At 35.9% G+C, this 102,527-nt stretch overlaps 1 protein-coding gene across 1 annotated transcript; it reads left to right on the forward strand.

Moving 5' to 3' along the window:
- The first annotated feature begins 5,941 nt into the window (after window positions 1-5,941).
- On the forward strand, window positions 5,942-69,323 carry LOC149788994 (von Willebrand factor D and EGF domain-containing protein-like). Its single transcript, XM_089975148.1, has 20 exons — window positions 5,942-5,997; window positions 7,645-7,714; window positions 9,488-9,694; window positions 17,719-17,889; window positions 18,292-18,321; window positions 18,664-18,820; window positions 19,445-19,559; window positions 26,167-26,253; window positions 45,280-45,672; window positions 46,528-46,610; window positions 47,164-47,227; window positions 52,762-52,944; window positions 55,517-55,731; window positions 57,439-57,721; window positions 59,752-59,907; window positions 60,700-60,874; window positions 61,118-61,311; window positions 61,884-62,126; window positions 64,073-64,193; window positions 67,898-69,323. Exons 2-20 carry the CDS (start codon window positions 7,657-7,659, stop codon window positions 67,990-67,992), a joined length of 3,030 nt encoding a protein of 1,009 aa, XP_089831274.1. The 5' UTR covers window positions 5,942-5,997; window positions 7,645-7,656; the 3' UTR covers window positions 67,993-69,323.
- The last annotated feature ends 33,204 nt before the right edge of the window (window positions 69,324-102,527 follow it).

Genomic DNA, 102,527 nt, shown 5'->3' on the forward strand with positions numbered 1-102,527 from the left:
GTGAAAGTCTATCAAATTTCTACGATAAAAAGTGTAATTTCCGGATTCCAACACCATACATTACTACTGCCACCAATTATAAAGGAGAGAGATTCCAAGGGAATTGAGCTTTCTGAACAGAGACCTCCACAAAGAAGTACATCCCGGTCCCTGTAAAAGATGCTTACTACACAAGAAAAGACGAATATGGTCCTCTGCACTACGACAAGATCGGTGCATCATCTTGCACCATAGAAAGTGATGCTATCAACGTGTCAAACTTTGGAAGAAAACCTTTACAGCTTTACTTCTTAGCTACACAAATGTATTTACGCATACTGAGACTGTGATGACCTTTAAAAGTGAAACGCAGAGAACAAATGTAACCTAAACGCTAGCTGAGTCCTTTATAAGAGTAATTCACAATTTACCTTAAGATCAGCGAAAACTCATTCATAATTATTTTGTTACGATTCTTGTGAAACTAAACAAAACCCCATCAACATGAGCACTATGATCTTTCTAGCTATTAGTATATGAATTATATAAATAGGCTGGATGTCTTGTAAGTTTCAAATGGTCGACATTGAAAAACTGCGAACACGTTATAAAATCATCGATGTCACGTCTCATGCGCGCAGTGTTGCACATAACTCAGTAGTAGGGGGTCAATCAAAGGATCAAAGACTTAGATGAATACATATTGATCATATAAGAATTAATTCCACAGGACGATATTCTTTCGCCTTGTACGTAATTTAGTATGTGTGCAATTGACCGTATCATCGTTTCAAATTTATCGACATTAAAGGAAGAGACATGAACACAACAATATTAACAATAACTTTATCTTTTCACGAGAAAGTCATTTTGTTCCAAGTATTGCGATTGGCAATGAATACAGATCTACGCCCATCTGAGGAAGACATAATCTGAACTTTGTCTACATCTTCCAAGAATTTGATGTAGCTTGTAATTTTTATCAAAATAAACTCTTGAACTGGAAGCTGGTATAGGAGATGTAGCCCAGTAAGCACAGATCTTATAATGTGTGTGAATATCTATCTTCACCACCACCAATCGTTACGACCATCATCACAAGGATTTATCTACCATTGTTACTGTGACGAAATGAACAAGAAGAGAACATTTTACGATGGTTGTTGATGTGACATTGTGCTCACATGTTATCTGTTGGAGAAAAATAGTTTTAATCTGCTTACTCGTGACTCAAAGAAAGTCAAGGAGAACATGTTTCCTTTCCAGATGGTATTCCTAGCGCAGACGACGAAATGGTGCCTCACTCCAGTTAGACTTGTCTGGTCATCTTGGATGATATCATCGGTGAAACTCAAGAAGACTCAAACATTCGTTTACACGAAAAGGGCATCAACGCAACAACAATTTTATTTATATCACGCAACTTTTATACACGCAAAGCAATGCCCTTTGTACCGTCAGTCTTAATCTCCATTTTGTGACTTTGTTTAAAATTCCCACAGACAAATCTCAAGTACAAGTGTTGTTAAACAATTGGGATCCCGATTGCTCAGTTTGGCGATACCAAACGTCTCAACGATGATCCTCACATGTGAAACGACAAGCAATATCGTTTGTTTATCAAATAAAACTGACTACCGAATCAAATGAGGTAGATTTTTATGATGTCATTAAGTACCATGAAAAATTTGAACCTATGGGATCCAATGTCTCCCCTCAGTATGCAGCAATCCACAACATTGTCCACGGAGTGTCATTGAAATTTATAACCGAAGGCTATATTTGGAGAGGACGAAGGACACGAGGAAGAGGAAATACTGAAAGACAAAGAAGAAAAAAATAGGGAAGAGTTTCAAACATAACCTGTTAAAACACCAACGTTAAAGACTACTATCAGTAATTTAGCCGCGTTGACACCAATACACCGATTCGAGAAGAAATAAAAGCAATAGTCAAAATATGATGTCGACGTATCCAGATCAGCACAATATTGATTGTAACAGCTTACAATCAATCATATCACAGCAGTATCAAATATGCTGCAGGATAAGTGTTCACCCAAAACAAAGTGTTTTGATCATTTGCTTTAACCACAGAGGCATCAGAGCAAACAAATGTAGATCACATCTACAGTCGTAGTCATTGTCATTGTCCTGCCCTGGTGTTAAATGAAGAAACTGACTGAGTCAGCATCGGAAAATGAAAGGTACTTTTGACAAAGAATATTTACTCAACTGGACGACATAATTACTTCATGTGACTGGGCACGTCTGTGGATATCACGCACATGTATATAAATTGGAAGATTTGAACAGATAAATTTTTAAACTAACGTTTTACTTGCACGAATTACAAAGAATGACCACGACAACTATATCGAAAGCATTGTCGACAAAAGAACACAGAAAATGTGCAATCAAAGAAGTGGAACTAAGTTAGAAAGGTTATCCACCTAGTTTTTATTCTTTGCAGCCTCACAGTTGTTGAAAATGTTACTGAACCTGGTTTCACCACTATCCGTCTCATCACTAATATAATCACAGCAACAGCAAAAACCATGGGTGTTGTGTGGAAAACGTTGCCCAAAATATAAAATCTTCATTTTCTGTCAGATCGTTGTGGTTTATTGGAGCATCTATTGAAAAGCTAAGATTGGGAAAAAGTGACAAGCAGTTGGTCATAGCTGATTTAAATAAGGATAATGTTCAACAACAACATCAACACAGTCGTCATGGATGATGATGACACAGGCCACAGTGAAAGATTTAATGGCGGATCAAAGAATATGAAATATCAAATGTTTACCCTCTGAAACTGACTTTTGACTTTTAGCGAAAAATTGAACATATTATTTCCTTACCCAAAATTATCTATAACATTTGGTCAGCTTATGATGACTAGTACTAAAGTATGAAATTCTTTTCTCTTAGTTGTAGTCTTTTCTTAATTAGTTTTAATCGCAAGACCAAGATCTGTATTCCATGAGTAAAATACAAGCCATCCACACAAGTTTGATCAAGGTACTTACTCCAGGATATGAGTTATAGCGTGAAATGAAACGCAGAAAATTGACTTCAGGAATTGTTATGGAACCCATTCCAGTTTGTTTTGTTATTCATGTATACTGGAGAATAGAATCCACTTTCAACCTTTCTCTTAAATATCGAATTGGAAAATGTCACATTTAGATGACGTTACATTAGTAATTACATGGTTTGATCACAGAAGAAATATCCCTAGATGATAATTTTACCCGAAAGTATGCTGTTGACGCAAGCCTTTCAAATTAAATTAAAATATTCTTAATGGAAACCCAGACCGTCGGTTTTTATTTCACGCATATAAAATGTGGCGTAAAACATACAAATGTAGTAAAGTAATTTCTAAAATGTGTCATTTAAATGTTTACCAAAAATGTACCGCCAACGAACTTTAAAATATATTTTTAAAAATCATGATATGTTTTTCAAATATATTATAAGGAAGGCATGATTGAACCTGACAACAAAGACCTACTTATGGTGTGAATTTCGGTAATGATTTTAACGTTTTTAAGTCAGCTATTAATACGGACTTTTTGTTTGAATTAGTAGTTACATACAACTAAAATACAATTACAAATACGTGGACACATATACAGATACACAAAAATAGCAAAATAATATTTTTCCACTTTGTATATTGTGCTAATCGGTATATCAGCTTTTCCGCAGTGCAAATTAGTGTTCGATTAAGGATGTTTGTGAAGATAATATGTGCTTCGAGCTGATTTTATAACAAGCTAGGAGATGAATTAATGGAGAGTCGAAATGTATCTAAATATCGATTTTTTGAAACGCAGATAAAAATTTACCGTAATACCCTCAAAGATGAATGCCATTTCCACGTTGTTTTATAATGCATGTGTTTGCAGATTTTCTTCAGGCCACTTACACATTTTTCGGATCAAATGTTTTCATAAACAATTATTTAAATACAAATGTCTAGCGCAAGTTCATTTATTATGCTATACGTCAACGATATAGAAAAAATATTTGAGAGTGGGCGTGACATCTTGGAAATATGAGTAGATCCGTGCGTGATTGTCTGATGTTTAGTACTTTTTCGAAGACTGCAAAAGACCTATCTATTGCTCTGCTTCGTTAGCATACTCGTTGTTTTGTTTTCAAAATTCTATTAACCAAATATTGAAGCATGATCTAGTGCTGATGAACATTGAATTTAACATATAAATTTATTTTATTTTAAAAGTTGAACTCTAATTTTGTTACATATTGATGTTTAAAGTTATAATTCACCATAAAAATACCGTCTTGAATCAGTATTATTTGTGCAGATAATTGTATTAATAGCATTCTTTTCGGACGTGCAGTTGGTCAGCTCCTTTGAGCCTGCTTGTGATATGCGAATATACAACTGGGCTCTGCCAGTAAACAAAATGCGCAACTCACCAATTTATTTAGTTGAAACATTGTAAATAAAAAATCAATACTGTTTTCAAATCGCAGTTCAACTGATAAATAGATTGCGAACATAGTTATGGACTTTTTTGGTTGTGCATGTCATTTTAACGAAATTATAACACTGGAAAATTCCACATCAGAGTTTAGCAGCTTGTTGAACCAAAGCACTACCGCCTTTGCATCCAAGGTGAGAGATCCAATGTCAGCATTACGCGTTCTGGTGTACTCAGCGAGATTTTTCTAACATGGTACTAGTTTGTGAAATATTCCACCAGAAAACTTTAACTTACTGCACATTGGAATATGAAATCCTCGGTTGCAGAATCGGTCTAAGAGAAAATTCAGCTTGGATGATATACCTATGTGTTTGCAGAAATATTTTAGATATCTTTTCTTTCTGGGAAAGACTGACAAATGGTTGGTTGTGTATCCGCTTATGTCGAAGCAGCTGCAGAAGAAATTATATGCATATAACTCTTAAATGATTCGATATTCTTACAAAGTAAAAGAAAGTGCCAGAATTTAACTCAAGCTTGCTGATGTATAACATTTTTGCAAATGTCACATACTAAATGCAAATGTGTGTCTGATCAGTTGATATTTAAATTGGTAATTCAGTAAGTGGCAGAACACACACACACACACACACACACATACATATATATATATATATATATATATATATATATATATATATATATATATATATATATATATATATATATATATATATATATATATATATATATATATATATATCGTATTCAACGCATCACATTACCAGGTTTCGATAAACATGGAAAAACGTTTAATACATACGTTATTTAATTTATGTATGTGCTTTCTCAAAACATGTCGAACTACAAGTAGCTGATGACTTGGTTAGCTTGAAAATTAATGTTCTCGTTGTTGTTTTGGGGTTTAACGCCATTTCTCAGCCCAAGATAGGCTATACTTGGCGGCCAGTATAATTGTTTGATGAAGAACCCGGGAAAACGCCAGTAAGGACCACCGAAACAAAATTAATACTACTACTACTACTACTACTACTAATAATAATAATAAATATATTACATAAAATATGGTTCCGAAAAGACAAAATGCAGTGACGTACAATAATGATAAAGTCTTCTGGCAAACTGATTATTAGGACATTACGGATCGCATAATCAATGTTATACTATTATTTTGGTACAAAGAATCCCATTTATTTAAGACATGTTTTCAAAACTATAGGGTCGTCTCTCTGACTTTCAAGTACGGGATTCGTGATTTGTACTGTTCGTAAATTTATGGTGCAACCTCTTCTCTAGAACATAAATACAGAACAATAATTCTGTAATGTCAGCTATATCACTATTAGGCAAGCATAGTTGTATTTTCACCTCCGTCATGTCAATGTTATCAGGATTACGTAAACAAAGTCATATTTCACCTCCAAGTGGATGACTCAGACAAACTGAGAAGTAGTTATATTTACCGCAAAGAAATATAAAAAGAACTGTTTATCAATAAGCATTCCGAAAGGTATCTAACGCAAGAGTCGACTGTCAAGGTGAGTGATTTGAAATTAATTTTACAGTTTCATGATTTTACCATGTTTAATATTTTCGTCACCTTACAGTAAATTCCTGCAACTGTTACAGTTTCTATGTTACATTTGATTTTCATAAACTATGTTTTATGTTTAGGTTTTTTCGAATATTAAATTAATATTTCGTAGTAACAATGTTAGCAAAAGACGTTAATACAATCGTTGATCTTAAATAGAACTCTATTTTTGGAAAAAAGGCCAGTGTTACAATATATGTAAAAACAGCAAATTAAATATGTATTATTGACAGTTTGGAGTTCCTTTGATTTCATAACTACTTTTTCTGTGCCTAGTGCTAACTTCACAAAATAACATAACAGCATGGCAACGTTTATCCAAAGTGAGAGAGCTCCAAGATTTACTAATGTAGTTTTCAAAGAAAGTCAACACGAGAAAACAAAGCACACAATTCATTGACAAAATGGAATAAAACTGAGTCAGTGCACTTCAGATATATATATATATGGAATTTTCTGAAGCTGAAACCGACACGTGATCTGGCATTCAAAATCGAGTTACTCTGTTATATACCAATCAATTTCAAATAATTTAATAAAATAATTATGCTGTATTAAAAACCAAAACAAATTGCCGAATTCGTTAACCTTTTTAATGCGAACTGGCATGTGAAGAACAGTATTATTCTGACTGTTATTTAGAGCGGGATTAGGAAAATTGTTGAAACTTTATGGCTTAGAGTTTTTGAAGAGCATGTTATTAATTTCATTTGGCATTACAAGTGAGGATACGGCTATGGCTGTCATTTATCCCAAATGTTTGAAGAATGAATCTGGCGCAGATTCGCGGAGCGATTAATGGGACTTTCAAGGAGACTAATACTTTTTGGACGATGTCTCAGGAAAAAATAAGCCGCAACTGGGCCATTGTTCAGACTCTGCAGTACAGACAAATTGTCGTGGTCGGAATGCAACTGAGTCATTGTTCAGACTCTGCAGTACAGACAAATTGTCGTGGTCGGAATGTCATATATTTAAGATACTCTCTTTTTCACCTGTACGAGGTAATTTTTCACGTTGATTAAATAAAAAATTATTCATATCACGTTTCAACAGTTTGAAAATGAATATCACCACCATGCCATTTTCTGTTTTCCATTCCACCTCTCACTCCGTGCACCACTGATTTTGAAACATAGCAACGTTACCAACCATGAACTTCCGTAAATGTGTTGAATTTTACAGTTTTGGTTGGCGATTCTTGTTTAGGACGAACATTTCGACCATATTACCTGTTAGAAAAACATGGAATAAATATTTGTATGGTTGTTGTGAGAAAGACACAGTTTCGATCTTCCAGAGATATCTAATGCAAGGCTTCTTACATAATGATGCTTTGAGAGTTTATTTTATTTGCTGGTGTCGGAATCCGGAAGCTAGGGACGCTCTTATAACTGTTGTTAGAGCTTCAGTTGAGAGACGGGTGATACGAATTCAGAAAACGAGAGTATTGTTCTCGACTTTTAGGAAATAACAGTAAACTTTTGGCTTTCTTGCGTAAAAGATTGATAGGTTTATAATATATGGTCGATATATAATAAATTTTATTATATGAACACGTTTAACAATACTGTTTAATTCATAATTTCAGAAATACATAGACATGAAAATACAATTAATCATTGTATGCCTGCTGTTTTGTGGCACATCCTTAATTGCTGGTAAGTATTATTTTTTTCCACACACACCGACTCAGATTTGCAGTGATGATGATAATAATCCAACTAATAAAAATCAATCGTCTGTGTAGTTCAAGTCACAAAAAGGTCTATTTCAAAATGACACATTGTTGTTGATTTTGTATACCTCCTCAAGTAGATCATAAATGTTTTAAAATTGACAATAGCTTGAAATGGTTTTAAAAATATTAGAGGGTACCTATGTCCCCATTAAGTATTGTGAAATATTTTACTATTGAAGTGGAAACATTGCATTTTCATGAAAAGCAAATGGAATACACCATTCTGAGTCTGCGAGCCCATGCAAATGTCAATCTCTATCCAACAGGTTTCTCCTTCTAGACGTTGCATTGTTTCGGTGGCATTTAGCAAGAAATAATAAATGATATTCATTGTATGGCAGGTGTTTTCAAGTTTAATATACTTATTGCATTTAATTAAGTAAAATGCAAATGCAAAAGCAACACTCTGTAGGGGAGAGTTACCTGCTGATATTAGTCTCTTGAATGGAAGCAAGATATGACTGTACGTCTGTGTCTTTATTTGATACATGGTACAATTCAAGAAAATATTAAACACCATTAAACGTCAAGATCCTGTGATGTATATATTGATGGAATTTTATATTTGTTAAGACATTTCTTGCATGGATTGATACATTGAAACAGTGTGCATAGTTGCTTTATTTATACATTCAAACGTGAAATATCTGACCTTGTTAAGTTTGAAGTCTACTTCAGTAAAACGACGCTGAGCCCAAATATCCATACTCATTTACTTTGGTTTGCAATGAACACTCATTTGTCGCCGATATCTCCATCATTTTATGTTATGATTATAAGTGTTTTCAGATTTAAAACTAAAAAAGTAATTTTAAGTATGATATTTAATCCAGTGTTTCGACCTAAATAAATTTAATTTTTGTAGGATGACATTCAATATCTAACAGAAATGGACAATGATAAGTTCATTCAATGACAATTAGCAGATTCATATAGATAACTATTTTAAATACGTTAGTGCTTGAATCCTCATTTTTGTTTCTCTAGCTTGTTACTAGGCATTTTTATACACCTCCCCCATGCAGACATAATGCATCGATAAAGTTCCATGTCGGTCTTAAACATATTTTTGTTAATGAGACAAGTCCTTAATTTGTAAGAGAATGTGCAGATGAGTTAGAGCTCATTTTTGCAAAACACATTATAAGCCAGCATAATTATGCGAACCTATAAAAGTTATTTTCTTTCATTCCTAAATGTTTACTTAACAAATGCCTTTTATAAACCTTTCTATATTCTTCCAGGACTTATTCTTTCTGTTTTGTCGATTTTGATACCGTACATTTAATTGCAAATTAAATAGACTGGAAACTTTAGTGGGTATCATACTGAACAGCAGATCACATTACGTTGAAATGGAACGTTACACCATTCACCTACATTTAGTTGACTGTAAAAAAACTTCTACGCGGAATCGAAAACAACATGCGATTTTGACAAATATTCAAGGAGGTAAATGTGATATATTTTTAATATTTTTTTTTAAAATCACCAGTCTGACAAACAGATTATTTTTATTTATCATAAAATCTTCTTCCTTAAGACATTGGAAATTATATAGTTCATCAGCAAAAGTAATCGCGTTTCCCTATCACTGACTTAATAAACAAAAATTGATTGTTTTAAATTTATTTTACACGTCCGTTCATTGCATCACGAAAACTCTATCGTACATATCACTTTGAACTATCAGCGTTAACATGTAAGGACATTGTTGCTGTCGCTTTACCGGACCTGGATCGAAGAGCCAGGAACTACGTTGTGGCGACAAACGAACCTCTAGTACAGGACAGTGTTCTCAGAGAAAACTGGTACAGTGTTGCGGACTACGCCATGCCGAACGACAAGACTATTCCAGATATTGGCAGATGCGGGACTTACTTTCCTATATGGATGCAAGGTAAGAGGAACTTCACAGGTAAATACTGAATATATACGATTATGGTTGCCAGCCAAGTATTCAAAGAAAATAATTCTGAACGAAAACAATCATATACTGTCTACGTGTATCACTACCCCACATTCAATACCAATATACAATCACAAGCCGGACAGTTCAGTGTTTTTACTTAACTCTCATTATACTAGACCGTACAGTCTGGGTCATATGTGTCCGGCTCTATGCTGAAATGCTCGTTTACCTTGTTGTATCTTATGCTGTCATTTACTTCTTCTGATCTTGTTAGATCAACTAAGGGCGTTCAGCAGGGTGTCTGCTTTGCACCAAACAGTTGTACTGGACACGAAGTAAGTTACAGAAAGTTTCACTGCTAATAGGTGGATCAGCCACCTATGAGCATTAAATTTTCTGTAACTTACTCCGTGTCCAATACAACTGATTGGTACAAAGCCGATCCCCTCCGTTGTTAAATGTACTACTGACTCAACTACAGCCATAAATTGAGGCATAATACCCCTGCCGATCAGGAATACATAGACACGTTCGTGGGGAAACAAGACAATGTCATTAAAGAACAGATGATCTGTGGCTATACAAATCACCACATCACGAAAGTTTTGGAAGACAAAACTCATACTGAATATATATATATATATATAACGATTTACGCTCGCGTAAGTACATTTATGGGGTGTGTGATTAGGTCTACAATTTCCCGCCAGATCTGTCGTGTAACGCGTTGTCAAGGGCCAGATATTTAAAGCTTTCAATCACGTGTTCTGCCCAGCCAATCGCAATGCTCTCGCTCCGGCAGCGCGCGGAGGGATTCTCTCTGATAGGGACTGCGGCGTCAGTTGAGCCAATTTCCTTCCGGGGTGCGGACGTGTTTCCTGTAGAAAGTTATCTTCCCCATTTCCTGGAATTTTGACCAAGTCGAATTGTCCTGGAAGTTAAGTATTTACGTACATTAACTTGTTTCCATTCCACAAATTCTGCTAACGTTTCTTTTATTATACATTAAGTCACACTCATACTGGGTCATTCCATTTGTAAAAGATTGCAGCATCATTTGAAATCAGAAATAGACGATCTATTGCGACCCGATTTTAATATTCGGCGCCATTCTAAAATGTATATGCATGGTGTTGGGGGCAGAATAGTCGACACAATTATCTGGCTCGATCTCTCTGTCGTACGCAAAATTAAACCAGAGAACCATAAAGTTAAACGTAGATATACTTCCCATCGTCTCGTGCATAAATTCATTTCACAAATATAATAGCCTAAGAGTAATTGCAAACGACTCCACGTTTGTTGCAAGCTTCAGTAGCTCAAATGGTATAGCATTAGTGTGCCAAATCGTTGCACTTAAGTTCAAATATCCAAATTAATTTATCTCCAAATTCGCGGTCTATTAATGGGGGCATATGTACAGCCCTAGTCTTTTGGTTTGGTTGATTTATTCATCGATCTGATATTGCAATATAGGTGCACCTTCATAATACAAGCGTTCATACTGTCTTTAAAGTCTTTGACAGTTTGGGAAAAATGAGGTAGCGTTTTCAGGGCATTAAAAGTTTGGGAAAATAAAGCTGAATACTCTAAGGTCTTTAAAAGTATTTGAAAATTGAAATAAACCCAACCATTTTAATTTCTTTCCATAATCACAAATAAAATTGTCCAATGTTAGATAGATGAAGTGGAGTTTTTCTGGTTTCTTTCTTTTGAAAACCCGTTCAGTTTCATTTCATCATTAAACAATATTATATTGTTTTGCATTCTTTGTTTTCTCATATAACATAACCTGTATACAAAAATTGTTAGTGAACCTAGGTCTTGGAAATCTATGTTTGTGGTCTTTGAAAGTTTGGGAAAGTCTTTGAATTCATCATTCAGAATTCCGTATGAACCCTGTAATACGCTTTTTTTCTGGCTTTGTGTACGTTTGTTATGCGGTGTCGAATATGGAAGAAATGTTGTAACATATTGGGAGATTGCATTTTCTGTTGATGGTTGGTCGGAGGAGCCGTTTGTGGAATAATAACAAACATTTCCAACAAGATGGTATCATACTTTGTTAATACTTTATGATTGTTTGAAATTCGAACTTTGTCGCCCAATTTTCGGTCATTTCGTTCTGCATAATTGTGTTGACAAGTGGTCTTTCGGTTTAGTTGGTTTGTTCATCAATCGGATTGACAACGTAAGTGCACTTTCTTGATTTGACTTTGCATGGTTTTGTGAGGTCTTGTGTGGCTTTCTCGGGCTTTGTGTGGTTTTCTCGGGCTTAGCAGTATTTAGTTGGACCCTTTTCTTTTAATTGGTTCCGTACCCATAGCTTGTGTTTTCCAGCTGGGTCCGTACCAATGGATTGTGTGTTAGCCTTCTGTTTCCCAGTTGATTATGTATCACTGGCCTGTGTGTTGACCAGCTGGTTCAGTACCACTGGATTATATGATTACCCGTTGATTCCGTATCACTGGCCTGTGTGTTAACCAGTTGGTTCCGTACCATTGGATTGTATGATTACCAGTTGATTCCTTTATCACTGGCCTGTGTGTTTACCAGTTGCTTCCGTACCACTGGATTTTGTGATTGCCAATTGATTTCGTATCACTGGATTGTATGATTACCAGTTGATTCCTTTATCACTGGCCTGTGTGTTTACCAGTTGGTTCCGTACCACTGGATTTTGTGTTTACCAGTTGGTTCCGTACCACTGGATTGTATGATTACCATTTGATTTCGTATCAGTGGCATGTGTGTTTACCAGTTGGTTCCTTAGGTTTTACGGTTGCTACTAGTTTCATGCTTGGCGTACTTGGGTCCCGCACCTCACTACTTGACACTTGATTAGTCATTCATGCTTTCTGCTTCCACCGCTTTGCTCCATGTTAATGGGTTTTGTGTTTCCAAGCTCGTTTAGGCCAACTGATCTGTAATTCTGTTGATACTGAATATGTTGTATGAAAACAACGACCCATAATTTTCATAATGTTCAAATTTTGTTCTTTTCTTCATTTTTCTTTCTTACTATTACCAAGTTTGTGCCTCATCTCACTACAGTGAACAGTGATGGTCATAACATTACAATAAGGGTTATTCATTTGCAACGTATGCTGCGTAATAATACACTGAAATGTATGTAAATAACTTTTTGTGACATTCGTTACAGAATGCTCCTTACTTGGAGGGCTGCGTTGCACATGGCAGTGAAGACAGCCAGACAATCAAGGTCCAGAATCCAAGAGGCCGTGAATAGGCCCATAAAGAAGGCACCATTGTCAACGCCAACGGCCGCCAACCCTCAACCTGGATCATCCAGCGAAGGGGCTTGGATGGACCCCAATCTTCTTAATGTTATAACTCAAGAGGTCTACGACAGGCTCACCACCCAAGTGACATAGGAGATCCATGACAAATATGATCAGCTGGTAGCTATGCGCAGGCCGTCCACGGAAAATGGTCCACAAACTGGGTTTTAACTTGGACCCTCCGTAGAAACAGACAACAAACCAGTAGCATCCATGGTCTCCCGTGCCATTGTGGAAACCAATGCTTCACTTATAGGTACAGCTGTGGATACAGGTAACGTTTCCAAATCGTTTCTGCCTGGGGGGGGGGGGATTCACAATCAAAATTTGTAAGCTCGTCAGTCACACCATCAACTCTAATCCCTGATAAAGTTAAGGCAAACAAATGGGCGGGCTCATACATAGGTTTTCCTACCCTCATGAATAACCCGCAGGATGCTAGTTTCAAATTTCAGTTAGATACGCACAGTACTGGTCCTGTACTTAGCATTGTTCCAAAAATTAGGAATGTCCAAATCACAGTAGGACAGTGGATTCTCGCTACATGTATAAAACAGCCGGGTAGAGGGTGTTTTATGGCAAAAACAGACATATGAAATGCTTCCATATTCTTCCTGTTTGTTCCATGCAATAACATTGTTTGGCTTTTTGTGGTGGAACATTATTGTTTTGACAAATGCTTACCAATGGGTTGAATTTCCAGTTGCAAGATATTGGAGACCTTTTGCAATTCTCTTCAATGCGAACACAAAGTTATCTATAACATACATGACGCATATTTTGGACGAGTTTTTGATACTAGATGCAACTCGTGTCCAATGCCAGCAGGAGTTCTATCTCTTCCTGACTGTATGTGCCGATATCGGCGTTACTATGGCTGCGGATTAAACATTTGCCCCGTCAAGAACCATGACGTAACTCTGATACGATTTGGATTCCGTGAGAATGGAGGTTCGCCTTCCCACGGGCAGACTATAACAATGTAATAAACTCGTACATTTATATCTTGCTTGAAATAAAATTGCTTTCAAGGAGTTGCAATCCATCATATGTACTATTAACTTTTCTTGCGCAGTTGTTTTGCCAGTACAAGCTTTTCTTAGGCGACTCATCAACTTGACAATTGGCATCGCAAAACCACATTAGATTAACAAATGAGATAAAGGAAGATTTAAGGGCCTCGCAAAACTTTCTAACCGGTTTTAACGGTAGATACTTATTTTTACACAACATTTGTCTGACCTCCGACATGTTGGACTTGTACACAGATGCTTCTGCCTCAGTCGGATACAGTGCCATCCGGGTCACACACTATTTCTATGGCATCTGGGATCAGACATGGGCATATCAAAATATAACGCTTCTAGAATTCTACCTCATCTTTCTGGCAGTTGAGGTCTAGGGGGAACACTTTTCCAATAAATGTATATATTTCCACACTGACAATCAAGCCTTAGTTGAAACCATAAACAAACAATACTCTAACAAAAATCATGCATTTCATTCGCAAGTCTGTACTATTTTGCCTTAAATTAAATATCTTGGTCAGGGCATAGCATATACTGGTATACGTAACAGACTTTCCGATGCCCTTTCTCGCCAACAGGTTTCGAGTTTCTACGCCATGGCTCCCTATGCGGACTCACGCCTTCATCGCATTCTGCTTCTTCCAACCTTGCCCCGCTTGACCCTTTATTTAAAAACATCCTACACCCAGCTACACAAACCACGCATAAACGGGCTTGGACGCTATTTAAAGAGTTCACATCTGACTATTTGACTGTATTCTCTCTATCAGTTTCAATAATCAATATGACCCTTTCAGGTACATTTAAGAACTGCATAAGGTTAGGCAAAAGGTCTCAGCTTTGTAGCCTTCAATCACTTTTTCTAAGATCGCCATTCCGCCGTATGTGCTAATTCCTCTTTCAGGTTTCGTGGGTTTCACAGACCTAGAATCATGGTCATCGACCGTGCTTTGCTGGGATATCATTCACTCGACCCGGACTAATCTGTGTCTACCTGCCTTTTCGACCACCAGGAGCGTACGATGGTACTCTAACAGCTCCGGAAGACCAACAGCTCATTCAGGAAGTACGCGCATCCGTTTGAAAGTTTCTTCCCAATCCTCCATACATGCTGCATATATTCTAACTACCGGGGAGTATGAGGGTGCTCTACTGCCCCGGCAATACAGAATTCATCGGTTTAATTTTGATCAACATTGATCTTTTCTTTGATGCTGGACATTTTTATTCTTTGCCCCACCTACCTTTTTGTGGCTGCCAGAAATACAGCAAGCTCTGTTTGCTGTATTTCTGTTTATGGCGGTTGCAACCTCAAAAAATGTCTGTATTATATGCTATGTCTCATTGTTCAATTTCTTAGCACGTTTACGCTATAGACTTTGTCCACATAGTTATGTTATACTGTAAATACATAGCAAATATTTGGTTCACTAATATCATTTATGTTCAATACATAGTCACAAAAGTGGCCAGCATCAAACACAACGTTTGTCTTTGTTTTAATTATGTACCCATATACTTTGACTTTGTAATATTTGCACGACTGACCTAGGGTATTCTGTCCTTTCAATCTCTATCTTCCTCTTGACTCTATCGATGTCGGAAAGAGTAGGCTGGTGCATGTACGTTTCATTTGACAATGTCATAAAACAAGTTAATAATTCAAACCATCGTTCTCATTCACTTTCGTTCTGACAATAACTTTCACCCCTCCTATACATGTCATGAACACATCACATAAAACGATTTACGCTCGCGTAAGGACATTTATGGGATGTGTGATTGGGTCTACAATTTCCCGCCAGATTTGTCGTGTAACGCGCTGTCAAGGGCCAATATATTTATAGCTTTCAATTACGTGTTCTGCCCAGCCAATCGCAATGCTCTCGCTCCAGCAGCGCGCGGAGGGATTTTCTCTGATAGCGACTGCGGCGTCAGTTGAGTCAATTTCCTTCTGGGATGCGGACGTGTTTCCTTTTCCTGTAGAAATTTTTTCCCACCTCCACCCCATCATACCTCCCTGTATATAACTGTAATATGCTATCTCGTTGTTAATGATATGTTTGTTTATTGTTGTTTTTATTTTTAATTTGTTGTTATATATTTACTTTCTTCATTTGTTTGGTTTTTAGGTTGTTGCATCTACAATAAGCTCATACAAGGTTATACGGCTTCTACAATATCGTTGTATTAAAATACCGCTCGTCTCAGTGTTTCATTTGTTAGCACCTTTACTTGACATATTTTGTTCAAAGTAACATTGCTGTAAATACATAGTTTAGGTTGAGTCTGCTCAGTATATAACAATCATGTTTACGGCGGTCGCAACCTCGAAAAATGTCTGTATTATATGCTATGTCTCATTGTTCAATTTCTTAGCACATTTACGCTATAGACTTTGTCCACATAGTTATGTTATGCTGTAAATATATAGTAAATGTTTGGTTCACTAATATCATTTACGTTCAATACATAGTCACAAAAGTGGCCAGCATCAAACACAACGTTTGTCTTTGTTTTAATTACGTACCCATATACTTTGACTTTGTAATATTTGCACGACTGACCTAGGGTATTCTGTCATTTCACTCTCTATCTTCCTCTTGACTCTATCGATGTCGGAAAGAGTAGGCTGTTGTATGTACATTTCAATTTACAAACTCATCAAACCAGTTAATAATACAAACCATCGTTCTCATTCACTTTGGTTCTGACAATAACTTGCACCCCTCTTTTTTATGTCATGAACACATCATATATATATATATATATATATATATATATATATATATATATATATATATATAGATGCACCGACATCTGAATAAACCTGCCAAATTGTACAGGTTTTGATCTTGATTTCTGCAAAAGTCATAGCTCATTCTGAAAACAATAACATTCACTTAAAGTTGTAATGTTGCCCAAAAGAATGCGATATAAGTTAGAAGTGGTGGTAATTGTCTGCAAAAATAAAACGGAGGGACAGATGATCAGATGATGTAGTCATTATGATGCGACGAGAGATTACAGTCAGGCACTTAGAAGTGTGTATGAAGTTTAGTCATTATCTATCTATCTATATATATATATATATATATATATATATATATATATATATATATATATATATATTCATATATATAACTCTACGTTTATTATCCATTACTAATTCCAGCCACAGCTGATTGAGTAGATTGTTTTGTATTTGATGATCTAGCCAAAAGATTTGACTACTAAGCTGTAAACTCTTGGTTCTTTAAAACAATATTTGTTCATTTAATATCAGCTGTTGAATGATCACGAGTAAGTACTGAAACAATAGATATCACTAAATCCATAGAACATCTTGTTTGCTTACGCATACAAAACATGATTCAACAATACAAAGGTTCTTGTTCAATGATGTAGTGCCCTTTATGACTCTCAGTATTAGCTATACAAAAGGTTTATAAAAACCATTCATGGAATGGGTGAACATAAAGTAGAGATGGTTTGGGAGGGTGTGGCTGGGTGATACATTGGAACCACACGTAGTCCCAAGGATCTTTCGGTTTTCTGAGGACAGAGGCATACATTAATGATTATTCTATGCTGTGACATAGTTTTGGTCCTAATGTTTAGAAACTCAAAGTCATTGAATTCGAAATAGTATGGTGTTTCGACGATTACTATTCATCAATAGGTACACTTCCAACTGAGACAGAAGGTGACGTTGTAAGACTTGCATGCACAAAAGGCTTCCACGATAATTGTGACACCAGCGGGGAAGCAAGAGTGATAAAAGTGATAAAATGTGATGGAGATTTTTTCTACTACTTGAAACCAACTCCAACCAACACAGGATACTGTTTTGGTATGTAAATATTTGGACACTTACAACACATTGTCTGATTTCAAAACTAAATATATTTGCTGGCTATATAGGACTATTTGATTAATACAAATGTGAAATGAAAAGATCATGCATTCTTGACATTCTTTCAAATATAATTTCATTCGTATATGATGATGAATGTACTTATCGTAAAGTCAGTACGCTGAGGTTCGTATTTTATTGATTGTTAAATAATATGATATGGATTATTGTCATGCTATTTCTTAATAAATATCAGTTATCAAACATTTTTCTTATTAAAAGGGTAGCTTTAGGCATATTCGTGCGCTGACATTACAGTCGGTAAGCTACATTTATTTTTATATAATACAAACTGTGAACTAAAGCAAAAATTTCACAGCTGAGATATTATTTCTACAGATCCTCCGCCCTTACAGATACCTGATGTTCGTAAGTCGCTCTCTCTCTCTCTCTCTCTCTCTCTCACACACACACACTGTAATTCTAGAACGGTTCTGGAATAATGTAGCAAAACAAAATACTATATGAAGGCATTATTGATAACAAACAAATAAATTCACACATCTTGGTAGCGACTGTCATTGCATGTGGATAGGTTATTTGTTTTATTTAAAAAAAGATGATACAACCTGGACAAAATCGCCAACTATATACATTATACGAAAAAATAACATAAATTAACAAGTCTTTAAATCAGGAAAACGTTGTTTTTATCATTAAAGTACTGGACTTTCCACATCTTTAGTTACCGTATTTGTTTGGTAATTACAGCAATTGCTCCGCCACCAGGTTTCCTTCCCAGTTCTGCATCAGTTCAGAGCGAACTGCAGTGGGAGCAACGTCCAAATGAACAGAAGATGCCCCAGCTTACATTCATGTGTAACTTCGACATAAGCACAAACGAGAACTATCTCTACACAGTTATGTGGTAAGCAGCTTTTTTAGCTGTTGAAGAATTATAGCCACAACAAGAAAACTTTATCATGCAATACTTTTTAACTCAAGCTAAATAAATAATTTAAAAAAATTAAATTTCTACAATTCATAGACAGCATGTGAATTATGAAAAATATTTTGTCTATTCTTCCAAATATAAATAAACAACTAATATACCTCCCAACTAATTCTGTCAAAGGTTCTAAAAATAACACATTTGTCTTGATACTGTGGAGGATCCCCGGGTGGCCAAGGAGTCAAAGGCGCTCGCTTTTACAGATCACTCACACATTACACCTTTATCCGCGTGAGTTCGAGTCTTGGCTCGATCAACGTTGTTATGCGAGAAAGCTTCGCCGCAGCTTCTAGGTTCTTCCAGTGTTCTTCATCCACCAAATGATAATGCCCGTCCTGCATGGCCTATTGCAAAATATCTCAAATAATGAATTTAGATATACCTTTGAAGTTTTTCACCGTACTGAATATATATACAGAAAATGTATAAATTTTCTTGCATAAAAAACAAAAGATATAGCTTTTAAATTAGATCTAGATTTTAAACAATTGCATCATATCATATTAAAATCTTCGAAATCTTCTTTGTTTCATTACTTAGGTATGTTGATGATATCTACCTCTTGACGCTGGGACCAAGAAAGAAGGCAGATATCACCGAAACTGCGTTAATGGAAGAAAATCTCCTTGCTAACAACATATCGTTGGGAATAACGGTACAAAATGGCATGCTTCATTGAAATATAATACTATATGTTTGCATCTAGGTTCGTAGGTATTGTTTCATGAGTGGTTGGAAGGCTTGATTCTCTCAACAAGTTCACGACAATATTATTAAATTATTACATTTATATGATCACAGTTATTATTGAAAAATATGATGGTGACATAGACAATACCCTTGGTTTAACCATTTATGCCCTTGTACAATTTTAACTACAAGTCTGTGGTAAAGCAGCATCACAACGCGCATTCTCAGTTATCCCTCTCCCCTATTATACATATTGTGAAAACTGTTCGATCTCCAAAATGTCTTCTGCTGGAAATGGATTGACACCCAAAAATCAGTGTGCACATACACGGACCACCCTTAATCTTGGATTCTCTATCTTAAATGATGAAAGACTAATTATAAGGCATTACACACATATACATGTACGCTCAGCCAACATAATCTCCACCTTGTCTTAGATCATCATATGAATGATAAAAGATGCTTGTTATTCCGTACCACTTGACTTCTGAGAAGCGATGAGAACTTGGCTTTCTAAGCTTGATTGTGAGTGAGCTTTTCTAAAGAATAATTTATTCCATGAATTATTTCGTGATTTATATGTCTTTTCATCAACAGTTTGGAAAATTAGATATTACATATATTTTCAAGAATGAAGCTAGGTACAAATTTACACTGAAGTTAAGCATTCTACTTAAAAAATTCGAAGAAATGATTGACCTGAAGGCATAAATTGAAATAAACAAACAAAATAAACAAAAACATTTAACAGATGACAATAAACCTCCAAATAATATTAAACCTATCCAGATTTTATTATTATTATTATTATTATTATTATTATTATCATTATTAGTATCAGGGTAAGGATTCGAGATGCATGGCATATAACTTACTCGGCCAGCAGAATTATGCAAACGCACTGGAATTTTAATAAATAATGTAAAGCACATGCACAAAATTATAGTTACAAATTGTCATTTATATATTGAATAGAGTTATATAGCATCATCTACCAAATTTTTGAGGACGATATTTAACCACGTCCTGAATAAAATTTAAGAACATGAAACCTCGACTAAAAACATATTGTTGAAGACGAGATTAAATGCAAGTGCGAGCATGAAGACTACAGCGGCATTGCCAAAACCTTAAGAATGGTTTTCAAAATTTAATGAAAACAGCAAGTCCCCCCCCCCACCTCCTCCCCCACAAAAAAATGCACTTACTTAAGCTAGAATATAAAGAGCCATATGGGAAAATATGTTGATGAGTTTTGTGGTGAAGATATGGTGGCGTTTATAAAGGATGAAATATATCCCAATGCTGGAAGTCTGTAAAAAGTATCATATGTAGAGCACAATACATATGTTGCTTGTGGTGCAACAGTACTACACCAAAAATCGAAAGAATAAAGTAAGGAACCATGCTAATAAAGTTATCATGCTGTTAGAAGGAAGAAAAGGACGGGTTAGGTAATAGTCTTTCTTTTAAAAGAATACGTATTACAACCTTAGTATGACCACATCATCGACATTACAGTGAACTACTACTACTACTACCACAGAGTGGTGGACCGCTCCCGGGGCCTGGTGGTTAGAGTGTCCGCCTCGGATGCGAAGGTCGCAGATTCGAATCCTGGCCGAGTCATACCAAAGACTTATAAAGCTGGTACAAACAGCTGCCTCGCTAGGCGCTCAGCATTAAGAGATTAGTGTTAGGACTGTTACGCCTGGTGTCAGGATAATATGACTGGATGGGACATGTCTACAGCATGATGCTCCAGTGTTAGACATGACTAACTGCCACAGTGCAGACATCGCAGAGATATGACTGAAAAATTGTTAGGGCTACGTTAAAATTCCAAATCACACACACACACACACACACACACAGAATGAGCGGAACATGTCACGACCAGACAAACGTCCAGTTCCTGCTCCAGGACAATAGACGCGATGTGTTGAGAATATTACCATAAACATATTGCGTTTCTCAAGAAACTTGCAAGACTGCTATTCCATATTAAAAAGGTTGGGGTGTTCCAAATAGTGGCTTGCGCCTGCGATGCTTGTCGCTTGCCCTGACATCTACCCGTCCTTCCGGTTGTAAGCCGCCGTATAAGGCGTACACGAGTTCAGCCGCCTAAATTAAGCGACTATACAATTGCACCGTGCTATCTTGCCCTCGTACTGCGTTTGCCTGTACTGTTGTGTACTATTTCTCAGCCCAGGGTTCTTTCATCAAGCAGAAAGGACTTTATCAGAAGCACCTTATATGGGATTTTAGGCTGAGTGACCTAAATCATGTCCGGCTACATTGTGCCGGTAGCTCAAATGGTTCTGACTTAGGTAATGCCGACGGTTGCGTATTTGTTTTCAATGTCGCACTCATCGTTTTGCTAATTTTACTGCCTTCTTTCCAAATGACTCTGTGTTATCATCCCCGCTGAAATGAATACTAGTACCGGCGGTACCTGAGGGAAGGATGACTTATTGTCAAAGAGTATCCGATGAGCCAATCATCTTTTACTACAATCACAAGGTACTCACGGTTGTCTATGAGAAGAAAGTAACCCATAACTGCCGCGTATAGGCCAGGTAGGGGCCACCTCAACGAATCAGTCATTGTGGCCCCCAATTCAGCCTCCAATATGGCAAAGATTTTTTCAACGTCTCCATCGCTCATCGTTTTAAGGCCCACAAAAAGAGGTAGGACTATATATGAGTTCCTCGTCGTAGAAGCCACTAGGTCAGGGAGACAGCCACACTGATGTTTTAGGGTTAATGCTTTTCCTGTAGTTTTGATAGCAATTGTGTGGACTGTCTTTTTGACTTTCGGATTGGCTTCCATTGCATTTAGTTTTTCCTCTTCAATATCAAGGTCACTCAGTTTCTATCAAGGCTCTTGTGACACTTTGGATATGGTTTACTAATTGCTTGACTCCAGGCAGCACATAGCTTAAGTCCACAAATGGTATTGTGACTTACTCAGCTTACAACATAAAACCACCATTTTAAACACTACAGAACGATTTTATGCAGGCCGTTCTAGAGCACAAAAAACTGGTAGGACACCACGGGGGCTGAGGTTACCTAAACATTCCTTTTTAAGAAATGCAAAGGCTTCCGCTCGACGTGAAGCCTCAATTATATCGTTTTCTCTCATCAGGTCATTGAATGAGTTGTCGTCTTTGCAATAGAAATCACGAAAACTGATGAAGTGCGTCAAAGACCTTCATTACGCCAACTATTGTGTTGCGCATTTCATCTTGGACAGAATGAAACAGACATATGTCCTAAAATAAACATTTAACAGCAATACACCAGCTTGGGTAAAGCCTTGTGTCTAGTCAAGTATACATGTTTCCCATAAGTTTTCTGTTCCATGCCTCAGCGAGTAATGTTCAAATTTCAGATCGAAACGATTTATCATTTCGCATGTAAAACTGTTTCTTGATATATTCTTCCGTGGGCTAGAGAATAGCAATGTCCACATCCTTATGGTTAATAACGCCATCAACGCTATATTTCCCACAGCTATTAAGGCAAAGCACAAGTACTTGCGATGTATATTGCATTGGCCAGTCTTCTAGATCGGTCAGGAAGCTGTAAGATCGACGACATGCATTCACTCAAGTACACTACTAGCGCTCCTGGTTGTTTTGTACAGACCAGTTTAGCATAACTAAAATTTGAACAACTAGAGCTTAAACCATTACAGCTCTGAATTGGTATCATACATTTGATACGGTGGAAAAGTAAATAATTGCCGTCATTCATGAAATCACTTTTGACTACAGCTGGTTGACGTGGCTGTAATGTATCAAAATCCCTGATCCCTTCCATATTTTCTCTCTCTGCCCTATCTGTTAGCCCTCGTATGTTGGTTCGACAAAAGTTATCCACATATCTGTATTAGTGACGACAATTTTATAGTTTCATATCAGGAGATGACGTACATTGCACATTAGATAAACACAGCTAATAATAATCTTGATGAAAGCAACAGCACACTGCTTCAAGAAGATATTCTTGTAGGTGACGAGTCCTCCGGGGATAAACATAAAGCCTTATCCATGTAATATGTTTGAGTGCACGATCTCACTTGAAAAACTAACACAAGAACTCACAAGACGACTATCACCCAATGCTTCTACGAGGTTCTGGCTTTTTTTTGGAACTCCTGATGAGCGTGCTGGCTGGCGTTTCAAGATAGAGTCATTACCAGGACTAAAGATATTCAGATAATTGTCATTTTCTTTGATATAATCGCCGTCTTGTCAGTACTCTACAGATATAGGTTAAGGGTGCGTGTCCGCATAAGAGCTAACCAAGTTCCACCTCTGTATCAATTAGTTTCATAACACACTCGTCAAATATGTATTACATTGTTCCAAGTATATACGTTCCAAGAAATGTTTTTCTTATAAAAGAGATGAGAGGTTGAAACTTAATGTGTGTGTGTGTGTTTGTGTGTGTGTGTGTGTGTGTGTGTGTATGTGATTTTTAACGTAGCTTTAACAATTTTTCAGTCATATCGCTACGATGTCTGCAGTGAAGAAGTTTATAGTGATGTCCAACACTGGGGCATCATGTAGCATGATGTCCCACCCAGCCACATTATCCTGACACCAGGCCGACCAGTCCTAACACTAACCTCTTAATGTTGAGCGCCAAACGAGGCAACTGTTAATACTATTTTTTAAAGTCTTTGGTATGACTCGGCAGGGATCGAACTCACAACCTCCTGTTTCCGAGACGGACGCTCTAACCACTAGACCACCGGATCGGATTGAAAGTTAATTATTGGCTGACACTGAACACTGTCACTCCCTCTACAAAAAGTGCACGCATGATGTCAACATGTAGGATGGTGCTCACACCACGTAGATGAGTGTCTTTTAGCACCGACGTGGCGGGAATAGGAATTTTGTTAACCATAATTGCCGTCCCCATCCAGTTGTCACAACCTTGGGATACGAGCTGGTTTCTATAGTCTATAAATTATATTAGCCAAAGTTCGTCTATGAAAGATGAAAGTACAATAAAATCCGCTTCTTGGCCGAAACAAACCGTAACCAACCTTTCAATATATATCTCAGGTGCATCGCGACAACGCTATATCTGAGGAAGATTTTATGCTTATACTTGACAAAGTCGACAAATACAGATCCATGAAACATAAAATACTGGTTGCGGCGCACAGGGCTGTAACTGACTTTAATTGACGAATCGGTATAACTCGAAATGATACCGCGAGAAGATAACAAAAAAATCTCGCTGGAATTTTGAATCAGCTGCTTATTTTCATCAAGAGAAAAAGAAACACTGGAACGGTCTGCGTCACTGCCAATTCCCAGAGCACTGCTGCATATGTAGTTTAACAGGCACACAAAACATACGACGCCAATGTGGGCTCTTTCTTTGTTTTATTCCAGCGACGTTTTAGTGTGATGGCTGCCTCACGGGGCATCGCTCTTGCCCGATACGGTAGGTTTGCACAATGTAGAAACTTCCACTGCTACCGTCAACATAAAATAGGGAAAATGAAATCTGCAGGCCCATATCGGTCAATCCTCAAGCAGTCCTCCTCTGACTACTTCACTTAGAATGTCCTGGCTAGAATAGATCTGAATTCAACCCATATGGAGTTCCTAGAGCGAAACGAACGTTAGAATTCAAGGTGTAATTCAAACGGTAAACACCAGCAAGTATATGAATTGAACCCTCACCGAAATTCCTAGGGCGAAATGAAGCGCTAGAACATCTGGAAGTAATTCAGACTAATACCTACCAGTTACTCAAGAGAATACAAGAATAAAGTTCACGGTATTTGTTTCCGTACATGTAGATATGTATTCAGTTTCAACTCTAGACAAGTAACACATTTCAACTTTCATACCATCGAGTCAGTTAATACGAGCTTACAGTTATCTCCAATTAAATGAGCAAGACTTTAGGCCCGATGTGGGACTCAGATACAGAGCAAATTTTATGCCTTTGATCTGGTTTGGTTGTCCAATGCTCTGCCGTCATGAATAACCAATACATTAAAAATTATTTATATTAAGCTTTACAAACTCTGAACAAAATATATCTCATGTTTCCTTTTAAATGATTTCCTGACTTCGGGGTACTACCTCTAGTTGAAATCCTTTTGTTACGCAATATCAAGGAGAAGGTCTAAATTTCTTCACAGTAAATATCCAAGTACACGTGCATCATACAATATGTGTTCAGCATAATTGTAACGAGTAGGGGGAGGGGGTTCATATTGGCGAGACACATTTACCCAGACATAGTTGAACATCGTCATCAAAATAAATTCAGGACGACGTTGAATGGAGTCCTTAAAATTACTTTTAAGACTTGGTTAAATAACGACCTTAACAACTGTAACGGGGGGAGGCAAACTTTCAAATCACAACTACTAGAGTGGAAAGCGATATTCCTAGATCCCAATATAGTAAGTTCGTATACATGATTATACGAAACAAATTTATACAGAATAACACCAATATAATCAAACAGGTTAGAGAGTTATACTTTGTCTGAAACTGGAATAAAACCTGTCACATATTATTTCAGATCAAATGTGGTGTACGTGTGCGTGACGGTGACTTTGGTGTAATGGGCAATAGAACGTTTAGTTCTGGACTATTTGCTGGTATTCAGGTAAATGTAACAGCAATATTTTATTCGAATATACATTATACGAATTTCCATCCATTACAAACGCATTTAGAAATCCCGGACCGAACGCCTATCAAACAATCTTAAAATAACTCTTCATGACACAAATACGATTCGCTTAATATGAGCTAACTTGGGATCTTAAATTCATTCTCTTAATACGAAACATATACCGATGAAAATTTCCTTTTACGAAGGTCAATCTTGTCAGAAACCTTCCTTGATGTATATAGTAGCAGAATACAGTAAACACTTTTTTTCTTTCGAACTAATTTTGAAACACACAGAGGTACATAGTGGGAAAAAAAACCAGTCCATATGGTGTTTTTTTTTCTTCTTCTTCAAACTACCTAATTGTGAACCACTCAGAAGAACATAGTGGTATAATAAATAGGCCACACTGAGTGACCAATTTGTCAAGCAATCTAATTGTAAAACATATACATAGTGTCAGAATAAACAGTCCACACCATGTGTTTCTCGTTAAAATATCTAATTGTGAACCACATCGAGGTACATAGTGGCAGAATAAAGGGTCCACACTGATTTTTGTTCAGTTTGTCTAACTGATTATGAACCTCACATCATGTCTTGGTACAAAGAAAAGAATTTGATGAGTGAGTAATGATTTACTAACCATTTTTCACTAATGCCGTTTTATACGCGGTACAGAAACTTAACGAGCACTAATACAAACAATTTTGTATGTTTTTGGTACGGTTTGACACATACATACATACATACATACATACATGCATACATACATACTCTCAATAAAATTGTGCTACGATCATCTGGCTGAAATGGGAGCTTGTAGACCTTAACATATGATTTTATTGATTTTAAACTTTGTTCAAAAGACGAATGTACGTATTTCGATCACAAACCACAATGAACACCATTATATTTTATTTATTTCAGTTAGATGCTTGCAATAACACATTTAAATTTGTCAGTATAAAGAAGGTAATAAAACAGTTGATGTAAAATTCTAACAGCTAATTGAAGTCATATGATTTCCTTTTTGAATAATAAATCTATCCGTTACACGATACATTTATATATACTTCAATTGCTTTGTCTCCCATGAACCCATCCTCCGAAGGCACGCATGTACAAGAGAAGTCAGTGAACGTTTAGCCCTATTTGAATTACCGTTTCGAAAGGATAGAAAGTTACATTTGGAAAATTTTACTTGCGCAACATTTGATGTTAAAAGCTTATTGGTAAGATAAGCTGATATTCATTTTCTTCCCTGAATAGAACCATCTGGCAACAAGTGTGAAAATATTTAGTACTTTACTCATTGTTTGTCGTCAGTAAAAAGAACTATGATTTATTTTTAACATACTTCTAGATAGCTTCCCTAGTAAACAAATGCATTCAAATCATACATTTATTAAATTATTGAAATCGGCAAGTTATATGAATATTCGCGCCAGCATTCACTCACGAGCACACGATCGAGCTCTGTACGATTTACCTCGTCATTGTGATAGTGATAGCAACAGAGAAAGAGAGAGAGAGAGTTCAACACCTTTAACATATTCTTATAGTATACAGCCTCTGTTAGACCTTGGCCTAATTATTGATTTAAAATTTGACATCTTTATTTTATCCGTGTTACGAAGAGACAAATCAGTTATGCAAAGACATGAAAGAATGAAGCATCGAAACTAAGCAGTAATTTCAGAAACAAATGGAATATCAAATATAGCATACCCTTGTTAACAAAGCTGCCAGATCGCTGCATATCCAACATGGCAATAGCAAACATATTTATACCGTTATGTTAATATATATAGTTGCATTATTAATCTTCACCTTGAAGATGTAAAATGAGGTAAACGATAAAGGTACAGAAACATATTTTAAGTTAACAAAATGAGAATCAAAACATATTATATATCAGCATGGTACACTGTCAAACCTTCCCCACATGGAAATAGCAATTGTGATACACAGAAGATGGATATAAATAATTTGATAATTAAGAATAAGAACTAGTCATTATTGACAAAATCACTATATGTCAGTAAATCTAAATATATGCAAACATTCACACATACTTTATCAATAATATCTTGGTTTAGTGTAAGCAAATACGCGTAGCAATGAAACGATCTAATACTAAAGGTTCAACGAGTACATGTATATGGACCGATAAAAAGCCTTTCAGCAGCACTGTATCGACTTCGTCAAAAGCAAAGAAAAAATGCACTCCAGCACAATTCTTTATATTCAGTTTTAATGTGTGATATTATATAAGAAGCACAGTATGGTCTAAAGTGTGACCGTTCTTATCCTTTTCCCCATTCACCCGAATGCAGTGCTATTGAAATTTGGGAGGAGGAAGAAACGCCGTTCTTTCGGACCCTTTCCTAATCGGCAAAGATTAAAGTGATTAACGACCGGTTTCTGGTCGGATTAATGACCAGGACAATTCTAAGGCCTTCTACTCGGAAAGTCACATTCCAGCAACATTTTCCTCTTGCTGTTATCATATTCACTTCAACGCCTTCAGTAGGATTGTCCTGCTCTCGACAAAACTTTGGCAGCCGTCCCCATATCGGCTCCACTGTACTACAAAGTGGACAAGAATGTGCTCTATGCCAGGTCCAAGCTGGTTAGGATCATCTTGGCGACATTCTCCATGTTAGATTTGGCCTATTTGTCAATCCTTCGGCTGGCCGAACAATCCAACAATTGCCAAGTATGGAATGCGACGGCCAGGACCTTTCGGGTCCTTAACCGAGCAGTTCACCATACTATCACCAGTGCCTTGAGGGCTTAAGTCTACTTAGACCTAATCCGACGAGACACATGTCTGCGATCCGCATCGCTCAAGCCGCATCATAATCTTGTTTTACGGACAACCCTATTTTGATTACCGTTGCTTTTATGAGAAGGAATCGAAGAAGTTCGGAGACAAGACGCTCAGAAACTGCCTCTGTAAATAACTGCTCCACCCGCACAGATATTTGGAGCCCCTTAGCCCCCGCCAGTGTGAAAAGATGCTCAGCGGTCGATATACAATGGATTTTCTGACACAGGTGCACCATTATATGTCCGAACCCAATGCCAGGAGACCATAGCCTAACCAACATAGTAGGCAATTTTTTGCATATAGGCAGGAATAATCAGAATTTATCCGCCTTCAAGGCTCCAAATTGTTAGCATTGAACTACCTACCTCCCCCCACCAACTGCAAACAGTATACATGTGTGTGTCTAATCCTGCGTTTTCCGGCTGACTGTATCTCCCTGTTCTCTCCGAACAAGTGAGTGATCCATATCATTTCGGAGGGGCTTCGGGTTTTGTTCATACACCCTCCTTCCCTTTCCTTCTCTCCAAGCGTCAGGCACGTACCGTCAGAATGATGCAGTCCTGAAACAAGAGATAAGGTCGTTCATCAAAAAGCAGGCTGTACAGATTCTGCAAAAAAAACAATTCCAGGGGTTTTATTCGAAGATATTTCTAGTTCGGAAAGCGAACGGCAAGCTGAGGCCCATCATCGACTTGAGTCGCCTCAACCGATTCATTCCACATCCAAAATTCAAGAATGAGACAGCAAGATCATGCTGTCACTCCGTCCGAAAGGGCAAGTATCCCTTCAGTCTCGATCTGACCGACGCATACTTTTACTTCCCTATCCACTTCGTGCAAGATATGTTTGTCTTTTCCCTACTGCGACACCGTTTATCAGCTCACAGTTCTTCCTTATGACCTCAACGTCAGCCTTTCCACGAGCTTTTACCAAGGTTATGTATTGCACCGTCTCCCTGTTTTGGTCGACGTTATATACAACTACGACAGCATACCTGGACGAGATCCTCCATAAAAATATGATAAGTTCTATACTACTCTAAGGCATTAGCGATCTCCTCTCTCTTTTAGATCATTTTGGCTTTATATCGTACTGGGAAAAATCAGATCTCCGTCCATCCAAGAACTGTGTGCATCTAAGTATGGAGTTTAGCACCATACTGAATCTGGTACGGCTTCCACGTGTTCACGTAATCAAGTAGTCAAACTCGCCGACTCCAATTCCAACAGGACCTGGATTACAGCAAGAGAGTTCTAGCACCTTCTTGGTGTATTCGATGTGACAGTGGGCATGATCACGCTCTGCTGTATTTTCTGCGTCCATTCAAATGATATTGCTAACACAATGGCGCCCCTTTTCAAGTACCCTCGACTAAACAGTTAAGATAAATTCCTATATCCGACCATTCCTTCGTCAGTACGCAGCCCAGGTTAGCTGACCACGGAAATCCTGCTGCAGAATCTCCAAGCTGAAATAACGGTATGAACCGATGCCTGTGTGCACGGTTGGGGTGCCCACCTGTTGACAGACTTCAATACTGTCGGGGGCACGTGGGAACCAGGAGAGAGACCTTTACAAACGAACATTCTAGAAATGAAGGCTGCCACCAACGCCATTCATTTCTGGGCAGACCGACTGTCAGAAAAAATGGTTCTCATTATGTCCTATAACTCTATGGTAGTGACCTCTCTCCTCAAATGGGGATGGAGGGGGCACCAAAATCACCCGACCTGTAGGTTCTCATTTGTCAGTTTCTACATTGGTTGCTAATATTTCTATATCAAAGTAGAAGTCAGACACATTCACGATAGACTCAAAGCCATGGCAGACACTCTATCGAAGAGAGGTCAAGTCCTTCAAACGGACTGTGTCTTCTTCATGAATCAGTTTGACTCGGATCTGTGCGCTTTGTGGGCGTCCGATTATCGACACTTATCCAACGAAGTGGAATTACAAGTAACCCAGCATCGCCTCTCCAGTTCCATGCCAAGAAGCTTGGGTTGTGGATGCACTGTCAATCAGTTGGAGGGGTTGTGGGCATTTGTCTACCCGCCCACGGTTCTAATGTCAATAATAATCCAGAAGTTACGCCGTAAGAATTACTAGATGATTTTGATATTCCCTCTCAAATGGAACAAGTCATGGGTCACCGATCTAATCAATCTAGCGAATGATCTGTAGAGAAAGAGCCGGCTAATTCGAATTTTCTCAAGCTCTTGTCAAGATAGTTTTGCGAACCATAATCCTTCAAATGGCTGTCTTTTATAGCTGGCTCTTTGAGGAGAAACAGTTGGCCCCAATCACTATTAAAGGAAGCTGTTCTGTGATGTCGGACACATTCAGGCATCATGGCAGATATGAAATGGATATGATAAAGACCTTTCGGATATTTTGGCCAATCATGATCTCGATCTGCCAAAATCCCTCAATCTGTTTCCAAAATGGAACCAAGGTTTTAAATTGGCTCTGTTCGAATACATTCCATCCTCTAGCCACACTTCTCTTAATTTACTATGATACGAGATATGTTTCCTTATAGCTTTAGCTTCCACATGTAGCTACATGCCTTTTCTATCGACCCGAACTATCTTCAGTTCAGATTGGATGATTCGTTGGCCTTTTGAAACAACATGTTACCGTCCGTCGGTAACCAAAGAGTCGTCTTAGCTCTTCTCTTCCATAGACAGGTCGAGATCAGGAGCAATGCAAGATCTCGTTCGATCTCTCAAGCACTACTTGAAAAGCACATACACAAGTCGTGGCACACGCAAAGACCTCTTCCTCTTGGTGCAAGAAATGAAACAGGATATCACCCCCTTTAATCCTGTTTCGTGACTGAAGTGGGTCATACGCTCGGCGTACTCTTAGGTCCCAAAGAGTTGCCTCATCAAGATTACCGTTCACTAGAATAGAACCATGTCTGCGAACATCTCACTCAAACGTAACATTCAGATCCAAGCTATAACAGAAGCTATCGCATACAGAGTCAACATTTTAGAGTTTTCAACTCAGAAACTTCACTGGTAGGTCCAGACCATATAAATCAATCAACACAGCCTGTTAGATTCGCTGAATTCGCCAGTGAAATTTTATAGGTAAGAATATTTCAATCTTCATCTTTTTAACCCTAGGTATTAACCACAGGCCAAGACACCCTGAACTGTGCTGTTAATGTAACATGGAGAACGGGTTATCGTTCGCATGGGTAATCCAGTTGTTATTCCCTAGAAGAATACCCGAGGCAGAGGTCAGATGTTCAACATGCCCTCTTATTATTACATATTCTCTAAACGCAGTATTTGGGGGAAGTATTTGAAGGAGAATGTACATTTTTTAAGTAAATTATGTTTGTGTATGTGTGTGTGATTTGGATTTTTAACGTAGCTTTAACAATTGTTCAGTCATATCGAAACAATGTCTGCAATGTTGCATTTATAGTGATGTCTTGCACTGGGGCTATCATGCCAAAGACGTGTAGCATGATGTCCCACCCAGTCACATTATCCTGACACCAGGCCGACCAGTCCTAACACTAACCTCTTAATGCTGAGCGCCAAGTGAGGCAGCTGTCAGTACCATTTTTGTAAGTCTTTGGTATGACTCGGCCGGGGATCGAACCCACGACCTCCCGCATCCGAGGCGGACGCTCTAACCACTAGGCCACGGGAGCGGTTGAGTCAATTATGTTTCTCCGAGAATACTTACACAATCACATTACTTAACAACCCTACTAACCACCCGGTCGTACAAGCATCCTCATTAGTATCTCGCTCAGCTAAAAGTAAAAACACCTGATTGTGCCTAGGGGAGATAATGGGAAAGAGTTATTGCCCTTTGTCTATTTGAGATAGAAAATGACGATTTTTGCCTTTCAGTAGAGCTGGATTCGCGAGGTAGTAGGTAAATAACCCTCATGTAATGTGATTCGGTAAATATCCTCGGAGGAAAATAATTTACATTAAATTTGCTTTTTCAATGAGAAGATCATTCATTTATATACATATTCTTTCCTCGTGCAGAAACAAAATATATGATAGATAATTTCCATATCTGCCAATTTAGTGAAAAATAAGAATAGTTTCCTCCTGTCTTTTGATGATTTATTCCACATTTTGAATTTTCAAATTACCAGTCATCTGACGGTAAGGTTCAAATTGCGATTAATCGAAGATGATGTAAACATAAAATATCATTTTATCTTCTAAAGTAGTTTGATCCTTTTGTGCTCATCGAATTTTCTATAAGATCCCGTAAATAAATACAATAAATCTTGATTTTGGTTTGTGTTTAACACTACAGTGCAACATATTTTGCTTTGGCAGAGATGAACGTATATGAAAATAGGAATCCGGGAATTTTCTAAAATGTTGCGTTTATACACAAATATCCTGGAATAAGAGCCAAGTTTCTGTTGGAAAATTCTTCTGTAAGCGAAATAAAGAATACACGCTGCATAAGGAACTTCACACAACTTTCAGTTTTCTATTGATCGGTCTAAATTGACATTTTGTTGATCTGTGTTACTATGATGGCATTTGTGTAGAGAGCCAATCATTGATCACATACAAATTTTGATGTACAAAAGATCTTTTAGCGCAGATGAAGCCAACTAATAAATAAATAAATAATTACAATGATCAATTCAAAATCCAGGACTGTCTGTTTTATGCTACTTCAAACTTCATACTCCACGCATATGTTGTATATTACAACCAGCTGATATGTTGTCTTGATAGAAATAGCCTCAGTCGTCGAACCACTTACATCCTTATAAAACATGGATTTCATCAAGCCCCTGAACACTTACTAATATCATGATATTTCATTAAGTAGTAAATAATTTTAAAACTTCGTTTTTAGAGCGGTGAGTTTGACATGAAAGCATCGATCTAGGTGAGGAAAGATGAGATAATGTTTGCTCGTTGGGGAAAGATAATGTTTGCCTGTTTGAGAAAAGATGAATAATGTTTGTTTGTTGGGATGAATAATTTGGTTGCTTATTGAGATGGAACAATCCTGGATTTTGAATTGGTCATGGTTGCTTGTTTTTGTGAAGAAAAATACCAAGGAATAAAAATGTAGATATTTCGATTTCAAACAAGATTATATCTTGCAATATTGCAATATTGTAAAAAAGATGTAGATTATAGCTTGGTGTGTTACGGCACAGCAGCACATGTAGGTTATTTAGTGCCGATGCCAAATTGGTGTAAAGTGCCTTGCCCACAGTGACAGCTGACCCATTCTTGTCCAATAGTTGGATTCGATCTTCCGATCTTTCGGTAGTGAGTACAGCACGCTAACCACTGAGACACTGCAGTTGTAGATAAATATTTACATACTGAATTCAATGATGATGACATTGAAACAAGCAGTAACAGATTTCAAAGTAGCGTTTTGATGATTACAGAATAAATTACATATTTTATGTGAATAAATATACATATATGCTTATGGTTAAATTTACAATACAATCTGAACATATAGAAAACATTTCAATGTTAATCTACGGCGATTCGACAAAAACATAATGAACCAAGTTTGATTTAAAGCAGTATAGGGTGACTATGTATATGAAGTAGGTGTTTTAATTCAACCATAGGAATTCCAAACCTTCTTGTCATTGTTCAAACTTTAGAAAGGATTGAAATAACATTGCAAATTGCTGAAAATAAAAATTCCTGTCATACATGGATATATGTTTGGCTTGCTGATAAGACCAAACAATAATATATAAGGCATAAAGTAATCTCTATTTTTTCATACCATTTTAAAATGGCTGACAGAAACATTTATGAAGATATATTTACTACGATCTTCAAAGTCCACCTTCTTGTTCAAATATAAATCAACTGTGTGACCTAACTGAACAGAACACACATAAATAAAAGACACTGAATTGAAATAATTACTAAGTGACCATCCTACCTAGACATGTACAAAAACAGGAAAGGAAAAAGTGTTCTATTCAAAGGAATTTATTTTTATTACGTACTTCACAAGTGGCAAGTGAAAATAATCCTGGACTGTGACAAACACAATAAGGGAATGCCTGTAAAAATACTGTTTTATGAGGGTCAAGAGGTTTACGAAAAGAATATTCAGAATATGTAGCAAATTGAAACCTTTGCGTATTTTGAAGTTACTCAAACATAATAGAACGTTGTATGGAAATGTTCAAATGCGCTCTGAAGTCTAATCTGTATTTCACTCAAAATGAAACCAGAAAATCGGTTAAAGTTTAACTAAATATTATTGATAGATACAATAACACCAGTCATACACGGTTGGCAGGGATCCAGCTAAAATGATTAAGAAAGAAAACAGATTGAACTTATGAATCAATCCAGTCGGTTATTTGGTAATGATTCTTTTAAAAAACAAATTCATAATTAGTCAAAGAGTAAGAATTTGAATAGATCAAATAATATTTCAAATCTGTTAAAAAGTGAGATGGCAAAAAGGGCATATGTTATGAACAAAAGTTGCAAACAAGATGACATATGCACAACTGAAAGGATATTGAATAACAACAGAGTGAAGGATAACAATTATGCATTTCTCAAAAATGGAAAGACCGAGGAATCGTTCGAAACAAGCAGAAAACATTATTAAATCAAAATGTGTGTGTTTGTGTGTGTGTGTGTGTGTGCGTTTATGATTTGGATTTTTAGGTAGTTTTAAAAAATTTCTATCATACTGCTACTATGTCTGCCATGAACTGGGGAATCATACCGCAGGCATGTGGCACCATGTCTTACCCAGGCACATTATTCTGACACCAGTACGACCAGTCCTAACAGTAACCTCTTAATGCTGAGCACCACGCGAGGCAGCTGATGATACCATTTTTATAAGTCTTTGGTGTGACTCGGTCGGGGAACAAACCCTCACTCTCCTGAATCCGAGACGGACGCTCTAACTACTTAGGCCACCAGAGCAATCCGTTAAAATGAAATATGTACAAAAGGTATAACTCAGTTGAAGACTGCGTAAGAAAGGAGCATAACAGGAGTAATAAGAAGCATGAAAACTTTGAATTATTTTTATAAACAATAATTTAAGAAAAAAAAATCAGCATAGACCTTCAGTAATGGACAAAAAAGAACCAGCAAAAAGCAAGCAATGAACAAAACACAAAAGAGACACGAGATTAATACACGACTTTATCCCTACCAAGTTAAGATAGCACATGCATCAAAGGAGATAAAACTTACTATTATGAAATCTATGTTTTAATACAGACAATCCATTCAACAAGTTTGATAGGTCTACATAAATTTTGTCAATAATTACTCATCACAAAAGTACCAATCTGAGTGAAATTAGAATTTGATAGAATCATCTCAACTGTGCAGTGTGGATAGCATTATCGGGTTGAGGAATTCCCTAATTCGTTCTATAGATAACAATTTAAAAGAATTAGTCAAATCAATATGCTGATTTCGTGCTTATTTTGAGATGTGAAACTGCTGTCTGAATGTAAAATACCTTTATCGCATTAAATATAAATAACAATAACAAAGATAAGAAACAGCTTAATTTTATCTGTGACAGTTTAAAAACTCCACCAAGAAACGATACTTGAAACTTAAAGTGGTCCAGAAAAAGACAAACTGTGCATGAAGATGTTGGGGAGCCTACACCTACTGTTGTTGTAGCTGCTTGCAAATGCCATTACAACTATGGAACAAGTACTGTTGAAGACTGTCTTCTAAAGAATGAATTCTATGTCAGCAAACGATGAACAAACAGGCTTGACTTATGTGTTTCTGAAACATAGTAATGGTCTGACATACGACAGTATTACCAGTTTAAATCAAAATATTACATCATATGTGATTAGTATTGTAGGTCCAAATGTATGAAACCCAACAATTATTACACAGTGTGTTTCAACTTTTAACGATATAATGGAGATGTTAATGTTAGAAGAGCAAAGTTACACTCGGATGAAAATATTATGGTAAAATTTAATGTTAATCGTCTTGTGTTAAAATAATCATCGTATAATTTTCTTTTGATCTGCAGGTAAATATTATCCTCGTTGAATTATCACACATTTCATTTATTTGAATTTCCAATGTATATATATGTTTCATTCTATGTTTTTCTTTGTTGCTTTAGTACAACAGTAGTATTAAGCGGATAAGTGTTTTGTATTTCTTCTATAATTCTGTCTTCTTGCAAAAGACTCAGAATGTTTGGTAAAACTTTATTGAAATTGAAGAAAAAAAAATAGATCTTGCAACATTGCACTCTGTTGAACTAGGTGATAACAGGTTTTTACTAGTGTATTTGTTGATCTTTAAATTACCTACATTATTGGAGTTGTATGTACATCTATGTATATTTCACCCATTCTATAGGTGTAAATATCTGTTCCATATTTGCTATTATAAAGTCAGAGCCTCTTTTCAAACCAAACACTTGTTACATGTTCCTGCAATATTGTGTCTTTATCTAAAGATGGTTGTTGAATGTAAACTATCCGTCACATGCATCTGCAAAACCAATAAGAAACTTTACTATATCATCAATTTCTGTTTTGACTTCTGTACTTGCATATGACCTGCTTCATATGTTGAACTTCCACATTCTTTCCTTTCAATACCACCACTGCCCTTGGACGTTACAAAGCAAAGAAATGGATCTGTTTAAAACACACATTTGCGGAGCCAGAATCAACTTGAAGAGTTCGAGTATTTAGATATTGAAATACTTAAAACAGCCTACAGTCGACCTATATGGAGCAGTACAAACAGTCATGAATATAGATTTTACCACTGGAACAAAGAAAGTAATGACCAATTAACATGAACTGGAAATCAGTCCAGTAAAACATCAAGATACATGATAATTTTGTAAACGTTAGAGGTTCCATGTAAGAGATAAATTTTTACAATGGGACGCCAATAATTAGAAACTTTCTTCAAGCTAGCATGTTAGGCACTTTATAAAATTGACCAAATGATGATTAATTATGTTCGAATGGAATTAGATTCGTCTACAGATTTGTATTACTGCATTTGCCTTTGTGTAATGCCTACTGGTTTTAATACTTTCAAACATTATATATATATATATATATATATATATATATATATATATATATATATATATATATATATATATATATATATATATATATATATATATATATATATATATATATATATATATATTGAAACAAAATAGACCGGAATGGATGCCTGGATCGAATGACAACAAAACACAATGTGATGAATGATGATAATCTCATGTAATCAAAATACAGATTCAAATATTCTTATGTAAACCTAATGACTCAGTTGTAACAGCCAATTGAAACAAACATGACTCAGTCATTTGTACAGCCATATGATTCATATATATTTGTAATACTTGCAAAATGTGTCCAATGACAACCACACAGCTCTCCCGAATTCTTGGGTTTGCCCTCGCTTGTATTGGCCTTACATACCCTTCATGGATCCACCATGCGCACAAGTTTACAAACTAGCGGTTTCGTCTTCGTATGCCCTTGATGGTTACATCATCTTCCATATCGACACACAGACTGTCAGACAGATAGCCTGAGATACCCGCACACACATACGCACCGACAGCACACAGTTCTCCTAGATTGGGTTGGCCTACTTGTATTGGCTACACCCTCTCTTCATGGATCCACCATGAGCACAGACATACGTATAGGCATACGTACAGACAGCTACAGAGAGTTCTAGACAGCTACAGACAGCCCTAAACAGCTTCAGACAGCCCTAAACAGCTACAATAAAACCAAACTGGTCATAATAGTTTCGGAATTAGATACGTGCTACTAAATTAAACTCTAAAAGCAACTTGTGATTCAAAAGGTTTCAAATCTGCATAGTATTAAAAGCATCATTTCACTATACGACATTACAAGCTGAATACGCTTCACATATCAAACAAAATACAAATGTAACACTTACCCTTATGGCTGGAGAACATAAATGGAGAACGTTCACTCCTTGACAAGATCCATAGACCAGTGTGTCAGTTAGAAACGAAGCTTGCCTTAAATCCACAGGAGAGTGAGTATTAGTCAGGGTAAAATACCCCTGCCTACCGTGCTTTTAGTGAATCTCGCCGCAATCTTATCTACGACGAGGTACATGTTAGTTCAGTTGCTTACCTAGAAAAACAATTATTCACCCTATATAACGTTGTACGCATGTACGACGAAAATGATCAAATCGTTCTAAGGCAAAAACCAAGTTATTTTTTGCTTTATTCTGTGACAATACCTCCCTCAAGAGAAAAATGTACACATTTTTTTAGCTTTCACAGAATATAAGAAAAATATATATTAATGCTGTCTTACAATATTTACACTGCTTATACAGTAATCAGGATTTTCTATGTGCATCCTACTCATATAATCCGCACCTACGTTTTCAACTCCTCAGATTGCTTCAACTCAAAAACGATATAGTTTAAGTGTTAGCGCCCAACGCATCAACCGAGCGTTAGCGACCTTAGCTTTATTTAAGATCAACAATGGTTGGTGGTATGTTTCGAGAACGAAATCTCTCTTAAAAAGATAGGCATGAACGTTACCAATTCCCCATACTACAGCTAAGCATTCTTTCTCAATCACTGAGTACTTTTGTTCCCTAGACAGCAATTTGCTACAGGCATTTTAATCATGTCTTGTTTTTGCAACAAAACTGCTCCCAATCCAGTATCGGAAGCATCGGTTCTTATGATAAAAGATTTACTGATATCAGGTAGCTTTAAAATAAGTGCACTAGTTAATGTTTCCTTCAATGCACTGAATGCTTTCTCCTGAGATGGTCCCCATAACACTTTATTTGGTTGTCCTTTCTTTGTTAGATCTGATAATGGATTAGCAATGGCAGCGAAATTAGGAATAAATTTCCTGTATAAACTTACTAAGCTAATAAAGGATCGAATCTGCGATTTGTTATTTGGTTGAGGTGATTTCATGACCGCTTCTACTTGCTTCGGGTGAGGTTTTAGATGCCTGGCTGAGCAGACCATGCGACCCAGGCACTCTAAATTAGTATAGCCAATACTGCATTTAGTAGGTCGCACTGTGAGGTTGGCTTCACAGAGTCTTCCAAAAAGTTCAGCCAGAACGGATAGATGTTCCTCCCAAGTATCTGTATACACAAAAATGTCGTCCGCAAAGCTTTCAACTCACACTAAACCCTTTAGTAATCTGCGCATCAAGCGACAACATATGGCGCTAGCTCCTACCAATCCGAATGGCATCACCTCGTCGACAATCGGTACCTGCTAATACCATTTTGACAAATCAAACTTCGAAATATATCGGTGACCTGAAAATTTCGCAAGGAGACTCTCCATGTCTGGCATCGTTTCGGCATCAAACACAGTCACTTTGTTCAATTGACGAAAATCAATGCAGAAGCGGTTAGTACCGTCTTTTTTCCTGACAAGGGCAACGGGAGACGAATATGGTGAATTAGACGTTTCAATCACCCCCAAGTCCAGCATTTCCTAATCTCTTCATCCACAGTCTCTCGCGCATTAAATGGAACTGGGTAACCCTTAATCCTAATTGGATCAGATGTACATAGCTTTATTTTTAGATCTGCTAGGGTTGTGCATCCTGGTCTATCAGTGAAAACATCAGACTACTTTCCTAGGAGCTCTTTGATCTATTTAAACTGACCTTTGGTTAACTCTGCGCTTACATTCATCTGATCTGTCTCTTCTCTTTCACTACGTAATGGATATTCCAGTGGAGCATCTATCTCAAGTTCTCCCATTACCTCGACATCTTCGATAACCGCTGAACACACTATATTCAATACCCCTTTTTTATCGCGTCTTTGCGCCTTTCTACTTACAACTTTAGCATATTAGCATGAAATATGCTCAACCTACCATTCACGTCGATTTTATAGTCCATATCACCTTTGACTTCTTTACCTCGTATGGTCCTTTCCACTGAACCAGTAATTTATTAGAACTTGTGGGAAGAAGTACTAAAACACCATCACCCGCAACAAATATCCTATTGCGCGTCTTACGATTGTAGTATTCAGCATACCTGCGACTCGATCTTGTTAGCTCTTCCCGTGACATTTTACACGTGTTCTCTAGTTTCTCGCGCAAATCGAACACATACTGGTAAGTAGTTTTCACTTCGTTGTGTTCAAAGTTCGCGTAGGATTCGCATAGGACGCCGTACTTTTCTCCCGTACAGCAATTCAAACGGAGAAAACCCTAAACTTTCTTGCGGCACTTCGCGGTAAGCGAATAGGACATCATTCAAATAACGATCCCAGTCTTGCGAACATTCCGCGTACATTCGACGCAACATCTGTTTCAATGTACCATTGAACTTTTCTACCAGACCATTACACATGGGATGGTACGGTGTCGTGTTCAGTTGTTTTATGGAAAACAGCCTACTAATTTCACCTATGAGGTCGGAAGTGAATTGGGTTCCGCAATCCGTTACAATTTCTACCCGTACTCCTATTCTACTGAATATATCCACTAGCGCTTCGGCTACCCTCCCTGTTTCGATACGAGGCAGTGCTGCGGCATCTGAGCATCTGGTGGAATAATCCACGAGTGTAAGTATATACCTGTTTTTCTTATGGGTTACAGATTGTATGGGCCCGACAATACCCACAGCCACTCTTATGAAAGGTGTTTCGATCAAGGGCATTTGGCCTAGAGGAACACGTGAAACTCTCTCCTTAAAAACAGCTTTCTGACATAGGTCACAAGACCGACAAAACCAATTAATGTCACTCTTTATACCAGGCCAATAGAACTCAGCCAGTACTCTGCTGGTAGTTTTTCCCCCTACCCAGATGACCTGCCATACTAGATTTATGGGCTACCCTCAATACACGAGACCGGTATTTTTAAGGTACTACTAATTGCCAATATTTATTTCCCCATTGCGATGTAAATTCCTTATGAATTGATCCATTTCTTTTGACAAATCTCGAGCTACCCACTCCTTTACAGCGTTTAATGTAGTTAGACGCGATTTCTCATTAATCGAACTCAAGGATGTGACGCGCTCCTGCTCCCGGAGAATTCATCACGCGAGATTCCTTCGATTGATTCGGGGACGGTTAACGTCTGTAACGTCCATTTCTCCCGTCTGGTTTGTGTCTATCAGATTTACCCATCTCAGGTGGTTTTACTGGCTCTCTGTGAGTCAAACCCTTAGCGGATTCCCAGACTTATCTTTCGAAACCACGTTTTGAGTTCCACCATGTGCTTCAGCGAAACGATCTGCTTGCTTTGCCATGTCTTGAACATATGTGAACGCATTCCCCTTAACAAGTTCAACTCTCGCCCTACTACATTTAATAACTGATCTCGGAGCAAGAAATCCACTAAACCCTCAAACGTTTTGTTCACCTTAGCACATTCAATTGGCCAAAGGCTTCCCCCTTCTCATGTTTACTATACCGAAACATTTTCCGGAAACGTTGTTCTGTCAATTCATACCGTTTTAGTAGTGCTTCCTTCAGAGCGCCGTAGTTAAATACATCGCTACTATGGAGTCACGAGTATACATCGAGAGCCTTACCTTTCAACAAAGCATATATATATATATATATATATATATATATATATATATATATATATATATATATATATATATATATATATATATATATATATATTGTTACGTGTTTAGTTTCTCATAAACAGTAACAAGGAAAAACAATGTAAAAATGGAAAAAAGAACTTACGGTCTTAAGAATAAAATTCAAAAATAATCCAAAATAATCCAAGATTTAAAAACTAGAAGTCCTAGTAATAAAATGTTCTAATGAATTTGAGTTCGAGTCCCGACGAAAATGCAAAATGGAAGGCGATGACGTGTACTGCAGCAGTATAGCACTGACGTGCCTATAGTTCTTTCTTGATCCACAAACAATAATATTCCGGTGTTTGAATTCCGAATAAATTTTCAATAAATGGCTTTGACCAAGAATTATGTATGAGCACTTAAATATTCCCAAAAAGAAAAGAATTAATCTCTTAGAATCCAATGATTTGGTGAAAAATTACAATATTAAACTCAAACTCTTCACAACAGAAAAAAAAAACACCAGCTTGACGTCGAAGTGTTTAAAACCCCAACTAAAATTATTTCTCAATACATCACTGTTATATCTGACTACTAAGCAATTCCGGCAAAACCAGAATTTCGAAATAGAGGCTATTCATTTGTACAAAGTCACGAATACCCAGTACAGCCTCGATTCCACCCAATAAATCCACACTAAGAATGAATAAAACAAATTTAAAAAGTTGTTTACTTCACCTCTTACTAATTATGCATCAAGGTCAGGAACTATGTCAATATTAAGATATAAAGTTCTAATGAGAGGTGTTTACGAAAAAACAGTCAGATTAAAATAATTTCTGGAAAATGTCAAATTCCAGTAAAATAAAATTACATTACAATAACATGCAATGGAATAAATAAATAAAAAACAATCAAACAAGTCAATTAAATCAAATAAAAATTAAGCCAGATATACAGAACAAGATATATATATATATATATATATATATATATATATATATATATATATATATATATATATATATATATATATATATATATATATATATATATAATGGCCAACAAAATATAATTAATCTAAGATACTGAATAAATGTTTGATTAAATGAATGTTTCGGGTTGCTTTGTTGTTGATTAATTTATGCATTAAACACAATTGCTCTAGCTAACCTTACTTGGCATTAGACACCATTTCAGTCTTTTCCATTTTCCAATACTGCCTGGATTTCTTTAAATTGTGTGACTTTTTATTGTTTCGTTGATTGGTGTACTTATACAAAATTATCTTAAACAAATCTTTTAAATGTAAATTGTCTGTCATAAGTAGAAAATTCTCAAAATCAGTAAGACTAATCAGATTGTGTTCAAGAAATGATCTCAACCTCTAGTTGAGGAACAGTACTTGGGTTGTTTACGACGTCATTTGGAAACCAGCTTATTTTTAGCCTAAATTCCTATTTTACGTCATGTTTTTGTACATTAAACGTTTGGATCATAGCAACACTCTCTCAAGGAATGAGATTACAATGTATATGTTTGATGTAAACACGCTTATTCAGGCCGTACGTCTGTAGCTTTTATCATTGCAGATTCATTTTGCACTCTAGACTAGCTGAGAATAAATGAACGCAAATTTCTTCCCGAATGATCTGCGGAAACAACGTACTACCTGCATCGAATTTTTAATCTTGGGCTCAATATCACCTTAAGGTGGCCCTGAAATCAGCTTTGTGTTTATTTTGTTTAACGGAAAATGGCTGTATCTGGTTCTAGATGCACAATGTGCATATATTTTGCAGTTTGTTAATTCCAGTAAAATAACTTTATTAGTTTCTACGGGATTCTTCAAACCAAACGTGTGTCACTGGCATTTCTACAGTAGCGTGAGCGCCATCAGAACTCAGCAATCTGTATGTATGGCGTTTTTTTTCCCAGACTGATATCAATTATGAATGTAGATACAACCTTTGCACGCTAATCTGCTTTGATTCTTAGACTGAAATGGAGTGGGACGGTTGGTATTACGTTTCATATAAATCCCTTTATACTACATCGGAAAGAACATAACGACAAATATCGAATGCATTATCTTTGCAATAAATGACAAATGATTTTGTGAATGTCCAGATAACGGACAACCAAAATGGCAAAAAATCGTTCTAAAACATGATAGGCAACCATACTATCATACTTGATAACAGAAAATATAGTGCATTTGATAATAAAAAAATAGATAATTTAGGCCACGCATGGATGCGATACTGAATGTCTGAAGCACTGATGGCAAGATAGCACGAATGAAGATTACATGTGGAAGACAATGTACGCATCACTTTGCGATAGCTTTCCAAGAGTAATAAAGTTAAACATCTTAAGCAACAATTTCATTATTTGCTTCTTAAATATATGTGACTTTAAATAATTGCAGCGAAAAACGAAAAGTCAAGTAGGACAGCTGACCTCAATTTTCTTACTTCCGCACAGTCAGATAATAAAATACTATAATATTTGGAAGATAAATCCAAGATATAAGAAAATAGGCGTCAGAGGAAGGAATGTTGCAAGTAGTGATATTGTTTCGATTTTATTACAGTTATTAACTCCTCATTTGGAAATAAAAAGGGGCGGCCAGGGAACTATTACAGTTCGTCCGACTGTCCCAATAGGCTGCGCATGGGACCCTGTCCGGGAGCCGAACTGCAAGCTTGGCCTGGCTATGTTCGATCCATCTACGACGCACGATTGCTCTAGTGTAGATATTGCTGTTATTGGAAACCACCTATGTGGGGTTGAACTTTCTGGTGATAGTTACAAGGACTGGATGGACCAGAAAAGAAACTGGAATAGAAATTTTACCTTTTCCGTTACAACTATTGATAGTCAGTTTTATGACATGCATAGAAGTGTCTTCCAATTGCGACTAAGAACAGACAAAGGTGCAAATGACCATATGATATGGCGTTCTTATCAACTACCCGACGTACAGGTATCCAAAATTTGTGTTTGTATCTACATTTGTGTATCCCTTGAAAGTACATTGTCATCTAGAAGGGACACTTTTAGAAATATTTTAGAGTTGACATAAGGCATGTAAGATGCTATGTTATTAAAAGGAAAACAATCCCGAGTTTCAGTAATCTGAATATAAATGCATTCCATAAATAGATACATATGTTTTCATGTGACAACGTAGTTATATAAGCGCCTATATTGACCGTAAATAAAATAATGATTGTGGTTCTAGAAAATAATACAAAAGTAGTTTTACCAAAGTCGATTCATTCCGGATATTTTGGTAATCTGTATGTTAGTTGTCACACAAAACTTCCAGATGTATCGATTGCTATAAACTTTTACAATGATTAACTGGAACTAAAATGGGTGAACAAAATCTTGGCTAGAGCAGGGATTTGTTCTAATATTTGTTGTTGTTGTTTATCAGTACACGGCACTGTTTTGTGATATCATTGCGCGTGACATTATTTTATTTATTATGATTAAACGAATCTTGCATTTGAGTCCTTTCCAAAAGAAATTTATGGATACAACAATTTCATTGTTTTTTCTGACAATGCCACAAAATGATTCTACATTAGTAATGGTTGTAAAGTTTATGGGTGTAAGGTTTAACGGCACATCAGCTTAGCACTAGTTGTACGGTACTTATTGAAATTTTGACAAATGTAATTATAAACTACTGCAAAAAGAACCGAGGAAGATAAATCCTTCCAAATTTAAGTTTAAGCAGGAATAAATAAATGGTACGAGCCAAAATCATATAATAAACTCATAATATTACTAAAATCGTCGAAACATCAAACCCGAATTAACTTTCTTTTAGATTATGGTGCTTGATACCGCTACATGGAAGCATAAATTTTGCTATGCAAACATCGACCCGCATATGAGATCAGCGGACGGTCGGTAAGTAGGTTTCAAGATCTTAGGAATTATTTTCATTAAAGTGGACAGAAGTCTTTATTTTCAGTTTTAGATATGCAAATGAGTGCAAAGGAATTGTGAAAATGATTGTGTTTCTTTATGCTGACAGATATATTCGATATTTCGTTCTTCTTGGTTTTATATTGCCTGGTAGGATCATTCTGCCAAGAAGCATGAATGTGTATGTGTCCAGATAGAAAATAAGTCACTTAACTGATGAAATAATACCAACATTAATTGACAATATACACCATCGTGCAATGTACGTGTCATGCATATAATTCCAAGGCAGCTTATATTATTCTTACTCCATGAAACATAACTCATTAGAAATAGTAAAACAAAACAAAAAATGTAAATGCTTTGCACAATGTTTCGGTGTACCTTTAAAGTATGGTGGTTTCTCACATGCTTCGTTACTTTAAACATAAATATATATTTTTTATTTAAATTAATGCACTTGTTTAAGGAATTACTACATGCACAAGTGCCAATCTTATATTTGATATAATATTACCTGTTTAAAATATTTCAGACTGTATGAGAATCAAAATGACGGAGAGTTTATATTATACAAGCACAAGTACCTCCCGCAAGAGGTGAGTTTATTTTGAACTATGGCTCGGTAACCTTAACACAATATTACGTTAGCATTTTTATTTAGAAAAATAAAACCTATGTAAAAGACATGCGACTTGTTCTTATGGTTCTGTTCTTTTCTTTTCAGTGAGAGAGAGAGAGAGAGAGAGAGAGATGGAGAGAGAGAGAGAGAAAGAGAGATAGAGCAAGTGTTTATAACATTTGGGAAAGCGAGTGCAGACTAGGAATGTCTCAAAATTGGACTCCTCGTTTTATAATAGCTGCAATAATGGGTTGGCATGACCTTGTTATGAGATAAAGACCTTCAAATAAGTATATTTGAGCATGTCCCTTTTTGTCTGCATTTTTTCTCACATCGTACCATAAAACTAAATAAACACATTCCACTCAATTCAAAACTGTGCATTTCGGTCGGGAAAAAATGCGTCTCTATTTATGCAGTATAATTATCATCGTCGTCTTGCTGCCTTATCGAGTACTTTGCTTCCGAATTATTCAGTGAAGATAGCAACAAGGTCTAGTAGGATTCAAATCAGGTATGTGAACATAGACAAACATATTTAACATATTCTTTTTCGTTTTAACACAGATAAGAAGATCGGTTATGCATCTTTGATAGACATTCCATCGTGCTTAGCCATTTTAGAAGGGAAACACATGAAAACTGACTATATGATAGTAATACATATATAATTAAAATATCATCAAATTTTACTCTGAATTCAGTATTGTCTTGGTTCATTTCTAAAACACTTATTATTTCATTAATTTTTACTTTGTTCACTAAAAATAATATGCCACATGATAGTCATTGTTATTATTATCATATCTATACTCAAGGTGTCAACAATTACTAAATTTCTTCCGGGAAAATAGTGTTCAATCCTTGGAAAATAATAGCTATCAATGTTTAAATTATAATTTATATATATTTTCCTTTTTATAACTTAATTGCAAATGTATTCGTTAATACATGATACTTATATAAATTATTTTTTTTGGAAACGAAACTTAAAGTCATGTTATAGTACGAAGAAATACTTGTCGTTCGAGATTCATATTGCGACTCATACATTAAATAAATCTTGATATATTTAGGGTATTCTATATGGGCACAATGTATGCAAAACAACATTCGATCACGTTTATATTCATTTCTCTGAATCTGAGGAGGGAAAACGAAGGCTGTTAGTGAACAGGATGGTGAATTTAGATACCAGACAAACATGGTATGAAATATCATTCAAGCAATTCGAAATATATTGTTTGTTGGGCTACCACCTAATACTTTCATCTATTTCAATGCCAGATTCTCTAATCTCAGCATTATTCGCTTCATGTTATCTTTTCCCTTGCTATCCGACTCTCGTATTTATAAAAAGCATGAATTATGACTTTGCGCCGTTAAAAAGCAAAGAAAATCTCCAAGTTGCCATCAAGTACTTTTGGGGTGTTGATTAAACGAGTTTTAAAATATATTATTGTAAACAATGACCTTGCAATATTGTATTTTAATTATAACTATGGTTACATCACCTTCCACAGTAATTCGGTAACTAGTACACAGTCGTTTTATATTTTGACTTAAGAGGTAGACAGTCGATTTATCACCATTAAACTATGACGTCATTGGTTTTGAAAAATTAATGAAATAGTATATGTTTGCAATGATGACAACAGTATGTAACTGTAACAATTGTATATTGTAGTCTTCGTTTTTTTGGTTGTATATATGTCTTATATTTGAACAAAAACACCAACGATCTTTTATGCTTACAATATGTTGATATTTTAATTCAGATCTAAGGACCATGCCGTCTGAAATTAAGAATTCGTATTCTTATGATCAAATCTATTAAAATTAAGGTTGCCAAATAAAGTGTGACGATAAAGGGCTAATTTCAAACTGATTATTGGTTATTTTAATTGACAGGTTGGAGCAGAAGGAAATCCAGTAATTAGAATGGGGTTCACCAGTCATCCCAAAAATGATATATAAAAGGACCTAAAGACCATGAAATGAGGACGAACCAATTTCCACACTAAACCACCTCAGCAAATTCGTCATAACTAACATAATTCATGGAATAATAAGCGGCATTGCAAATGAATGTAGAAAGGAACTAGTGCAGAAATAAAATAACTACTTTTCACTTGAAGTAATAATCAGATGATGTGATAAATTTGCGTAAGCAGTCACATAAGAACAAGCATAGATTTAAAATGTATATTCCCATTTAGTACGATTTTAAACATTAATGCCGGACATTACGTTACTGTTGCATTTCCATCAGAATGAGAGTTTCAATAAATAATGCCATACGTGTTTGTTGATTTTATATAGCTTGACTACATCGAACATAAATTGTGACGGACACCTTTCATATGATATTAATGTTTGCTAATACACAGCTGTTATACTATGTCATAACTAAGATAGTCACTACATAATTTTAAGGTAAGTGTTTGCTTCTGTTTTCCATATTTTCCACACATCTTGAACAGGACTGTGAGTCAAGTACCTGTTGAATTGCAAGGAATCTGGATATGTTAATCGTATTGTCGGAGACAGACTGGATTCTGTAAACATTCCAGTACAGTGAAAATTTCAGTTTAAATGAACGATTCGGTACGTGAGACATTTTCTCTTCATCACTTGGAAGCTGTGATTTACAAACATTGCTTGTTCTGTAAATGTTAATAGCTTTGTGCAATATTAGATTCTAAACTCTTAGAGACCTACCTCGCGCTATTTCAACGCTTACCCCACAAAGTAAGCGATCCCTTATCAAACTGTATCACGAAATGAACGTGTCCAAGATTTGTTCTCGATTATGTAATTGATTTAGCGTTTCATTTCAGCCTCGATGTCCTGGAGGAAAACAAACCAAACAAAACAAACGGACAAACATCATTCATATGTAGTATTCTTGCAGAGATGCTGCAATAGACTTTGAGGCTCATCATAACAACTTTTAACTTTAATGTTTCCTCCACTAGATCAAACCGCAAAGTGATGTACTACTCAAATCGGGCAAGAATGTTGATGTTTGCGCTTTGTCACCTCGAGAGATGATTTCGTATGCCGTTAGATACAGTTGAATAAGTTGGTGCCCATTTTCTCCAACTCACGGGCACATCCTGTTTCTGAGAATTTTGGGGGTTTAATGCGCCCATTTTTCTAGTGTTCGTTCACATTTGACACTTTGTAATGTTAAAGACAACGATGGTTGTTGGCCGAAATTGTTTATTCAGAACTGGGAGACAGTATAGTCATGTGTCAAAACTCACAGCTAGCTACTACCATACAGGATTAACCATGCTAGGAACTATTATTAACATTGTATGCTGTGAGTTTCACTGCTGAAGGACACTGATTACTCAAGGCACAGTCAACCGTTACTAATATTGTATGGTAGTGTCTAGCTGTTAGTTTCACTGCTGGAGGGCACGCGTTTACCCCGAAGCATGGACAATAACATAGAGTACTTGTAACAACATGCAATACAGCGTCTAGATTCATGAATACATTTATGAATATTTAGGAATATAGCTCGGTTTGTACTGTTATTTAGTTCGACTTCACTTTAAGTGATAAATCAAGCGTTATATAACAAGTGATTTGATAGATAAAACAAATGAGCAGTTGAACATCTGCTTTATTGTGACCACGTTCACACAACTAAGGGTTAACTAAGTTTACTCTGTAAAGGTCGGATATCATAGGGGTGAATGCATTTCTATGTTTAGATCGAGTATGATCTTTAAGGTGACGTTGACAATAATACGGTTGTAGCCCGCAGTTAGGATAAGAGAAATGTTTGTTAGGTTCTTTTAAAGTAGAGATTTGAAGCATTTTGGATATCGTCAAAGAGAGAGAGAGAGAGAGAGATAGAATCGACGATGAAGGAAAAAAGACGTCCCATAAGTCCGAAGTCTGGTGTGAGTTAGTTCAGCACAACGAGAGAATAATGAATAAGTAGACCTGTAACGATTCGTGGAGTTTTCATTTGAACTTTTCCAGTTGTTTCAGGTCTTCTATGAAAAGATTCTCACAGATTTAGCAGCTATATTACAACATTTGACATATGGATAATGAATAGAGTTTAGATGTTTTTATACTGAAAGATGTTTTTCGCTACGCAAAGCATAGGTAAATATTAAGATGTTTTTCTGAACAATTTAATAAAATCATTCGCCTATTCTGCACCAGAACATAAAGTTAGTCCCAGGTGTCTGTGACGTTGTATAGGAAGCCAAATAATGTTATACAAAGAGTACATCAGAAAGGGAAAATCAGCTTGCCTGGTTGAAATCAATAAAATGTCAGCATTGGAGGGATTCAAGCTAATAAATCAGTCAGATGCATATGCATTAATTTTTACAAAATTATGTTTATATTATTATGAGCCTGTCAAATGTCGGACGAAGAGGTGTTCTGTGAAAAGTATCATCCACAAACAACCTTGCTATCTTGCTAGATCTGGAACACAGAACTCAGTAGAGAAATTGATCTCTAATTAGACAACAGAGTTTTATCCCTTTGTTAAAAAATATTTTCAGCAAAGGTTTTAATTTTTTGTGACCAATCTGGAAGAGTCCAGAGGCTTTGTTTAGGTCAACCCTTGATTATTCACCCGTAATTTCTAGTTGATGTATACTAATGTAAGAGATGACAGTTTGATTCCTAACTTCAAAATGCGATAAGAGTTTTAATTACATTTTTAAACGTGTAACATATCCAAATATTAGTTCAGCAGCACACCATCATTCGTTGCAAAGTTAAAGAATTGGTATACAAGTCTAAATGTATGTAGCAGATTCTATGTCTCTTTAAATTGGACTCCTTGTCTCATAAATATCCAATCAAGCAGACTAATTACAGTTTTGGAGCAATACACATTTTAATAAAGATTTTAAAGATCTGTACCCATAGCTACTTCTTCATATTGGAAACTCTATTTCTTTGACTTATATTTGTGAGAATTTGAAATTTGTCTCTTATGTTTCGTATAATTAGATGGCAAACCCTTCCAGAACAGAACCGGAGGAAGGATGTTTTTAATGGTGTTAGCCAGGATTAACTTCAGTATCCTATTTACATGATATCCGCCAAAACGACAACTAAAAATGAATAAGTGTAAAAGAATAACTCAAGGACCTGCTAAACTTGATCGACCTCACGTTCGATAAATGAGAAACAAATTTGGCTTCAATATGAATTTTATCTGAAAATGTTTTTGCTATTTATTTCGATTTTTTTTCAAAATTCCTCTCTTAATCTGATGGGAACAAGCATAATCAAAAGTATATAATCATCTAGATCGCGAGGACACAACTCTGAACATTTTTCTATAAAACTAGTGAAAAAGCACATTTTATCTTATTATCTGGATTCACTGTCATATTATCGATAAAATCATGAATGCACCGACTGATTTCGCAAAGGTTCAATAAAAAGCCATTTTTTAAAAATGAAAATCGTGTTTTGATAATTTCTGCATTTTATCAGCGTTATTATAATGCTTTGTAGGTTCAAATGAAAGTGGCGAAATGCAACAACAACCGGGCAACCTGTGCTTGTGCAGTGACCATTCGAGCTGGTGGAGATTTGTATGGTTTCATATTATGCAATGGACAGAGGCCTTTTATCAATTACATTTCATGCAAAGATGGTATACTATCGGTTGTTCGAAGGTCGGAATATCGATACGAGGTAAGTGTTTTGACAATTAAGATAAATGTATAGATTATGTTGAAATAATCACAAAGCTGTATTGGTTATATGTAGTTACGGGAGACGATACGCGAGGAAGATTCGGAACAGTATGAAGGAAAGTAGAAGGATATGGGTGTTAAGGTGGGTGGGGGTGAACACGGGGCGGATTGGGTGCAAGGTTGTTTAGGAAAAAGAGGTAGGTGAGGAGTTATATTTCACTTAATGAGGGAAGTTGTGAACTTAACATTATGATGTCACTTTAGGTGTATTTGGAAATTTATCATTGCTGATTTCACTATGGGATCTATAGGAATTTAAGATTACGCATGTAACTGCGGGACTCTATGGAAAGTTCACCTTACAGATATCTTACTTGGGGCTTTGTTGGAATTCAAATGATATTTATATGAATATATAAAACTGACCTTTAATTAAAACATTGCTTCAACTTTGCAAGTAAACATGGTAAGAAGTAATAAATATGACGTGATGTTTATGTGTGGCATGATTCAATGCTATTATTAAGGTATTACAGAGAGAGAGAGAGACAATCAGACAGAGAAATTAAAAGATACATAATAATAAAAGCGCATTTTCTCACAATTAAGATAGTGCAGATGAAGAGTGTATCTATGATGGTTTAGACTAATAGTGTATGTAGACTAATAGAGTATGTAGACTAATAGTGTATGTAGGAAACTTCAAACCAGGACCAAGAGTGTAGGATAGTTTAGACTAAGAGTGTAAGATAGTTGAGACTAAGAGTGTATGATACTTTATACCAAGAGTGTAGGATAGTTTAGACTAAGAGTGTAAGATAGTTGAGACTAAGAGTGTAGGATACTTTATACCAAGAATGTAGGATAGTTTAGACTAAGAGTGTAAGATAATTGAGACTAAGAGTGTAGGATACTTTATACCAAGAGTGTAGGATAGTTTAGACTAAGAGTGTAGGATAGTTTAGACTAAGAGTGTATGTAGGATAGTTTAAATTAAGAGTGTAGGATAGTTTAGACTAAGAGTGTAGGATAGTTTAGACCAAGAGTGTATGTAGGATAGTTTAGACTAAGAGTGTCTGTAGGATAGTTTAGAGTAAGAGTGTAGGATAGTTTGGACTAAGAGTGTAGGATAGTTTAGACTAAGAGTGTATGATAGTTTAGACTAAGAGTGTAGGATAGTTTGGACTAAGAGTGTAGGATAGTTTAGACTACGAGTGTATGATAGTTTTGACTAAGAGTGTCTGTAGGATAGTTTAGACTAAGAGTGTCTGTTGGATAGCTTAGACTAAGAGTGTTGGTTAGTTTAGACTAAGATTGATGGATAGTTTAGACTAAGATTGATAGATAACTTAGACTAAGAATGTCTGTAGGATAATTTAGACCAAGAGTGTCTGTAGAATAGTTCATACATTAACATACAAACGGAGAGTAGGTTGTGGTTTGTTTTTCATGCATCCAAAAATGCAGTCACACGTGGAAAGTGTTATAGTCAACACTTTTTCTCATACAAACACACAATTGCATATAAAATACGGTAGCAATATATGATTGCTTTATCTCAATAATTGCCTTCATACCAGCTCATACATACAGTGAAAGATCTTTGTGTATATTAAAACAAAAATAATACTCCTCTCTTTGTATGGTCATGTGTTTGTATGGATCAAACAAAAATATATCACTTTCTTTGTATGTGTGTGTATATGCCCGAATCCCTTTCCTTTTGGAAACATGTTTAATTGTTTGTACTTATGATATACCTCCTCCTTTTTGAATGTGCATATGCGTTTCTATTTATGAAAACAAAAGCAAATATTACCTCCGTCTCTGTGTATTTGTTTGTATGTATAAAACACGATAAGATCCTCTCCGTATGTATGTGTTGATGTGCTTGTATGAAGAAAAAAATACTTTTTAATCCGATTTTTCCCTAAAATTTGGATTTTCCCAAATATATTTTGCAAAACCTCCGTTGCAACCATTTTGACACACGTGACATGTGCCAACATGTGATTACAGGATCATAAATATAATTATACTTTTAATATTCAAAATCAATTGTGAGAAATATAACTGATTTGTGAAAAACATTATTTTCGGAATTATTTTTTTATAAACAATAAAGACATGCAGCTAATATAATTAAATTCGTAACAAGATTACTCGGTAATTTACAAACCTTACTGACCGAAACTAAAAAAGTACCAATACAGTCAAAAAAGTACTGTGATACGTACCACGCAAAAATACCGCAGTAAACCTGTATGCCGGTAATACCGAGCACCTCTACCTGTACCCCACCCTCTTTCACTTTGTATGAATACGCTTGTATGAGAAAAAAAATACACCTCTCTTTCCATGTGTGCGTGTGTGTGTGTGTGTGTGTGTGTGTGTAACAAAAATAGACACAACCCCTTCTCTTTGCATATATGAATGTATTTGTACGTGTGGAACAAAATAGACTCCATGTTAAAGAACTGTGTGTATAAAAATACTTTTGAATATTAATGTAGATTACAGCATTATCTATGGTATAATGAGATTTAATCAGAAATAATCACCACTTTCAGGTATTTCTACCAATTGGCACTCGTGTGGAGATAAATATTCATAGAGATGCAACTTACAAAAATACGATGAACGTGGCGATATATCTATCAAAGAAAGATGAAGAAAGAATTGAAGGTCTGTGTGGATCATTCAATAATAACCAGAATGACGACTTTGTCATGAGAAACACCGAGACAGTTACTCAAGACAACAATGCTTTCTCGTTGTCCTGGAAGTAAGAAATCATACATAATTTTACCTTAACGTATGCATATTTGATGGAAGATGACACATTCACACAAATTCGCTCTCGTCTTCATTCTTATTTACTTGCAGTTTCAACAATTGCGATGAAAATTCAAGAAGTATGAAATGAACAGATAAGTTTTGATTTAGAGAAGTACGTGTATTTATACCAAAATTTGATTTCGAGAAGTACGTGAATTTACATCAAACTTTTAGTTAGACAAGTACATTTTTATACCAATATTTGATTTAGACAAATACGTGTATTTATACCAATATCTGATTTAGACAAATATGTGTATTTATACCAATATCTGATTTAGACAAATACGTGTATTTATACCAATATCTGATTTAGACAAATACGTGTATTTCTACCAATATCTGATTTAGACAAATACGTGTATTTCTACCAATATCTGATTTAGACAAATACGTGTATTTATACCAATATCTGATTTAGACAAATATGTGTATTTATACCAATATTTGATTTAGACAAATACGTGTATTTATACCAATATCTGATCTAGACAAATACGTGTATTTATACCAATATTTGACTTAGGCAAATGCGTGAATTTTTATCAAAGTAACTGCTATGTTTCAGCATCATTTTCTAAGTTGTATCTTTAATCGAGAACTTGTGCTAAACCAACTAGATGGGATATAATCAATAACGAAGCGAAAAATAAAACGTCTTCGAATTATTTCACCGTGTCATCGAATTATTTCACCGATGGATAAATTAGTAGGTATAATTACATCGATTCTGAAGAAAAACAAAACCATGAAGCATAAACATGAAGTACTATCGCATACATATGGACACTGATATAAGATAACTGCCCCTTCCCTATCGTGTGAATTTTCCTATTGACATTTTATATACCACGTTACCAAACCTTCAAAATCTGCGACGAAGCTCATACGAGTCGTGGTATTCAATATTAGGCTTAATGGTGTTTACTTCCGATCACGCCTCTTAATTTATATGGGTCATGACATTATGTAATAGTATTAAGGGCATTTACTTCCGATCACACGTCATAATTCATACAGGTCATAGCATTTTATAGTAGCTTAAGGGCATTTACTTCCGATCATACGTCATAATGCATACGGGTCATAGCATTTTATAGTAGCTTAAGGGCGTTTACTTTCGATCACAGGTTTTAATGTATGCGGGGAACTGTATTCAAAATTAAGTTATATAGCACATAAGATGTGTAATTTTTAGATGTTACGCCGGATAGGAAGTGAACAGCCTTTAATATTGGGTTAGAGATATAAAATGTTTATAGACAATGTCAAAAGGAATTGGCACCTGGACAAAAATACAGTTTTGAGAAATATTCATGCTGGATTAGAACGATGGCTATCTGGAAGAAAAGATAGATGTTAAGAACAGATATATATATATATATATATATATATGGCATTTGATTTCTAAATTTGGGTAAATTCTCAAAACCCTGACATTAAAAACAATGACACAAATGTTATATTTCTCTGTACACGAATTAAGCATATCACGCTGTCATGGAAATGGACTGAAAGAGTCAGCTAAAAAGAGACGACTTCCAAGACAGAATAAACTCAGTCAAAGTCATTATATGATTAAAATGTCTTTGACTGCATCATGCCCTATTCCGAGCACAAGACATTTTTATGATTCTTTATTCTTATTTTTCAGAACTAATGCCTCAGAGAGCTTTTTGACTCAATCGAACCATAATCCGGGTACTTGGGATATTGGGCGATTATTATGTGTCTGTCCCAATGCTACTTTCACCCAAACAAGATCCCTTATAAACAGTAGTGTATGCTCTCCGGACGAATCGGTGTTATGCACCAGAAATCCGCACCAAGGGAAGGATGTTGTCAGATGCCCGTATCACGACAGTAGACCTACTAGTCGGTCGTTCCAAGAAATGAAGAGAAGAGTGAAAAGAGCTACACAACAGATTCAATATCCAGTAAAATAACACAATACTAACAATCGTTTGCTACCATCAACATCGAATGTTATCAAAGCCACTGGAAGAAAAAAATGTTGAACAAATAATAACTTAAAATGTCTTGCAAAACTATATAGCAGAGTGAAAATACTTGGGAGTGGGGTGGGGTGGTCGAACGGATCGGCTGACTATATTAAATGTAAATAGAATGGTGATTTCTGGTACATAGCATCATGCATGCATATAAGGATGTCAAGAACCTATCAAAACGTCCAGGATAGCCCGCAAAACCGTACACATCCCACCCATTATTATCAGAGACAATGGAAAGCTAAGTGTACAAAATGTGTTGTCACGGTCGGAACATCGCGCGGCCATTACTTTCAGGTCATAAAATAATGTCGAAATTTGTTGTAGGAACACCCATTTTTGATGTGTTTGTTTACTCGCCTCTAGTGAAGTGCACTCATATGTTACAAAAGTAAAGGCCGAAATAATAATGATTATGAAATTGTTTCCTTCCGCTACCATATTGTTCTTTATGGACTTAAGTAGTTGAGAATATAGTTTTCAATGGTGACGATATACATGCGAGTTCTTTTCCTCAGCTTAACTGAAAAGAAATAAGGTATTCCGATAGGTGTTTTCATTATTTCAATGGCACATTGTGCCTGACTTAAAGCATGCTGTACTTCAAATACATGTTAACGCTTTTAATAAAGAATCAAAATGATCCTCCGGAAATTAGTCATTACACCATGTAATTTGGTTTGATGACTTCAAATGAACACAGCACAAACTATGCATTGTAATTAATTCTAACTTAGTGGTACCTATATTACACCTTGTTTCCTGCTTACAAGTAAAAATAGTTGCTAAATATTTTACGTTTTATTCACTAAAATATTTTGCTAATATTGAATGACTAAATCCAAAACATTCACTTTTTAATTTAGCCCATAAACGTGTACTGGCACAATTGATGTTACCTATATCATTATAAGCACAATTGTTTTGATACATGACTACTATGGTGTGAAGACATCTGTTTGTGTGATCTGCTAGTAGTTGCTTTACAACAAGTTTGTGATATCTGTGTCATTTTCAGTTAACTTGTAGTAATTCTTTAAAAGAAAGTTTTCTTTATAGTGCAAGTTTATTTAATATTTTTTCCCTTTTTATTCTTGTCATTATGTAGTCAAGTTACCCGTATCAGTTTGAATTAATTTACAATGTATAGTTTCTGCTGTGCTCATTCGAAGTATGTCATAAAAATGCACGGTGTGAGGGCTAAAATACACGGTGTGAGGGCTAAAATACACGGTGTAAGGGCTAAAATATGCGGTGTAATGGTAATATTTAAAGTGAGAGCATAAACCCTAACGAGAGTTTATTTTTCAAAGCCTTCCCGGCACAAAGTGTAATCCTGCTTTCTTAATCCGTAACTTCCCCAAAAGAAAACAAGCCGAACTGGGCTATCTGGGTGGAATTTTGTGGTAACACAATCATGTTAAAGTTATCAGCTAAGAAAAAACACGATCATCATTTTACTTTGTAACTTTAAAATGTAGAAAATAATGATTAATATAAACGAAATTTCAATTTAGAATTTTTACCCAACTACTTTTTTAATAAAGTATAATGTGGCTTAATATTAGTGGTTATTACGTCTGAGTCACAAAAGGTTCTAGCTTTGTTTGTCAACCATTTTTTATTGGCTTTTCGAGCTGTTAAATGCACGCTTGTCTTTGTATATTCTGTGTATATTCTGTGTATAGTCTGTGTATATTCTGTGTATATTCGTTTATTACCCTTTAATGTAAGACTATTGCATAATTACAATAAGAAAGTGAATATTAAGTCAATATTGATGTACTTTATTTTCAGAGATGACTATTTTAACAAATGGATCGTCTTTGGATCAAAGAAAAATAATTTCGTTTGAGTATGAATTTGGTCTATAATATTTACTGATATATCCTAATGTAACTTGTTGTACAGAGCTTAATAAATAAATCTGAAACTACAATTTATCCTTATTATTCTAGAGAAGACACAGCCGAAGTGTTGGAAACATATCTCTTGAGGATGCAGAGACTGCTTGTACGGCCTTCTTTTCCGCTTCACCGAACTACAAGCTGCAAAATGATCTTCCAATCAATATATTGAACAATTCTATACACGAATGTGCCCTAGACTACCAGGTACTAAGGAAAATAGGGATTGCTGTACAAACATTGACTCGCAAAATCTTGGCTGATTTTACCTTTTTTCATTCGCCAAAATATACGTCCAGCTAAATAAATATACATATATTATTTTTGTGATGGTTGGACAAATAAACTTTTATCTTGATTATATATACTGAAATTGACCATATATATTTAAATTCACTGAATATATTGAAAATGTAGTAGAAATGTTTCCTCTTTAGAGTCCACTTTTAGGCCAGTATTTTAATTAAATTGTAATGAGTTGCAAACTAAAACAACCGGTTGCATGGATTTCTTGCTATCTATTAATGAAACAATCTCCCCATATTGTTATAGTTTCCTCCTCGTTAAGAACAGCAAGTTTAGATATAATGTAAAAATTTATTTCAATCTGATTAAAATCAGATCTTCAGCGTCCTACATGAAGATCTAAGGGCGACCGCTAATGGGTTATTTTCTAGTGGCCTATCATATTACCTCAATCGCTAACTTTAGCAGCCAATTAGATGAGGTCTTATACCTTCGCGTTTGGTAGGCTGAGCAGTATAGCTGAAGAGCATCAATGTATGCTGAACTAGTTTATTCACCTTCAAGTTGTGAAAGCTGCATTTCTATTGGCTAATTCAAAGGTCACCAGAATATGACCCTTAAGCGGTCACTGTCAGATTCAAAATGTTCACGTAGGACAGTGGAGATCTAATTTAATCAGATTGAAATTTCTTTGTGCATGCAGTTGGCCAATTGCCATGATTTAATGCTTCCTACAATTTATTTTACATACAGATGTCTAACGGAGACATCAGCTGGGCTAGCCCACATCTACGGTCATGGACAAGTAGTATTGAAACACAGATTTCTCGAGACAAAAAATTTCAAAAGGATCATGCAAACATAATGGAGGAATTCCTGGCAAATGCGTGTCCTAATCAATGTAATAACAACGGACGATGTGACAACGGTACGACAGCATTTCATGTTTATATCATTAATTGTACATACATTGTGATTCACCGTCGATATATGATATGACAAAATGCACGCAATTACGAACGTTTTGAATACAGAGAGGGAGAGAGAGATTTTACATGGACTGTTTATTTACTTACCTATTTTTATCAACCATTTGATTCTTTAAATAAATTTGAAAGGAAAATTCCTATTGAATCATGAAAAGAACTAAACCTTATTTTGATTGGTGCAGGTGCTTGTGTCTGTGACCATGGATTTGCATCCAGTGATTGTTCCATTGACGTGATGTCTCCCCCGCCTGTGAACGACGTGTATAATGACGGGCAGTGTGACACGTCCACGGATAACTGCTGCTCTGGATTCTCTATTTACGGAGAAGATTTCATCAGAAGTCAATCTCTGGAATGTAGAGTAGAAGAGACACAGGTAAAAAGAAATACTATTTCAGCCAATTTGGATTATGAATTTATTTCCAATACGCATATCAGTTTAGAACTCAGCGAGCCATTGCATCTATAAATAGACTTATGTAAAACAGTCATGCAATCAAATAAATTATCGTCACCAAGAAATGAGCTCAGCTGATTTAAAAAATGTCAAAACCAGATATCATCATGGCTTTCCTATTAAAATCATCCAGAAATTTCAGGTCATAGTATATCATTCAAATCCTGAGTAACATAAACTTAAGCCAGTGCCTTTCTCGCCTGTTATATACATGCATATATCGTTTGTATTAATAATAAAAATTGGGAGGTGGGGGTGGTAAGTGCAAGATTATTATCTCCTAAGCATTTTCTGCTATTGTGTTTGCATATGTGAGGGTTCGATGATTTTTTTTTGTGGTCGATGTCGGACATTTTCTTCTTATATCATACAATCAATACTATTAAGTTTGTAAAAATATTACTAGATGCGAACCAGATTTAATCATTTTTATTTCTACAATGATAAAGCTTGTGAAAAACATAAAATTCACATTATATTTTCCATACCAGGTAGATGTAAATGGTTCGGTCATCTCTCTTGAGCCTGTTATCCACAGAGCAGAGTTTGTAAGTCTTTTCGAGTTAATTTGTCCAGTAAGATGCAAGGTTCCATCAAAATCAACCCAGAGGCAACTGGCAACTGTTTACAATTTATCCGTGAGCAACTTTGGACACAATTTTGGAACAAGGCAGTCGATGGTTGTCTATAATCAGCGCTGCACTAAAATGGAAAAGGAGAGGTTCGTCTTAAAGGTGAGTATCTAAAGTCTATTCCCATTTGTCATCAAAACAAATTATTTTCTCTATTTTATTTTCTAACATCGAAACAAATAATGGCAACGATACAATATGTATACATAAGTTCCCCTGAGGCAGCGTCGACGAAGGTGAAGGCCGAGGTCTTTACAAGTTCCCCTTCAATCAAGAAATCCACACGAAACCGGTGGCTACATTTAGCAATCTTCTTTATGGACAGCTGTCATATTTTAGTATCCTGAAGTGACAGTTAGTGTTCCTGATTTCTCGAGAATTGAGCCTTAAACTTTAATTGTTCGACACTTTGGATCAGGTGTCGCTTGGATTTGTACCTATGGTCTTGCATCAAGTCTACAATCATTTGTCTTCAAAGATTCATCGTTATATACTTCATAGATAATATTTTCATTAACTGTTGTCAGTGGTCCAACAGCGTCACACCTATGATAAACGATCCGCTCAAGCCATATAAAACGTTAAAACATTATTGAGGCGCGATGGTAAATTTTATATAAGATCGTGGGCAAGCAAATATCTTTCAAATTAATTCAGACAAGTAGTTTGAGAGGTAGAAAACATAACCATTAGGACAAGTACACAGTGTAGTCAGTAAATAAAAATACCAAACATCATCTACCGTAATTTTCATTAATTTCCTAACAAGTGAAAGCATCTGACAGTTCCGAATATCGTGTTTCAAGCGTTCCCAGAACACTGATCATGCTCTGTTTGCTTTCTGCTGCTTTGTAATGAACTTTGTAAAGCATTTAGATGGTCAAACATTACTAAACAGAATTTTATCAAACTTTTGATAAAAACAACAGATAAACAAATAACCCCAAACGGGAATATTCAGAGAGGTAAAAGATCCAGTTTCTGTCAAATGTGATATGAAATACATAATTCAATATTTTTAAAATACGGATGTAATAGTCTGTTCTCACTATTACAGGAATGTATGAGATTTAAAAACGCGACTTATCTTTTTATTTTTACAGCTAAAATCAATGACGAATCATATATCAGAAATTTGAGTTTAGCCCGAGTCTGAGGATTTTTTAGTATTCTGGGGCGTGATCGACTGTTCGATCCGTGCACACTTAGATGGCTCATGTCCACATTTATTGCTGGCACATCTAATTCGTATAAGGACAAATATACACGTTGAGTCGTTCGGAACCCGGCCCAAAAGATTGGTGAAGGTATAGATCTTTCCGGTCATAAGTCTCAAAGCCTTTGAAATATTGTTCTCTGAAGTATATCTTCATTAAACATTGTCATTTCAGATCCATGCATCCCCATCTTCCATCTGCCGAAGTATGTGTGATGGAGCTGGTGGGTGGGTGAGAGTGTCACTGTCATTTTAAAGTCACAGTTTTTACAGATGATCATTAGTCCAGAACACTAAGAGATAGTTATGTCATATTTGGGATGACGCGATGGTTAGGCTGACTTTTATACCCACTCACTTTCAATGTCTTTTTTCCCCATAGGGTCAAATCATTTGAAGATCTTGATTATACTCTCGATATAACATTTCCTGTACGTTCATTGTTTTGAAGGATTCTGCGATTTACTTGAAATCATGTTAATTAAGGAAACTCTGTCAAATACAATTACAAACATATGATTTGGGGAATTTAGTAGAAAGCATAAGCTTAGTAGCACTTCTGCGATTTCTTCAACAAGTGAAAACACATCCATTCTATATACACTCTTGGGCAGGGTAAACAACATTTAATAACAGCTATTGCTAAATATTAGGCTAGGGTTCTTTATCCATTAATTTATGTCATATTTTCAAATCGCGTTTTCCAGTTACACGAATTACACGTCAGTGCACAATGCGGGAGAGAATGCGAAACATATACTGCCGCATAATTATTCTTTTTAATATTATTTTTTTCTGTTTTAGTTAAGTTGATTTCTTTTTATCATTTCAGGCTGGCCATTGTTTTATCAACGGCAATTGCTATGCTGATGGTGAAAGCAATCCGAGCGACAGCTGTCAAGCCTGCGCTTCAGTCATCAGCAGTCAAGCGTGGTCACCTAAATGGAAAACAGGTTAGTTTAATGGCATGCATTTCAAAGTCACTGAGCTGTAGAGTCGGCAAGCCATGAAATGCCCTCGTCCCCGGGGTGTACGGCATAAATCTGAAGTCTAATGAGGACTAGTCTAGATGTCATAAAACGGATAATGCTAGATTTCATGATCAATGTTTGACATTCAGAATCAAAGCATATTGGTGGGAAACATGTATTAGTTAAATTGTCTACCATATATCAAAAGAGGGTCACTAGAGCCTAGTTTTCTTAACGCTCGCCTACTTTTAGTACTATAGTGTAAACTCCTCCAGATTCATTGATGTGTTAATAAATATACATTTGGGCCGTGGTGATATAGACGCCATCAGCCGAGTTCCCATTCTTCATCGGCAATTTCGCTCGTTATCTTTGTACACCCTCCATATAACGGGCAACAGTGTTGATCAGACATTGTCCATCTGTGTTGCTAACCATTTATTTTTATCACGACCCAGCCAGATCCAACTGGATGCTCTTTTTGATGCCTTGCTCAGTGTTTGTACTGATGTTTTCCATGTTCTTCCTCTTATTCTCAGTGCACGGAGTATTTTTCAAGTCGAATGTACAGGAAACCCCCGTATCCTACTTCCAATGGGAAGAGCCAAGTTTTCCATCATTTTCTCCACAGGTCTCTACCACTTCTTGGTTTTTCTCCTTCTTTCTTTTATGTTCCCCTTCCGTTAATTCTTCCTATGTGAATGTGAGTCCACGAACGATCCACATTGTAGTCTCAGACCATACGAAATTGTCTGGACTAAGGAATATCTGCTCCATTTCTGGGAATATGATTTTTTTCTCGAGATCTGTTCTAATGGCTCTGCTTCTTGGAATATTCCACCATTATCTGTTGTTGTGGTTTCTGTTGCATCTCGTTAACAAACTGGATAAACCGGGGGCCTGACTTCCGTGGATTGCAAGCATTTCTTCTCTCTTTCTCTCTCTCCAACTTATCTGAAATCTCTCTCATGGCTCGGTCGTGTCTCCATCTGCATTGCATTGAGCTACGGCAACCGGAAATGACGAGAGGATATGCTAGAGTGTATCCAATTTCTGTTAGAATGGGCACATGAGATCATCTGTCAGGTTCCATTTCGCGTAGATTTACTGGCGATGGGAGCAGTAACTGGAATCACAGTGATTCGCATTGTCAAAGGTATAGCTGACGTCTCGTCATTCCTAATACTGCGAATATCTTCCTGGACCATGGTACATCGATCTAGTGAGCTTTTTCATTCCATCACTTGGATTTCTTTGAGCAGATGTCTTCTATTCATTTAATTGCATTCCCAAAGATATCCCTATGCTTCAGTCTGTTCCCAGCTTCATTCACTTCCTGGCTCACGGGCCACTTTCTTCGTATCCAAAATTATATCACGGCTCCACTTATTATTTGTCTTTTGAATCCGTCAAAGCTATCAAGAATCTGACTTTGGCCACATTGTGTTTCTCAACCAACAATATTAAAGGCAGCTATGGCTTGCATGCCTATCCGTAAAGACCAATACAGGTTAACGATAAAAGAACACCTAGCCGTCATCTTCTCTGGTGTTTGTTGAGTTGGTAACCTGTTCTTGTTTCTTGACTGTGCTGGTAGGGAGTTCTCGTCCTTTACCAAGTGTTTCGCTCTTTATCTCTGTACACCCTCAGATGACTGGACGACAGTGTTGATCAGACACTTCCCTTTATGTTGGCTGTCAGTAATTTTCATCACATTTCATCTAACACCAACTGGATGTTCTTTCTGTTGCATGTGCTAGCATAGATTTTTGTTTAGGTAATATTATTTACTCTGTGGTCGGTTGCCGTGAATAACTCTTCATACAGATCTGACAATTTTGTTAAAGCATATACTATAACCAACCTAGTAATTAGACATGGTTTCTGTCGATGCATGCTCTATCGCAGTACCAAGAACGGTCTCTCATTGGTTTTCTGTAATCGAAAGGCCGGCGGTTACGGTGGCGATGTCTGCATAGCCCTAACAACAGAGCAGATTGATTCTCGAATTTATTAACACTTAATAAAGTCTTTTGCACACAAAAACCCCCTCTCTGTTAAACTTTTATGAGTATATGTGTGTGTGTCTCTCCCCCCCCCAAACACACACACATTTCAAAAATGCATCTGTTCCATATTTCTATACGGTGTTATTAATGGCCGAAATGTCAATATGTACCTCATAAAATTTAAAGGGTGAAATCTTAAACATGATGTAGATGTAACAGCAAAATTATTATACATACGTATTTGTTTCAGAACGTCATTTACGAATACCGCACATACTACGAAAAAAAATAAATGCAGTACATGGTAAATATATACTTAATAAGACTCGTATTAGAGAAATTAAAAAAGAGAGAAGAAAAGTAAAAATAGAGTTGGTACGTCATAAGTATGAAAACATCAAAGAAACTGCGTACAGATGAACAAATCTTTAATTTTCATACATTTAAGATAAATGTTCTAATGTTTGGTGCGCATGGAATAAAATGAAACAATATCCACATTTGCATGAACGCAATATCAACATTTGCATGAGCGTTTAAACAGTTGTAGCTGCGTTTAAAAGGTCAAGTTAAATCACAGTAGCCATTATTAATCATAATCCAGATGGGTGTTGTCTTTGTTTTTAAAAGTTGTTTCTTTGTATTTTTTTTTATGGTGATGTCTCATTTATTACTTCAAGGAATTTTTTTAATCCTGGCTCCTGTAAGTAAAATTCAGAATCTAAACATTAGCACATAAGTGTTGCATTATTCGGTCATCTCGGCGTCGAAACTTGGGGGGGGGTGGGTGCATTTGTGGCTCGGTATGACGTCACTGTATGAGCTAGGCCTGTGAGGCAATTCTCGTTGGTGTTGGTTTATCGTTCAGAACATTGATATTTTGCCCAGTTTGGTTCCATTCAGACATTCGCTCTGATGATGTACTGACTAACATGTCAGTTTCAAACATGTAAATAAATCCAGCCAGAATAAGTCACACTATAACTGTAACTAGCTATTAAGTATACGGTTTTGACAGTATGGAATTAATCGAATAAAAATATATTGCTGATACAGTTAAAGCCTTAACGCTAATAACAGGACATGGATCCATATGCATTCAATTTTAATAAGAATAATATAAATAGTGTCATATCATCAAATGTTAGAAGAACATGCATGTTAGTAAATAAAAGTGACTAATTCATTAAAAGGATGTCACAGTGACCAACTCTCATACTGATATGTGTAGCACTCATCCTTATAGGATGAGTCTATTTAAAGTCTATAGAATGTAGGGCCTCCAATGTCAGAACATATGGAAGAATTACTTTGGGTGAAAAGTAAATAATGCATGATAAAGATTACTTTGATTTAACTTTAGCATGGTTCATCATTTAGTCTCTTGGCTGCAGATAAACTTTAATCTATATGTAGCATTCTGAATATGAATGATGTAATGGACGAACAGTTCAAAATATAGAGTTGCTCAAGCCTAGGAAATAGTGATAGTAGTCTTCTCTTTCTATAACTGAATTTCTTTCATACGCATACTACTAGATGAAATATTATCCATGTGAGGAATATTTATCAAAAGAACATCAAAAAATAAAAAATGCACGAAAGTCACATTGACCTACTTTTTATATAATGTTAAACCATCTATGATGCATCCTCATGTACATTGTATATTTTCAGAATGCTCCGGAAGAGGTAGTTCTATGGACGGTGTTGGATCTGTCTGCCTCCTTGTTCTGATCTTATTCACGGCCATCTTCGCACAGCTTGTCTAAGAATATATAGCATAATGCAGTCAATAAAAGACCAAAGATACCTAAGACTTAATACACTTTCACATAAATATTATATAATCAGATAATATTCAAGCTTTTTATCTTTATCAGAAAGTTTCCCAACTATTAATATCTAAGACCACTCCAGTGGCCTAAGTGGTTAGAGCGTTTCCCTGGGATACAACACAACCAGCTTCGACCATTAAAACTCATTAACAAATACACGTTATTTCTTGATATTGAGATTGTTCCTTTTATGTTACATTCATGAAATGGTTCTATGTTTTATCTGAAAACTGTTCAATCCATCACAATATAGTTTTGCACCATTACTTATGTAATGAAAAATGAGTCCATTCCTATTTTTGCTCTGCTCAGCACAAAAGAGATTGCACTGCGGTCGATGAAATAGAGTGTATTATGCTTTACATAACATATGAGTGTACTTGCGTTCCGGTTTAATTTAGTTGAATACGGTTGTATTCTCGGAGTCTGTTTCAACCTCTTTCTGTTTGATAGTGTTCTCTGGTTTAATATGGTAGTGTTATCGCAGTCTGCTTTTAACTATGTTAACACAAAGTTATAGCAGACTAATTTTATGTGGTAGTGTTGTCGTTGTACTGGAGGTGCATGAAAATAAACATCTTAACAAACTTTTTTAAATTATTCGTTGCAGCAAGAAAAAAAGTGACCCAACAGTGTTTCTATAAATCTCTTTTTTTAAACATCCAAACATCAAAAGTAAAATGTACATGTGCTCTCACCGTCTCATGTACAGCTGAAACTAAGGTTATGTATGTATATATATATATATATATATATATATATATATATATATATATATATATATATATATATATATATATACCTCGTTTATAAGAATAGTATTCAAGGGGAGTAAATCTTTCTGGAATTTATTTTTAATCAAATCCTTCTTAAAACCATTGTGACACAAGGGACCTAAGGTCCCAACAAATATATTTGTGTTTCCGGTCGGCCGACCGTCACTGTTTCCCGTTACCAACCCTAGCACTCCCCCATCTCGGGAATAAGCTTCCGCAATTGATTTGTGTATCTAATGAGATATGGGTATGGAAATGCTCATTTCAGGCTCGAGTTTTATATAGTATTAGAAAATATATATGATATCAAATATCTATGAAGTACTGCTATTTCATATATATATTTTTTTAAAAAAAGAACGATGAGTTCTTATAATAAATAATACATTATCTCAGTCTTATTACATTTTGTTCTTTTTATCGTCAGAATCAAACTTCGTTGTGTTGCATGTAAGCCGATGATGTAAATAAAGTAAAGATAAGAGAAGATGATGATGTTATGGGAAACTTCATTATTCATACATATCTACTATGGCCTCATAATACATACATACATACATACAATAATTAAAAAATTTAGTAGGCATTTATATTTGTATAACGACAGTGTCAACTGCAATAAGTTAACTAGAAGACATAAAATTATAAAGAGAATATATTTAATGTAGTTAGTATTTTGTATCAAATTAGAATTAACAATATAAATATATTCTTATTGGCCAATATTTTGCGGTTTTGCTTCGATTAAATTGAATTTTCTTAAATCTAGAATTTGATAGTTACAGATACTTTGTCCCAAAAGAATTACATCGAGGTCATATCTGGAAGATTACAGCTGTAGAAAAAGTATGAAAAGAAGTTTATAAAATGTTGGCAAAACTACTGTTTTTCACGTGGCAAGATTAAAGTAAACAATTCTACAAAAGCAACAGAGAATTCTACTGATTTCTTTATTCAAACATTAATTATTTTGAACAAATAGCTTGCATTGTGCAATATGCAGTTAGCTTGCTGGGAGTAATTTATCACAATATGCAGTTAATCTGTTGAGAGCAATTAATCACAATATGCAGTTAACCTGTTGAGGGTAATTAATCACATTATGCAGTTAACCTGTTGAGGGTAATTAATCACAATATGCAGTTAACCTGTTGAGGGTAATTTATCACAATATGCAGTTAACCTGTTGAGGGTAATTTATAACAATATGCAGTTAACCTGTTGAGGGTAATTTATCACAATATACAGTTAATCTGTTGAGGGTAATTTGTCATAATATGCAGTTAACCTGTTGAGAGTAATTTATCACAATATGCAGTTGACCTGTTGAGGGTAATTAATCACAATATGCAGTTAACCTGTTGAAGGTAATTAATAACAATTTGCAATTAACCTGGTATGGGTAATTTATAACAATATGCAGTTAACCTGTTGAGGGTAATTTATAACTTGATTCAGGTTTATTGCAAAGGACTCTTTAAAGTTTATTTCTACATAAATTTCAATGCCACTTTAAGTAAAAAATGTTGGTGTGGTGATTTTCAACATAATCTAGAAGATTAACGACTCCATCACTTATTTGATATTTGCCATTTGTATATGTTCACAGCAAATAGTCCCAAACACAACATCATCTAAATAAATGATACAGGGGTCATCATATACGAGTCTGATAAACTAATTTGTAAACATCTGAACGATTTGAACTTTGGCTGTCACGATATTGAACTAATGTGGAATGAGAGTACCTTGCCTTCCCATAAATTAGCCTTGGTCAGATCAAACTACTCTCCAAACAATTTCTGTGAAAGTTTTGAAGTTTCAATTGATATCGTCGGTGACATTTATAAACATAATATTATTATTATTGGGCACCATAACACTGATTTACTTACATCTTTCACTTTTGCAAATTTAGTTAATTTAATGGCAGGTATAGTCATTCAAAAAGACTATATGTCTTCGAAATGTAATAAATCCTACACGAGTTACTTGTATTACCAAAACCGTCCTTGATCCAATCTTCGTAAGTAGTGGAACAACTATAATTCACATGGCCATCTTAAAAATTGATAGCGAATTTAGTGATCTTGATTTTCCCAATAAAGTAATCAGCGTTAAAGTGCACCTCAAAGCGGCTTATATGCGCCGTGTTTGGATGTACAATAAATCAGATTTTAAAAGATTCAACATTCTGATAACAGGAACTAACTGGGCAGACCCATTGCTAAAACCAAGCGATATTGAAGTGATATATTCACAACCAAACTATTATAATTCTCAACTTTGTGTATTCCTTGTAAAACTGTAAAACTTCGCCCAACCGATAAACAGTGGTTTGACTGACAATTAAGAAAAATGATAAGTACAATGAATAGAGAATGCTGATCCACCATCAATCGTGATAGGTCAACCGACTGGAACAAATTCAAACAAATTATGTGTGCTAAAAACAAAATATTGAAATATTGATGCTCATCTTTCAGTCTCTGAAAGAAATGCTCCTAAAACATTTTAGAAAATTACAATTTCCTTTTTAAATGAGATCAGTCCTTCAAATTCTATTCCACCACTTATAGATATAAGAAATAATGCTTCGGTTTGCATCTATGATGAAAAAGAAAGGCTAACTTATTATATGATTATTTACCTCAGTTTCAACTATTGAAGAAAATATGTTCTGATACCCTAAACGAAATAACTATCACTGCAAAAGACATGAAAAATATTATTAATATTCCTATCTGTCAATAAAGCCACTATACCTGATGGTGTAAGTTATACAATGCTTAAAGGCGTTAACAATAGCGGTACCACTATCAATACTTTTTAATCGATCATTTAAGGAAAACACATTTCCAGATATATGGAAACTTGCGCACATTACTGCATGATACGTATACACAGGAAATGGTTATAAATGCTGGTGTACCGCTAGGATCCGTGCATGGACCACACTTGTTTTTAATCGATGTAAACGATATTGCCGATAGTGTGTATAATCTCTCTTACTCGTCTTTTTGCAGATGACTCTTCTCTGCATTATTCATCCCGTTATTTTGCCGAAATAACGACCTAATAAAACTGAATAACTGGTCCAAAAATAGCTCTTAAAAGTTAATCCGAAAAACAACAGTGGCTCTGTTTTTTCACGAACATAAACGTAACAAACAATCCTGAACTTGTTTTTTGATAACACTGGACAACAAATTTTTACAAAAGTCATGTTACTGAAATAAAATTAGTCAATTCTTATCAATTTTTATGTGCTGAACACGAATATGACAGTCAAATTGCAAAATTGGCTCTAGTTTTTTTGTAATCTGCAAGAAATTAATGTTTACATAACGAAATGCATTCCAATAGTAAAAGGTCAACTGTAATAGCCTACCTATAAAAAATCAAGTCATTGACTACATCTTAGATTTCTTCGCCTGTCTCTTGCACAGCTGTTCGGGAGCATCTCTGAGGAGTGTCCAGCAGTAGTCAGCCAGCATTGTAGTGGACCATTTTCCCTGGTATCTTTGTTCCATTGTTGCGATATCTTGATGAAAACGTTCGCCGTGTTCATCACTAACAATACCACAGTTGCTAGGAAAGAAATCCAAATGGGAATGAAGGAAGTGAATCTTTAGAGACATATTGCAGCCAAGTTTCTTATACTTCATCAACATGTCTTCTACTAGTTCCTTATAGTTTTCTGCCCTAACATTTCCGAGGAAGTTTGTAGAAACTAGGCGAAAAGCATTCCATGCTTGTTTCGCGTCACCTTCCAGCAAGTTGTTGAACCGGTCATCTTTGAAAAGCTCTCGAATCTGAGGACCCACAAAAACTCCCTCTTTAATCTTTGCTTCGCTGAGTCGAGGGAATTTTTCATGCAGGTATCGGAATGCTGGCAAAGTCCGGTCAATGGCTTTCACGAAGTTCTTCAACAAACCTAGTTTGATGTGAAGGGGTGGTAGCAAGATTTTCTGAGCCTCAACCAGAGCTGGGTGTTGGATATTCTTCTCTCCAATGGCTACATTCTGCCTGTGAGTCCATTCCTTCCTCATGTAGTGCATTTCCCTTGCTCGGCTATCCCACTCGCATAAGAAACACATGTATTTTGTATATCCTTGCTGCAGTCCCATTAAAAGGGCAACTACCTTCAAATCACCACAGAGGTGCCAGCTGTACTTGTTATACTCAATGGAATTCAGTAGCTGCCTTAAGTTATCGTATGTCTCTTTCATGTGGACAGCATACGCTACTGGAATAGATGGAAGAATGTTTCCATTGTGCAAAAGCACAGCCTTGAGACTCAGTTTCGAAGAGTCCACAAATAGTCTCCATTCTTGTGGGTCATGAGTGATTTTAAAGCATTCATGAGGCCCTCAATATCGGAACAGAATATTAGATTACTTTCCTTTCTGAAGAAAGGCTCCAATTGCTGGTGGCGCTTTCGATATGCAGTAATTGTGACATCTTCTTCTAGAAGATTCCATTGTTGGAGTCTTGATCCTAGCAATTCTGCCTTGTTCTTTGATAAGTCCAAATCACGAATCAGGTCATTTAGTTCTTCCTGTGTTATTCTGTGTGGGGTTGATGATGCACCACAGTGAAAATCTGGATCACTGCATGCTGATGGACCAGGAGAAGAACAGGTCGACTCACCTTTGTCTTCGTCAGATGAATCAAGAGAATATTCTGCTGGAGGTTCTGGAATAGGAAGTCCCTCACCATGTGGAACTGGTCTCAATGCAGACGGAATGTTTGGGTAGACTATTCTCGACTTCTTTCGCTTCGTTATTCCGCCGGAAAGAGGAGGAACCAAGCAGAAGTAACAGTCATTTAGGTGGTTGCTTGGCTCTCTCCACACCATTGGGACTGCAAACGGCATTGATGACCTTTTGCAATTCAACCACTGTGAAAGCTGTGTTGTACATGTAGCACAGCATATATGCGGAGCCCAAGGCTTGTCTTGGTCACCAACCTTGCATCCGAAGTAAAGATGATATGCCTTCTTCACTTGAGAATTGATACTTTTCTTCTGGTTGGCAAATGTCACTTCCCCACAAATATAGCAAAAATTGTCCGCGGTATTAACACACTTTCGAGGCATTACTGTTCTTTATTGTACGTAAATGGATAAAATAATAAGTTTTATGTAACAGTAGCTTGAACTGTCTCGCACAACGTCTAAAATATTTTAAATGCTGAACCTATCTGATTGGGCTTTATATAGTACACTGCTTACGTCAGCTTCAGCAGCCGCCTGGCATTAGTATAATAGGCCTACACATGTATAGTACACTGCTGACGTCAACTTACTTCAGCAGCCGCATGGCATTAGTATTGCATTGCATCAGAAAATGATGCAATTAACTGTGGATGATGTGAGCATGATGGTATTATGCAATGTTACATCATTATTCCGGATGTTGCTGCAGTCCTACTGGAGAAATTTACACAGTGAAACATAGAAAATGAGGTATATGAATATCTTCAAAACGAGAGCCAATACAAATTTTTCACGGTTATATTCGTGTTCGGCACACCAAAATACTACAGATTAGGGCCTTTTCAAGTCAGTAATGATTTCACTGTTGACCAGTGTAATATAGAACTTAAATATGTGGATTCTCATCACCATCTAGAATTAATACTTTCGTCAAATACTTAATGGATTTGTTACATTGATTGTATTTTAAACACAGCATTATGTCGAATAGCTACGAAAACTTAAACAAAAGCTAAGAAGATAAAATTGTATATAACTTATATCAGGCCTACCTTGGAATATGCCAGTGTAGTCTGGGACGTATGCACGTTGATCGATACAGAAAAATTGCAAAAACTACAGATCGATGCGGCAAGAATAGTGGTCAATTTTTCTGTTTTGAAACAGTTTAGAAGAAACCGACAAAATTACTAACACTCTACAACATTAAAATTATCCAAACTCCAGACTATATCTTAGAATTAGTTGATCCCCCTCCGCTTGAACAAAGATATTATAATCTTCGACTTTTCAGTTTCAGGCTATATTCTACCAAATCATATTGTATACCTTCCACAGTATCTTTGTGGAACAATCTCGAACATGTAGTATGTCTAACAATGCTTCGAAAAAGTGTTTATGTCCAAATATCGTATAAAGTAAAATGCCAAGGTTTATTAATCATTACCGTGATCACCTCGTTGACATTCCTTTTTGTTCCTGCGGTGGGATTGAAACCACCATGCACTTTTTCATGTTCTGTACCATGTACAGTAAACAACGAGCTGAGCTGATGGGAAATTTACTTTCAATGTCACACGTAACTATTAGCTTAGATTGGGTGCTCTGGGAAAAGGGCGATGCAAATGAAAAAATATAGAATTTTGAATCATGTATGCAATGATATGATCGCTACTGGGCAATTTCAATAACTTACTCAAATCGTGATTACTCTGTCTCTCTCTCTCTCTCTCCAACCAATTATTTTTCCTTATTATGGTGTCATGTTGAACATGTTGCAATACTTGTGTCATATAGGAAGAAGGATAATTAAGTTGTGAGAACTTGTGCCCAATCCCACTGTATCACATTGTTACAATAAAAAATGGTTAAAACAAAACAAAACATAATGGTTGAAAAGACAGTACTGCATAGTGACACTCTAAACAAAAACACCCAATACTTCTTAATTTACATAGTTGTAACTAATGCAATGAAAAAGTCGGTGCTATTTCCTTATTGCCAATTTATATTTCTATTACTTCCGTCCTCTTGGGTTAGAGCGTCCGCCTTAGGTGCGGGAGGTCGTGGGTTCTATCCCCGGCCGAGTCATACCAAAGACTTACAAAAATGGTACTAACGGCTGCCTCGCTTGGCGCTCAGCATTAAGAGGTTAGTGTTAGGACTGGTCGGTCTGGTTTCAGGATAATGTGACAGGGTGGGACATCATGCTACATGTCTGTGGCGTGATGTCCCAGTGCTACACATCACTATAAACTGCCACATAACAGACATCGTAGCGATATGACTGAAAAATTGTTAAAGCTACATTAAACATCCAAATCACACACACACACACACACACACACACACCGTCATCTTGAATTTTTTCCACCGGTGTCGGTCATTCAACGATGCGTGCATGAGTACAGGGTAACAGGTTTAAGATGAATGCAACTCCAAATAAAGACTTCTGTGACTATGCTATGTCTGATGGTACATGCCACAGATTCCCAACGTCAATATGCTTAGGTATTGCAATCCCTGGAATCCACCAGACGCTAAAAGTTCAAACATAGAAAAAGAAACAAAAACTGTTCAAAAGGAATACGATAGTATCAAACGAAAAAGGAGAGTTGGGTTACATAATTTTCTTGGAATATGTAAACAGGGTTCTAGCTAAGACCATGACAATACTGTTATGGTTCGGCTCGCCAAATGGATTGCGAATTTTTTTATGTCAAGAAATTTCTGGCGAACACAACTTATGATTCTTTTTTTAAATTACTACATACATCTGATGCATATTTGTGTCTCGCAGAAATGGCCGACTTGGTCAGAATGGAAGGACAGAGCTTCCTAATAGAAAGATTGTCGTTGAAAGTAACATGACGTTTCTCCATCAATGCAATAAATGAACAATCAAGTTTAAATGTCATTCATTGAACTTTCAAACTTAATTTTTTTAAATCAATAAATTCCCATAGACTCAAGCTATTGCTTCCCTTGCTGTTAATAAAGACACGTCATTGATTCGTGGTGGCATCGTTTAGATTGTAATGACATAATAACAACAACAGGCATGGCAAATTCTTCACAGTGATTACAGCCTTTTGAAAAGATAACATACAGAGTATGAGCTGTGAGGAGCGTGCATGGCACGAGGATAGTTCAATATTGTCACTATTTAACATCAAGAACTCATCACAGTTCATATTTTCTGCATCTGTCGTTGCCTGCAGGCAGTTTCGATGCCAGGATCATCTCAACTTAAGTATAACGTCTTACCACATTAATATAACAGTTTTTGCTGCAATCACAGATTGTAATCCAAACGGAACAGTGGCATAAACAACCAGACTATGTAAAGTGTTTCAGCAGTGCTTCACTGATACGTTATCGATGAATTGTGACGCAAGCTACGTGTTACATTATTACGTCGTCAGCTCTGTAATCCATCTATGCAGGTGAGGCATTCTTGACATTGTCTCCGACTGTTTAAGTAAACTCTTTACACCCTGCACTAATACCATTGAAGAGAAAAACATCGCATAGAATGCAATAGGCATTGTGTTGTCGTGGCAGTGGTACCCTGTTTACATTAGTGTTTTTCTAGCAAGCGAAGGAAACGTGTGAGAAGGTTCCGAGTGTAAAACTATAGCCCTCTCTGCACCATCATCGCTAAGTATGCATCTCTGCTATATGGACATAGAACACAAATAATTTTACTGTATGTTCTCTACATTTGTTTCTCAGTACTGACCTTTCCACTGAGTGACAATTAATTAAAATCATATGTTAACCTAACATACTTTCAAAGATGACTTCACTGTGAAGTTTTTGTCAAAGGTTGGCCTGCATTTTTTATGATGCTGGACTGTAAACAGAGCAGCATGTAAACAGAACACAAATTTCACTTCCCGATCATCGCCAAGACCTTATTACTCACTGTGCACTGTCGCCGAAATACACACGGACAACCACACCCTGAGCTCATATTCTTAAGAATAAACATTTACCTTTAAATCCCTACCAAAAAGGCATAAATATAACTCTTCTATCGCTACCAAAATAAGAGAGGACACATGTTCTAAAGATAGACTAGAACAACATTCGTGGGTACTGAACTGGAAGAACTTTAATACTGGTAGTACTTTAATGAAAATTTAAAAGATAAAGTTCACAAATTTTGTTCTTTGGCAAAGTCTCTCCATTCCTTTGTCATGAACATCAGTGGTTTTCCTTATCAGGTGTTAAGCAATTAAATCGGAGACTGGCAATCAAAGGTAGCACCTGAAATCTAGTAGCATCTAAATACGCTAGGTAGAGTACTAACTAAGTACATGACATCATTTCCACCCATGAAGGGGAGGAGTCCTCAGATGTTAGGCCTCCAATAGTATTGAAGAGTTGGTGTATTTATCTGAAACCATGTTAGCATGCCTTTTCCTAGTTATATAAGAGGAAAAGAGAGGATACTTCTTGTATTTTACGTGCAGTTATTGCAAATAAAACCATGAATGGGTATAATAAGAGGATGACAACATTTTTAAAACCTGGATATATTCCACATAACAAAGGAGTCAGATATCCAACTGATGATACTCTACCACGTTCCGGCGCTGCATCTGTTCCAGTGACCAGAAGAATGGATGCTGACAAGTTCTCTCTCATAGCAGTGAAAAAGCCGACAAATGGGGGTCTCCAGTCAGTTCAGGCACCAGACTGTAATGGCATGCATGGGTTTGCAAAACTTATATGACCATCATCCAAAGCAAAACTGAACCTGAAAGAGACATAATTGAATGAGCAGGATGGGACATATATAATCTGTATGAAAAAATGATGAAATGTGGAATGTCATTCATCGCCATTGTAATCAAGCAAACATATGTGGCAGACCAGAGTTCCAACTTGCCGATGAAAGTAAATGAGGACTTGTTTGGAAGCATACTATGATGTGTAAAAACTGCAATTTTAAGTCACCAGAATATAAGTTGTATGAGGAGATAAAAACAAATAAACTGGGCCAAATCCTGCTGCTATAGATATGATATTCTAAGCTGGACTACAAGATACACCAGGGTTAGAAACTTGCTTGCAGCCACTGACATTTTACCACCTAGCAGAACATCTATGCAAAGGGCCTCCAACACTGTAGGCAACGCAACTGTGGAGCTTAATGAAATGAATATGACAGACATGATGAAACTATTAAGACAGGTTAATATCGTGCGTGGTTTTCAGCATCCTAAGCAAATTAATGCTGCTTTTGACGCAAGATACACTGCCGTTAGCTTTGGACATGAAAATAAACCTGGTCAAAATTCATCGCAAGCTGTTGGAATTGCCTGTGAAGCTGTTACAGAGAAGCAATACATTGTGGGGACTACAGTAGAAAACAAGCTGTGTTGAACCGGAGCGTGGCTGAAGGAGAAAGGTTTTGATGTGCTATGCCCAGGAGGCCATGTTGACCGCACAGCAAATCTGTCATCAGTTGCACCTCATTCAGAGTATGAAATGGCAAGAGAAATGGGAAAAAATAGTTTGTGCTGCAAGAGATTCTCATTAGACATGCAACAACAGATGGAGATGCGCAGGCTGCTGCTGGCTTCCAAGATGCTTACAACATTCTGCATATAATTTGGGAAGTAGAAAGACTGTCGTACTCCGCCCATTTGGGACTTTACAGTTCAAATTGTGTAATTCTGCAATATTTAGTGACATCATATTTCCAGGAATAAAAACAAAAGAAGGAAAATGACTAAAACAGAAAATTGTCAGCCAGGACATTAAAACACGCTGCGGTTTGATCTTCAAGCAACTGATGCAAGACAATAGTGGTGATGTTACACAAATTAAATGTCAACTTCACCAAGTACTGGATGCCACTCTGCGCTGTTATTCAGGAGACAGCTCAAAATGCCGGTATAATTCAAAGGTCTGTCGGGGAAGATGTACTTGGAGGATGCGATCAGCATACCTGAGCCAATATCAAGTGATTCATCTTAACATGACAGAAAAATGATAACAATATCCTGCTAGAAGATCTGAAAATGAAACTTTCCTGTGATGTTGTAGACAGACTGCAACTGAACATAAACGCACAGAAATGTGAGGCTGTGAGCAGTCAGTGTTTCATTACCTAAAAATGTGAACTATTCCAGAAGGTTTAAATAGGTTTTAAGTATTGCATCTACTTCCTCTGGTAGTACTCTAAATTCGATTACATACAGTCGCGTTAGTACATTGAAATATATTAATGCAGTAGCATTAGTACACTGAAATCCATTACATACAGTAGCGTTAGTACATTTAAATCCATTACATACGGTAGAGTTAGTACATTGAAATCCATTATATACAGTATCGTTAGTACAATGAAATCCATTATATACAGTATCGTTAGTACAATGAAATCCATTACATACAGTATCGTTAATACACTGAAATCCATTATATACAGTATCGTTATTACATTGAAATTCATTATATACAGTATCGTTAGTACATTGAAATCCATTACATACAGTATCGTTAGTATACTGAAATCCATTACATACAGTATCGTTAGTACACTGAAATCCATTACATACAGTATCGTTACTTCACTGAAATCCATTACATACAGTAGCGTTAGTGGACTGAAATTCATTACATACAGTCGCGTTAGTACATTGAAATATATTAATGCAGTTGTATTAGTACACTGAAATCCATTACATACAGTAGCGTTATTACACTGAAATCCATTATATAGAGTATCGTTAAGCAGCACGGACGGCGAACAGACCACTTGGTTGAAATATAATTTTGCTTAAAACAAACATCATACGAAAAAACAAAATAAGGTCACAAACATCTTAAGGGTTATTTTGTATATACTTTGTTTACACATAATGAGGTCGCGCCGTCCCTGCTACTATTAATTTTAAAAAATATTGTTATAATAAAATGGTACATTCGGAATCATACACCGCAAGAATAGCTCGAGAACGATTAGCAGCAATTAAGAAATTTCTTCCTGTTAGAGATTCATTTAGATAAAACTTACGAGCGCAGTAGTAAGCACAAATTGAATACGAAGAAGACACTAAAATGTTATTTAAACCCGTCACTGCAGCTACTGAAAAAGTTACTACTGTCATCAAAGAAGATCTTCTTCCGGTATCAAAACAACCTGCAGAACAAACTGAAAAAATATCAGCAAGAACTAAACAAACAAATAAGATTATACGAGATCTTCCAACTGATATGGCTGCGTCTCAACCTCCACCCGTCGATGAAGAAATACTGGAAGGTATTGGAAAATTTCGTACTGAAGTCGCCGACGTGAAAAAAGAACTTGCACCTAAACCTAAAACAGGGAGAGGAAATGTTGAACTGATTAAACATTTAAAGAGGAGTTTATCGAAGATATTAGAAATACTGAAGAAGATAATTTACCTGAAAAAAAAATTGGTATATATAATAAATCTAAAAGATTTAAACCCGGCTATGAAGGAACAAGCAATGAAAATTTTATAAAGAGGATATATCGTATATATCGTAACATAAGACAAGTAAAAAGTAATGATTACAAATACGATGCACTTGTTAAAGAAATTAAAAGACTTGATGGAAGGAGACTAGAACAAATAGAACAACAATATCAACTTCATCCACCTTTCAACAAATAGAAAGACAACATTCTTCTTCACCGAGGCAAAAGTTGATGTCTAAACTTAAAACAATTGAACAAGCAAGAAAACAAAGGGAAGGGGAAGATCTGGAATTGGAGGAAATTAGACGAAGGAAAGGATCATACTCACCGGGTAAGGAAGAAGGAGCAACGGGAAGTGGTTTGGAAAATAATTTTGTTTGTCCTGATAATATTCTTAATGACGTGTCATGGTTAGAAGTTCGTGAAAAAGCTCCTGGTGCAATAATTAATGTTGCTGGTAAGGCGCTCTCGGCGATCAAAGATAAATCAAGCTGCAAATCAAAAACTGGCGGCGTTAGCAGATCAAGGATTCGGTGAGCCAGGAAATAATATTTCAAGATTGATATCAGAAAGCGGAATTTCCCGAACGCGATGATTCTCGTGTTAGACGAAAATAATTGTAATAAGATGTTCAAGCGCACGTCCGACACAGCATTTGACATGGAAGCACCTCCTTAAAGCTGAGTCTGAACGTGATTATAGTTTTATTCTTATGTCGCACGATTACCAGATCAGCGTGGAAGAAATGAACTACAAGTTCATGATACAAGTAGATATGTTCTACCCGCTGAGGATTTTATTGAGGTAGAAGGTGAAATTATAAGAACAAACGATACTGATTATACAGATGCAGTACAAGTTGGTTTTGTCAACAATGGCATTATGGCATTATCTGATAGCGCCACATATATGATTGATGGAAAAAATATCGAGACGATTCAGAAAGATGTCGACGTTGCTACAACAATAATAGGATTGGCAAGATATTCTGATGATTATACAAGATCAGCAGGTCCTACGATGATATTTGTAAAAGATAATTCTGATTAACCCGACGATAATCAGTATGATAAAAGACGACCAAGAAACAATGCCAATAACGCTGATGCTGATGTGTGGCCAGTGGTTCATGGTGCTAACCCAAATTTCAACTTGGGATTTGCAACACGGCGATCAATGTTGGCAGGGGATAGTAGAAACTTTCGTGTGCTATTCCACTACCACATATCTTCGGATTTTGTAGAAATGTTAGAAAAGTTATCTTTTTAGCTAGACACACGGTTGCACTTGTGAGAAAGGTTACCAACGACGACGCTATCTGGAGACCTCTTGGTGATGCTGGTAAAGTAGTACTAAAAAAAAACTATCGTTGTGGATGCCAGTAATGACTCCAACGATCGCAGAAGAACAAAAATTGCTTTCTTTCATGAATACAGGTGGTAAGTCTCTGTTGTCGTGGTTAACACAACTACGGATAGTATACAAACTAATACTAACGGCCAGTTTACATGGCATATAGCATCATAGTGTTTCTGTACCGCGATATAGTTTTATTGCGCTGCAAAATTATAATCGATTAAACTCACACGTTCGCTCTCACATGATACTTCATCAACTAGGTGGCACCGAGTTTTCTTTACGAATAAACGGACAACAAGAACCAACGGAAAATATACAACTTGATTATGGACAAAATAGTATAGGACGTGTATATCACTGTTTGATGTCATTAATGGGGCGTGATCAAAATGTATATACTGGGTTGCAAATATCACATGATTTTAGAACTCGGTATCAGATCTATTATTTTTCACTGGAACATCTTGATTTATTCAAACAATATGTTGTTGATATACATTTTAAAGCCAACGTGGCTACAGGTGGTGGTGTTGATTATAGAATAATTGCGGTTATACTTAGTGACAAAGCAATGTTACTTGAAGGTGGTAGCAGTCGAATGAGAGTCGTTGATATACCGGTGGAAAATCTTTAATAATTATTTGGAGCGTGGTAAGTATTTATCATAAAATGTCGTTCGGTCATGTTAATGTCACTCTGACTCCCGGTCAGGTCAAGAAACTCTGTCTCCCGGTCAGGTCAAGAAACTTCAATCAAAAAACGCAAGCGCATGAGGAACAAAAATGACGTTAAGACAAGATCAGATTTCTAGTGGTGGTCCAAATAAACTAGTAAAACATTTCAATAAAGCACTGAAATCAAAAACTGGAGTTCAACTTGATCTTTCTCAGAGTGCTATTAAAGATATGGTTAAAACAGATGGTATTTTCCCACTTCTTGCAGCAGTACCAGCCTTAATGGCTGCTGCTGCTGCTCCAGCCGTAGCAAAATCAGCTGTGTTAGGTGCTGCTGGAACCGCTGCTGGAATGACACTGAAGAAAGCAACAGGATAAGGGTATAAAAAGGGAGCTGGCCTAAGATTACCGGGATCTCGTTGGGGAAGAGGTCTGAGGCTCCATGATCACTTCATTAGACGCTACGGCATCAAATTTTGATTTACTTGATGCTGCTAAAAGATATTTTTAAAAAATAGAGGTGTTTTTATGCGAGATCAGTTACCACAACCGCCAAAAGGTGTTGAAACAGGTATTATTAATCTCGACTCAAATTGAAGACCCGGAACTCATTGGGTAACATGCACGGTTGATCCACGTGGAATCGTTTATTTTGATTCGTACGGGTTAGCTCCACCGCGTGATTTTATCAAGCATGTAGCACCACTTCACGCGCGAGTTTGGTATTCAACGTACCCACACAAACAGTGACAGATCCGCCAATATGCGGCCGTGAAGCAATTAGTGTACTTAACGCTATATCGAAATCATCCAAACCGCCAAGTAAAGTCGTGCATGATTATACGAGTAAACGCTTCGTTGCACGCAAGGTGTTTTAAACAGATTTTAGATTTTAGATCCAAAGGATCTTCTATAATGGTTGATATTTACGGAAGAAGATCTTTTTCTACCGGCCTTATAAAAGAAAGATGATATTGAACTCGCTGATTTTATGAATCTTGCTGGAATTGACAGAGATCAAATTGTTGTTTTTCAGGATAAACACGGTGTTTTAAAAACCAGCAATATCAAATGGAATGATATAGTTCAACGAGTACTCGGTGCGGTCACGGTTAACATCCCTGTGTTGACTGACGGTGGTAGAATCAGGGATTCAAGTATATCATTTACAGCCATCAGAGATGAACTTGCAAGAAGCGTTGCTAATCGTTTGAAAAACATCGGCGACACAATGACAGGAGAACTCAGCATGAACCGGAATAATTTAGTAGTGCTCAGAGATCCAACATCCGACGAAAAAAAATATGTTGACACCAACTACAACACCGTTGACGGTAAATTATCCACGTTGCGGGCCGAGTATGAAGTTCACGTAAGCGCGTTTACAAATCTCCGTAGAAATTTTAGAAAACTTAACGAAACCGCAGAGGAATTCTTTGGTAATCCGTTGACCCTTGACACAAAACTCACTGAAATCAAGACGAACATCGACATGATTTAAAAAAAGAACAAAAACACTTGAAGACATCATAGCGGGGTTCCTGAGATCGTTAACAAAGTTAGTCTGATTACAATCTCAGCTGGAGTAACTCCCAGGCATATTACCAACATCGTATACACAGTATCATCGGGATTTTCAACGTGGTCACCGAAAAATAAATCTATTAAATATACCGCAACAGTCACTGGCGTGTACAGGCTATCTGTGTTCAGTGCTGCAAAATTCGAGATATTTACAACGTTTCTATGGCGTCATTCCACCGACAAGTTTTCTGGAGTTGTGACTATCATATTAAATAAAGGAACCGAAGAAGAATTTATACTGGAAGCAGCAGATTAAACGCAATATCTTCCTGGTGGTGTCTAGAATTCGTAGCTGAAACACCCCAATTGTTACTGCATAAAATATAATGAGTACCTCAATCGACGATGCATCACATTATAGGTATAATCAAGCAGGTGAATGGCAAACAGCGTTGAAAAAAATAATATCGACGACGACTAGTTATCTTCGACATGATTGTTTATTCAATATCCGCTGTTGTTGCTGGAACCTTCGTGTTATTGTCAATAATGAAAATGATGGCACCAGTAACCGTGACAAAATCTGTATTTCAGCTACAACAACTATTGCATGTGTTCTTAATATTATTGCTAAAAAACAATATGCACTTGCATGAATGAAAAATTATCCGATTACATGATAAAATTATATACAGCGACAACAGCATACTCGAAGTTGTCTTCGTTGTTATCAGCAAGCCTCAGTGATGGAATAATTTCTGATTTTGAGTTTTCAGAAATGATTCAAATATAAAACTACGCTGGTATTATAGGTACGAGTATTAATAATTACATCAGTAGAGCTACTCCAGCAGATCGTGACAAACACAACTCCACCAAAAACAACAATGATCTCAGTAAGCTCGACCAATCCTAAATTTAGTATAAACTTTCCAACTGCAATTCCAGTAAAAGAAATCGCACTAGCACAATTACGGGTTGGCCAAATATCAGGTCGAAATCATTTAATGGTACACCAGCAAATAATTAACTTGTATTTGTTAATAAGAACAAACCTGATGGCATCCCTGACTGGAAAACTGTTTTAATACTAACTGGTAGTTATGAGATTGAACAAATCAATAAAGAATTTCAGCGCAAAATAAAATCAAGAACATGAAAAGAATAAAAAATATCGATCAACATTCATGAACCAACGTTCATGAACACTCTCCTGATTATGTCGTTGATATTTATCAGAGTTCAATCAGCAATAAGCCATCATATCAAGAAATTAATCCACGTTAAAAACAACATTTCATTGAGATAAAAAGCGCAATGTTGGATGGTTTAGTTGTTTTTATCAAAAAGAACGATATGGCGTGGATTTTTATTACTGAGATAATTTCTCAAGAAGAAAGAAAAATTATATTTATTAAACTAAATCAGATTGTTGAATACTTTTAAAAAATTAACAAAGAACATAAAATACATCTAAAGCCACTACGGCAAAATCTCCAAGAACATATTTTTGATTTGTCATCACCACGTAGTGAATTCATCAAATATATTTAAATATTAAATCAGCTTGTATCCGATATCGAATATATTAATCAGCGAGTAATTCGGGTACTAATTAATTACACTAAAGACATAAACCAAAATGAACACAAACAAAATTTTCTAAACACGTATTTGTTGACAGAAGCGTCGCTGCCAAATTTTAAATTCTCTTGTATAACGCACCGAATTGAGAAAGTCAGTTAATGATATCATTGATGTGTTTTTTACTTCTCCGGGAACCGCTCCGGTGGCCTAGTGGTTAGAGCGTCCGCCTCGGATGCGGGAGGTCGTGGGTTCGATCCCCGGCCGAGTCATACCAAAGACTTACAAAAATGGTACTAACAGCTGCCTCGCTTGGCGCTCAGCATTAAGAGGTTAGTGTTAGGACTGGTCGGCCTGGTGTCAGGATAATGTGACTGGGTGGGACATCATGCTACATGTCTGCGGCATGATGCCCCAGTGCTAGACATCACTATAAACTGCCACATTGCAGACATCGTAGCGATATGATTGAACCATTGTTAAAGCTACGTTAAAAATCCAAATCACATCACATCACATCACTTCTCCGGGAGTAGTCAATATAACATCAACGATCGCCGTTTATCTAGTTTGTGATGTGATCAATGGTAGCTATCAAATAGATCTTGGAAAGTCAAATCAGGCTTAGCAAGGATATATCTTAAACACGTTCACTCCACAAGTTCCTCTTGGGGATTCGGTCGTGAAAGAACCAACTAATCCTGTTTATCTGCGGTGTCATAATAATATGGTAACACGAATAACTTTTAAACTCCCAGACCACCTTGGACGCTTAATTGCCCTGCGTGTGGAAGAATTAATTGTTAATCTATATGTGAAATCTTAAGACTTTTATCTTATTTTATTTTATCAGAAATATTTTATTTTATCAGAAAATTGATGGGGTGGTTGGTACTTAAAATCATGTAAATCGATCAGTTTGTTAATTTTGATATGTAGTTAGGTAGTCAAAATCATGTAAATCGATCAGTTTGTTATTTCGGATATGTAGTTTGGTAGTCAAAATTATGGAAATAGATCAGTTTGTTAATTGTGATATGTAGTTAGGTAGTCAAAATCATGTAAATCTATTAGTTTTGCAAAAAATACTACAAAAATAATAATTATGAAATATTTTTTTAAATTTTGAAATATCCTATTATTATTCTGACATTGATGGGGTGGTTGGTACTCAAAATTATACGAATTGAGCCATTTTGTAATTCTGATGGGGTGGTTGGAACTCAAAATTATACAAATCGATGAGATTTTATGATTTAAAAAATATTTTAGAATTCAAAAAATATTTCAGAATAATAAAAATATTTCAGAATAATAAAACATTTCAGAATAATAATAAATTGTTACACGTGCTCATGCTCGGTCGTTTCATCAGTAATGAAGTTACTTTGGATCCTTTCACGATCTAACATAATTTTTCTTAATTGTCTTATACGAGTATTAATCGTTTTCTTTGCTTTGTATTCACGAGATAACTGATCTGCGACAGAAAGAGGAACGAATTCTTTGACCTGGTCATCTTCTACAGTAGCTAATGATTGAAACGTCGCCGCTTGGATTCGTTTTACAAACCTGTATTGAGACGACAGTATGTATCCGTTCTCATTTTTACGTTCTAAATTTTCAAAATCAGAAATAATCTTTTCAGGATTCAGTTTATCGGATATATTAATACCGTCTTTTTCTAATTTTTTAATAGCAACAATTATATCATTGATATTTTTATGGTTCATTATATAGTATATAAATATTTAAAATAAAAAATGAGGTCATCATTGACCCTTGAAGCTATTTATAACATATAGCAGCACATTTACAGCATATAGTGGCATATTTACAGCATTCTATTTACACGGACTATTTACAATAAGGACAGCACAACATATACAGGGCTATTTTCTACGCTCAATAGATTTTTGCACACCCCTCCCATCCTGTGCCAGTAATTTACCATTGACCTCAGAATGGATCAGTAACTAGTGCCAGTAATTTTCCATAGAGGTCGAAATGGAGCAGTTGCCGATGCCAGTAATTTTCTATTTACCTCAGAATTATTAAATCGGGTTACAGGGCCACAGTAATTATATTTTATCGCGAAAAATATAAAAATCACGAAAGATGCGTAACCACCGGTGTGTTACATTTTATAAAAAAATACTTAGTGTTTTAATGTGTGCTATATATGTGTCGCACTCCGTGGATTTGTTTGAAGCAAAGCTAGCGATGTTCAAAAGAGCTCCCTGTTTCTTTTAATTGTGTTATACTTCACTCTCTCGAATACGCTGCTTTTTATTAGTTTATTCTCCAAAATCAAAGTTTTCCTGAATATTTTCTTTAGTTATTTTTGTCCATTAATGCACGTGCAAAAAAATGGGTGTGTGTGTGTGCGAGGGCAAGTCCTTTTGAGGTAACTAACCCATAAGGTTAGTTTTCATTGCCCCCGCCCCTCCACTTTAAGTCCCAATGACTATCCCTTGGCCACAGGCCCTCATTGTTGTTACAATATAATTGCTAATTTCATATAGTGTCCTTTTGGTAAAGTTACCATCTAGGTATAGAATATTTTGTTGTTTATACGGGTTAGTTTTTTTAATTTCATTGATAATTTTTAAACGATCATTAATTGTTTTTGTATATTGTAACATTACATGAAATTTCGAGAATGGTCCTGTTTTACACAATGGACATCTTGGCGGTACTCTGACCATACGCCGTCTCACTGCAGCCTCTCCTGTCAACCACGTATTAAGCATGTATTTGAAGCAGAGGCTTTGAATTTTCAGAGATCCTAATTTTGTCGAATGCTCCAAGCCTTTTTCCAGTTTACATATAAATTTTCTTTTTCTATTGTGCTCTTAATATTTTTTGTGATCTCTTCTCTTATCCAACTATATGTTAAATTTTCTTCTTTATCCCATAACTCCTTTTAATCTCTGTATTTTAAAATAAGTTCTTTAACACTTCTAAACTTCCTTGGGATCTGTAACTGTTTCATTAATTTATTGTTTATATATATCCTCCCTATTACTAATTGAGAATCCATAACGATATATGTAAATATCTCCCCATGGTCTCTTCGGTTCTCCTCTTATTTTCTTAAATCTATTTAAAATATTAGCGGCCTTAGTTAAAATGGGGCTGGGGAGTGCTACCCCCCTTCTCTTTGGCCTTATACAAAATTTCTTTGTTTATATAATGTAGTTTAAAATCCCACATATAGTTTAAAATCCCACATATAGTTTATTGTAGTATTATCTATTTTATTTAAGATTTCGTTACTTATGTCAATCGATTTTAAAATATTATTCATGTGCACATACATATATGTTTTTGCTACTTGTGCTCTTTCCACAGCCATAAAGGCGTTAGGGCCCAAATTTTCACATTTTGTTCGATGGCTTTCTTTATTTGTTTATAGTTTTCCTTCTCTTCGAATTTTATTTCTGAACATATGAATTCAGCAGAAATACGTTATATGAACATATTTGGGCTTAACAAGTCAGGTTTACAAATTTATTTATTTTCGGGATGATATATGTACCTGAATATAATTCGAAAAACGTTCTGGCTATTTGCTGTTTGTTTTGTTAATTGGATGATGCTGAATATGATTTTATAATTGCTGATGCAACAGCGAGAAATATATTTGTAAGCCGAGAAAACATTTATTTATCCGACGGAACACGGTTGGGTACAATTGTTGGTTATACTGATGGAGAGTCACCTCAGTATACTCAGTTAAGATCCACAATGCTCGCTTTATGTTTCTATAAACTTATATATCAATGAAAAACAGATTCCCTGTCACCGCAGTTAGAGTCGCAACAGATTCGTTCTACATCGATAAGACATATGCAACGTTGTTAACCGATTTTACGAACACTGATGCATTATAGGGTTTGTGGAGAATAAAAAAAGAAAATATACTCGATTATTCCAAATCCGCTGATGTTACGATAAAAAATATTTATTACAGCAATCAGATATCAAAATCATCATCTGCACCATCGCTATATGATCCAATAACGAGACACAAGACCGTTTATCTAAACGGACCGGTAGGTTCTGGTAAAACCACTCGAGCGATCGAACTATTTCAGAAATCAGATACGATCGTGCTGACACCTACACACAGACTCGTGCGAGAAATGAAACAACGAGGAATACAATCATGTACTTATCACAGCTTCTTCCGATGGAAGGGTGATGCATGGACTTCTTCGAGGATGGAAGAAAAATATATTCCAAGGATTATCTTTTGGCGATCATGTCAACCACCACCCATAGTTGGACCATCTCCACATAATTGGCTGAGGAATTTCGTTGATTATTACGAAGAAATAAATGATGATCATAGAGCACTTGATGCAGAATTAAGTGAGTTTAAAAAATTAATCAGACTACAACCGAATAAAATTCAATGTGAAGTAATGCGTGGGATAATTTCAGAAACATCAATGAACGACTTTCTGCAAACGTGGAGACCAAACGATTTTATAGTTGCAAGTAGAAAGATAGTTCGTGATACACTTCAACAGCAGTTGTTTCAGTTACATAAAGAAAAGTTTCCAACGTTGCCGGTTCCGTTATGTTATCGACCAGCAGATACACGGCGGCAAAATATTGACGTTGACATACCAGGACACTTGACAGAGTCAGGAAAACAGAATTTAGTATTAAATGATATTGTCACAGATGATGTCAATGTTGTTGAAGATGCGCTAAAAATTAACAAATCCTCGTGGACGCTAGGATACGCAATGACGATTCATTCATTTCAAGGATTAACTATTACCGATACAGCTGTTTGGATCGTCGATGATCGTATCGAGTGGTCAAATTTAGTTTATCTCGCAGTGTCTCGAGTCAGAAAAATATCTCAACTACGAAGGATTGTCTTGGACGAGTCAGTGATCAATGATGATGTTGACGGTGACATAATAAGAAATAAATTAGCTGGTTATAAACAAAATGACAAAAAAAAAATAAACGCGATTTTGATCTTGACGTTGATTTTATCAACACGCTGAAACAACAGCAGAATAATCATTGTGCAAGTTGTAATTGTATATGCTCTGGCGGTATCTGAAAACGGATCCAAGACAATTTACCGTAGATAGAAAAAATAACCGTCTTGTTCATAATCGCGAGAATGTGATGTCGACTTGTCTTGAATGTAATCGACGTCGGGTACTAGTTAAGTGATCGTGGTGGTAATTGTGTATCCATAGGAATCACTTGTAGTTGTTCACGTGTAAAACCACGTTGAGAAGCAGCTGAATCCAGTCTGTAGATTACGGGTCTACCTGTAGATCTTGTTATACTAGATATCTTGTGCGTCGTAATACTCCAAATAGGATCAGTCGCTCTTTTTTACCACCTTCAAGTTCACCGGGCTCATATAAATATCTTACAGTAACATTACCTAATACTGGCTGCGCTGAAAAGTTACGTCGTTGTATTGGTATATATTTTTTGTAATTGCATTAATGGGTTTCATGTTGGTTGTTCGAGTAATCTCATTATTTAACGCGCCTACCACACTTGGTAATCTTGATACCCATTCGCGAAATCGTTTATCCCGAACAAATTCATTCGCGTATTGATATCCAAATAACCACTCAGCGAGTGTTCGATTAAATCGTTCAACAATTGCCTGATCCCGATGAATTGCAGTATGTCCACGTCGTATTTTGACATTATGTCGCTTCATCAACGATGATACTGGACCAAAAAATTCTTTGCCAGGATCAACCTCTAATAGATGTGGCCATCGTAGATGTCCTCGTTGACAAATTCGTTCCAACGCAGAAGCTACTTCAGATGCTGTTTTCGTTGATAGCGGTTCTGCATCTTTATATCTACTTGCAACATCAATAACAGTTAGCGCGTATTTGTATGTTATTTGACGTCTTTGGATTTTAACGGTATCATGTGGTAGAAATAATGTATCAGCTTGATGAACTTCATTATGAACATCAACATCGAAATACGCGTACTGGATTTGGTTCGGTGGTGGTTGATAAATTTGCCATAGTTCTTGTTTGGATAACCACGCTTTAACAGTAGAATGGTTAACCGCTGCTCCATTAGCGAGTTTATTAATTGCTTCTTTACCCCTCCAGTATCCAACTTGGGAATACTAAATCGATTCCATTTATACATTACCAGCCCCTAACGCTAATTTGCCTTTCATTACGGATCTTACTAACCAATTAGCTAATTTTTTCCTTGAAAGATTTATATTTTATAGAATTTAGCGCATGAATCGACTTCACATCTGCAATATGTCGCTGCTGCAGATCTTGATTTTGATACGCTACATCATGAATATGACACGCTTTATCAACAGCGTTTATTGGATACTCACCTGGTTTTGGTTGATCCTGATTATCAAGCCTGATATCAAGTCGAGTACCAGGACCGCAATAATTATATCCTGGTAGATCTTTTTCTCCAGGGTATTTCGACCACGGAGTGCCTGGGAACTTTGACATTAATTTAGCAATATCATCACTATGTTTTCTACGTAGAAAAGAAAACGTTTTTCTGTTACATACTGAACATCTTCCACCATATGCTATTCTCGCATTTTTTGTTCTTACCGTGGATATATCATTGGTTGGGGTTTTATTTCTACAGCGTAAACAATATAGATTCATATGTTTATATAATATGGATATAATTGATTTCTCAACAACTCGAAAACGAGAACCTGTCAAGCACCATCCTGCGTTACCGAACTCGATTAGGATGATAATAATAGGACCATCTGGAAGTGGAAAAATGCAGTTGTTACTTAATCTTATAATGAGATGGTTAAAATGGGATAAGTTGTATTTGGTAGCCCCGTCTGTAGATGATCAAAGATGCTACGATGTGCTTAAAGATTTAATGAAAACGCAAGATTATTGGACAAAGATAACGATGTTATCGAGTTTATAACCGATATTGATGAAGCACCATCATCCGTACATGATTTAGACGGATTTATTAATAATTTAGTTGTGTATGATGATGTGATGCTGGACAAATAATCAAATCCAGCTAGGATTTTTTTTTCTCGAGGTAGGCATATAAACACTAATGTGATATATGTTACTCAACGGTATACACAAATACCAAAAGTGATCAGAGACAACTGTAATATTTTAGTTGTGTTTAATGGAGTTGATACTCATACGTTACGAAATATTCATTAGACTTGGTGTGGCGGTGGCATGGATATAATTAAATTTAAAAACTTCTTTTCACGAGCGCAAGGTACTCCACACAGATATATACCAATAAATTTACATGACCCTAGAGCAAGGCATCGTGTAAGTCTCGATACAATATTTGGATAAATTAATAGCAGCATTATGTGTAAACAAAGTACATACAAAATAACCCCTAAGATGTTTGTGACCTTATTTTTTGCTTTCGTATGATGTTTTGTTTTAAGCAAAATTATATTTCAACCAAGTGGTCTGTTCGCCGTCCCTGCTGCTCGTTAGAACACTGAAATCCATTACATACAGTAGCGTCAGTACATTGAAATCTATTAATGACGTAACATTAGTTCACTGAAATCATTACATACAATAGTCATTAGTACACTGTAATCCAATACATACTGTTTTTACAATAGTCATTAGTACACTTAAATTTATTTCATACAGAATCGTTAGTACTCTAAAATCCGTTACATACAGTATCGTTAGTACATTGAAATTCATTACATACCGTATCGTTAGTACACTGAAATCCATTACATAGAGTAGCGTTAGTGCTCTGAAACGCATTACGTACAACAACGTTAATACAAAATTAAGCTCATTTAAGTTCATTTTTCATTGCCGACCCAGAGCCGGTTTTCGGAAGTACAGATTGTAAGTTCATAAATTACATGTAATGTATTACGTCTTAGTTAATTGAGCAATTTAGAAGCGATGGCATTTATGTGAAAGTGGTTCACTATGCAATGAATTCATAATTTAAAGCTACATATGACTCAGCAGTCATTTTGTAGCAGAGATGGGAGCTATGAAAAGATTGTTATGCAGTAATGTGGTGACATCCGAATAAAGTATTTAGCTATGCATTTTCCAGTGTATCCAGTTTATGAATTTAACATTAAATTGTGTATTTTCAATCCTAGGAATCTAAACACTTGAGAATAGGGTTGTATACCTTTTTTGACTAGATCAGTTACAAAATATGCTTGCATAAACTTTGTTAGACACAGCGGCTTTAATTTTTAGTAGTTTAAATAATAAGTTTTGTAAAACAAATATGACATTCTGGCTTATAATGTCATTCTGGCTTCTAACCACAAAAGTAATAATAATCATTTCATCATTACATTTCGCTAACTGGTGGAAAAACGCGACATAGCCTAACCATAACCGATAGATATGCTATTCAGCATTTAGCCTATCATAAAATACTGGACGCTACGCAGCAACGTAGTCCGTTTTAAAGCAATATATTCTATTCGCATTTCACCCATCATACACTTAGTAACTGCAAGTTCATTTTGCGCAAAAGTTTGCATGCATATGTATTATGAAATACATGTTCTGAAATAGTTGTTCTTTACTGAGCGCATCCTATGAAATAATTATTTTCCCCTATGCAAACGCGACATAAATTTGTCCAATTTATCTTCTACAATTCCTAAACCTTTGACAATATACCTCATGCACAAACTCATAAACTTTCAAGATAGGTTTCTCAACCACATCTTAATTGGCACTTTGTTGTTCTGAGAGTGAAGTGTAAAGTTCACGAGCTTTAGCAGTAAGTACCCTTTGTAATAACAAAATCCAATATTCTCTTGGCCATTAAAAATTTTCAGCACCTTTCTTAAAACTAAGAAATAATAATATTCTTCCTTTTCTCTAAAAATGGTTACTAGCCTAATATTTCTGAAATATCAAAACCCGAATTTGTCTATAAAGTTGTGAAGCTTGCTCTGCACGACATTTCTACAGTATTGAATTAGATTTCTTTTATTCATTTTGCTGTTACATATCTCTTGCATATTTCTCTCTTTACTTTCGTATTTGCATTTCTCTTTCATCTTTCTCTTTTTGCATTTGTATGTACATTTATCTTTCATTTTCCTATATTTATATTTGCATTTCACTTTCCTCTCTTTGCATTTCGATTTCCACTACTTCCTACTGAAGCTGGAGCTTTCTGAACTCAGTTTCCATCTGGTTTTTAACTGTGATTCTCTTAATATCCTGTCTTAACCAAATAGATACCTACTAATCAAACACAAAGCAATTTTATCAGGAACACCCTTTTCACTAAATAATTAACCACAATACATTTTAATTTTGGCTTCGTTAAAGAAACCTTAGTTTAGGAAATACTACATTGTCTGGAAAGTTCACGCAGCTTGTCTTTTTTAAGGACTCTAACTCTAACAAGGTTCGGATCTTTAAAAAAAAAGTGTTACTCTTCAGACGACAAGGCGAAAGCTTATTTGTTTCACTAACAATTTCCGAGATATGCGAAATTAAAATAGCAGAGACTAATGCAATTCCAAACCAAAGCTGAAATTAAATTTCAAAACCAGTTGTAATTTCTCTTATATATTTTCAATTTTCTTTTTACGACTATATGGTCTTAAACTGAGTAACAGAAAAGAGTGAAAACCAACAAGTTTTGAAACATTGAACAAATAATTCATTTTCCATTAAATAGAAATTGAAAACCTATAAATAACGTACACTATCGTGAACGAAATCCTAAATTGTACTAAACTTTTTATCACAAGTCTAGAAGTATTGATTATTCCAAATGACTTCTAGTGGTAATACCAATGAAGTTCACTCTATTCCGCTGATGTTCCAATACTCTACATGTATCGCAATGAAATTATCCAAAACACCTTTATATGAATTCACAGTAATTCCCAAACATCTATTAAATCCTGAAGTATGAGCACTTTTTAATTTCCGTGAATAAATGAATTAAATACATTAAATCCACACCAATATTTGATTCCATTAGGACTGAAGTTTATGCTAGGAATAGCTAATTCTCAGATAATCAGCCCTTATACAAAAACTAAGACGCAGTTTCAGAACATTATAATTTTGAACAGGGCCAGGTACTTTAGCAGTTAGCAAATCAGGAATTATGTCACTGATTTTCCATGGGAAAATCCCATCAATGTCGTCAGCAAGATTTCTTCTATCGTTTCCAAGGTCAAAGGCCACAGTAATTTATTTTCAATTAAAGCACATCCCACTGTCTTGAAGCTTTGTAACGTGTTTAAATAATGACCTCGTCCCAAAGAACATTCCTACAATGTACAAAATTGGCTATGTAATATGTCATTTACTAAATGGCCTTTTTAAATGATTATAATGAAAATTAACACACATAATATAGACATACAGAACATCAGGTAAACAGTCCTGCAGAGACCTACAAATGTAATTCTTTTAACATCAAATAATATGTGAACAGTTTAAAATAATTTTGAAAATAAATATTGTTGAAACATTATTTCAGATCAAGTAAAATCTGTATTGACACACAGACAATTTAGATTAAAAGTTTACGTTATCAAGCTTGAGTGATGTGGATATATCAAGCAAAACTCTCAAAAGAAATGTAAATAAATCAAGTAAACCGACGTCTTAACTTAATTAAACTATCATATGAACACTAAGCCAATTAAAGCGCATTTCCATTAGCATATCATAACGAGAATATTACTCATTGTAAGGTCTTTAACCGAAGATGATAGTGTTAATTATTACATATGATATGTAACTTGTTGCACCTTAGGCAGCGTGAAAAAAGTTTCGTGCAGTATTTAATCTGTATTTCTTCTACAACCGTCACGAAACAAACCAGTTATAGCAAATTGTATTTACTTTAATTGGTGCGTGTTGAGGAATGTTTGGCTGTTACTGTAGAAGAAAACCGGGGTATCTGCCCGATTGGCGACCAAGGTACAACCGGATCGGATTGTTTGGAAACGAGTATTCTACCAATTGAACAATTAATTTCGCGCAGCTTTATCAATAAGAGACAAACCAGGTTTTCCGCAATCGTAACACGCATGCGGAAAGGAGCTATAATGAAATAAAGAATGTTTAAATTTTAAGAACACGTAAGATTTTGTTGAAGCATTTACATTGATCTAATGAATATTTTCCCCTCTCTTTACCCTTTGTAACTCCCTCTTGGAGATGGTTAAAGTATAGCAGGATTGCCCACATAATGCAGGTAGAATACATGGGAGTAAAATCATGAAACTGTGCGCAATGTTAACAATTTCAATGAGTGAAAATTAACTCCAATTCAAATGATATACGGTACTCATGACAAATGACAGGGTTTAACGGTGAACAACAGTCATATTTTCTATGTATTTGGTATGTGTTTGCACTGTGCAAAATAAGTTATGATAGCAATCAAGGCATATGCATTATGATTAACCATTCCTACAAATATTAAACTGGTTTATTTTTATTTTTTTTATTTTTTTTTATCTTTTTAGATTTTTTTTTATTAAGCCCGTAAAAGGTTGACCACTGGGTCGGGGAACTATCCTAAGGTCACCTTACAATCAAATCAAACATTTCTGGTTGTCAGATAATCTAGGGATAATAAATATAATCTACAGAAAAGCAGAACACACACACACATTCAATATTCTTATGTATTTGCTTAAAAGCAAAAAGAGGGATTTTTCATATTGAATCTGCAAGTATAAATATAATATTTTGCCAAAATAAGCAGGAAATTACACAAACTAACCAGTTGTTCACTGCCTAAGAATGTTTTTTTTTGGCCAATGTACAATATTTGGGCAAAAAGGGTCAAAACTTTCAATAAAACGGTACCAAAGCTGTGAAGTAATACTGCAATCATAAAAGAGATGCTCAATACTTTCAATATTTTCATTTTCACTCTTACAGAAAGTATATTTGTTGTCATCTGATATGTTAATTCTTTTCAGAAAATCATTATTAGCGATTATTGTATGGATTAATTTAAAGTTAAAAGAGATCAACTTGGTATCCTTGGTACAGCATTTTGCCCGGCTATAAATCTCAGACCTCTCCTCTCTACTTATATTTTTATTAAATACTTGCATCTAAAGTTTCTTCTTCTCAGTGTGTTGATTTTTAGCTTTTTTTAAAAATGATCTTTGTAATCAAATTTTGCTTTTGTAAGTTCATTAATTTATCCTCCTGCTTATCAAAATTAGTATGTACTAAATGGTTTTTTATGGCGTCTTTCCATGTTTTTATAATTTTGGATATTAAGGAGAAGTATTTCAAGAAGTATTTCAAGAAATCATCGCTTCTAGTTTTTTGTTTTATTGTTTCAAAAAGTCTTAAATTATCGTGATCATCTAGATCATTCGGAATTTCAAAACCAGCTTCTGTCCAGGATTTGTATTGATAAAACATTTTAGGAGGGACAAAATTTAAAATACTCATGGATAGATACCCGTTAGGACTTTGCGGTTCCTCTTTCCAATTAGATACTACCAAAATTACATCTCTCCAAAAACTGTTTTTAATAAACTTTCTAAATTCTTCTAATTTCCTTCATAAGATCCAAATATCCTTTTTATTTATGGGTATAGTTGTATTGACTAAGTTCTGCCGCGTTACATTTTCCTTTTCCAGCAATCTTTTAACCCATCTTATCTTAATATACCTAATGAATGAAAATATGTGTATCATGTTTAGTCTTCCCTCATTTTCTGGGGAAACTAGTATATCACGTTTTATTCTCTCTACTTTTCCACCCCATGCAAATTTAAATAACGTGTGATTTAGTTCTGCTTCAACGTTTGCTGATTGGTTTGGAGGTACTGAAAAAAGATGTATGAATATGGACAGAACAAGAGTTTTTACAATAATTACTTTACCAACCATTGACAGATGTTTTTGACTCCAGCTTGCCAGTATTCATTTTGCCTTTGTTAATTTCTTCAGATAATTAATTTCCACCATTTTGATGTAAATCTGGAGAAAATTCTATGCCAAGGAGTGTAAAGTTAGAAGAGGACCAAATTAGGCCCATTTCGGGACATAGTCTTTCATTAGAAACGTTCCTGTTTCCAATCCAAATAGCTTTTGTTTTTGTAATGTTACATTGAAGTCCAGATAATGGAAAAAAACTTGCAAGATATTCATAGTTGCTTCAAGAGAAAGTTGACATCCATCAAGAAGAATAAAAGCGTCATCGGCATACTGACCCAATTTATATTCACTGGCGTCCAAGATTAGTCCCAATACATCCACATTTTGCTTTAAAGTTACAGCTAATATCTCAACCCCAGTGATAAACAAATAAGGTGCAAGGGGATCACCTTGACTGCATCTTCTTTCAAGTCTAAAAAGATGACATATGCCCATTATTTATAACACAACTTTCAGAGACATTACAAAACAATTTAAACCACTTACAAACGGAATCATCAAAGTTAAAAGATTGTGAAGCTTCTTCAACAAAGATCCAGTTAATTGAGTCAAAGGCTTTTTCAAAGTCTATTAACAATAATAAACCATGTCTGTTTTCATTCTCAAGTTGGTCCATGATATCGTATAATAGCCTGGTATTTTCTCCAATGAATCTACCCCTTCATATATCATTTTCGAGTATCAATGATTATTGATGGAAGAACCTTTTTAATCCTAGCTGCAATGGCTCCCGAAGCAGTCTTATAGTCAATATTTAAAAGTGATATAGGTCTCCAGTTTTTAAAATATCTTCTGTCTTTTTCTTCCTTTGGTAGACATGTGATGACTCCTTGAGTCTGACAATCTATCATTTGTCATGAGTACCGTATAGCATTTAAATTGGAGTTCATTTTCACTCATTGAAATTGTTAACATTGCGCACAGTTTCATGATTTTATTCCTTTGTATTCTAACTGCATTACGTGTGCTTGGTTAGTACTCTACCTAGCGTATTTAGATGCTACAAGATTTCAGGTGCTACCTTTGATTGACAGGCTCTGATTTAATTGCTTCACGCCTGATAAGAAAAACCATCGATGTTCATGGTAAAGGAATGGAGAGACTTTGCCACAGAACAAAAATTATCACCTTCATTTTTTAAATTTTTATATAAAAATATGTATCATTTTTTAAATTTAGATTATCTAGGAAAGTTGAACAGTCAAGTTTAATTTTTAGTTCTTTCCAGATTGGTGTTAGGACCAAAGACTAATTACAGTCTATTTGAAGTGTTTATCTTGATTCGGAAATTCCCAATGACACTTTAAGCTTTGTGCATTTTTGACATTCGGCCGTTTGGAATTGGCTTGTGTCTGTGTTACAGTAGTATCAGCTAAACGACTGTAACTGTCCTATTTATGGATGAAATTCCTTAAAACTTTACAGGAGTATTTAAGAGACATTGATTTGATGACGGATGGAAGTTTTGTCCATTGAGGTGAAAATGTCTAACCCTGTCAAGAATGGGATCACAATTAGTACTTCCAGTTCAGTACCCACGAATGTTGTTCTAGTCTATATTTAGAACATTTTTCCTCTCACATTTTGGTAGCGATAGAAGAGTTATATTTATGCCTTTTTGGTAGGGATTTAAAGGTAAATGTTTATTCTTGAGAATATGAGCTCAGGGTGTGATTGCCCATGTGTATTTCGGTGACAGTGCACAGTGAGTAATAAGGTCTTGGTGATGATCCGGAAGTGAAATCAGTGTTCTGTTTACATGCTGCTCTGTTTACAGTCCAACATCTAAAACAAATGCAGGCAACCTTTGACAAGAACTTCACCGTGAAGTCATCTTTGAAGGTATGTTAGATTAATATATTTTTTGTATTGGTTAAAATTAATTGTGTTCTATGTCCATGTTGCAGAGATGCATACTTAGCGGTGATGGTGCAGAGAGGGCTCCAGTTTTACACTCGGAACTTTCTCACACGTTTCCTTCGCTTGTTAGAAAAACACTAATGTAAACAGGATACCACTGCCACGACAACTCAATGCCTATTGCATTCTATGCGATGTTTTCTCTTCAATGGTATTAGTGCAGGGTGTAAAGATTTTACTTAAACAGTCTGAGACAATGTCAAGAATACCTCACCTGCATAGATGGATCACAGAGCTGACGACGTAATAATGCAACATGCAGCTTGCTTGACAATACACCGATAACACAGATCTGAAACACATTAAATAGTCTGGTTTGTTTATGCCACGTTTCCGTTTAGATTACAATCTGTGATTACATCTAAAACGCGGAATTCAGTCAACGTGCTGATATATTAATGTGGAAAAACGTTGTACTTAAGTTGAGATGATCCTGTCATCGAAACTGCCTGCAGGCAACGACAGATGCAGAAAATATGAACTGTGATGAGTGCTTGAAGTAAAATAGTGACAATATTGAACTACCCTCGTGCCATGCACGCTTCTCACAGCTCATACTCTGTATGTTATCTTCTCCAAAGGCTGTAATCACTGTGAAGAATTTGCCATGCCTGTTGTTGTTATTGTGTCATTACAATCTAAACGATGCCACAACGAATCGATGGCGTGTCTTTATTAACAGCAAGGGAAGCAATAGCTTGAGTCTATGGGAATTTATTGATTTTAAAAAATTAAGTTTGAAAGTTCAATGAATGACATTTAAACTTGATTGTTCATTTATCGCATTGATGGAGAAACGTCATGTTACTTTCAACGACAATCTTTCTATTAGGAAGCTCTGTCCTTCCATTCTGACCAAGTCGGCCATTTCTGCGAGACACACATATGCATCAGATGTATGTCGGAGTAGTAATTTAAAAAAGAATCATATACTGTGTTCGCCAGAAATTTCTTGACATGAAACAAATTGCAATCCATTTGGTGAGCCTAACCACAACAGTATTTTCATGGTCTTAGCACGCATCCTGTTTCTATATTCCAAGCAAATTATGTAAACCAACTCTCCTTTTCGTTTGATAGCGTCGTATTCCTTGTGAAAAGTGTTTGTTTCCTTTTCTGTGTTTGAACTTTTAGCATTTGGTGCTTCCAGGGATTGAAATACCTAATCATATTGACGTTGGAAATCGGTGGGATGTGTCATCAGACATAGCATAGTCACAGAAGTCTTTATTTGGAGTTGAAATCATCTATAACACGTTACCCTGTCCTCAGGCACGCATCGTTGAATGACCGACACCGGTGGAAAAAATTCAAGATGACGGTGTGTGTGTGTGTGTGTGTGTGTGTGTGTGTGATTTGGATGTTTAATGTAGCTTTAACAATTTTTCAGTCATATCGCTACGATGTCTGCTATGTGGCAGTTTATAGTGATGTGTAGCACTGGGACATCACGCCACAGACATGTAGCATGATGTCCCACCCTGTCACATTATCCTGATA

The sequence above is a fragment of the Sinohyriopsis cumingii genome, chromosome 11 (genome assembly GCF_028554795.1).
Source record: "Sinohyriopsis cumingii isolate HCF-2022 chromosome 11, ASM2855479v2, whole genome shotgun sequence".
Classification (NCBI taxonomy): Eukaryota; Metazoa; Mollusca; class Bivalvia; order Unionida; family Unionidae; genus Sinohyriopsis; species Sinohyriopsis cumingii.

What these genes read in the sequence shown, in the direction of transcription:
- LOC149788994 (XM_089975148.1), top strand. Translation starts at nt 7,657, where the DNA reads ATGAAAATACAATTAATCATTGTATGCCTGCTGTTTTGTGGCACATCC. An exon ending in CTTTCCTATATGGATGCAAG is followed by an intron (nt 9,695 to 17,718) that starts GTAAGAGGAACT and finishes ATTCATCAATAG; the next exon opens with GTACACTTCCAACTGAGACA. An exon ending in CAACACAGGATACTGTTTTG is followed by an intron (nt 17,890 to 18,291) that starts GTATGTAAATAT and finishes TTATTTCTACAG; the next exon opens with ATCCTCCGCCCTTACAGATA.